Raw genomic sequence first — 107,500 nt, forward strand, 5'->3', positions numbered from 1 at the left:
TATTTTGAATAACTGCTGGAGATGTACATCTTCACTAACATATAGAGAATTTGCTTGGAAAACTGTTACACGCTTCTTTAAAACACCAGCTCAAAGGGACAGAAATGCAGATAAAACATGCTGGAGGTTATGTGGATCGGAACAAGCAGACCACTTTCATATTCTATGGAGCTGTCCTAAGTTGTCTTCTTACTGGAGGACAATTAAACAAAATGTGGAGACTGTTATTGGAGCCAATCTTACACTAAACTTTGAGATTATGCTTTTAGGCAAACGACCAGATTGTGTAAAGGGATTCTGTAAAACATATATTTTCAATATATTACTAATTGCCAGTAAAAAAGCAATTACTCGGAAATGGATGACGGACAAAATACCCACATTAGAAGACTGGACAAGCATCATTCAAGACATTTGCAAGATGGAGGAATTGACATTTGCATTGAAACTGGAGCAAGACAAATTTGAAAAGTGTTGGACCCCATGGTGGACTTTTATGAATACCAGATCTGAAGCTAGTGAGATTGTGGTGACACCCATTGTTCCTTAGCTACTCTGTTGAACCCTCGGTTTTAAGGGTCATAAAAGTTATTCTAGTGTTGATACTGACTTGTTTTGTTCTTCCTCCTCTCTTCCTTTGAGAGGAGTGAGGAGGAGGGGAAAAGGGGAACACTAAATACTGGAGATGGACAATCACAAGAAGGGGTTAACTGTATTGATTAATATAACAAACTGAATAGATGACTGTACAGGTTTATATCATCTTATGTGAATGGATGAGATGTATATTTTCTATGTTGTTCCTTAATAAAAACTTGAATTTAAAAAAAAGAAATCTGCCAGAGGAACAAAAGTTTTATCAATATTCCAAGAATAATTGACTGAAAATAACCTTTATATCTTATTGAAAAGTTACTTCTGAGTAAATGTTGTATTATTTTTGGTGTAATAAGACATTTTAATCAGAAACTCAACAACAATACCTGGCAGGGTTTTGTGTTTTACAGTGATCTGATTGGCGTCGTTCTCACCTTTACCAGAGTCGGCCCCGGTTTGGAAGCAGCCGGCGCGGCGGTGGGCGCGGCGGTGGGCGTGGCATGCTGGACAGGATGCTGGACAGGTGAACGGGCGAGAGGCTGCTCATTGGCTGAAGCTGGCTTTGGGAAGTCTGCGCTAGGAAGAGGCTGAAGCAGCAGAAACAGAGTTGAATAAACATGTGAGTAAATCCTCCTGAAGCCAGCGGGGGGCGCTCTGTCTCTGACCTGCAGCATGACGATGGCAGGCAGGACTGCGGGCGCCGGGCATGGGGGCGCCGGGCCTGGGGGCGCCGGGCCTGGGGGCGGGGTTTCCGGGACTCTGCTCTCTCCAGGTGAAGGGGCGGAGCCCTGAGACTCCTGGCTGGCCGGTTGCTCCGGAGACACGGCGTCATAGCAGCCGTCCTCCTCCAGAACCTTGGGGTAGTTGACCTGGCCCACTGCGGGTCAGCAGCAGAGCCGTCAGTTTGGGCCGCGCCCAGCAGGGAGCCCCGGCGGCAGCGGCGGCTCACCTATGATGGCCTCCTTGAGGCTGGACGCCACCGGCAGGATGTTCTTCTCCACCAGCTCCATGGGTCCGGGCCGCTGGGCGATCTTCTCGTTCAGGTTGTCGGCCAGCCGCGCCCGCTTCAGCTTCATCTGGGTCGCCTGGAGCGACGGCTCCGCCCCCGTCTCTGCGGGGGGAGGAGCCAAAACGTCGCACTCAGAAAATGGCAACGCATCACATGGCTCTAACTAACAAAGATGGAGGACAGCAGCACCTTGCAGGATGTGCATCCGGACCAGCTCGGCGCGCTCCGGCCGGCTGCGGATCTTGTGCTTCAGGAAGTTTTCCGTCTGAAAACAAGCCAGGATGTCAGCAAACGACTCATCTGATTATCTATTACTGGAATAATAACCAACTAATTTAGAAATCGACTTTTAACTGGAGCATAAAGACGCTAAAAAGGCTGAAATGAGTCCAAATGAAGCCAAAACCGAACAGAAAAATATAAACTTTTAAGATAAAAATCTTCTTCATCTGTAAATCTGCTATAGAAAAACTCCTGATTCACATTCTGGAAAATCTCCTATTAATCCCCTTCAGTGATCAATAATCAGTTCTGCTGCTGCGGCCGGCGCTGAGCTGCAGGGGAATCCTTCGCCTCAAACTTTAGTTTAGGCAACAAAAGGTTTAGGCCAACAATTTTATTTACATCTTTTAATCTATTTCTAACATTTTATAAAAAGACTCAGAAGGTTAAATGGCCCCATTAATCATCACAATAATTGATTACTAACAAGACATAATATTAAACAAACTTTAATAACTTATTAAAACTAGTACAACCGCTAATAAAAGATGCAGATCTTGAGACTTTCTGCTGATCGAGGTTTAAAATGCATCTAAATCACAGAAATAACGTCAAACTAATACTATTATTAATAATGACCAATAATTTATCTCCAACCTTTTCAGGCATGAAAATAAAAGCAGAATTCCCTAAAAGAGATTTTATTTTCTCTGGTTTAATATAACACAGACTGTCAATAATAAGTTTCTGTGTTTCTGACACTTTATTCCAGCGGCAGCCATATTGGATAGTGAACTCAGAGTTTCCATGGTTCCACTCTGAGCAGGAATCTGAAGCGCGTTCAGTGTGGCGTTTTGCTCACCCTGGCTCGCTCCAGGCTGCGGATCTGGCCATGAAACGCTGCTGGACTCTTCAGAGCTGCGACACAAACACAGAGTTCAGTTCTCCTCCTCGCGCTGGAAGACGTCCACCGACTCGGCGCCGAGCGGGCGGCGGCGTTACTCACGCGGCATGATGCCCTGGTCCACCAGCTGCTCCCGGGTCCGGCGCTGCTGCAGCCGCAGCTGCAGAACTGCAGGGAGAGCAGAGACGCGTCACGAAGCAGCGACCACAGAACGCCACGGGCGACCGGGAGCCGCCGCTCAGGTAACCATGGCAACGCATCACTCCAGGCTGGACGCCGCTCTGACCTCATCAGAGACACTTTGAACCAACGGTGCTCAAAGCGCGGCCTGGGGGCCCGATGGCCTGGGGGCCCGGTGGCCTGGGGGCCCGGTGGCCTGGGGGCCCGATGGCCTGGGGGCCCGGTGGCCTGGGGGCCCGGTGGCCTGGGGGCCCGGTGGCCTGGGGGCCCGGTGGCCCGGTGGCCTGGGGGCCCGGTGGCCTGGGGGCCCGGTGGCCTGGGGGCCCGGTGGCCCGGTGGCCTGGGGGCCCATTGGCCCGGTGGCCTGGGGGCCCATTGGCCCGGTGGCCTGGGGGCCCGGTGGCCTGGGGGCCCGGTGGCCTGGGGGCCCGGTGGCCCGGTGGCCTGGGGGCCCGGTGGCCTGGGGGCCCGGTGGCCTGGGGGCCCGGTGGCCCGGTGGCCTGGGGGCCCATTGGCCCGGTGGCCTGGGGGCCCATTGGCCCGGTGGCCTGGGGGCCCGGTGGCCTGGGGGCCCGGTGGCCTGGGGGCCCGGTGGCCCGGTGGCCTGGGGGCCCAGTGGCCTGGGGGCCTGGGGGCCCGATGGCCTGGGGGCCCATTGGCCCGGTGGCCTGGGGGCCTGGGGGCCCATTGGCCTGGGGGCCTGGGGGCCCGTTGGCCTGGGGGCCCGTTGGCTTCGGGGCCCGGTGGCCGCTTACGGCCCTTCAAATGACTCTGGGCGGCCCTTAATCTGAACCCAACAATAATCTGATCTTCAAGAAGAAAACACAGATTTAAAATCAATGTTTCAAAAAAACAGACAACATATTAAAATGAAAAATGTAAGATGTAACAAAACAGTGCTCCGCGCCGCTGCAGGTTCGATTCCCAGTCAGGCGGCCTTTAGCCCCATGTCTTCCCGTTCTCTCTGTCCTGTCCACTCACTATCAAATGAAGGCCACTAGAGCCAGTAAAACCTAAAAACAAAATATAATAGGACACGAAAAGAAAACATCAACCTGAAAAGATGCAAAACCTCAACAAGGAAACGGGCCGCACACATCAACACGGGGCCTAGTCAAAGTATGCAGGGCAACGTTTTCCCAGCAGGCTTCCTGCTGGCGGAAATGTTCTGCTGCTCGGCTCCACAAACACATCATGACCTTTGACCTGAGCCAAAGGGACGACCTCACAGATCTGGAAAGACAACGTCTGGCACAAACTTGGAAAAACACAAGCAACATTGGGGCAGGGGCAACTGAGGGGCAACTGAGGGGCAACGGGGGGGCAACTGAGGGGCAACTGAGGGGCAACGGGGGGGCAACTGAGGGGCAACTGAGGGGCAATGGAAAATGTTGTAATGTTCTCCTCACCTCCTGCTTATCATGAGGCTGGTCAAGCGGCTCTCACAGTGACCTCTGCAGTGACCTCTGCAGTGTCAGATAACAGCAGGAGGTCCTTGATCCTGGAAGCTCTCAATGTTTCTTCCCAACCCAAAACTCTCCTTCCACCCAAGAACAACCCCCGACCTGAACAGCGGACCAATGGGAGACCGTCTGAGCTGGGCTCCACAGAATCCCTGGTTCGTCACAATCAGGGATTCACGGCTCCGGTCCAATCAAGTCTCTTCTCTGACCGGAACCTGAAGCCGGATCCACTGCTGGTCAGACAGACTGACAGACTCCTGTCACTCTGGATTTCTGCTCTCACCTTGCAAGGTTTCAATACTTTTCTATTTTCTTCTCATCCAGACTCTTGTTAAAGTCTTTTCTGACGGGGAATGGAGGGGCAACAGGTATCGGCACAGCAACTCCACTTCAGGAGGAACAGACTTATCTGCGGGGATTTCCTGTGTTTGGTGCCCCTCCCCATCCTGTTGCTGCTTCATCCTGAAGCTGCCAGAGACAGAAACTCTCCTTATGCGGTTCAAATCCCTGCTGACTCAATGACCAGAGACTTTAACTTAACACTAAAACCTATCAACAAGGAAAATATGGAGGAAGAAGCATTTATTTTAGATCAAAACAATCAAAATAATTAAAAATGTTAATCAAGTCCCACCACTATTACTTTGACTTTTCCTCCAATCAGGAAAAGTCAACCTGATACTTAGCATCAGGTTGCTTTGAGATTGTGAGACTTTGAGCTGCTTCCTTTCACTGCTGCAATGTCTAATAAAACCATTGACAGGCTGTCCTTGTGGCACAAACATCCTGATCTAGTGGATCAGAAACTAAGAACTGGAGCAGAAATTACATCCACTAGTTCAAATATTTCTTTCTTTAACTGGTTTTATTTGTCTGAAGTGATTCCCTCCACATGTGATGAATCCCAAGCAAACTGGCTCTCCTCAGAGTGCTTTTAAATTTCTGGGTAGGTTGCCTGTCTGCTAGGTCTCTTTGCTGCCGCTCAGCACACCGTTTCTCCTGATTTCCAAATGTTGGCGCGCTCTTTCTGCTGCTCAGTTAAATTAATCACTTCTTCTGTTTCTCAGTCAGAGGCTGCCGCTCTTTCCTTTACATTTTTTCTTTCTACATATTTTTCAGCTACAGTCATGGAAATTAATGCGACCACAACGAGCTACACGGTCCAACGCAATTTAAAAGGAAAACTGCTTTTTCTTTTAAACGCAGGGAAGATGGCTTCAGAGGCTCGGCGGCATGAGCGCATGTTACTGTTTGCTATTTTTAAACACATTACAACTGATCTGCAAAAATCTTACCAGCTATTTCTGTTTTTAAACGTTTTGTTTGCGCTAGTGGCCATTATCTGAAAGTAGTTTGACAGGAAACAGGGTAATGAGAGGAGGGAAGACATGCAGCAAATCTTGCCTGGCCGGGAATCGAACCTGTGACCACCATCACCAGGACTAAGGCCTCAATAAGGGGTTGTGCTTTGCCCCTGCGCCGCCGCAGCATTTACTTTACAGTAAAATACAGGAGCTTGTTTTGAGTCAGTAAATCCTTAACAGTGATAAAAGAGCAGATTATTTCACTTACAAGGAGAAAATGTAAGTGAAAAATAATCAGTTTATCTAGAAGTTTTTGAAATCAATATTAAGGAACTATTAAGATAAAATGATTTGTAAGTCTCCTGTATTAGGAATCAGCCTGAGAAACAGGAGCAAAAACAGCAGAACAAGAACATGAATAAAAATCCATAAAAACACAAACGTCAGATCAGCAGAACGTCCACTAAACCATTTCCATTCACATCCTCTTCATGCTACTCTTCATCGTCTGGGCCTGACTGAAAACTAAAAACAAGCTCTTGTAACTTGTTGAAAAGTTTCCAATAAGTTAATTTTGTCTTATTCTAAGTGTGTTAAGGTGCTTGTGTTAAAAAACTAGACAGATATTTGTGATTTTGCAGTGAAGGATCCAGAAAAAACATTACATATCAGACATGAAACACAGAGAAGGACAGAAAGTTCAGATCCAGAAGCTGCACTGCGGATTTTAATCTCCATGAAAATAAATCATCAGACAGGAAGGTTTGAGCGAAGCTCGCTCCGACCTGCGGCGGTTTTTACCAGGATGATCCCTCCGCAGGAAAACGCTCCGCAAGTCAAACAGGAAGGTTGCCACGGTTTCAGGAGGATTTAATGAGCGTCGTCGTTTCTGCTGACGGCAGCAGAAGAGCCGCCGACATGGCGACACATCAGCACCTGCCTGGCCGCAGAGAGGGGCTGTCTGCTGGGAAACTGGTGGGACGCTGCCAGTCTGCCTGGGAGAACTGGGATTAAACTGGCCAATCAGATCCAGGCGTGCCGTAACGACCCGGATCTCTGCCGGCCATCTGATCAGAACCAGACGGGTTCAAACACTGGAGGAGTCTGGGAAGGCTAATGATGATGATGGCCTTGTTTCAAGCCAAGATGGAGGAGACGCTGGGTCAACATGCAGCCGATCGTCTTCATAAATATTAATAATAATAAACTCTGGATCAGTTTCAGAAACGTTTTCATCTATATAAACCCAAACGACATTCTTTTTTAAACTTTTTTCTTTCAAATTTGTAACTTTATTCTCGCTGCCGCGGCACCGTCGCTGCGGCAGAGCGTGTTCTCACCGTTCTTGCGCTCGTTGAGTGGCGGCAGGCTCTGCGTGGGCTGCAGCGACAGCTCCTCCATCTCGTGGGTCACCGCCTCGCTCTGTGGACTTGGCACTAGCAGGCTGGATATCCCACAATCCCCCTCTGCTGCGAGCTGCTGCTGGGACGCCCAGGGCTCCATGCTGCCTCTGGAGGGGGCGGCCGGGGAGAGCGAGAGAGAGCGGTCTGGGTCACCGGCCCTTTAAGCAAGGCAGCCTGCAGGGAGAAGACATGTCAACAGGAAGTAGAAACTGTGTCTGGAGCGAAGCAGCTTGATGTTCCTGTTGGCCTCAAAGCTGCAGGAACTTTTATAAAAAAACATTTTGAACACATGTATTTAATCCGACTCCATGTTGTTACGGCTTAATATGAAATAGATGATCTGAACAGGTCGCTCTCTGAACTGCTGCTGTCTGAAGAAATGAACGGAAAACAGCCAATTAGAGACAGGGGGCAGGGCTTATTGCTGTTATGCACTAAGCCCCGCCCCCTGGCTAATGTTTTTTTTTTTAATTCATTGATTTGTTTTTTTCTTTTTGCATTATTCTATTGTTTATTCTGATCTTTGTAATTTTTCCAGAGGAAAGAAAGTGAAAATTATTGTTTCATTTATCATAATGCACAGGTCTCCTTATCTTTTAAGTTTGAAATCATGATGCTGTGACTAAATGTTTTGTAAAATTTGCTTCATTGGGAATCAATAAAGATAAAATAAAGTTAAAAGTGTGAAAACAGAGCAGGAGGCGGAGTCACAAATAACCTGAAATATTTGGAGAATAATGGTTTCTTACGCAGCAGCAGACGATGACATCATGACGACAACGGAAACTTTAAGAATAGAAACGGGTCAAATTTCTTCCTGCTCTGGCTGCAGAAACAGGAAGACGAACAAAGATTAAAACAAACTCGCTCCGATTCATTTTCCTGGACGGAAAACAAACCGGAAAAGTCAAACATCAGAAGAAGGAAACGGATCGAACTGAGCGCTCAGCTTCCATCAGGCAGCGACCGCGTCGCCCTAATGAGGCCCGCTGAGGAACATCCAAATGCTGCTGCAGCTGCTGCTCCTGCAGCTGCTGCAGCAGGTGTGAAAACCAGCAGGGACCAAAAGTCATGATGATGATGATGATGAAGCAGCACTTGGAAACGTGTTTTATCTTAATAGTTCCTGCATTGAACATGCAGAGCTGCAGCCGGGGCTGATGGGAAATTTAATGAGCATAACGGCTACAAAATTCAGTTAATGGTGGAAAAATAAAAGTTTACGCTAAAGCTACGATCACACGCAGGAAAACGCGACTCAAATGCGACTTTTCACCCAAAACAAAACCCAAATCAGACTGTTACTCATCGGCAGAGGCTGCAGTCAGAGGCTGCAGTCAGAGGCCGCAGTCAGAGGCTGCAGTCAGAGGCCGCAGTCAGAGGCTGCAGTCAGAAGCCGCAGTCAGAGGCCGCAGTCAGAAGCCGCAGTCAGAGGCCGCAGTCAGAGGCCGCAGTCAGAAGCCGCAGTCAGAAGCCGCAGTCAGAGGCTGCAGTCAGAAGCCGCAGTCAGAGGCCGCAGTCAGAGGCCGCAGTCAAAAGCCGCAGTCAGAGGCCGCAGTCAGAGGCCGCAGTCAGAGGCCGCAGTCAGAAGCCGCAGTCAGAGGCCGCAGTCAGAGGCCGCAGTCAGAAGCCGCAGTCAGAGGCCGCAGTCAGAAGTCGGAGTCAGAGGCCGCAGTCAGAAGCCGCAGTCAGAAGCCGCAGTCAGAGGCCGCAGTCAGAGGCCGCAGTCAGAGGCTGCAGTCAGAGGCCGCAGTCAGAGGCTGCAGTCAGAGGCTGCAGTCAGAAGCTGCAGTCAGAGGCTGCAGTCAGAGGCCGCAGTCAGAGGCTGCAGTCAGAGGCCGCGCAGTCAGAGGCCGCAGTCAGAAGCCGCAGTCAGAGGCCGCAGTCAGAGGCCGCAGTCAGAAGCCGCAGTCAGAAGCCGCAGTCAGAGGCCGCAGTCAGAGGCTGCAGTCAGAGGCTGCAGTCAGAGGCCGCAGTCAGAGGCTGCAGTCAGAGGCTGCAGTCAGAAGCTGCAGTCAGAGGCTGCAGTCAGAGGCCGCAGTCAGAGGCTGCAGTCAGAGGCCGCAGTCAGAAGCCGCAGTCAGAAGCCGCAGTCAGAGGCCGCAGTCAGAGGCCGCAGTCAGAGGCTGCAGTCAGAGGCTGCAGTCAGAGGCTGCAGTCAGAAGCCGCAGTCAGAAGCTGCAGTCAGAGGCTGCAGTCAGAAGCTGCAGTCAGAGGCTGCAGTCAGAAGCCGCAGTCAGAAGCTGCAGTCAGAGGCTGCAGTCAGAAGCTGCAGTCAGAGGCTGCAGTCAGAAGCTGCAGTCAGAGGCCGCAGTCAGAGGCTGCAGTCAGAGGCCGCAGTCAGAGGCTGCAGTCAGAGGCTGCAGTCAGAGGCCGCAGTCAGAGGCTGCAGTCAGAGGCCGCAGTCAGAGGCTGCAGTCAGAGGCTGCAGTCAGAGGCTGCAGTCAGAGGCCGCAGTCAGAGGCTGCAGTCAGAGGCTGCAGTCAGAGGCCGCAGTCAGAGGCTGCAGTCAGAGGCCGCAGTCAGAGGCTGCAGTCAGAGGCTGCAGTCAGAGGCTGCAGTCAGAGGCTGCAGTCAGAAGCTGCAGTCAGAGGCTGCAACACTGACCTCTACAGGACACCAGCCACGCCGCCTCTTAGTGACGCAGCAACGGTTCATTTTTGAGGTGAACAGTTCGCTGTAAGAAATGATTTTCAAACCATTTCTAACTTTTAATTTTTGGGTAATTTTTCTAACATTTGATCCATTAATCATTCAAGTTTTAGTCATTAATCTGAAGTGGGTCTGACCCGCCCCCTCTGGAACTGGGCCAGGCCGTCGTCACGCCCCGAGCTCTGTATTCAAACCATTGATTCATATCTGGTTCAATAATAACGTCCAGATTCATAATCATTATTTCAGTCACGAGCATCAACATAAGCGGTTCTAACTGGATGAATTGGTCCATCACATTAGCTTCTCCTCTCATCCATTCATAAAGTTCTGATTGCCTGAAGCCACACAGTATAAAACAGGCTTTTATTTTAGAACTGGATTTCCTGCTAAAGGAAAGAAAACATTTATTTTGAAAGGAATAAAATGTGTCGTTTTAAGCTGGTCAAACTGGAGAAAGAAATGACTCAATGACGTTAGGGTTAAACGTCAAATTTGGAGAGTTCAATGATCAGATGGGAAGACTTTCACAAGCAAAGCAAAGGAGGGAAAGAAATGGAGGGAGAGAATGGCGGCCATGTTGGATAGATGGATGTCAGCAGGTTGAGCGGAGGAGGGTGAGGAGGAGAAGGAGAGCTGCAGATCCAGATGGCGGCGCAGCGTGTTGCTCTGACGGCTTCATCTCAGACACAAATCAGCAGCAGAAGAAGAAGAATGCCTCACACCTGTAGGGAAGGTTCAGGTAACCAGCTAACACAGTGCTGCAGCAACACATCATCAGGCAGCAAGCCTGAGTCCACGCCCACAACACCCAGGGCGACGCCCACAACACCATCAATCATCATCAGAGACGTCATAAATCTATGTCACCTGATCTGATCACAAAAACAGAGAAGCTGTGACTGATTGATTATTACTTTACTCATTGATCGGCACATTTTGCAGAATTGTTACTGAAGCTTAATTTATGCTGATTAAAAATACAAATAATCCAATTCTTTTTTAAAATGAGAAATTTCACATTTTATTTTCTTTGTTTCAATAACAGCATTCCTTTAATGAATGATGAATCTGCAGCTAAAAAATTATTCTAACATGAGAACAACTGATCGTCAATACAAAGCAGAGCTGATCAGTTAATGGTTAACTGATCAATAACTGGATGAAAAGTGATTAATATGAGATTATTTTACAGAACTTGAACCAGGAGAAGCTAAAACTGAACTAGAGTTCAGAGAACAGATTTATAGATAAATTATATTTTCACCTTAAATTCTAAATGTTTTTTGTAAAGTTTTGGCTCTGAATAAGTTTTATTTTCAGATGCTCTATACTAAAGTTAATGATCAATGGATTACTGAAGTAGATTTATTTTCACCTGGTTTTTTGCTTTGTTTCATTTGGAGCGGACCAGTCAAATCTTTGAGGGAGTTCAAGATTAGGGTGATGGTGCAGAGTCCTGCAGAAAGATGAAGGTCAATGATGATTTCTGATGATGACTGAGCAGTTTCATTATGTTAAATATTTATCAGCATCTCTGAATAAAACAAATGATTTGTTTCTAGAAGTGGAAATCCTCTGAAGGGTTTCTGACCACAGATGCTATGTCTCATTTCCTGTCACAAACAGGAAATGTAAATAGAAATCTGTATAATATGGGTCCTGACTGTGTATGTAAAGCATTGGGATAAGAGCTGAACAAGGTCGTAATTCAGCTCAGGGTGTGTCCGTTTCCTCTCCCACGGCCTAATCAAAGATTACACTAGTCCAGCAAAATGAAAGAGGTTTCAAATCTGCCACACAAAAACAAAAACCCCTGAAAATTAATCTCAGATGGAGAAACAGAAAACTGGGCTCCATGGCAGTGACAGATCAATATTTCATAATCCTGATTTCAACAAAGAACAGGTTCAAAAATGAGGAAATGAGAGCAATAACAGACAGGCGTCTCCACAACAGCAACACAGGAAAGGAGGTCAAAGGTCAGCTCTCCTATGAACAGGCCTGGATGAGAGGAATGCCAGAGATAAAGACCCAGAAAGAAAGAATCAACAAACCACCAGGACAAGTTCAGATTAATAATCACCCAGAAATAAAAACGCACGACCTGTGAAGAGGAAAACAGTGGATTTAAATAATCCACCATCTGTGAGACAGGAGAACTTTTCTGGAGACGCTGAGCTGATCACCGGAAGGGGAGATGAAGCAGAAATGTCCTACTTAAAGCTCAGACTGAACCTTTATCTGGTAGAAAATCACAGTTAAAACTGAGACTCTAAAACTGAGAAATATATTTAAATTTTATTCATATTCTTAAAAATCTGGCCTTTTCCAGGAGAATCAAGGCACCTCAGCAACAGCCTTCAGTGTGGAAGTTGAAGCCGAGGAACGCTAGCTGTTAGCATCATCACCTGTTGGTTTACAGTTTGTATTAATTTTATCGGGATATTAAAAAAGGTCCACCTACCGCATGACGTCACTTCCTGCCCACATCCTTTCTGCCTGATGCATTAAAGCGCATTTTATTATTTATCTGGAGCCTCAAGACTGTTTCATGTGAGAAGGAGGAACTTTTTCACACAACGTGTTAACTTAGCATACCGTGCAAACCTCTGGAGAACAAACCAGCCACCTGGCAACCAGGTGAGGTTTCTCTGAGCTGAGTGACATCACCGTGGGACCGCTGGTGGGAGTGAGTGGGTGTGGGATAAGCTAGCACTGGCTAGCTACTTTAAACCTGACAGGTGAGACTCAAACCGCCAGGTGTCAAAGGTGAAGCGGCAACTGTCATTTCCAGAAAAACGTCCCACGGTAGTGAGCCCACTCTCCCACGCATCCCCGGGTAGTTTCTCCCCACGCTCGCCTCCTGTCGCGCAGTGTCACATCCCGACCCGTTCCCCAACAACAACCTCCTCCGGTTAGCTCCAGTTAGCTCTCTCAGGCTAGCAGGCTAAAAACAAGCCAGACCCGGCTAGTGGGCTCTTACCGAACTCTGTCGACTCGAAAGCAGAACCCATCCGAGCCGTGGATCAGGACATGTCCATCGGGCTGGAGCAGATTTTTCTCTTCCTGCCGTCTCAGTACAAGGCTGAAGTTTATTTTGCGGAGTAAAATGGCTGCGCCTCGTCTGGCTCCGGGATGCAGTGACGTCAAGACGTTGGAGGGGGAAGAGGGCGTGGCCTCCTCATGGATTCACACACAGGAAAAGAAAACTTATTGAGACACGATGCCAGACTGAATTTATAAAACTCTATAATCAGATTTGTATTTAAATTATTGTATTTAAATACAATAATTAGACCGGAATCTGAGCAAAAATGTAAAAAGTAATAGTTATTTTACTTCAACATATTTTTAACCAAGAAAAAAGCTAAAAGTAACCATCCAAGGAATTATGGGAGTAAAAAGTATTTGATAAAAAGGCAAATCAAGTATCCAGTAACTGATCCCATTATAAGACAAAACAAAACTAAAGTTATCTGTAAATGTTGGTTTTTAAAGACAACAACAAAAAAATCCAGGGATGAAAAAAATTTAACCAATGAAAAAAAGAATTACTTACAGGAGGTAATATTGAAAGAAAATTCATTTCATTGGATCTTTAAAAAATGGACAAAACATGAATTCATCTCATTATTTTCAACATGAGCATAAAATTAGAGTTTGGTTTGAGACATTTTAAGTAAAAAGTAAGTCTTTATTCCAGGGTTCCAAGCTTTAATAAAAAATAAATAAAAGCATAATTTTCAGTAATGTCACACATAGAAAGCTCAACAAGAGTCCAATTTATTCTACAATAATTTCACTTTCTTCCTATAAAATATAAAACATCTTTCATGACGTCAGTTTGTGTTTGTGCGCGGCAGCTGGAGCATCTGCAGCGTTGTGCAGGAACTCATGCAGCATCCTGGCGTTGTTGGCGTTCCCCAGAGCGGCTGCCAGCTCCGCCAGGCTGCGCCTCGCCAGCTCCGCCAGGCTGCCGGCGCTTCTAACCAGCGCCCGGTAGTTCTTGGCGTTGACGCCCGGCATCTTCATCAGGAAATCGTACGGCCCGGGATTGTAGAGGTCCGCCGACTCACCGGCGGCGTCCGACTCAGCCGTGACGGCCTGGGCGGCGGCGGCGTCCGGCTCGGGCCGGCCCAGCTTCAGCTCCTGGAAGAGCTCTGCGGTGGCGTGCGGCGACGGGCACCACAGGATCCGAAGGCGGGGGAAGTGCAGCGTGAGCAACGTGAGCTTGGAGGAGACGTCGGCGGAGGAGATTTCGCTGCGGAAGTCGGAGCGGGCCGTCAGGGAGAACGGCTTGGCCGGGTCGAACTCGATCAGCAGCAGCGGCTTCCGGTAGCAGCGCGTCATGGCGAGGCACTGCGCGTAGAGCCGGCCGCTCTGCAGCGAGCCGATCAGGTCGCTGACACTCTTCCTCTCCACGCAGGTGTCGGGCGTCAGGATGTAGTCGCCCACCTGCAGCGTGACGGGCTCGATGTCCAGGCCGCGGCGGTGCAGCAGCGCCGGCAGCTCGCTGCGGAACTCCCGCATGTCCACTATCACCCTGGAGGGCGCGGCGCCCGGCTCCTGGCCCCCTGCAGGCCGAGGCAGGAAGGACAGCCATCATTTTTACACATTTACTGAAACTGTCACCAGGTTGACAGGTGATCTGTTTCTGCTAACAAATAATCAGAGCCAGGAGGCGGGTCTTAGCGCTGCCATCATGGCCCTGCTCTCTGCTACGCTGAAGTTAGCATAGCATGATGTCAATGCTAAGTCTAGTTAGCATAGCCACTGATGATGCTATGCTAAATCTTTAATGTTCAAAAATGTGTAGATTTAGCAGCGAATACATGAGCCTGATTGGCAGCACTAAGCTCCGCCTCCTGACTCTGACTGGTTGTTTAGCTCAGTGAGGAGGTTGATCTTTTCACAGATTGATAAATATTTAGGAAGATGTTTTTATAAAAGTGAAGCTGCAGATTTACTGTGTGAACATGAACCTGGATGCTGCTGTACACAATCATAAATTCTGCTTTGAGACGATGAAACGTTGCAGTTTTTGGTTTCACAGTGAGGCTTGATGAGCTGAACCAAACGGACCTGCTCTCCTGCTGTTGGTGGCGCTGTTGGCGGCTCTAAACTCCTGGCTAAGTCCAGGTTGGTGTTCTCTCGCCCCTCTCTCTCCTCGGGGATCACCATGGTAGCTTTTCTCTGCATAGATATATACACACAGACAGTGAGTAGATATACACACTCAGCCAGGCGTTGAGGTCAAAGGTCGGCTCTTGCGCCCGGTTCTGACCTGATCAGAAGCTCGAAGGCCTTCTTTTCGTGGGACAGCGCTGTGAGGTACCTCTGCTCCTCGGTGGAGCCGCCGTAGATCAGGAAGTAGACGCGCAGCGGCTTCCCGGGCCGGCCGGCTCTGTGGACCTCCAGCTGGCGGACGAAGCTCAGCTCGGCGTCATACAGAACCACGAATGCGGGTTGGACCTCCTGCAGAACCCGGGTCAGGCTGTGCGGGTCGGAGCAGCCTCAGAGGGTGGATGACTGTCAGCGGCTCCTTCAGGACGCCGTAGTAGGAATCAGACGACAGGTTCAGGTTCAGCTGCTCCTCCTCTTCCTCCATCAGGTGCTCTTCATCATCATCGCCGCCCCGTGCCTCCTCTTCCTCTTCCTTCCTCATCATCTGGGTCAGCGTCAGAGAAGCTCGGCTTTTCCCCGTCTTGGTGCTTTGTTTCTGCGCCGGTTCTTTCCCCTTCCCTCCTTTTTTTACCCGACCTTTCCCCTTTTTCAGTGAGTCGGGGTCAAAGGTTGCAGCCGCCGAAGCAGGGTCCCGTTTCCCAACGGTCCGGGCGTAAAGCCGGTTCAGCAGCCAATCTGAGCCGTGCTTGATTAACTGGTGCAGCTGCGCGCAGGTCCGGTCGTCGCTGGCGCAGATCAGAACCCGACCTGCAGGCGCAGAGACAGACTTCCTGTTTGTAACAGGAAGGAGTATTCTCAGCCCTTGCACGGGGCGCACTAACTGAAACGGCACAGAAGCTCCAGCTACGTTTCTTTAAAATGTCACCAAATCTGTGACAGTGTGACAGCTGCTGTTTCTGTACAGTGATTCCAGTTTGTGAAGCTTTATGGAATCACAGCAGCTTCATGTCTAGCATGTCAGGTTCTGGAAACAAGATCCTCCAGTTGCCCACAAACAAACCAAATATCTTTATCTTATTATCCTAACAGCAGAAGACTGATCTAGTTCCACTGGGAGATTATTTATAACAAAACAAAACAGAGCCTCCTCATCAGCATGAAGGATTACTGAGTGAAACCAGCTGCTCTATAACTGATACATAAATAAGAAGTATAAGTTAGTTTGATCTTATTTTAAGTTTACTAAGATATTTCTATTAAAAACTAAACCAAAAACTCCCTGAACATCTGTGGGAAGATTTCCAGAAATAATAAAAGATATTATCAGGTGGAGAGTTTTAACGAAAATAATCCAGATTATTTAACGAAAATAATCCAGATTATTTAACGAAAATAATCCAGATTATTTAACGAAAATAATCCAGATTATTTAACGAAAATAATCCAGATTATTTAACGAAAATAATCCAGATTATTTAACGAAATAATCCAATTATTTTCGAAAATAATCCAGGTTATTTTACGAAAATAATCCAGGTTATTTAACGAAATAATCCAGATTATTTAACGAAATAATCCAGATTATTTAACGAAAATAATCCAGATTATTTAACGAAAATAATCCAGATTATTTAACGAAAATAATCCAGATTATTTACGAAATATAATCCAGATTATTTTTACGAAAATAATCCAGATTATTTAACGAAAATAATCCAGATTATTTAATGAAAAGTTTATCCAGGTGTCGTGCCATCAGCAGCTCTCACCTGGTTCCTGCTGAGCGTTCTGGTTCTCCTTCTTGATCTCGTCCAGAACCTCAGTCAGAACCTCCCACTTTGGACTCTTCTCCAGCACCAGCTCCCGCTTGACCTCTGGAACACGCTGACCTTCAGAAAATCAGACAGGAAGTGTGCGTCGCGGACAGGAAGTGTGTGTCGCGAACAGGAAGTGTGCGTTGCGGACAGGAAATTGTACCTTTGTGATTCTCGGCGGTCAGTTTGGGTTTCTTCCCGCCGTCAGGGCAGCGGTACACTCGGCTCCTGGCGTTGACAAACATGGCGTTGCTGCAGTCCAGGAAGAGCCAGCCTGACGGAACCGAAGGAGAAAAGTCAGAGCAGCGAAACGTTCAGTGACCTCACATGACCCCTGCCGAGTGTTTCTGGGATTTAAGCACGAAGCAGCTGATGAAGGTGAAGAGGATGAACGTTTTCATGTTTTATCACAGATCCTCAGAATTATTTCAGTCTGAACTTTGACTAGGACATTCTAACCGCTGAGTTTTATTTGATAATTGAATACAAATTTTACTCATCAAATACATCATAATGTAACTGTAAGGCAGACCTTCTTGTTTCTTTGTGCTGATTGTTTTCTTCTAGATGATTTGTGTTTGGTAAAAGCAGATCTATGTTTATAGATCTCATTACTCCAAAGCAGAAATGTTAATGAACCAGAATCCAGTTTTTGTACCTCTTTATTTTAAATGTCTGTAATAAATCTGCTCCTGCGTTACAGAATGGAGGTTTAAATTAGATTAACTGGTTCAGAATTATCAAATAAATTTGCAATTCAGGAAATTTATGTTTAAATGTCAATTCATCTGATATCAGACATTGGTACTGGAGGTCGTAGATCGGTGCGTTTCAAGGTGGTTTAGTTTGTCTGACCTGAGTTGGAGCCGAAGGTCTTCTGGCTGGAGCGCAGCGACTCCAGCAGGTTGAGGAAGGTGACGCAGTCGTACTGGGTGAGGTAGAGGAGCAGAACCCGGAGGACCTTCAGGTCTTGGACCAGCGCCTTGGTCTTGGCTCCCAGCTGGTGCCACAGCGGGTCCAGATAGTGACGGATCGTCTGGAGACGAAGAAGCAGACCATGAAGGAACGTGGAGGCGGCTGAGCAGGAGAAACGAGCTTTGCTCCTCAGTCGAAACCTTCTCAAAGGTGTTGCCCAGCGCGTTCTCCAGCGACAGGTCCTCGGCCTCCAGGCTGGGGTTGTAGCGCTTCAGCTCCTTCAGGCAGGCGCTCATGATGTCCAGGATGGAGCTCTGGATGGCCCTCATGGCCGGCGTCAGCGACACATGCAGCTCCACCACCTCGGGCTTGTGTCTGTCCAGAGCTGCGTTCACAGACGCCTGGAATCTGAGAACATTTTATCTGAAGAGGTGAGCAAGAGACTGACATGAACTAAACATGAAATAAACATAAAAATACCACTGTGATAAACATGAATGACTGTCAAACAGTAAATAATCACACTTTTTATCAGTTTTAGTCCACGTTTGCCTTGAATGTCATTATTTATCAACATGAACACTACTTCATGTTGATGTTAGTCTTCTGCCGTTGTGCGTTTGCTGTACCTGGGCCACAGGTACAGCTTCTTGACAAACAGGTTCCTCATGACCCGCTCCACCTGGCAGAAACCCGAGCAGAAGGAAGTGGCCTTGTCAGTGAAGGCTTTGATGAAGCCGGTCTTATTCTTCTGCCTGAACAGGCGAAGGATGAACGCCTCCTGACACGACTCCATGATCTTATGAGCCCGATACACCAGGATGCCTGTTAAGACGGGAATAAATTCATGTAATATTAATGTAATCATTTCATCTGTTTTCCCACTGATGGTCCTGAAGAAACACTTTTTCTGCAGGATTTCACCAGGAAAATGATGATAAATGAAGAATTATAGATTCCATCATATTTGTTTTATAAAACAAATACACTAAACTCTGACATTATTATATTCTTTTATTACAGAAACAATTATTTTTACTAGTGTAACTTTATTTGAAAAGCTAATTTTACAGGTCAGAAACCGTAAAGACAAAAACCTGAAAGATAAAAACAAAACAGCAAACATGTGGTACAAACAGCCACAGAGAACATATCGATTATTACTGGCTTGATCATTTAAATCATAATATTTGGTGGTTATTAAAAGAATAAGCTGTTAAACTCCAAAGCTGGTTATTAGTCAAACTATCTCTTCATGTAGCAGCAGCTTGCTAACAGTATGACTTGGATTAGGCCGATTCATGCCAGTAGAGTCAAATGTAGATGCCTCTTTTCAGCCAGCTGGCTGCCAGTGTGCAGCAATTCAATTCAAAAATATTTATTCATCCCAAAGGGAAATAAAATGTTGATGTAACTCATTATTCAAATACTTCACAGAGTTACTGTTGGCAGGGATTTTATCCAGACGAAATCTTTGATAAAAATGTTAAATGTAATGAATTGATTGAAATAAAACCAGCAGTTCTGCAACAGGATCAATAACCTCCATTGGTCAGTCTCTGACCTGAGATGAGGTGGGCGGGGATGCGGTCCGTCAGAAAATCCACCACCAGGATCCTGCTGGTGACGAACAGAACCCCCCCTCCGGTGTAAACGCCGTAGCGCTCGGCGCTCTGGACGTCACTGGTCACCGTCCTGGGCAGGTGGGTCACGCCCTCGACCCGCAGCTGCTCTGTGAAATACTCCTGAGGAGCAGAAGGACGTCACTGTGGGGTCGAAACCCAAAGGTCATGTAGAGGTGAAACCTGAAGGTCCAGAACCAGATGACACTGAACATGGAGAACTGAAACCAAACAATGATGTGGAGAAACCATTCACATTTATTTAACACTTTCTACTTCTACTTTAGTAATATTATTATAAGTAAGATGAACCATGACGCGACGCATATCACCTGAAGATTAAACTAATGGTCGTAAATCATATAAATTATCACTTTGGAAAGCATTATGTTAAAATAGATTTGGAAATGTCTGTTTCACCTGAATTTGTTGTCATTTTAAAAGCTACTTTTAATTTATGCAAAATGCACAATGAATATGGAATATAGATTTCAAATGCACAGTAAATATAAGCAGAAGTTTTATTCACACCACTTTACGTTATAATTTTTACATGTTTCTCTTCATTCACCAGAAGAAACATTTTAACTCCATAACGACTGGAAGTGACAGCAGGATTTCCCTCAGCGAGCAAAACTCCGCTAGTCACATCCGCCATCATTAGCCGGCCGCTGTCGCCGTGGCGACAGGGCAGTACCGAGTGGTTCCGGTGCTGAACGAGCCGTCTCCGAACCTGTTCGGCTGTGGTTGTGTTGAGCAGCAGGACCAGGCTGCCCTCCTCCGAGTAAACCCGCAGGAACCGCAGCAGGACGCGGTCCAGCCCCAGGCCCTCCGCCGCCACCAGCAGCCCGTCCGAACCGAACAGACCCAGAAACATCTCGGTCTCGAAGTCCAGCAGCGGGCCCGCCATCTTGGAAACCCGCTTAAAGCGTTGAGACGTCACCGAGCCGCAGCTGCTTCTGCTGCTCAATGTTTTGAAACGGCACACTTCCGGTGACAAGTCAGCAACGCGTCACTTCCGGTGAGTTTGGCGGTCAAGAGCAACACCGCCACCTAGTGGCAGTAAAGATTAGAGCGTCTGTTTTGTTTTGGTTCTTTACCAAAACAAAACATTCAGTTTTGATTTTAAATGCAAAACTGAATGTAGCAGAGATTAAAGTAATAAAAGCAGCAGGGGGAAGTAATTACCTTGAGTAAATATCTGGATAAAAGTTACTCAGTTTAACCGAATGAATATTTATCCATATGAGAGAAAATTTGATTTTTCCTTAAAATGAAGATCTTCACTGAATGAAGGACAAACACGTTTGGATCAGAATCTATTGGACAGAGACGTTTGTGAGAGTGAGACCTCCTGTTCGTAAACCCGTCTGGGGTTATTTTTGCTGACCTTCTGGCAGAAAACACCACAAACTGTATATTAGAAATTATATAATATTTTAAAAATATTATATTATAAGATTATATATCACATGTTATAAAGGATGCATGTATTATTATTGTCCTATGAATAACATTCTCCTGTTCTAACATAAATATTCATAACTTGCTGTAGATATTAGTTTAATTAGTTTTACATCATAAAAAATCTTACTAAAAAACTGTTTCTTCTCCTGAATTTGTTATTGTGTTCACATTATATATTTTTATTATTTTTTTATTTCAGTCTTTACAATACAAGCACATAGCCTTTGATTTTGCTTTCTGATGACATTGTTAAATATTAAATCAGATACAATCAGTCGTTTAGTCCTGGAGCATCGAAGTCCATCTTTGCTCTGCATCAGAGTTTCATATTTAAACTGCATTACTGCAGATAAAAGAAAACAATAAGTAGGTATTAGATGGAGGTAATGTTGATGAAACAAGCAGCCTCACCTGCACAGGTGTGACCAGAGCAGACCGCACCGATGGGAACAAAGCCAACAGGAAGTAGCTGTCAGGTGTTTTCAGTCCTACTTAAATCCTAAATGTTTTGCTTCAGTGTTTCTGTTTTTTCTGGGCCTCTGATTTGTTCTGTTGAAGCTGCTTTGATGTTTGTGCTGCTCAGAGATCTGTTACCGAGTCAGAGGAAGCACAGCGCTGCAGTTTTACACTTTACACACTTCAATGTGTCAGAGATAAACACAAGATGACAAACTGCACTGCTGGCATCACCTCTCTGATGAGCCAGCACAAACACATCAACAACTGCGCTCACATATGCTGCAGACGGCTGCAGTTCCTGGGCAGGCCGGCAGGGGGCAGCGGAGCGCTTCCACATCTTGCTCTGGTCTGAGCAGCATCATGCAGGAGGAGGGATGGAGAGCTGACAGAAACCACCAGGAAGAGAAACGCAGCGCCTTTGTTTTGACTTTATGATGAACTAAATGAAACCAAACGATGCAGTGAAGGAGAGCTGAGCTGAAAATGGAGCCTCTGAGGAGAACACAGACGTTTCCTCTGCCGGAGGGTAAATCAGCTGCTAGTGCCGCTCTACAGAAGGAAGCACAAACCTGAGAGTCAGAGTTCACGACCTTTGATCCTCACATCATGTCTGATGTTTCAACAGCAGAAGTTATTGTTACTATGAGTTATTTTCTGTTTTTAAATAACGTGTGAAACATTTAATCGTCCATGAGAAGACCAGACCGAGCCTCTTGGCCAGAACCCTAATCAGCCTCTTTACAGTTGATTAGTTTTGGAAATATGTCAACATTTCTCATTTGTAGAAAAACGTAAGAGTGAATCCAGCCTGACCCTCAGCATTATGACGTCATATGGAGCTAAAACCTCATTTATTTATTTCACGTTTAGCTAAAGGTCTGGAAACCTGGAAATGAATGTTTCAGGACTTCATTTATTCTGCTGCTTTAGAAACGTTTCTGTCTGATTCTCAGAGGAAGTGCAGGTTCATGTATTTTATATTCATGGAAATATAAAAATCATTTCATTCTTGGAGCAAATCAATATTCCATCCATTCATGGTTGGATGGATGAATGGTACATCCAACCATCCGTCCGTTTGCTGCTGTGTTCATGGAACGCTGCTGCTCTCTAATCGCCTTTATTCCCTTTTAAATCATTTAACCGTTTCGCTTCCTGCTTCCTCCACCATGGATCTGCTGCTGGTTTGATCCGTTTCTGATTTGAAGGATTATCTGAGAAGCTCTTGATCTGCCAGAGATAAAATATTGGAGTGTTTCTACATGACATCAGTGCTGCTGCGGTGAAAGAGTCGGGCCACAAGCTGCACATCTGTTGATCTCAGAAACGCGTGACTCGCTAAAAGCCTCTCAGCGCTAAGAGGGTCACGAGTAATAAAACCCAAAGGCAGCAGCAGAAACTCGACCAGAACCCACCCAAAGCCTTCTGGCTCTTTTCTCTGCTGCCTCCACAAAACGTGAAGCTGCACATCCTCACGGCGCCGAGCCCCGGATCAGGCAGAGGAACCGGGTCAAACAGAGGAACCGGGTCAAGCAGAGGAACCGGGTCAAGCAGAGGAACCGGGTCAAGCAGCCCTAATCACACACTGAACAGCAGCTGTGTTTGGGCACAATGCCGGCCGCTGATGATCCACAGCAGAGAGAATAAATCTCTGGCACTTCTGCCAGAGAAGAAATTTCCATATAATGAGGACAGAAACAGGCGAATGGAGACGCAGCCTGCTGGTCCAGCAGAGCGTCCAGCAGAGAGAGAGAACCAAACAAAGACGACCTGAGACTCACAGACCAGAAAATCACAGCGACAAGAGATGCTGATAGAGAGAATGGAGACAAATCAATCAATCAATCAGTCATTCATTCATTTATTCATTCGATCGATCAATCAATCAATCAATTAAGTTTGTTTGTATCACAGAAAGTCATAAAAACTCTATAAACTCATCATACAGTCAGTAAAATGTCTCGTTAATTATGGTTCAAAAGAAACTCCAACCAGGATAAATTCAATATTTTCTGTGTTTCGGCTGTTTTGCAGTTTTCTGGAAGTTTGTTCTAGATTTGTGTTGCATAGAACTGAAAAATTAAACATTTCAACTCTCAGCCTCTTAGCAGGAAAAGGCTAATGTTAGCTTACATTAGCAAACTCACTCTCTGAGTTAAAGTCGTTTCCACTCTCCACTGATCAACGTGATTTTATTATTCAATCACTTCTATCGTCTTCCTGTGGAAGAGGTTCAGAAAGTCGGATCAGATTGTTTCAATAATTCAAAATGGCCGCCATCTTCTCTCTCCTCCAAAGCACCAAACTGGACCGCAGGTTCTGACCCGATGTGTGGTTGGAACTTCGCTGAAATCATCCTGTGGGTTAAATAAATAATCCTGGAGCTTCCAGTGGGGAGACGATGTTCAGATGTTTCGCTTTATTAGCCTGCTAGCTAACGAGCTAACAGGAAACCACAGAGCTGGCGTTTCACTCTGCTGAGGTTCCTGAGGGCAACTAGAAGCTGCTGGTTCTGAACAACAAACTTTACTCATTATGACTTTCATTTAGAGACATTAGCGAAACAGAAACTGCCTCGGAAAGTTGGAGGCCAGTGGAGAAACGACCATGAAGAAGAATAATAAAAGACCCTGAATAAAGATGATTTCTTGTGAAAACAAACTGCAGACACACTTCTGGTCATGAGAATCTCAGCAGTTCATAATTAGATCAAGTAAATTAAATGCAGGAAAGGATTTGGACCAGGACTGTTTCTCCATAATCCCTGCAAATCCAGCTAACAGAACCGTAGGAAGTTTCCTGTAATTGAGGAGATGAAAGCCCAAAATATCCAGAGTTGGAAAATATATGTGGATTAATTAGGATTGTGTTTGTTTGTGCTGAATGGTGCAGATATTAGCGTGTAACAGCATCTGTGGTGTGCATCAGAAGGTAATTGTTCACAGAACCAGAACCATCAGAGCAGCTCCTCGCTGCATGTTGATTGGATTTTACTGCTTTGATCACTGAGCCTCTATTTTTTACCCCTGGAGGAGAGAATGACGGATGAGACTGTAAACATGCTGCATGTGTTCAGTTATGTTCACAAAGGAGTTTCTGAAACAAGAACGCTTCTCTGGATCAGGGCCCACTTTGGTCCACCGACCAGAACCGCCCCACACTGACAAACAGACACCATGACAACAAGCAACGATGCCTGAAACACCAGGCTTCAACCCGACTCCGGTCCGCTTCAACCCGACTCCGGTCCGCTTCAACCCGACTCCGGTCCGCTTCAACCCGACTCCGCTCCGCTTCAACCCGACTCCGCTCCGCTTCAACCCGACTCCGCTCCGCTTCAACCCGACTCCGCTCCGCTTCAACCCGACTCCGCTCCGCTTCAACCCGACTCCGGTCCGCTTCAACCCGACTCCGCTCCGCTTCAACCCGACTCCGGTCCGCTTCAACCCGACTCAGCTCCACTTCAAACCGACTCCGCTCCGCTTCAACCCGACTCCGGTCCGCTTCAACCCGACTCCGCTCCGCTTCAACCCGACTCCGCTCCGCTTCAACCCGACTCCGGTCCGCTTCAACCCGACTCGGTTCATCTACAAACCTCTGACTGAGTCCAATTTAACCAGAACTTCATCATCTGTTCCAGCTGCTGTGGTTCTGACCCAAACCAGCCTGTTCCCCTCCTGGCCTATGGGGGCGCTGCACCAACAACCACTGCAGGAAACGACACTAAAACCTCTGAAGACACTGAGAGCAACTTCCTGTTTCACCAGATGAAACAAGATGGAGGCGTCAGAGTTTAGTGATTTCTCTTTAGTGTTTGGCTGAAGACCAGGAGCCATTTCTGCTGCTAACGCTAGGCTAGCATGTTAGCTTTGGTTGTATTTACCCAGAATGCCCTGCGCTGCAGTCCACTTCAGTTGATCCAGAACGCTGCTGCTGCTGTTCTCACTGAAACCAGTGAATTAGAGCCATTAGATTGAAGAAACAAGGAGAAAAATTCCACAGAAAATGTGGAAATTTTCTGATAAATTAAACATAAGAAGAGATTATGCTGTTTTAGATTATTTACTGACTTATTAATTCCTCCTTATATCTGAGAACTGGAACCGATCAGAGTGTGGCTTACATATTGATCTCATATTGATCAGCCAGAGCCGGTCTGACTGCAGCAGGTTCTGTTCAGACGGGTCGCCCTGCAGCAAAGCAGCGCCGGCGTTCTGACCGACAGATTTTCCATCAGAACTTTCTGCTGAGTCCCAGAAAGCAGAACGATGCGGTTTGGACTCTAACTGAGTTAAAAGGTGAGTTTTGTTTTTACCTTTTGCTGAAACAGAAAACTGCTTTCCTGGCCAAAACAGACGAGAGAAAAACTCTAAGTTAGTTTGATGCAACCTCAGAAAAACAGCAGAAATATTCCTGCTGCACTCAGTAAGTTCACTGGAAAAAAACAGAAAACAGCCTTTAAAACTAGGATTAAATTTTTATCTGACTTTGAAATGAAATTAGCATCAACAAATAGAAATTATTTTTCATCATTTTCAAGTTCTTCAGCTGCAAATATTCATTAAGGAATTATGAGAAAGTTAGTCTGGAGATCACAACAACAATCAGTGATTTACTTGTAAAGGAGGTCATGTGGAGCAGTTTTCAGCAGTCAGCGTCTAACTGCCACTTTAATTCAACAGTTTTATGATTTTACAATAAATGTTTATCAGCTTCAACAACTATAAAATCCATCCACACCGCGGCGGCCATCTTTATAGCCGTAAACAGAGCGCCGCCGCGGCCATCTTTACTGCCGTAAACGCTGCAAAGAGACGGCTGCGTTCTTCTTCTGCAGGTCACTTTGGGATCAGAAAACGTTACGCAAACTGCGATTCAGTTAACTACTAGAATGATTTTGATCTAATCATGTGAAGCTTTCATATGAAATGATTGAATGAGAGCGGAGAGGTTGCAGCGAACCTGATGCTGTGAGGTAGCTGCAGGGCAGCAGCGCCCCCCGGAGGAACACTGCGGTCCGCTCCTCCTCCACCCAAATCGCTCCTAATAGCTTTTATCTGTTTTTAGTCAGCAGGTGGCTTGTTGTTGAGCTCTGTGTCCAAAACAAACCTTCCTCCTCACCCAGAGAGTGGGAGTCCAGTTGGTGGTGTGAAGAACAGCATTGTGGGTAAATGTCACAGAGAGCCTTCTGTTCGAGATCTGACTCAGTGAACGGAGAAAAAACGTTTTGTCAGGTTCAGACGGAGACAGACAGAACGGCAGCAAGGATTTACACTCACTGCCTGTCGGTGTTTGACCCACCAGAACCATGAAGCTGGGAGCTGACCTCTGCCTGACCTCTGCCTGACCTCTGCCTGACCTCTGCCTGTTCTGGCTCTGTTTGCTCTCTCCTCTGAAATATTTTACATTTAAACTCTTCTTGAAAAATGAACCTGAGAATGCAGCCAAAAGATTCAGAACATTTTTAGAACCAGTGGACTCCTAGCACTTGGTTAGCAATGTTAACCTGCTAACCAAAGCTAGCAGGTTAGCATTGGTTGTATTTACCCAGAATGCCCTGCACTGTCGTCCACTTCCTGTTGTTGAAGCGGTCTCCGGTCCGCTTGGTGTTCACCTTCAACCCGAACCCAGACCAAGGTGTGGAAGACCAGAGGTCAGAGGTCAATCAGCATTCACACCTGACCAACCGAACCGGACTTTGACTAGGCAGACAGACTGGAGTTGGGTTAAAGTGGACTGGACACATTTAATTGAAGTTAGGCGTAAAATACGGAGCAGAAAGATTTGATTTAATGTTGGTGATTAGAAACAAACAAACATGAAAAGCTTTTCCAGAAATGAAAGATTTAGTAAATAAATATAAATACATGTCGTTTCAATGTTTTCTGTACCTTTTCTATTTATGCAACAAGTGTAAACTGCATCTATTTAGGACTCAATAACACAGAGACACACACACACACACACACACACACACACACACACACACACACACACACACACACACACACACACACACCTCCGCTCTCTGCAGGTGTTTTGGAGGGAAGCAAATGAAAGTTGGCGTTTCCAGTCATGGCTGACGTCAGGTTGCCTCCCATCATGGCGCTGCGCCCGCTGACAGAGCGAGCCATCTGGGCCCCTCCGCCCGCCCTCTGGGCCGCCGGCCAGACTGGGAGGACTGGGAGGACTGGTGGGTCGCTCGCCAAGCTGCAGCGTTTCCGTCATTTCAGCGGCTCGATGTCCTCCGGGTCGGTTTCAGCTCCACCGGCTGCCGAGTTTCACTAAGACCTGAAATAATCAGATTTCATATGAATCCGTCTCCAGAGGATCAAAATGAACTTAAATGCAGGATCAGTTTATTTTTTCACCTGCTGTATCTTAGATCAGAGCTGCTCCTTCTTTTCCAGTTGATTCCCAGAAACCTGCAGAACCATCTGCAGGTTTGAGACCTGGAATAATTTACACTCCATTTCCAGCAGCAGATGTGACTCCAATAATCATGCTGACATTAAAGTACAGCATGATGATTTTATCATGCTGTACTTTAAAGACCAAAAGGCCCAAGACTTTGGAAAGAATTTAGTTCATTCTGATCAGTAAAATCAGCATTCACACCTTTATTTGAAAATGTTTCTGTATTTATTCAAACTAATTCATTAAAAGCAGATTTACATGCAGCAAAGTTTTAAGTAAAAGTCTCCATTCCTTCAGTTTGAAAGGGGAAGAATCAGGATCAGCGAAGGTCACAGTGAGCATCGGCTTTGGGCCGCACAGAACCAACACACACATTGTGGAGGGAAAACTTCACAGAATCTTTATAAACTTTAATTTGAACCAAACCCAGAGTTTTAAAAACATTTAAAGACGGTTAACATTTTATGTTTATGCATCACAAAAAATGTGAGAAATATTTTAACGTTATAAACATTAGAGAGAGACGTAGCTTTAGCACATCTGAGCAGCAGCTCAGCCAGGCAGCGTCAGCAGCCATTATGTTCTATTTTAGGAAGATTTTACTTTCTGATCATTTTGTCCTAATTATTATTAATGAACTGAAGTCAGGATATTAAGTAAATATAGAGAAATGATCCAGATGCCCAGATCCCGATCCTTCATGTGGAACCAACTGTTCAAGGCAACGTTCTGCAGGGAAACATTATAACGTAACACTTCAACTCTTTAACCAATCAATAACAGAACTGATCAGGTCCTGAGACCCAATAGAAATAAAATCCAAATAAAGTAAGACGATGCAGTAATTCAGTAAAAATCAACATTTATTATAAAAATACATCCAACAGTCGAGTGAATTTGAGGATCATTAGAAACAAAGCAAAGCGACCGAAGTTCTCCTGCTGGGGGCCGCGCCGCGCGTGAGTGTGTCTGGTTGAGTGTGTGTGTGTGAGTGTGTGTGTGTCTTCCACTCCAGAGATCGATCGGAGTGATCGGTCGGAGTGATCGGTCGGAGTGATCGGGTCCCGCCGCCAGCAGACCCGTTACCAATGCTTGTCATGGTAACACTGGAGGAGTAAACCTGAGCAGATTATTGCTGAAGAAATCTTTATAGTTTGGACACAGTCTCAAAAATCAGCTTCCATATTTCCCATCAGCCACTTCAGAACTTTATGTCACATTACATGTTGTAGTCATCATATTTAATCAACTTTAACAATAATATGTAAAAATCACCAAGGACTCTGCTGTTAGCAAATGCTAGTCATTAGCTAATGCTAAGTATTTCTAAGTCTTTAGTGGTTTAGTGTTAGCAGAGCTAATTTTTCTGTGTGTAGCATTAGCTTCTGCTAATATTTTCTATGTCCTTGGTGGTTTAGCAGATACCAGTTTCTGCTAATGCTATAGTGAAGCTAACTTTTGGTAAGCTGTTGCGACAACTAACAGTAATTACTGCAACACACATTCTCCATGACGACCATTTTGAGAAATGACCCCCAGAAAGAAGATCAAGAAAATGTTTGATTTAATGATTTAACTGCCAATTTTAGTGGAAAAATTTACTATAACCACGGTGGCCATATTGAATAATAAACATGAGTAAATATGATTTCTATGGGTTGAATTATGTAGCATTTGACAGCATTGATGTCTGATGAGATTTGGTCCCACTATAAATTTTCTTTGACATCCATCTTGAATTGTTCTGTAGCTAATCGTTGTTGTTTGTATTTTCATGTTAAAGATTTAGTTTAATCAATTCTCTGCTGTATAATGCGTCTGATCACAATCAAATTCAATGAATGTTTTTTTTAAAGATGAATCTTCTGCAAAGATTCAAATCCTAATATTCCAGAAATTAAGAACTAGATCAGACTCACAAACAGGAAACGCTTGCATAGAGTCGCTAACAAGGCCAACAGATCTTAGATTCTCCAGATCAGGTATGAGCAGGTAATGTTTTACGCCTCGTTTTCTCCTTGTTGAGCTGGTCCAGGAAGCTAACGCTAATGGCTAATCTGAAGATTGAATCTACAATGATTTCCTGTGAGAAAACTAAATACTAAAATGGTTTAAAAAGCTCATTTTGTTGATTTTCACACTAACTTTGATTTCTGTTAGGCTCAGTTCTCAGTGTTTGTTTCCCACAGGAAGATTATTGGTGGCGCACCGCCTCCCAGGTTTCTGACTAAGAGTCAACATGACGATGATTGAAAGGTTCCCAGAATAATGTATGAGAGTCTGAGGCTGGAAGTGGTTTAGTTTTAGTTTTTCCTGGAAGCAGACAGGAAGTCAGCAGACAGGAAGTCAGCAGACAGGAAGTCAGCAGGCCTGCAGCATCTTCCTTAGCTCCTCGTCCACGCTGCGCTGCCCCAGTTGCTCCATGGTGACGTAGCGGTGCACCACGGCGTCGGCCGTCACCGCCACCAGCCGCACGCCGTGGGTGTCGTCGCCCAGCTGGCAGCCGATGGCCGAGGTCACCACCATGTCCAGGCCGTCGTGGCAGCCGCCGGCGTTCCGGTGGTAATGACCCGAGAAGACGGCCGTCACGCCTGGGAGACGCAGAGAGAAAAGATTCATCACTCAGTTTGTACCAAAGCTGAAAAAAGAACAAAATTAAAAGCAGCAAAACCTTCAAATATTCAGGTCATGTGACCCAGGCGGCCTAAATAAAGTAACACTCCCAGCTACGAATATTTAACACACGTCGTCTGTGGATTTAAACAAGAAACTGATCCTCAGAGATGTATAGAGGCCCAGCGGGCCGGGACCAGAACTGGGCCTGGATACTGGAGCGGCACCGACCCGGCTGCCATGGAGACCGAACTGTAAAAAACAAATTAAACTGGGAAAAAAACATTAAAAACTGAAACAAAACAAATCTATCTGCGCAGACACAGACACACACACACAGAGGGTTGGGTGCCTCCTTCACTCAGGTCAGAGGTCAGAGGTCAGAGGCAAAGTGAGTCCAGCGACAGGAATCAGCGAAACGCCGTTTGGTTCATTCAAAGCACAGAAACTAACATTCAGGCAGCAGATGAATTATTTCCCGGCTCTGAACAATGCTGAGGTTTTATCAGTTTTCAGTGATTTTAACAATAAAATATGAAATATTCCAGCTGCTCTGAAGCTGATCCCTGATCGCTTCATGAAACTCCCTGATGAAATATGGCTGCCATGTCTCTGCTCCCCAGTTTCACCAGTTACAGCTGCAGGCTGGGTTCCAGTTTCACCAGTTACAGCTGCAGGCTGGGTTCCAGTTTCACCAGTTACAGCTGCAGGCTGGGTTCCAGTTTCACCAGTTACAGCTGCAGGCTGGGTTCCAGTTTCACCAGTTACAGCTGCAGGCTGGGTTCCAGTTTCACCAGTTACAGCTGCAGGCTGGGTTCCAGTTTCACCAGTTACAGTTGCAGGCTGGGTTCCAGTTTCACCAGTTACAGCTGCAGGCTGGGTTCCAGTTTCACCAGTTACAGCTGCAGGCTGGGTTCCAGTTTCACCAGTTACAGTTGCAGGCTGGGTTCCAGTTTCACCAGTTACAGCTGCAGGCTGGGTTCCAGTTTCGCATGTCTCTAAGATGAAGTAAGGGAATAGCAAAGGGTCCTTTGGGAATTGCTAGGTGGCGCCGTTGAGCCGTTTCTTTTGCGATTTTTGTGAGGACCTTACATTTAATTTTAACAAAATAATTTTAAATGAAAGTTAACATTTTAATCCTAATTTTGTCTTTGAAGGAAACTTTTATCTTTCAGCTAAAACAATATAATCGTTGATTCCAATAATTAGTAGAACGATTCATCGTTATTGTGAAAAGCAACAATGACAAAAAGAAACGTTATTTCTGCAACAAACCCTGCAGCTCAGAAGTTTTCATACACCTGTCTGCAGCTCGACGTGTTGCTTTGCACCATTATTTTTATGTTTTTGTTATTTTGTCCTGTAAACAGTCTACTCGCTCTCATGGTGTTGGTTTGGGTTGAACTGAAATGATTTTTGTTGATGATAGAAGCTGATTCTGATTCATCTGCTGTAGAGCTTGATGCTCCAGTAGCAGTCAGTGTTCCAATGGCTCTGCAGGGGCCTCTGACTGAAACCTCATCACTGTGCCAGCATGCTAACATGCTAACAACTCAACATCCAGGCAGCAGAGACGATTTTCCTGCGTGAGTCCATCAGCTGTTAGCAGCTCTGCTAATCCTCCTCCTTTGCTTTTGCTTCTCTTTGACCTCCGATTGGTGTCAGTGGAGGGGTTTCCAGTAACGTTTAATGTTTTTCCAACAGCCAGGATGATTTATGAACCTCCTCTGCTACAAAACATAATGAACGTCAGAATCCGGAGCGGCTGCAGCAATAACAGCTCCATCCAATCAGCAGCACATCTGGGGCTTCGCGGCCAGCAGCAGGACCTGATCAGAGCTCAATGCAGGGCTAACGTGGAGGAAACATGGCCAGGCTGATGGATGTTCACAAATAACATCATTTACCACAGATGAGAGGAAGAAATGACTCCTGCACATTTACTGGAGAAAAGCAGCTTTTTTCTTTGAATTTACTGGAACCGGGTCGACCCAGATTCTGGTGGCAGTCGCTCACATCGACTCTGATCAGCAAAACTCCTTCGCTGCCATGGGCACAAATATCACACTAACATTTAACTGGATGTTTGTCATGTTTATATTTCTATATTAATAACCAACATGAGGAAAAGGACAACCTGTGAGCTTTACACACATTTAAATCTAATACGATTTAAATATGATTCAAACAGAAAATATCTCAATATTCCTATAAAGTTTGATTTATGGAGATGAATAAATGAGTACATTTGAATTATTCCTACATAAAAGCTCTAGAATCACATCAGGTTCCTCAGACCAGACGGACATGATGCTCCAGAACACCAACCACTTCCTGAACGCAACAGGAAATGCTTTTATTTTGAAGAACCAGAAGTCTGTCTTACACCACTAGTTTAACATCCACCCACCCATTCATTCATTTATTCATTCATTCAAGGGAAACTTCCTTCACCTTCTGGTCAACCTGGTTCTATTGGCATCAACACAACTACAGCCAACCAAAACCAGCCTGTTCCCCTCCTGGCCTGTGGGGGCGCTGCACCAACAACCACTGCAGGAAACGACACTAAAACCTCTGAAGACACTGAGAGCAACTTCCTGTTTCACCAGATGAAACAAGATGGAGGCGTCAGAGTTTAGTGATTTCTCTTTAGTCTTTGGCTGAAGACCAGGAGCCATTTCTGCTGCTAACGCTAGGCTAGCATGTTAGCTTTGGTTGTAGTCCACTTCCTGCTTTTGGAGCGGTCTCTGGTCCGCTTGCCGTTCACATTCAAACTGAACCCAGAACGAGGTTTGGAGGACCAGAGGTCAGAGGTCGATTAGCGTTTACATCTCACCGACCGGACCGGAGTTGGGTTAAAGCAAACTGAATGATAAAAATCCCAAACCAACCAGTCGTTTGGTTTCACCTCTGATGGCTTTCAGAGGGTAACTCTACATGAAATCACTATTTGCTCCCTCATGTCCCTCATGTCCCTCATGTCCAGTAATTGAACCGTCAGCGTTAAGCAGAGCAGCTCAGAGCAGCCGTCCAGTCAGTGGATCATCAGAGCTCCTGTCCGGTCGGCTGCTTGGTGACATTAACAGGCGAGTCTTACTGGAGTCTCCTGGTCCTCGTTTCCTCACTGAGCTCCTCGTTTGGTTCTCCTAAGCCTCCAACAATGGATCCTGATTAGGGAATTACTCCCTTACAGGACATGAGAGCATTAATTGATTAGCGGAGCGGCGTGTGTGAGCCAGCAGCTTCTCTTGTTCTTCCTGCTAATGGCGTATTAATGGTTTGGGCTGCGATCCCAGAGCTGCCTCTCAGATAAGAACAGTTTCAACGGGAAGCTTTTCCTCACTGAGGCCTGAATCCATCATCAGAAACGCCGGTGGCTGCAATGAGGGAAACGTCTCGTCCAGCCGCCATCATGTCGGGCCCGGCTTCCTGCTGGAGCGCAACAACAGCTAGCTGACAACCAGCTGGCTTAGCCATCAACTTCAACAACTTGACGGCAATGTAATCATATATATACAAATATAGAATTATAAATGTATGCAAGCAATAGGGATTGAACGACTTCATACTTTTCAAGGTCGACTACAACATAATAAACGTCGATTCGAAGTCGACTCGTCGCTGTGATGTCATAGTGATGTAAGCGAGGCTTTATCAGCTAAATTCACCACAAATATTGATAAAAAAACAGCATTTAATGAGTCCATTATGCAGAATTAATAGAACAAGAAACAGATCAAACAGAGAAAAGTCTGAAAAGTTGCACAAAGTTGGGTCTGAATGAGTGGTTTTGAGTTTCCTGTGCTCTGAACTAATCGCTTCTTCTCCAGGTTTCATTTGGCTCACGGTTCTGATGGCATGCAGGAACAGAATATTCCTTTTACTATCCAAAGGGAATATTCTGCTCCAAATGTCTGGATGTAAACATTAACATGCGTCTATAGCATCAAGCTGAGTGATTGACAGGAAGATGAAACCAGGAAGTGCTGCCCTACCTGCCCGTTTGAAACGCTCTATTAGGCTCTGCCTCGCTTCCTGCGGCAGGTTGAAGTACTCGTCCTGTTCATCAGGACTCTTCACATACAGAGGAATGTGCTGGAAAACCAAGATGTGTTTGGGTTTGGGTTCCTACACACAAAACAGAAACAAGCACCGGATCCTGGTTCAGTTCAGGAGTAGCTCTGCGTGAATCAGAGCGTCACGGCGCCGTACCGCAGAGGAGGCCCTGCTCAGCTGCGCCTCCAGCCACGTCTCCTGAGCCGCCTTCTGCTGCGGGCAGGCCGAGGCGTTGAAGTACAGCTGGGAGTTGAGGACCAGGCAGAGAACGCCGCCCACCTGGGAAACACCGAGACCAGCAGCAAAACCATCAGACCAGCAAAACGTCCCAACATCACATGACTTCACAGGTCTCCTTGTAACCCCTATGCAGGGGTGGAAAATTCAGTTTTTAACCAATAAAAGTCTTTCTTTGAGCCCACCCACCCTTAATATCCCCACCGACTCTGAAAATCTAGTGGCTGAAGTTTTTATCAGCCCAAACTTCTCATCTGCCAAATGATTTACTAGATTAAATTGCAGACGAATGAAAGTTTTCTTCAGGAATGAAAACTGACTGACCCAATTTTGTTTTAATTAGTGTTTGACAAACATCCGGTTTGGACCGTCTCAGGTTCTGGTCTTCCTCTCCCCGTTCACACAAGATGACAATCTTAGAACATGCAACGTTCTGAGATCGTCGCTTGGGATAATCGGTCATCCTGTAGCACGGCGCATTTCAGCTGACCGGCTCCAGTGCGTTGGATCACCGCAGCCTGTTGAACGTGGCAGCAGGCCAATCAGAAAGCGCGGTGACGTAAGAACGGAGCGGATCCCAAACATCAGAGATGATACGCGGATCATCATACAGGGAACAACATCAGAAATGATAATGAGAGGAACTGGAGCGAAACTGGTACAGAAGTTTAAGAACCCGGTCAGTTTTCAGCTGCTATTAAGCTGACATGATGTAACGATGAATGAAGGTCATTCATCCAGTCAGGCCTGATGCTGACGCCACATGCACTGCAGGCAGACTGCAGGAAAACATTAATGCTGCTTTTAAAATGAACTAACTGGACTTGTAGCCATTATTTCATTCACATTGTTTTCAATGTCATTGTAAACATTACATGACAAATACTAATTAACTGATGAAACTTAGAGAAACAACAGAACAGAAAACAATCTTTTGTTTGTTTGCTCTAAATTTACGTGTGATACAGAAGTTTTTACGAGATTTGCTGACTGGAATCTGAATGTCAGTGAGAAAAATCAGTTCATGTATGGTGTGTTGCTCTTGACATGCAGCTGGAAACACGAACCGATCGCACCAACTGAACCGACTGAACCGACTGAACCGATTGAACCTGTTATACCTACGATTGTTTGTCGTTTAGAGAGTGGTCTCTCTCAGGTTTTGAAAATCGGCCAACAAATCTAAAATTGTTTCGTGTGAAGTGGGCTTCACACGATGTTTATTTTTATTGTTTGTTCTTTGGGCCTCACAGCCAATCAGAGAACAGCAGTGAATTTTGAAACTTTCTAAACTGATTTAACTATTTAGATCAATAAAGTCTCATCACATTATGACTTCTGTTATCTCACATACAGAAAAAGCCTATTTTATTTATGAGCCAGCTACTCACACACACTGACGCTGATATGAACGATAGATTCAGAATTTGAGTCATAATATGTCATGTAGTTTTTAAAATGAAAGAAAAACATGAATAACTAGCAAAAGATTACCAACTGGTTCAGATGATCACCAGTGTCTCCTCTCCAGTGAGAATCGGACATCTTGTTTGTGTCTGCAGTATTTTTTGTTCTGCTCACCCAGAAGCTGAAGTAGTCGTCGCCCCAGGACTGGCAGTACCGCTCCACCGTGCTGGGAGTCGGGACCTGGTCCAGGTCGTGGTTCCCGCTGACGAACACGAGCGGGATGGACGGGTCCGTCCCCCTCAGAGCCTCCTTCAGGTCCCGCTCCTGGGCTTCTCTGAATTCGGTTCCTGGCGGGTAGAGAGGCGACGGCCGGCTGAATGAGTTTCACTCTAAACAGTTATTTGATCATGTTTGAGCAGAAGGAGGCGTCTGGTGAAGACGCCGTGTTGAAGTCGAGTAGGTTTTCATCTCCAACCAGGGCAGGATGATTTGGCCAAAATCACCATATAAACACTTCTAATCAGCCAATGTCAATAATCATTGATTAGTTTAGTGTTTTAAATATCTGACATGAAACCAAACTGTCAGTGTGACATTTCCTGCTTTAGTTCTCAGCAGCTATTAGGAAACAAAGTTACGTCGCTACCTGGGGTTATATTTAACACATCATCCTGTAGATGACCTTTGACCTGTTGTTCCTTTTAGACTGCATTTTAAACATGTTAGATAGTAATTTTATACATTCAATAAAGATAAAAGTGTGACCTCCCACCACGTTTACTGTTAATATTTTACATCATGTTCCAGCTGAAACTGAAAAATGGACGTGTTAAAGTTCATCTTGATCATAAACCTGAGACGACAAATGCTTCTGCATGATAAAGACATCATTACATTAAATGATAAAGTTGTTGTTTTGAGACCATTTTCACTAAAATAATCTTAAAAACAACAGAAACAGCAAACAAAATGAATTATCAGGGTCCAAAGAACCAGAGTGAATTTAAAATGATAAAGGAAGAGTTTGCTTTACTTTATGATATGATTAATGGGTTTATTGGCCTACTTGTTCACATGTGGATGAGTTCGGTGTAAACAGCTGAATCATGTGTGAAGGACATGTGCATGAAGAATCCATCAGATCCTTCCTGGTTTGTGTGTGAATTAAGCTGAAGGAGCGTTAGCAACAGCCGGGAGGCGCCAACCAGCGCTAACTAGCTTTGCATGACAATGAGGGATGAGCACAGGGCTCCTGCCTTGCTAAAGGGCCTAGGGGAAGAGCAGACGCCTGTCTTCATGCCATCTCATTGACCTGCTGGCACATCTAAAGCAGCGATCAGAGCTCCTCTGCAGGTCGGCGCACATATTAATCACAATTGGTAAATCTTCTCTGGGAAAACGGCGTATCAGAACGTCCTTGGTCTCCTGCTGGACTCCAGGCAGGTTATTCATATTCAGGCCGACCGGGTCGCTCTGCTGTTTCTGGGTCACACTGACCGGCAGGCAGCAGCACATGAACAGCAGGAGGCCCTGCAGGCTCACCAGGCTACCAGCAGCAGGCTAACACAACCAGGCTAACAGCACCAGGCTGACACCACCAGGCTAACAGCATCAGGCTAACAGCACCAGGCTAACAGCATCAGACTAACAGCATCAGACTAACAGCATCAGGCTAACAGCATCAGACTAACAGCATCAGACTAACAGCATCAGACTAACAGCATCAGACTAACAGCATCAGACTAACAGCATCAGGCTAACAGCATCAGACTAACAGCATCAGGCTACCAGCAGCAGGCTAACACAACCAGGCTAACAGCACCAGGCTGACACCACCAGGCTAACAGCATCAGGCTAACAGCACCAGGCTAACAGCATCAGACTAACAGCATCAGACTAACAGCATCAGGCTAACAGCATCAGACTAACAGCATCAGACTAACAGCATCAGACTAACAGCACCAGGCTAACAGCATCAGGCTAACAGCATCAGACTAACAGCATCAGACTAACAGCATCAGACTAACAGCATCAGACTAACAGCATCAGGCTAACAGCATCAGGCTAACAGCATCAGACTAACAGCATCAGGCTAACAGCATCAGACTAACAGCATCAGGCTAACAGCAGCAGGCTAACACAACCAGGCTAACAGCACCAGGCTGACACCACCAGGCTAACAGCATCAGGCTAACAGCACCAGGCTAACAGCACCAGGCTAACAGCATCAGACTAACAGCATCAGGCTAACAGCAGCAGGCTGACACCACCAGGCTAACAGCATCAGGCTAACAGCAGCAGGCTAACAGCACCAGGCTAACAAAACCAGGCTAACAGCACCAGGCTAATAGCATCAGGCTAACAGCACCAGGCTAACGGCTGACTGGGTCTGTTTCACCTGGCAGTGAGATGAATCACCAACCAATCTTGTCACAATAAATCAATAATGATCAATTAAAATGAGCTCAATCATTTCTATTAGTCTTTCAATCTAGACTAAAACCTGTTTAAAGTTTTTAAAGTTTCTTTTGAACCAGAATAAATAAAACCAATCTTTGTCAATGATTTTGGTGAACATATTAAATTTATTTTATCGTGTATCCCGGCGACAAGCGGCGTTTGAACCCGCAGGCCCAGTTACCGTCGGTTACCGTGGGCCGCCACACAGAAGGCAGCGCGCGCCATCCTCATTACTCGCCACGTCCGTCACGGCGCCGCTAAGCAGCCTGACGGAGGATGAGCCGGCTGACATCCCCCTTAAAGTGTTTATTTACCGTCTGGAATGGAAGCAGGAGGCTGCCTGCCGGTGACAGGAAATTGGCAAGAGTCTCTGTAGCGGAGATCTGACTTCCTGTTGCTCCTTTTAATCGCTCTCATTGTGTTCGCCCATCACCATCTCCCTCGCCCATCACCATCTCCCTCGCCCATCACCATCTCCCTCGCCCATCACCATCTCCCTCGCCCATCACCCGAACCGTCTCCCATCACCTGAACCCTCGCCCATCACCCGAACCCTCTCCCATCACCTGAACCCTCGCCCATCACCCGAACCCTCGCCCATCACCCGAACCCTCTCCCATCACCCGAACCGTCTCCCATCACCCGAACCCTCGCCCATCACCCGAACCGTCTCCCATCACCTGAACCCTCTCCCATCACCTGAACCCTCGCCCATCACCCGAACCGTCTCCCATCACCTGAACCCTCTCCCATCACCTGAACCCTCGCCCATCACCCGAACCCTCTCCCATCACCCGAACCGTCTCCCATCACCCGAACCCTCGCCCATCACCTGAACCCTCGCCCATCACCCGAACCGTCTCCCATCACCTGAACCCTCTCCCATCACCTGAACCCTCGCCCATCACCCGAACCCTCGCCCATCACCCGAACCCTCGCCCATCACCCGAACCGTCTCCCATCACCCGAACCCTCGCCCATCACCCGAACCGTCTCCCATCACCTGAACCGTCTCCCATCACCCGAACCGTCTCCCATCACCTGAACCGTCTCCCATCACCTGAACCGTCTCCCATCACCCGAACCGTCTCCCATCACCTGAACCCTCTCCCATCACCTGAACCCTCTCCCATCACCCGAACCGTCTCCCATCACCTGAACCCTCTCCCATCACCCGAACCCTCTCCCATCACCTGAACCCTCTCCCATCACCTGAACCGTCTCCCATCACCTGAACCCTCTCCCATCACCTGAACCCTCTCCCATCACCCGAACCGTCTCCCATCACCTGAACCCTCGCCCATCACCCGAACCGTCTCCTAACCCTATCGGCCCGTTAACCTGCCTTGGAGACTGACATGGGAGTCCATTCAGAAACACTTTGATCTATGCTGACCCCTGATCGGATCCTAATAGATCCCTGATCAGACTCTGATCAGCCTCTGCAGGACCCTTCAAATGTTTGATTTGTTTGTTGGTCATAAATGAATGAGCTTCTCTGATTATTATAATCGAATAATTAGCTTTAAAAAATAACACATTCTGCAGATTTTTAATTTGACCATTTAAGCTTGTTTTATATGGTACTTTAAAAAAGCAAAAGATAAAAATAAATAATTCAATTCCTTTTTCTAAATATTAAAACATTTTCTTTCCTAAAATGTAACATAGCAAAGAATAAATCGGCAGCTAAATAAATACTAAAAAACAGTTGTTGAACTTTCTTGATTCAACATTAAGTATTTTTTAACAAACTAAATAATGATTTAATAGAAGAATTTTACAGAATTCAAACCAAACGGAGCAAAAACTGAAACACAAAGTTGAACAGATTTACATCCAGAGATGCAAAATGTTTACGTTTTGTTCAGTTTTGGTTTCATTTCTGCTCATTTTCAGCAAATGCCATATTTTAGTTAAATACTCAGTTACTAAATTAGTTGATATTATTTCAGTAATTGATCAATCTGATGAATTGTTGAAGGAAAACGAAGCTCTGAACCGATCAGCTTCCTCTCCAGAGACTCTTCTCATCTCAAGGACTTCCTTCAGTCAGCCTCACTCCTCGCCGCCTCGCGTCTTCCCTCGCTAACTTTTAAAGCTGACAAATGAAGAGGATAAGGAGCGCTGGCGAGGCGCGGCGCGGCGCGGCGAGGCGAGGCACGGCGCGGCGCCGCGGGGTGAGATGGAGAGCTGATTAGATTAGAGGAACGTTCTGGACCTGACACCCGTCTAATGAGCTCCACAAAGGGTTCTGCTGCGTCTCCGGGGAACGGGGGCGCCGCGGCCCATGCGCCCGGCGCCGAGAGACGTCTCAGTCCGTCTCTCTGAAACACGCAGAGATGAATTACAGGCTGATTGGAGACTTCCCTTTCGCCGCGCCGTAACCGTGGAAACGTGTAATTGGCAGTGAGAGGCGATGATGAAGGAACCTGATGAGTGGATGAGAGGAGACCGGGTTCTGCTGGGTCCAAACTGAAGCTTCTGGTTCTTTCTGCTGCTCAGGTCATCAGCAGGACAGAATGGTTTATCATGGCCAATCGATTATTGAAATGATTCTCAACTAATTTAGTAAATTAATCCTTAACTGGAATAAACGGAATAAAAACAACACAGTCAGCAGAAATGAAGCAAAAACTGAACATTTGAATTTAAAATAAATTTATCTTCACATTTTTTATCCAATCAGTTCATCTAAAATAATCCCAAGATCAGCTCTGCTGTCCAGATGTTCAGCTCTTCTCATGCTGATGTTAGAAAATCTTTTAGCTTCTGGCCTTTATAACCTAAAATGTTACTGAATTTTAGACAATAAAATGTTGGTTTTAGTTTCTTTTAAAGGAAAAGTATTTCTAATGTTGTATAAAAAGGCTTAAAGGAAAAATCTGAAGAATGTGGCAGCTTATGTATCTGATTAAACACCAAATTAATCGATTTATTGATACTTAAAATTATTTTTAGTTGCAGCCATTGGTTTACAACCCGACCCACTCAGCTCAACCTTTAAATCACCAATACGAACCAGGACTGAGCAATAAATCGGTTTCAATTAATAAAATGTTCTGTTTCTGAAGTTGAGATTTTTAGAAGCTGGATTTTTCCCTCCAGCATTTCTAACAGTTTCTGTTTAGTTTACCTTTAAATTCAAGACATCACAGAAGGACTAACTGGAATTTTTTGTTGTTTGTAAATTCTTCATGAAAAAAGTTGGAAATCAAATTTGGTGTAAATGAAGTTGTAGCTTGTATTTTTCAGCCATCCCAGCCAGCACGCATGAGTGGGCCCCACTTGTGTTTGATGTGGGCTACATGGGTAATGAGTGGGCATGGGTTTTATCTGGGCGAACTGCATGGGACACATATGGTTAACCTAAAATGAGACCCATATGGGCTGGCCCATATGGGCTAAATGCATGGGCCCTATTCAGCAACTAGGTGGGCTATCTGGGAATGGGATAGTACTGGGCAACACTATATGGGGCCCATGTGGTTTCAGTATCATGGGCCCAACATGGGAAGCCCATGTGGGCTGACCACATTGAACCCACATGACATCAGCATGGGCTGACCATATATGGGTTAGACCTGGGTGTGGATATGTGGGCCCCAGTCCTTTTTTAAGTGGGCTATCTGGGAATGGGATAGTACTGGGCAACAGTATATGGGGCCCATGTGGTTTCAGTATCATGGGCCCAACATGGGAAGCCCATGTGGGCTGACCACATTGAACCCACATGACATCAGCATGGGCTGACCATATATGGGTTAGACCTGGGTGTGGATATGTAGGCCCCAGTCCTTTTTTAAGTGGGCTATCTGGGAATGGGATAGTACTGGGCAACAGTATGTGGGGCCCATGTGGTTCTAGTATCATGGGCCCAACATGGGAAGCCCATGTGGGCTGACCACATTGAACCCACATGACATCAGCATGGGCTGACCATATATGGGTTAGACCTGGGTGTGGATATGTAGGCCCCAGTCCTTTTTTAAGTGGGCTATCTGGGAATGGGATAGTACTGGGCAACAGTATATGGGGCCCATGTGGTTTCAGTATCATGGGCCCAACATGGGAAGCCCATGTGGGCAGACCACATTGAACCCACATGACATCAGCATGGGCTGACCATATATGGGTTAGACCTGGGTGTGGATATGTGGGCCCCAGTCCTTTTTTAAGTGGGCTATCTGGGAATGGGATAGTACTGGGCAACAGTATGTGGGGCCCATGTGGTTCTAGTATCATGGGCCCAACATGGGAAGCCCATGTGGGCTGACCACATTGAACCCACATGACATCAGCATGGGCTGACCATATATGGGTTAGACCTGGGTGTGGATATGTGGGCCCCAGTCCTTTTTTAAGTGGGCTATCTGGGAATGGGATAGTACTGGGCAACAGTATGTGGGGCCCATGTGGTTCTAGTATCATGGGCCCAACATGGGAAGCCCATGTGGGCTGACCACATTGAACCCACGTGACATCAGCATGGGCTGACCATATATGGGTTAGACCTGGGTGTGGATATGTGGGCCCCAGTCCTGTTTTAAGTGGGCTATCTGGGAATGGGATAGTACTGGGCAACAGTATGTGGGGCCCATGTGGTTCTAGTATCATGGGCCCAACATGGGAAGCCCATGTGGGCTGACCACATTGAACCCACATGACATCAGCATGGGCTGACCATATATGGGTTAGACCTGGGTGTGGATATGTAGGCCCCAGTCCTTTTTTAAGTGGGCTATCTGGGAATGGGATAGTACTGGGCAACAGTATATGGGGGCCATGTGGTTTCAGTATCATGGGCCCAACATGGGAAGCCCATGTGGGCAGACCACATTGAACCCACATGACATCAGCATGGGCTGACCATGCTGATGTGGGCTATCTGGGAATGGGATAGTACTGGGCAACAGTATATGGGGGCCATGTGGTTTCAGTATCATGGGCCCAACATGGGAAGCCCATGTGGGCAGACCACATTGAACCCACATGACATCAGCATGGGCTGACCATATATGGGTTAGACCTGGGTGTGGATATGTGGGCCCCAGTCCTTTTTTAAGTGGGCTATCTGGGAATGGGATAGTACTGGGCAACAGTATGTGGGGCCCATGTGGTTCTAGTATCATGGGCCCAACATGGGAAGCCCATGTGGGCTGACCACATTGAACCCACATGACATCAACATGGGCTGACCATATATGGGTTAGACCTGGGTGTGGATATGTAGGCCCCAGTCCTTTTTTAAGTGGGCTATCTGGGAATGGGATAGTACTGGGCAACAGTATATGGGGCCCATGTGGTTTCAGTATCATGGGCCCAACATGGGAAGCCCATGTGGGCAGACCACATTGAACCCACATGACATCAGCATGGGCTGACCATTTATGGGTTAGACCTGGGTGTGGATATGTAGGCCCCAGTCCTTTTTTAAGTGGGCTAACTGGGAATGGGATAGAACTGGGCAAAACTATGTGGGGCCCATGTGGTTTCAGTATCATGGGCCCAACATGGGGAGACCATGTGGGCTGACCACACTGAACCCACATGACATCAGCATGGGCTGACCATATATGGGTTAGACCTGGTGTGGATATGTAGGCCCCAGTCCTTTTTTAAGTGGGCTATCTGGGAATGGGATAGTACTGGGCAACAGTATATGGGGCCCATGTGGTTTCAGTATCATGGGCCCAACATGGGAAGCCCATGTGGGCAGACCACATTGAACCCACATGACATCAGCATGCGCTGACCATATATGGGTTAGACCTGGGTGTGGATATGTGGGCCCCAGTCCTTTTTTAAGTGGGCTATCTGGGAATGGGATAGTACTGGGCAACAGTATATGGGGCCCATGTGGTTTCAGTATCATGGGCCCAACATGGGAAGCCCATGTGGGCAGACCACATTGAACCCACATGACATCAGCATGCGCTGACCATATATGGGTTAGACCTGGGTGTGGATATGTGGGCCCCAGTCCTTTTTTAAGTGGGCTATCTGGGAATGGGATAGTACTGGGCAACAGTATGTGGGGCCCATGTGGTTCTAGTATCATGGGCCCAACATGGGAAGCCCATGTGGGCAGACCACATTGAACCCACATGACATCAGCATGCGCTGACCATATATGGGTTAGACCTGGGTGTGGATATGTGGGCCCCAGTCCTTTTTTAAGTGGGCTATCTGGGAATGGGATAGTACTGGGCAACAGTATGTGGGGCCCATGTGGTTCTAGTATCATGGGCCCAACATGGGAAGCCCATGTGGGCTGACCACATTGAACCCACATGACATCAGCATGGGCTGACCATATATGGGTTAGACCTGGGTGTGGATATGTGGGCCCCAGTCCTTTTTTAAGTGGGCTATCTGGGAATGGGATAGTACTGGGCAACAGTATGTGGGGCCCATGTGGTTCTAGTATCATGGGCCCAACATGGGAAGCCCATGTGGGCTGACCACATTGAACCCACATGACATCAACATGGGCTGACCATATATGGGTTAGACCTGGGTGTGGATATGTGGGCCCCAGTCCTTTTTTAAGTGGGCTATCTGGGAATGGGATAGTACTGGGCAACAGTATATGGGGCCCATGTGGTTTCAGTATCATGGGCCCAACATGGGAAGCCCATGTGGGCAGACCACATTGAACCCACATGACATCAGCATGGGCTGACCATTTATGGGTTAGACCTGGGTGTGGATATGTAGGCCCCAGTCCTTTTTTAAGTGGGCTAACTGGGAATGGGATAGAACTGGGCAAAACTATGTGGGGCCCATGTGGTTTCAGTATCATGGGCCCAACATGGGGAGACCATGTGGGCTGACCACACTGAACCCACATGACATCAGCATGGGCTGACCATATATGGGTTAGACCTGGGTGTGGATATGTAGGCCCCAGTCCTTTTTTAAGTGGGCTATCTGGGAATGGGATAGTACTGGGCAACAGTATATGGGGCCCATGTGGTTTCAGTATCATGGGCCCAACATGGGAAGCCCATGTGGGCAGACCACATTGAACCCACATGACATCAGCATGCGCTGACCATATATGGGTTAGACCTGGGTGTGGATATGTGGGCCCCAGTCCTTTTTTAAGTGGGCTATCTGGGAATGGGATAGTACTGGGCAACAGTATATGGGGCCCATGTGGTTTCAGTATCATGGGCCCAACATGGGAAGCCCATGTGGGCAGACCACATTGAACCCACATGACATCAGCATGGGCTGACCATATATGGGTTAGACCTGGGTGTGGATATGTAGACCCCAGTCCTTTTTTAAGTGGGCTAAATGAGACAAAATTGTAGAACAATGTACAGGGGTTGGACAATGAAACTGAAACACCTCTCATTTTAGTGTGGGAGGTTTCATGCCTGAATTGGACTAGCCTGGTGGCCAATCTTCATGAATTGCACATTGCAACAGTAAGAGCAGAGTGTGAAGGTCCAATTAGCAGGGTAAGAGCACAGTTTTGCTCAAAATATTGCAATGCACATAACATTATTTGGGACATACTGGAGTTCAAAAGAGGGCAAATTGTTCACCAAGACAGCAAGTCTTTGTGATTATCAAGAGCCACAGTATCCAGGGTAATGTCAGCATACCACCAAGAATGACGAACCACATCTAACAGGATTAACTGTGGATGCAAGATGAAGCTGTCTTAAAGAGATGTTTGGGTGCTAACCTGGATTGTATCCCAAAAACATAAAACCACGGTGCCCAAATCATGGTAGAATTAAATGTGCACCTCAACTCTCCTGTTTCCACCAAAACTGTCCGTCGGGAGCTCCACATGGTCAATATACACAGCCGGGCTGCTATAGCCAAACTTTTGGTCACTCGTATCAATGCCAAACGTCGGTTTCAATGGTGCAAGGAGCGAAAATCTTGTGCTGTGGACAATGTGAAACATGTATTGTTCTCTGATGAGTCTACCTTTACTGTTTTCCCCACATCCGGGAGAGTTACGGTGTGGAGAAGCCCCAAAGATGCATTCCAGCCAGAGTGTTGTATGCCAGAGTGAAGCATGGGGGTGGATCATTGATGGTGTGGGCTGCCATATCATGGCATTCCCTTGGCCCCATACTTGTCCAAGACGAATTGATGCTGTATTGGCCTCAAAAGGAGGCCCTACACCACGCTAATAAGTTATTGTGGTCTAAAACCAGGTGTTTCAGTTTCATTGTCCAACCCCTGTAGTTAACCTGTCACTTTCAAAATTTTGACTGTATGTCAAAGCAAAAGCTGCAAGAGCAAGATTCTCAAAACTTGGAAAGAATTACCCGAGATGTCAGCTTTATAGTCTTTGCCAAGGCAATTGTTACTCAGCTGGCCTCTAATGGAGTTGATGTAAGGTAAATTGTAGAATTTAATTTTTTCCTTGTAGGAAACCTCGACGATAGTAAAGGTTGGTGACCTTGACCATTGTCGAGGTCTCCAGGACGAAGGTGACCTCGTCTTGGAGATCACCCAAGGATATATTTTGCTGATAGAACAGAACATCCATGTCTTCCTAATGTTTGAACCTAAAACATGTTCACTGTGTGATATCTATGCCTGGCTCATTTACAAACAATAGGCTTCCAGAGGACCAGGATATTAAAACATTAAAAATAATTCTACAATGCTTTATTTTTTTAAACCAGTTCAGTATTGCTCTAGCCACACTTTGAACCCTTAACATTTTTTCATGTTATTATTTTATGCTAGAACAGTCCAGTCCAGTCTCCAAGCCAGTACGCATGAGTGGGCCCCCCTTGGGTTTGTAGTAGGCCATATGGGTAATGAGTGGTCATGGGTTTTATCTGGGCAAACCTCATGGGACACATATGGTTAACTAAAATGGGACCCCTATGGGCTGGCCCATTTGGGCTAAATGTATGGGCCCTATTCAGCAACAATGTGGGCTAACTGGAAATGGGACAGAAATGGGCAACACTATTTGGGGCCCATGTGGTTTCAGTATCATGGGCCCCACATGAGAAGCCCAATGTGGGCTGTCCACATTAAACTAACATGACATGAGCATGGGCTAACCATACATGGGTTGGACCTGGGCAGGAAAATGTAGCCCCTAGTACTTTTTTTCATGGTCTAAATGGGACAAAATTGTAGAACATTTTAATCGACAATGTGGTTACCCTGTCACTTTCAAACTTTTCACTGTATGTCAAAGCAAAAGCCAGTTCAGTATTGCTCTTGCTACACTTTGAACCCCTAACTTTTTTTTCATTTTATTATTGCAGTCTGAATGTCTTAAAACATTTTTTTGAAATAATCTGTTTGAAATATATACGTAAACTCATATTCTGGTGCTTACTCAAAATTAAGCACAGAGTGGTCATGGTTGAGCTTTAGTCCTTGTTTTATTTTTAATAATAATAACTTTTTATTTTATTTTTATTATTATTTTTTATCAATTGGATGTTTAGACATCCATAGAGTTTACTGCAGCCTGTTCGCAGCAAGATTTAAATTTTTATTTGGACAAATAGTTCAGATCAGACCATTGTGAAAAATATCACAAAATGTTTAGAAAATAAACAAACTCATTAGCAAGTGAGAGACAAGAGTAAAATTTTGAGCATCTGTTTTTTCATATATTTGCAAACATTTTCCAAGTCATCAGTATAAATAAAAATAAAAAATAAAAAAACGTAACATTTCTGTTAATGATTCATTTGGTTCCAATTACCTTTTTGTTCATTGTTTGCTCTGAGGCACCGTTGCCAATAAAGGTTGGTGAATTGAAGTACCGGTAGGCACTTTACACATCCACTGAAGAAAATAGTTCCAAAACATATTTGAATAAGGAGGACAACGAAATGTATTTATTTACATTGAGAACTTTTGCTACATCGGTTTTACATTTGTTAAACCGATGTAGCACTCTCAAAAATTAATCTTGTGTTTCTTGGAAAACGTAAAATGACCCGCGGATGGATATGCGGTTTCAAAATCAAGCCTGTTCTCTTCATCAGTCCGTTGGCGCGGAGTCTGCCTGTTGGCTGATCTACGAAAGAATCTGTAAGTACATTTCTTCTGTTTTACCTAGTACCAAATTTTAGGGAGAGATTTTAAATCGCTTGTTAAAAAAATTGTTGCTCGTAACAAATCGGACGACAGTATCCCAAAAGAGACTTAATTGTTATTGTTATTTTTGCTTTTCTTTAGGGTGATACTTTTTCTGATATTGCTAACACACACAGCTACACACAATAAGCAGATTTTAGTGCAGACCGATTTCAAACGCAGCGTTGTGGGCCAAACCATTTTCAAATACCGCCGCCATTCTATTTGTTGAGCTGCCATTGGTTCATTTGAGCGCCAACGAGGCAGAATGAAATCGGTTCACTGAAGAATCTATGTTGCTAGCAGAGGTTGTTACAAAGTGTCTGGACACAATAAAACCATTTGTATGATTTAAAAAGAGTAACTATTGTGCTTTCATTCTATGTACTTGGGCTTTTAATAATCTTTCTCAGTCACATCAGCATGCATGGGTGGGTCTCATGTATGGATTCAGGCTGGTTTGGCTGGGACCCATGCAAGATTATTATTGTCGTTTTTTTCAATAAAACTGCATTGAATCGTTTAGCTTTGGGCTATATAGGTAATGATAAGAGGGCATGGGTTTTATCTGGGCCAACTGCGTGAGGCTCAAAAGGTTAACCGAAATGGGACTCATATTGTTGGCTCAATTGGGTTAAATGTATGGGCCCAATTCAGCATTAACGTGGGCTAACCGGGCATGGGACAGAAATGGGAACACTATATGGGGCCCATGTGGTTTCAGTATATTGGGCCTAAAAGGTTTTTTGTAAATAGGATGAAGGCATTGTAGTTCATATTTTTAAATTCTTTTTTTAATTGTTGTGTGACACTTTAAAGCGTTTTGTTATGTCATAGTTTATTTCAATCTGCCGCTATTGTGTTGGTCTAGAGTAGTCATCAGTGTCAGGGTTCCTGTGTGAGAGTGTGTGTATGTGAGTGTCGCATCTTATTTCAGCGAGGATCTTTGTGAGGAGCCCGTGGAGCTTGGCACAGGTGGAGGAGCAGCAGAATCTTCAGTCTACGCTAGATTGACTGAAGATTCTACTGGTGTATGCTAGATGGTTGCATACACCGGTAGTCACTCTGGCCTCTCCTGTTGTGAACAGTTTTCTGAGAACGTTTCTGTGTCTACTAGAAGTCACCTGGTCTCTGTGTTTGTTCGATCCTAGGGGTTTTGTCGCCTCATTCGAGAACTCACCAGTGAATACCTGCCTGCTCGCTCCGCCGATTCCACTGCCTCCACTCCACCCTTCGAGCTTCCAGCTCTCTTCCATTCCACCTCGCATTTACCTTCGGAACCGCTGCACACCCTCTCTCAGGAACCTGGCATCTCACACCCACGCCTCGAAAGACCCGCACCGAAGTAAGCCTGTTCCTGTTTCCCCTCCGATCACTCATTCTAAGCCCGTCATAACTAAGTTCTCGTTTCAGGCCAACCTGGTCGAGTGGTCCTCACCCTTCCGCTGATGTCCGGAAATAGATTTTATTTTGTCCTGTTGTAAATAAATCACTCACTCATCCCTATCCAACGTGTGGTTACTGCATGTGGGTCCGTAAATTGAAACCCATCATGTCAATCAGTGGCCAAGCCTGAAACAAATATTGAAAGATGAAGAAATTCTTTTTGATATTTTTGCAATATTTAGCTAGCAGTTATGTGAAATGTACTTATATTTAATTGTAGCTCTAATTTTTTATATGTGAAATGTTTAGGCTTTATTAGTTACATTTATAGTGATTTTCTAAACTTCTCTTAAGAGTAATACTACTGTCTTAGTCCTGTCACGTTAACAAAGAAATTAGGATAATTGCAAAACTGTTCAGTGTTTACAATATAAGGCTTCAGTAGTTAATCTATACAAAGGCTGTTTTGCCTTAATTTTTTTATTTTTTTGAAAAGTCTAAATGTTATATTGCACTAATAAAATATATATTTTTGCAGGCTTCAAGAGGATCAGCGTGTGAAGATCACTTTATAATGATTTGAAAAAGGTAGATTAATATGTTAGTGAAATTAAGCACATAAGAGTGATATAATGACAAACTGATGAACAAAAACAAAATGTTGTCCTGTTATTGTCATTGTACTTAAGGTTGCCATGGCTACAGAAATTGGAGGAGCATCCTTAGATGACACAATACAACCAGCTGTGCGATTCCTCATGTCCCATGAACTGGAAGTCCAGTTCAACCTTTTTGGCCAACATTGGAAACAAGCTCTTGGACCTGCGTCTCTTTGATGTTTTGTATGGTAAATATCAGTTTTATTGTCAGAGTAACTTTTTTTTTCACTTTTCTTTTCTTAAACATATGTTAATTTATTTTGGTTGTTTTAGCTTTTGTTTGTTATTTTTAGTAATGTTTTTAGGTTAAAAATTGAGTCTTCAATTTTTGGTTTTATTTGAACAGTATTCTTTCACTGTTGTTAAGAACTTAAAAATTTGAAGGTAATATTGTTTGCATTTCAAACAATATTAAAATAACCACAAAACCACGATAGAACCTAGTAGTTGATTATATAGATGGATATATTTTAAATTTACAGTAAGAATATAGTTTCTGTACATAATAATGATGACTCAAGAGTCCTTTGATTATGGCATATCTCTGCAAGCATTTTTGCCCCATGAAGGGGAGATGCAAATCTCATGAATGTTACATTGTGCTAAAATGAAACACTAATACAATTTCTACCTTTGCTTGTTATTTCAGGGGACTTAAAAGAAATTATCCATCTACAGAATCACACAAGCATACAGCAAAGACTCTCAAAGTGGTTTACTGGAGCCCGAGTGGAAGTGGAAATAGACTAGAGAGACTGCCAGTTCAAACTCAGGTTGGGAGGTCTTTCAAGATGGACAGTTTCAGTAAAGTATGAGAGATTTCAAATTTAAGCATGCATATGGCATGTAGGTTATTTTTAAAAATGTTTAACAAAAATGTATTGTGAAAGATCTATATAGGTGTGTATATTCACATTGTGTATCAATGTGAATATACGTGTATAAAGTTATATAGATAGTATTTAGATGTATACATTTATAGACCTGTAGGAAAATATGTAGGTGTCTTTATTTGTGTGCATCTATAGATATATATTTATAGATCTGTTTATAAGTTTGTTATAGTAAACTAGCTTCTGTTATTTTCAAAGATGTCGTGAATAATTGCAGATTTCTTTTTGTGGCACCATTCCCTGAGTATTAATGAAGTTCTAATAATTGCTGTAGTGAGGTAAAAAATAACTCCTGACAATATTTTAAATTACTAAATAAAAGCCTTGAGCAAAATAAATTTTTCATCTCTTTTTTTTTTTTTTATTTGAACACGTTTTAAGCTGGACTTTGGATTGTTGATCAAGATTGCATATCTATGAATGTAATTCACATCCAGGTTAGATGAGAATTGTTCCTACAGGATTAAGGCATCTGGGACCCACTGAAAACCCAGTCAGCACCCATTGAAATACTTGGGCAAACCCATGTGGGGCCACCATGGAAACCGTGGACAAACCCACTTGTTACCCATATTCTAGCCCAGTTCAGACCCAATTGGGACCCAGGTAAATATTCCTGACAGCACCCTAGTGGGCCACAGATGAGCCTCATGTAAGTTAACCATGTGGGACCCACTGAAAACCCAGTCAGCACCCATTAAAATCTACTTGGGCAAACCCATGTGGGGCCACCATGGAAACCGTGGACAAACCCACTTGGTACCCATATTCTAGCCCAGTTCAGACCCAATTGGGACCCAGGTAAATATTCCTGACAGCACCCTAGTGGGCCACAGATGGGCCTCATGTGAGTTAACCACATGGGCCCCACTGAAAACCCAGTTAGCACCCATAAAAATTTACTTGGGCAAACCCATGTGGGGCCACCATGGAAACCGTGGACAAACCCACTTGTTACCCATATTCTAGCCCAGTTCAGACCCAATTGGGACCCACGTAAATATCCTTGACAGCACCCTAGTGGGCCACAGATGGGCCTCATGTGAGTTAACCATGTGGGACCCACTGAAAACCCAGTCAGCACCCATTAAAATCTACTTGGGCAAACCCATGTGGGGCCACCATGGAAACCGTGGACAAACCCTTTTGGGACCCATATTGCCTGCCCACTTATATCCCATATGGGGCCCACCTAGGTGTGCTGGCTGGGATATTGGCCGTTCTGGATTAGAGACTGGAAGCCGTGCAGACCGACTGAAACCAATCTGAGTAAAATGCGAATCCAAGAGAAGAGACGTTAGATTTAAGCGGACCGGCTCTTTGGGTCGGAGGAGCTGCAGATGCTCAGTCAGCACCGCTTGCTGATATCAAGTATTTCAGCCTGAAGTTCCCCTGAAGCTCACAGCGTATCGTGACCTCGCTACACTGCATCAAACCTCAATGAATAAACAGTTCAAAACCACTGAACAAGCAGATCTGGTCACCAAGACAGAATGGATGGAACCAGAGCTGTCCACTCATTGATGTTATTTCTGACATCGGCAGGAACAACACAGACAGATGAAATCCCTGGACTGATTATGGCTGAACATATTCAGCGGCTGCAGCCGAGCGCGGCGGGAAGGTTCGACGTTTCCATCGGTAAATATCAGCTGCAGCCAGGCGGGAAAACGGGCCGAGCAGAGCAATGTTACACAAAGAAACACTGCATGTAGCTTTAATAAAAATAGGATTTCACATATTTACTAAAACTGTTTGATTTTATAACACGATGGAAAGAAACAAATGAATTTCAGATTGTCATTGTAAAATTTGATAAATGTGACACATAATTGCTGGGCTGTGATTGGTCATTAAACACAAATAGCTGAAGTGGCCTAGTTAAAGCCTCCTACCCGGCATGGCGTGGACCAGGTCCCCACACAGCACCATGAAGCGGGGCCGGGGCTGCAGCTGGTTGACCCCCGCCACCGCCTGCTTGGTGAGCGCCACTTCCTCCTCCCACTCGTCCCCGCCGCCCACCGCGTCGCCGATCCGCCACGACTTCATCAGGCCCAGCTGGGGGTCCGCAGCCTGGACGAAGCAGAACGGCCCGGTCCACTGCCGCTCCGCCTCTGGGAACACAGCGGGTCAGAACCCAGGAGCCAGTAGAGTACATCTTATTTGAGCTTCGATTTCTGACCTTTACAGTTTTGCTGCTTTATTTCCATTTTGTCTCATTTATATTTTAAATTATTTGTTCTTTTGATCTTGTAATTATTTTAGGTTTTGTTTTCATAGATTAAACTTTGAAGTTGTCCGTGTTTTGGTGGACTGGCACCAACAGGTGGTTAGTTTAACAGATCTTCTCTCCAGAAACATTAAACTCCTGGTTCTGTTTCAACATGTCAGTTGATAAGATGGTTTTCTGGATAATCTGTTCCACGACTATCTTGTGTAATCTGTTACTGTGTGACCATAAAAATTGCACAACAGATAAATTCACATAAATGACGTGCAAATTCTAGTGCTAAATAACCAACCAGGAGTTGCGTGTCTGGTAATCTATGCAGTAAACACTAAACCTGTCACTCCACAGCATCTTGTGGAGCGACAGGTTCCTGTAGAGGTCAGAGGTCAGGGCAGAGAGTTTTGGTCGCAGTTGAACATGCATCTGTTTGTTTACAAACATTCTCTTCGTTACGTCCGAGTTCATAAAGCCGTCAGTGAAAACGAGCTCAGCTTGTGTTTGTTCTTTCAATCACACCTGAGGAGCGTTTTAGTGAAAAGTTTTAGTGCCCAGCTAAAAACATCTCTGCATTTCTCTGCAGTGTGCATGAGAAACATATTGAAAGTATTAGCTCCATAAATAGATATTTAAGAACTCTTTAAAACACATTTATACTCTATTAATATTCCTTTTTCACTAAATACATAATTAATGATGAAACTTAAAGCACATCTAAATATTGAGTTATTGCCCAACACTCTGCAGGTGAGTGTTCTACAGGTGAGTGTTCTACAGGTGAGTGTTCTACAGGTGAGTGTTCTGCAGGTGAGTGTTCTGCAGGTGAGTGTTCTGCAGGTGAGTGTTCTGCAGGTGAGTGTTCTGCAGGTGAGTGTTCTACAGGTGAGTGTTCTACAGGTGAGTGTTCTGCAGGTGAGTGTTCTACAGGTGAGTCTACAGGTGAGTGTTCTACAGGTGAGTGTTCTGCAGGTGAGTGTTCTGCAGGTGAGTGTTCTGCAGGTGAGTGTTCTGCAGGTGAGTGTTCTGCAGGTGAGTGTTCTGCAGGTGAGTGTTCTACAGGTGAGTGTTCTGCAGGTGAGTGTTGAGTCGTTACTCAACATGCTACATGTCTGGACTTGTGTCTCTGGGTATTGAGAAAACCTGTAGTGACGTTTAAATTGTGTCATTAAACATAAATCAATACTTATTAATCCCAAAGGGAAATTAAATGTTGTAATTCATTAATATTAAATATTCACCTCTAAAACTGGAAACGTGTATAAAATATAACAGTTGAATAAATTAACGTCTGTAATAAAAGCTACATAGAGCGTTACCATGACAACAGTGACGAAAAGTTTGGAAGAAACAGACGGTTAGCTAGCGACCGGACCGGCTAACCCGACCGGACCGGACCGGCTAACCCGACCGGACCGGACCGGCTAACCCGACCGGACCGGACCGGCTAACCCGACCGGACCGGCGGGGGCTAACTGACCGGACCGGCTAACCCGACCGGACCGGCGGGGGCTAACTGACCGGACCGGCTAACCCGACCGGACCGGCGGGGGTTACCTTCACTCAGTCCGCTGAAAGTCCGATGTTTGGCTCGGAGGAACATTTCTTCTGTGTCCGCCATGTTCCCGGCTGGTGCCGCTGCTGTCCCAGAACACTAAACAACTACCGCCGAACTTCCAGAACTGCCCGTCCGCCTGACTCCGATCCAGACTCCGGTCCAGACTCCGGTCCAGACTCCGGTCCAGACCCGTTTCAGCTGCTGCGCTGCTTCTTCCGCCTGACTGCTGGGAACCGGCCGCTTATCGGGGTTCGATTACACAACCTGGCGAGGAGGCTGGGACTGCTGCGGCTGTCAGCTGGCCGGAACAGGAAGGCGCGTTGTTTTCTTTAAAACACTATTTAGAAAAAAACAGACAATTCTGACTTTAATCCATTTCAGCTATGAAAGAACAAAATAAAAGCCCAACAGGAAGTCACCTTTTAAACTTTCAACGTTAGAATGACGAGATTCAGTCATGATTAAAAGATACCAGAGAAAAGTTTAGTTTTGTACTTTCAAAATTTAAATGACTTTTAAAGTCAAAACTTCATATTTCATGATTTTGACTTTAAATCTCAAAACTATGACTTATCTCAAAATTATTAATCACATTATAACCCTATGTATGAAAATTAGGACATTTTACCTCATAATTAAAAATTCAAAAGTTGAAATAATTACTTAAAAAGTCAAAATTATGACTTTGTATTTCATTCGTATCACCAAATCTCAGAATTATGACTATCACACTTGTGACTTCGAAGTGAAAATTATTCATGCGAAAGTCAAAATTGACTTTGGAGATAGAACTATGCCTTTAAAACTCGAAATTATTACTATCTTTGGATTTTTTTTTCTTTCATGGCAGAAAAGGGTTTCCATATGTAACGGGTATTAAGATGAAATTCTTGCTAAAATGTTTTGTAATTACCATGTGATGAATGGTTTTTGGCGCCCCCTACTGGTTGTCTATAAATACAAAGCTAAACCGTAAATTCCACGCAGTCTGTTGAGCGCTCTACTGTGGTAAGTCACCAAATCCAGTTCTTTTTTGAGCAGTCATAGTAGGTGTGCTCAAAGACTGACGTGGAGTTTTATTGCAGTATGCGGAGAGCTGATGGACCAGCAGTGGAGCTCACTGTACTAATTTGTGTTGACCATTTATTACAGGTAATTATATTATATTATTTATTAGTAAATTATTTTGTCAGTTATGTTTGTCAGTTTTTCTTCAGTTGAGTTGTCGGTTTGCTGTATTTACCAGCTTGTCAGTTTGTTTGTTCCCTGTTTCAGTTAGAAGTTACTGTTAATTAGTTTATTAGTTAAATTTGATTGTTGTCTGTCTATTTTTTTTGTTTGTTTTTTTTTCTTTATTTATAGGAAATAGACCAGATTGTGTTAAATTAATTTTAAAGAAGTATTAATAATCAAATATCACTATACGATCATTTGTTAGAAAAATATGTTGTGAAGCCAGATTGTAATGATAGTTTGTGAGGCAGTCTGTTGAGCGCTCTACTATGTATGCTGAGAGCTGATGGACCAGTAGTGGAGCTCACTGTACTAATTTGTGTTGACCATTTATTACAGTTATTACAGAAAATTCAACCAACTGGCCTCCTCTGTGTGTATGACGGGACGGGCATAAAAGGGGAAGCTGTTACACATAAAATATGGACTTTAATTAGCCATATTCATCTTTAGTGCATTAGAGCATTTGTGAGGTCAGACACTGATGTTGGACTCTGGGTCCAGGTTCTGCAGGTTATCGTCCAGGTGAAGCAGTCCAATCGGACGAGACGGTTCCTGTTCTGTTTCTCTCATCCAGCATGTTGACTGAAACGGACCAGAACGACATTTAAATGATGGGAGCCGTTACTCTGTTCAAATGATTCCAGAAAGTAAAAATGATTCAGACATCCTCAGTAAAACCCAGTGAAGCATCAAGGGAGAAGGTTTTTCTGAATGAAGAGTATGTTTCATCTTGTTGGACCAAAGGCTGAAATGTTATGAATGATATTTGTGAAATACGTTTAATATTTACTGGAGCTCAGCTAATAATCTGTTCAGAGCAAATCCGAAACTGACCTTCAGACCTTAATCCATCTTTTAGAAAAATATCTTGTCTGCTTTTCTCTGCATATTTCAAGAAGAAATAAATATGAAAGAAATCAAATGTATAACATTTCAAAGAAGCATTTTTACAAGTATTTACAAATTAAACATTTTCTTATGTCTAAACATAAAAAGATTGAACCCAGACCGCCACTGTCATACCTAGAAAATATTGTGCTAGAAAATCTAGAGAAGAGAGGTCATATTTATTTTATTTAGCTTTACTAAGGCATGATAAGGAATCCACTGCAGATAAACTGGATGCATGGAGAGTTGACATTCGAGAAGAGATACCAGTAGCGGACTGGAACACTGCATGAGTAAAGGCCCAAAAACAGTCAATCAATACAAGAATGAAACTCCTTCAATACAAGTGGTTGATGAGAATTTACATAACTCCATTTAAACCAGACATGTCCAAAGTCCGGCCCGGGGGCCAAATGTGGCCCGTGGTCAATTTTCATCCGGCCCGCAGCCTCCGACATAGAATCAATAACGCCTGGCCCGCGTGTAATACATTGGGCAGCAGCGCTGTGTTCTAAGTGCTGACATCTAGAGGCTCAAATAGGAACAGCAAATTAGTATGTGAGGCCCCCCAATTTTCTAAAATGGCGGCAATTAGCAAAAGGAGGAAAGTTGACTGCGAGGGCCGACGGTTCAAGGATGGGTGGAAATTGGACTATTTCTTCATTGAAATACGTAACAACTGAGTTTGCCTCATTTGTAAAGAGACAGTGGCTGTTTTTAAAGAGTTCAATGTGAAGCGACATTATCAAACTAAACATGCTGAGGCACATGACAAGATCACAGGTAATGAACGCAGCGAGAAACTGAAACACCTTGAAGCTAGCTTGATCTCACAGCAGCAATATTTTACAAAAGCTGGAGAGTCAAACGAGAATGCTACAAAGGCTAGTTACGAGGTAGCAGCGCTGATCGCAAAGCATTGCAAACCTTTCACCGTTTCACTAGTGCGCACATCATCACCGCGCGTCCTGTCCCCGCGCCGCCAAGCCAGAGAGAGGTGTGCTAATCAACATTTATAGTTACTGTCATATTTTAAATGAGCCCTGCACTTGTTGATATGACAATTTCTCTGTTATTGTGTTTAAAAATTCTGTAAATATTAAAGTCCCATTTTGAGATTTTTTTTATGTTTCAAATGTAATTTGTACCCAAGAGTACAATTACTTTCTTCAACTGTTACAAAAAAGTTAGAGTTAAAAAAGTGAAGTTAAATGAATATTTAATTTCAATTTTCAATGTCAATTGAATTTTGATATGTATGTTTCAAATGAACCAAAACATATGCTTAAAATAAAAAAGCAAATGTGAAACACACAACAGCTCGCTGAAATGTATTTAAATTAATTGCTGTTATATGTAAAGAACGTCCGCCAAGGTTGGCCCCCCTATATTTTTAACACACCAAATCTGGCCCCCTTTGCAAAAAGTTTGGACACCCCTGAGTTAAACTGAACCGCTGGGCACCTAACATCCCAGATATCTGCTGTAAATGTTTGGTTGGAAAGGTTCTCTCTTTCACTGCGTATGGGAGTGTCCAAAGTTACAGCAATATTGGAACTTGGTTATGCAAACTCTGTCAGAAATCGTTGGAATGAATGTACCTGCTGAGGCCAAAATGTGTGTTTTGGGTATTTATCCGGAGAATTGTGTTTTTAATTCCAGACAGTTAAAATTGACTGACTTTGGACTCCTGCAGGCCAGGAGATTAATATCTCTATAATGGAAAAAAATGGACATGCCTTCAATTCACATGTGGGTGAAGGAGATGACATCGTGTGGCTCTGGAGAGACTCACTTACATTATCAGAGGAAAAGGAGAGAAATCTGAAGAAACATGGTCACCATTGACCGAGTTTCTGATGAAGGACATTAAGAGAACTGTGCAGAGATTGCTGAGTTTTTTTGTTGTTGTTTGTTTTGTTTTATTTTTATCATTGGTTATTATTGTTAATTTGTGTTTGTTTGCTTTGGGGACTAAATTACTTAAAGAGAATCTGTATTGAGTGATTCACTGTCACTTGTTTTTTGTTCTTTTTTTTTGTCTTATTTTTGTATGTTATAAAAATTCAATAAAAAAAAAATATGAAAGAAATGACGCTCTGCCAGAATGATGAAATATTTAATGTGTCACCTGGCTGCTGATTTCTGTGAAACTGTTCAAATGTTCTGCTGTCTCTTCCTGAGCCTCAGTCCTGACATGTTTCCTGTACGGCTGAAGCTGTTTTTGTTTCTCTCATCGGTTCTTCTGGTTCTGCAGTTCCTCAGAGTCCGTTAACTTAAAATCCGTATTAGTTGATCTTAATAAATGATCACAATTAATGGTTTCAAGCTTCACTTCCTGCTCAGTAAATCCTGCTTTCATTTCTGCCTTTGGTTTGAAACATCCTGGTTCCTCAGAGCGTGATGTCACTGGGAACAGCTGACTGGATCCGTCCAGAACCTGGATCCGTCCAGAACCTGGATCCGTCCAGAACCACGGACAGAACCTGGAGCTGTCCAGAACCTGGATCCGTCCAGACGTTTCCCGCCAGCATAGTCACAAAAACATTTTTCACTGAAACATTCAAAACCAGGTTATCTTCTTGGTCGAGTATTTGAAGGAAAAGTTGAAATCTTAAAACTGCAGTGTTCATCTTTATTCAGCTCCTGACAGTCCGGTCGAGCCGGTTCTACTGGAACCAGAACTTCTGCTCCACCTCCAGCTGCTGTGGTTCTGACCCAAACCAGCCTGTTCCCCTCCTGGCCTGTGGGGGCGCTGCACCAACAACCACTGCAGGAAACGACACTAAAACCTCTGAAGACACTGAGAGCAACTTCCTGTTTCACCAGATGAAACAAGATGGAGGCGTCAGAGTTTAGTGATTTCTCTTTAGTGTTTGGCTGAAGACCAGGAGCCATTTCTGCTGCTAATGCTAGGCTAGCATGTTAGCTTTGGTTGTATTTACCCAGAATGCCCTGCGCTGCATTCGCACCTCACCAATGAAACCAGCCTTTACAGAAAAGTGGACTGGATTGGGGTTGAAGCGGATTGGATGTTTGTTTGCTCAGCGGTTCTGATCTTTTTCCTTGTTTTCACTTCTTGTGGATCAACACGAGGCGTTCACGAACCTCTGGATTTTTCTGTTACTTTGTTGGGAAAGTCAGTTTAATTGGATGAGGAGCATCCAGAGCTGCCACAGAGTCTCAGGTCTGGATTTTGACAGGCCAGTGGTTCCCAAAGTGTGGGGTGCGCCCCCTGGGGGTCGCAGGAAGCAATGAAGAAAACAAAACAAAAGACAGTTACACAAAAGTGTTTCACTGTAAAGACGGTTTGTAGTTTGTTTTGTTTCAACCTTAAGTGTGAAATAAACTTCAGTGGAGTTTGAAAACAAAATATGTATAAAGATTAATGTCTGGTTGAATGATGCGCCCAGCTGATGTTTTTTTTATTTTGGGGTTTTATTGTTTTATTGTGATCCATCAGGGCAGAAAATCTCTGGGAACCAGATGTTCTAACACACAAATCTGCTTTCATCTAAACCATGCCATAATATCTCAAATACAACAAACTGTAATACATTTTACACAACTGTAAATCAGAATAAAAATTAAACAAGTCAGAATCTGAAAAGTGTGGCATGCACCATCAGAACAGTGTTGTTGCCATGACAGCTGCAGAACTTTTGATCTACTGTTTATCTCATCTTTTCACACAAAATATAAGTCAATATAAAATTCATAAAGAAGAAGAAAAAATAAACGGACCGTTAAAAAGTAAAACAGCTTCCCACAGCATGATGCTGCCAGCGCCATGTTTTAAAAGTCCAGCAAACTTCAGTCCTTAAGCAGCTTTGTTTTTCTAAGTGGACTGTTATGATTTGATAAAATAGGTGTGAATAGTTTTCAGTTTTGATTTCTTCTGTTAAACAGTCCGAAAATGGAGGTAAAATGTCCTGATCTGTTCCGGCTTTTAAATAATTTAAATGTCTTTTGATGAAGAAAAATCATTCTGCTAAACTTTAGGAAAAAACTAGAAAATTCCTGAAGAAATTTAACCGGGGCCTGCCAAAGTGTGCTTGTCGGTTTGGACCCAGCGTTCTGATGCTAAACATTAGCATCCATGCTAAAGAAAGCTGCAATGTCATCAATAGCATGTGGAGAGTCACAAGCATGAATTATTGAACATGGGTAATAAGTAAAGGAAATGGCTAATACCTAATTTAAGGTAAAAGGCTAATGCTAATGCTAATGCTCTGCCTTGCTGTGCAAGGCAGAGCCCTAACCTGAGAGAAAAAGATCATGCAGGATAATCTTATTGCACTGCCTATGGCAGTGCACTAGTGGGGAACAGTGAAATGCTAATGTTTGTGCTAATGCTAATGCACTGTCTTGCTGCGCAAGAAAGAGCCCTACCTTGAGACGAAAAGATAAAGCAAGCTAATATCATTGCAGCGCCTGCGGCACTGTATTAGCCACAGACGAATCTTAAGACTTTTATTTTGAAATTTTCATTGAGCTTCGTTTTAAATGGCCAATCTAATCCCATGTGTAACAGTGATTCGGTAAAATCAGACATAAAATGGTCAAAAGAGCACTTAATTGATGGAAAAATTGTCAAGGCTTTTATTTTGAAAAATTTTTAAAGCTTAATTTAAAATTGCCACACTAATCCCATGTGTAACAATGGTTGGTTAAAAAGAGTTATAAAATGCCCAAAACATAGGCAGTTCTAAAGGCCAACACCTTCCTCAGAGCTCTGCCACAGTAAAAACTACAGTGATGCGTATTTGTAGTTCTAATTTATAATTCTAAAGGCCAGCTCCTTCCTCAGAGCTCTGCCACAGTAAAAACTACAGTGATGCGTTTTTGTAGTTCTAATTTATAATTCTAAAGGCCAGCTCCTTCCTCAGAGCTCTGCCACAGTAAAAAACTACAGTGATGCGTTTTTGTAGTTCTAATTTATAATTCTAAAGGCCAGCTCCTTCCTCAGAGCTCTGCCATAGTAAAAACTACAGTGATGCGTTTTTGTAGTTCTAATTTATAATTCTAAAGGCCAGCTCCTTCCTCAGAGCTCTGCCACAGTAAAAACTACAGTGATGCGTTTTTGTAGTTCTAATTTATAATTCTAAAGGCCAGCTCTTTCCTCAGAGCTCTGCCACAGTAAAAACTACAGTGATGCGTTTTTGTAGTCCTAATTAGCTGCTGGGCCCTGCTGTGCTTCGTTGCTATGGTAATGAATCCTCTGCAACTGTCATGTGTGTGAGACAGAAAGAATTCTATCTTTGTGAGACACCCAGTCAGTTTTCACTGAAAAAAGCGGTCCGAACAACTCCTTCCCGTTCGGAAACCGTGATACGTATCGGAAAACCGTTTGAAGCGTATGAGAGGGCTATCTTTCGTCTCCGATAGTCCCGCGATTCATATCTGTACATCACTCACAGTAATAACAGCGACGAGATAAAAATGGTGTGTGCTGAGGTCTGACATTTTTCAGAAATACATGGAAGTGATCCTGGCTGAGCGAGTCGAAATCCTGTCGCATCACTTTGCTCTGAAGCCCCTAGACAGAAAACCGTAAGCCCTAGAAAAATTTTGAAAACATTTTACCGGAGCAGGCATGCGTATCTATTTTATGACCAAGTTTCGTACCGATAGGGCGATATTTGTGGGCGTGACGGCGATTTCAAAATTTATTTGGGGTCAGAATCGCAGTGCTTCCCACACTCTAACGAAACGTTGATTACACTAGTTTGGGCAGTTTCTAACTGACAAGAATTTTTTTGATGGTTTTTCGCTTTTTACTTTTTTATCGTAACTCCGAATCCCACCAAAAGTAATAGCACCCCTCCCGGCGCCGAGCCGCACGATTTGATACCACTTTTGTGGGTGGGCTCGCAGCGGTACGAGCCGCATTAACGGTCACGGATGAAGTTATAATAATAGAGAGACATTCTATTAGGTGAAGATTAATAGGTGCCTGCCATGCAATGCATGGAGGCAGTGACTGACTAAGCAAGTCAGTCACTGCCTCCATGCATTGCTAGGCAGGCCCCAACTAGATCAAAATATAAGACGAAATTGATTTCGGTATCAAATGGATTTTGTGAACATTATCTGTGATTTTGAACCGTTTTCTCAACATCAGATTCGGGTTGGTTCCGGAAGTTCCTGCAGGTTTTTCCGGAACATTTGAGTTTCTGTAAAACGTCCAGAGCAGCCGAACCGACTGGATCCTGATGAGCATCTCCAGGCTTTTCTGATAATATTTCACTACGATGCTTTTCCTCCCGCTCTCTCTCTCCGGTTTCCTCCTCCTCCCGTTGCGCACCAGGCTCTCCCTCCCTCCCTCCCTCGCTCCTCCATTCGCTCACTGCGCTCTGCTCTCATCCTGGCCGTAGCTTGTGTCTCTGCCTACTCCGTGCGTAAGAGCGCACAGATGGGAATGTGAACGGATGCTCTCCTGAAAACGCGCAATCGGAGCTGCTGAGGGCGGCAGTGGACGGACGTACACGGAGCAACTTCCCCAAAGTCCACTTCATCCCGTGGAGATTTCATTTCTGCTCTCCATCTGCGCTCCCGTTTCTCTCCTGTTTGGATGAGGATCTGCTGATAAAATGTCGGAAGGCGGCGCGGCGCTGCCGGACTCCTCCGCCCGCCAGCATCGTGCGCCTTCCCGCGTCGCTCCAGGTTTGCTCGTTTCTGCGTGAAGTCGAAGGCGGGAAGCCAGCGCGATGGGGGGCAGATTCTTCCTGCTCGCCTTCTTGTTGCTCAAACTCACGGCTCTGGTGTGCAAGGCGGACGGGGAGCCGGGGCTGCTCGGCGGGTTCGTCATGATCGCCACGTCCAACGGGTCCCGGGAGGAGGACGGCGCGCCGGAGGAGACGCCGCACACCGAGGAGCAGTGCCGGGGTTACTACGACGTGATGGGCCAGTGGGACCCGCCATTCGTCTGCAAGACGGGAGACTATCTGTACTGCTGCGGCACCTGTGGCTTCCGCTTCTGCTGCTCCCTGAAAAACTCGCGGCTGGACCAGAGCACCTGCAAGAACTACGACACGCCGGTGTGGATGAAGACCGGCCAGACGCCCTACAAGAAGATGAACAAAATGCACGACAGCACCAAAGACAAGACCAACCTGATCGTCTACATCATCTGCGGCGTGGTGGCCATCATGGCTCTGGTCGGCATCTTCACCAAGCTGGGGCTGGAGAAGGCGCACCGGCCGCAGAGGGAGAACATGTCCAGGTGAGACCCGCTGCGCGCTCCGCTGCCGGCCCAAATGGACCGGAACATCCCGGTGCTGAAGCTGAGATTCAGCCCGGGCCGATCAGACACGTTTTCTATAAGTGTTGTTTCTTCATCCATGATTGGACTAGACCAGTCTCACTCTTCATTCAGGTTGATTCAGTTTCTGTGCAGAAACACATCAGATATAAACCAAAAGGAAGTTCACGAGTGACAGTATTTTAACTTCCTGTTTATGTATGAATAATGTCCGTTTAGTTCAAGCTGAGAAACTTTAAATCCAAAAATCTATTAATATTTAGTGGGGAAATTATTTTAATCTCTGACAGAATAATGAGTTTAACTGACTGGTTTTCAGTTGAAATGCATTTTCACTTTTCTACAAGAAAAAACGAATTAATTTATTTGGTTTTTGTTTTAAAGAGGTGGCTGAGCCAGTCACAATAATCAACAAATCAATCAAAGCCATGATGAATCTTGATTTATGGTCTTTTATGGATGGTAAAAGTTTCAGTCTGGAGTTTTGGTCTTAACCAGCAGAGAGACTTTATGATTCATTACATTTGTTGTTTCATTTCAAATGTTTGTTAGAATTGAAAGTTTATTGATCTTTGAGAATCTGTTATGTTACTGGAAAACAATGGTTTATTGCGATAACCTCTGGGATGATTGATCAGAGGTTGAGATGCAGGTTGGTTGGTTTTTCTCGGCCAGCAGAACGTTCCGTGTCTTTGGGGAAATGTCTGAATAAAGTTGCAGTAAGTCCCTCCATGTTGCTGAATCTTGTGCAGAGTAAAGTGTAGTAGTACAGGAGTCTGGCGGTGGCGTTTTGCTCCGCTGAGTTCTCGCCAATCAGTTGCAGCAGCAGCTCAGGTGAGGATGTGCAGAAACGCTGTGAGGATCATGTTTCACTTTTCCACTTTGCTGCACCGCACACTTTGGTGAAAAGAAACATCCAGAGTGAATAATTGCATTAGCTATGTTATGCACACTCACACTCTCTCTTTCTCTCTGTGTGTGTGCGCATGTGTGTGTGTGTGTGTGTATGTGTGTGTGTATGTGTGTGTGCGTGTGTGTGTGCGTGTGTGGGGCCCGCAGGGCCGTAGCCAGTGTGCTGCAGGGCCGGGGCCCAGGTGAGCCGTTCCGGGGGGAGGAGGCCCTCGGGATTCACTCCCAGCACTTCGTCTCCAGACCGCCAGCCCTCCGTGAGTTTCCATTCAGCAACTCTGCGTGTGTGTGTGTGTCTGTGTGTGTGTGTTTGTGTGGCGGTGATGAGGCGCTGCTCTGGTTGTGTGTTGGTTATTCTGGGTGTTTTAATGGGCTGACGTAAAGGATCCGGTTTGCGTCCCGTGGGCCATTTCAGCTTCTCTCCTCTTTGTGTTTTTAGCAGCGAAGATCAAACAGAAACAGAAACATGCTGAGAGAAGCAAACCGAAAACGCCTCAAAGCTCCACACCAGCAGAGCCCCCAGTGGGTCCGTTGGGTCGGATCCGGCATGTTTAGTCTCTCCCTGGTTTAACACACCTGGATCCAGTGACGGCTCGTTAGAGGCCGAAGGAGAACCTGGACCTGCTGAACGGTTGTTACTAAAACCAGAGAGAATAAAACACGCCGACCGCAACCAGACCACCAGAATCTGGTTCCTCTTGGCTTTTAGGGTTCAGCTTCATGAATCTGATCAGATTAATGATTTCTGGACATTTTGAGCTTCAGATCATCAAACACTGTTTAATCTCACAAAGATAAAAAGAAAGAAGTGAAAAGAAGAAACCAGTGCTGTGTGTTTTAGTGGAGCTGGTTTGTAGTGTTATTGGTGTGTGGTGTGTGTGTGTGTGTGTGTGTGTGTGTGTGTGTGTGTGTGTGTGTGTGTGTGTACTGAAGGAGCGATCAGATCTCCAGCAGAAGTGATGGAAGGGGTTAAAGTGATAAACAGGAAGTGAATATCCTGACATCGTTTACGTTGCCTCTGGTAGAAACGACCTTACAGGAAACATTTAGTCCAAGTTTTATCGTCTCAGCCTGACAGAGAAATCCAACCTTTAATTTATTCAATGAGAAAAAATATCACTAACTTTTGTGACATTAATCCACAACAATTGTAAGAAAAATAAAAAATATTTGTGTCAAACTCTGAGTTTCCTGGTTGCAGGATTAAGATTTATAATAAATGTTGTCAGATTAAAGATCTGAGTGAGATTTAGTTCCTGTAGTAAAATGTTTCTGCTCGTTGCTGATTCGCCAATACTTTAGGAGATGAAGATCAGCTCAATCCAGGAATATTTATTTATCTCAAACAGAAAATAAAGTCAGATCCTCCAACAGTCGATGGTGACACTCCAGTAGCAGTCAGTGCTGCACCCAATCCGAAGAGGCCAGAGCTCATCCAGACCAACGGCGACGTGAAACCGGAGCCTGAATAAAAGCCGACAACCCGGCGTCTCTTTCACATCCGGCATTAAAGCGGACAGAGACGTTGAGACACATCTCCCTGGCAACGTCCAGCCACCGGCGGCCATGGTTGTGGGAGGAGCGGCTTTGTGGTCGTGTTTCTGTGTCAAACTGGTTTCAAAGCTTCTTCTGTCTGACTGAGGCGGCAGGAAACGAACTGAGGAAGCATCACAGGCTCATATTCTCCTCATAATGAAACCAATAAGCTCAAATCTGTGAAGTGCTGCTGAGAAAACGTCTTCCAGCTCAGTAATGTCCTGTAATTGTCACTTAAGGCGTCGCATTAAGAGGTGGGCAACGCTAAACACACACACTCAGTACACACCTGGCAGGAGTAATTACTTCTACAATCTGTTCACATCCACAGCAAAAACACTTAAAGCTGCTGGAACTTTTAGAAAACACATCATATTTATTAAAACTGTCAGCACTTGTGACAACATGAGACTGATAATCTGTGAAAAGATTCAAGATCCTCTGATTTGTCCCAGGCTGACTAGAAACAGCCAATCAGAGCCGGGAGGCGGGGCTTAGTGAAGGGTCGTCCGGCCGCTGCTCACCCTGTCCCACTGGACTCGGCCCACCGAGTGAAACAACAACTCAGAGAGATGCTGACTGACAGCAGGCTGGAGTGAAAGTTATATGCAGATCAAGAGAAATATTACAGTCAGCAGATTCACAGTTGTTACCTCCGCATGGCAGCAATATTTGGCATGTCTATATTTTGTTCAGAGCAGTTTCTCCTAATGCGGCTCTGTAAACCTCCTCAACGAACCGAGCCGAGCGCAGAACTCGGAGAGTCTCTGATTCTGTTAAAGCGCCGCCTGGCAGCCATTCGGTTCCGACCCGCAGCGAAGACGACCGGCTGGGAGCCGAGGATCGAACGGAGCGCTCCGGATGCACCGCAGGAAAGACACGGTTTAGAAACGAGGAGGAAAGGGTTTCACCTTCTTCTCTGAAAGGACAACAAGATTTGCTTCCTGGATTCTTTTTACGGAGTTTTCCGGTAGACCTGGTTCTATTGGGTCCAATACAACAACATCCAACCAAACGCTTAGAGTAGGGGGTCAAACTGCTGTCCTGCAATCTTTAGATGAGCCTCAGCTGCACCACCTGAACAGAATAACGAGCTCATTAAGGTTCTGGAGAACCGATCCAGACTGGAGGAGGTGATGAAGCCGTTTCATTCCAGTGTTTTGTACCTGTGGCTCATCTAAAACCTGCAGGACGGCCAGCAGCTCTAAGGACTGGAGTTTGACCCCCCTGGTTTAGAGCAACCTGTTCCCCTCCTGGCCTGTGGGAGCGCTGCAGCAAGAACCACTGCAGGAAACGACACTAAAACCTCTGAAGACACTGAGAGCAACTTCCTGCTTCACCAGATGAAACAAGATGGAGGCGTCAGAGTTTAGTGCTGGAGGATTTCTCTTTAGTCTTTGGCTGAAGACCAGGAGCCATTTCTGCTGCTAGCGCTAGGCTAGCATGTTAGCTTTGGTTATATTTACCCAGAATGCCCTGCACTGTAGTCCTGCGTTTGGAGCGCTCTCTGGTCCGCTTGGTGTTCACATTCAAACCAAACCAGAGTTCACTGGTGATATGTGAAAACATGGTTCTGATGGTACTGAATAAAAAAGCAAGCCACACTTTTCAGTTTCTGATCTGTGAAAAAGTTTCAGTTTTATCAGAATTCAGAGTGAAACCTGAAACTTTTACTGGTCAACAAAACATCAGTTTGAGGCGTTTTATGCGAACACGGAGATGTTTCCAGTTTCCAGCTGTGATCACAGGAAGCCCCGCCCCCAGGAATATTAATCACTGGGTTTCCAGCAGGAAGTCGCGTCCCGCTGCTGACAGCTCATTATGTCGGTGTCTGGGCGCCGAAATGCCGGAGCAAATATTACAGCCATCCATCTTGGGTTGTGGTTTCTCCCGGCGGGCCGGCCTTTGGATGCGCCGCTGCTCATCACTGCCGCTTTCTAATTAACTGCAACACTAACTTCTCCAAATCATAGATTCAGACTAATGAGCCAAGCCTCTCTGCAAATATTGGCGCATTTTCTGCTGCTTGAGTTCGATCTAAAGTTTTAATTAATAATTCTGACGATTATCAGCGTTCCTGCTGCTTCCTGAAGGTTTGTGTCGGTTACAGCGGAGCAGCAAACATCTGTGTTGGTCAGATCGATCCCGGGTTTAAAACCCGCAGCAGTCAGAGCACTCAGCCCCCGACAGAAACATGTTAACGCGCTGCAATATGCAGCGTTTCTGACACATCCTCATTTTATTCTTAAAACAGCAAAGTGAACATCTGACTGACTGCTAAACAAATAAACTGGGGTTAAAATTCAACGATTAGAACAACTTAATATACGACCTGTAATCACATCTCATAAAAACTAGATTGAAAATTCAGATTCCAGTTTTAATGGTCTAAAACAGCAAAAGTAAAAAATCTGTTTGTTATGAATCTTGATCAATTTTTCTTATGAAGTCTTTGTTATTGTGTGAGATTCGGTCAATAAGTGGACAGTGAGAGCAGATCGCTCGTTGACCCGGGATTAGAATAACGTTAGTTTCATATTTAGCTCTGAATTAGCTAAAAATGGAGCTTAAATATTGTTAAAATATTAAATATTAAAATATTGCGCTAGGATAACATGTAGCTAGCTCTGATCTAAATATTTAGCTGATACGTGCTTGTCAATAAGAGGAAGTGGACTATCAAAATAAAAGCTCAGCTTGTTTTAATGTTGGACCAGAAAGAGGAAATTAAATGATGATGAAGATGATGAAGAGGAGACAAGAAGCCATTTATAAGACCCAGCTTTTATTTTGGTGGTACGGCAGGTGAATTAGCATATTGCTGCAGAAAAAGCTGCTGTTGGTGTTTGGTGTCTCGTTTCCATGGTGACAGTAATTAGAGGGCGCTGTGTGTGCAGAGTGTTTTTAAAATGGAGGATGGTTTCCTCTCCATTGTCTCAGCTGACAGTGGCTCTGTTCCAGGGCCAAGCGGCCCGCGGCGGCCCGGGGGCGGCCTGCGGCGCCGCGGCTTGGCGGCTGACGCCAGCAGCCTGAAACCGGGCAGAATCCTCCTGCTCCCTGCTTACAGCTTTTACAAACATAAACACCAACAGTTGCTCCCCCCGGGGCAGAGTGAGCCCCACCTGTTTCTCTCTCCTCTGCCTCAGGCCTCAGTATGGCCTGGCTCTCTCTCTCTCCCTCCCTCGCTCGCCCGTGCATATGGACACACAGAGAAGAAGCAGCTCCTGCCGGGTGCTGGCCCAGGAAGGAGGACATGTGGCTGGATCGCCCAAAACCGGACTGGAGCCGATCGCTGAGAACCGGACTGGAGCGGATTGCAGAGAACCGGACTGGAGCCGATCTCCAAGAACCGGACTGGAGCCGATCGCAGAGAACCGGACTGGAGCCGATCGCAGAGAACCGGACTGGAGCCCATTTCCAAGGTAGAGAGGAAAAATCTGTTTAATACTCAGAGATGAGGAAACTGCAGAGCACCAATTATTAAATATTCACGTCCCTGATGCCTTTTGGGAAGTTCAGGTAGGAATCTCGTTCAGCTGGAGTGTTTCAGATGAAGTCCTGGTTAAATCCGGTCCGGTTCTCGTCTGGATTAGCATCTCAGAGTGATTACATGAAAACAGCAGCGCTTTCATCCTGCTGCCTTTTATCTGCGCCTGGATATTTTTGGATCTTATTGGATTTCATCTTGCAGTACCTGAGTCATTTGGTCGGGCTGCATGTTGGGATCGATTTTAATCCTCAGCGTCCGTTTTCTGCCTCCGTCCTGTTCCTCTCTTCCTGTAGCGACTCACATCCACAGCTGCAGCTGGAAACCTTGTAGCCGCTGTTCCATTAGCTTTATGTTAGTTAGCTCTATGCTAATTATGTTTATGCTAATTAGCTCTATGTATGAAGTAACAGCCCAGCCTGTCTATCAGCTGGTTCTGCTCCAGCCCCTTGGTACCGGTCCAGTCAGACAGAAACAGCATTCACACGTTTTCTCTGGCGGTTCGTTTATTTTCATACAAACTTCCAGAACTGAACCAGAACACATCAACACTCCGACTGTTTATTGGTCAGAGAATTTCTTGGTTTTAATATCATAATTTATTACTATTTCTTGATATCAGGGAACTTTTTTTCTCATAAATATGTTAAATTAATCTTAGACAGTTTGTTTACAGCGGTGCATTAGCGCCACTGCAGGTAGAAACCAAAAGAAGAACTTTATCCCAAAAGTTTTGAAAATGCAGAACGTTTCAAATTAATCTCAGAAACTTTCTTTAAAAAGAAAAAAATACTTCAACATGTCTGAATTTGAAAATTTGGACAATTTTTACTTTTTTTCGACTGTTTTTACATTGTCACCGATCAGAGGAACAGATGAGTTCTGATCCAATCGGCCGGCTTCACTCCGGTGTTTCTGCTCCGGTAGAGACGATGTTTCCCATTTTTACTACTTTTCCTCTTCGTTGTGAAAATAAAGGCCTGTTTGTTCCTGCAGCGTTGCAGAGTCTCTAACCTGGCTCTCAGCTCCTAATGAAGGGTTTTACCTTCTGATTTGTCTTGCGAGTTGCTTTGATTATACACCTGATTAGGTGGATGTGATCAGTCCTGCGCTGTGGATCTGAAGTGTTTCTCTGCTACACAAAGACTCCTGTGATCACCGGCAGCTCGGCGCTGACGTCGGAGCCTTCGGCTTTTCTTCGCTTCCAGTCAGACTGATTAGTTTTCCAAACGAGAGCCGGTTCCGAATGCAAACGATGCCCTGAGAACCAACACCAGAACTTTTCCTCGCTAGCAGGAGAAGAAAAGGCTCCTGGTGAAAAACTCTGGCCTCAATTTGGATCAGAAAAATAAAAATACCAAAAATTAAAGGGCCAGTGTCGTTCAAATTCCACCATGTTGTAAAAAAAAAAAAAAAAACACGCAGTTTTGCTTTGCTTTGAGTGTTAAATGTTGATCAGGATTTTATTGCGCTGTGAGAATGTATTCCTGCATTATTATGTCATTATTATGTTATATTACTAGAAATCGGTCTCAAAACAATGATATTACTGTTTATCGGAATAACTTCTTGGATGATTTATCATCCACAAACATTTGTTATTGAAACAGATCAAGAAAAAAAGTTGATTTATTGTTCTAGAAAATGGCCTGGAAAACAGAGCATTGTCCCTTTAGAACAAACTCACCATTTCCTGTCCTGGCAGATGAGAGCCTGTTGTTCAGCGCTCTGGGTCGCATCATGGCAGCATGGGGCGTCCATATCGGGGTTTCCATATGACCCACTTCTGCCCTCCGCTCTGTGCTCCGTCACCAGGCAGATGGAGGATCTTGCTCTGCGCTCGCCGGCTCCTCTTGCTCCCCCCGTTGCCAAACACGCAGCGCTGCAGAGGGGAGACGGAGCGCTTCGCTGGAACGTTCTCCTGTTTGGGTCACTGGGAAATCAGAGGAGAGCAGAGGTGTTAATGTGAGGAGAAGGTCGGCTTTGTCACAGCGTGCAGCATCACAAACGGTGCGGACGCTGCATGGTCGTTTCCTGCTCTGAATATTTCTTATAAAAGCAGCTCCAGAGCCAACGAACGCAGATTCTTCTCTAACCTACTTCCTCTCACTTCCATCTCAAAGCGCTCTGGGTTTCATGAACGCCTCAGTCAATAACATCCCGGTTTATTTTAGAGTTTCTAATAATAAAGGTCCTGCAGTGGTGAGAGGTTCAGTTTCTGACCGTCAGGAGAAATATTCTTGTTTTTATTTCTTATGTAACCTTTTTTAAAGTTTAACAATATTCCCTCCATGAACAAGATGAGATTTTAAATTCAGCAAATCAATTAACTTTTTGTTGTCAGAAACAGTTATGAAATATTTCTATATAATCAATAAAAATGTGATCTTTATTGGCTAAGTGTGTAAAATGATAAAAATCTAATCCATACTGGCAACTGAATTGAATAATAAAACATTAAATCATCTGTTGTTTCAGTGAAATGGTATGATGTTTCAGCTGGACTGAATTATGACTACAGTCCTGCTGACCTTTAACCCCTGCGCTTTAATGTAGATCTGATGACGCATCCTGCAGCTTTTACTCACAATCTGTGTTGTTAAAACTATTCAGCCCTTCTAACCAACACTGTGTTTGTTTTAAACATAGCAGTGTTTAAAACAAATATCATTTGGAGATAGCTTATTATGGGATGGTTTCTAAACAGTTACAGTTAAAAATTAACAATAATTTGGGTCATTTAGCCTGTAGAAAGAAGGCTAAATAAATAGCCTGCATTTATTTCCTAACTGTTTTAGGAAATAAATAAAAATGCATCCAAACTATTTGGATTATTTCTGAGTTATTATCGCGGGTAATAAATTATCTGACAGTTTTGTCTCTGACTGTCTGAATCACCACCATAATAACTCAGAAATAATCCAAATTAGGATGTATTTTTATTTCTTTCCTACTTGGAGAAAGTTTCTGTTTATATCGGGTTTTTGGTGCTTTTCTATCCCAAAAGAAAATATATAAAATGTCAGATATTTCACTAGGAGATATGAACATTCATGGAAAAACCTCACATAACGTTTTATTAAAGCAGAAAGTCCATCGGCTGCTGCAAGAAGGGCTGACAGGATTTAACTATGCCACATAACTGATCAGTAGATCATTGCAAGGGAACGCAAAAGGAAACGTGTTCCCCATGTAGGCTCCTAACTGAGCTAGCGCTAGCCTAACTAACCTAGCGCTAGCCTAACTAACCTAGCGCTAGCCTAACTAAGCTAACGCGCTTTTATTGCCCGGAAAAGCCTGAGAAACACGAAGAGTTTCCAAAACGCGACGTGTAGCAACAGAAAATGTGTTTCAACGCGTTTCTGTGTAAAAATCTCTCGGTTTTGTCTCTGGACAGAAAAAAAAAAGCAGAAATAAAGATATAACTCACCAGAGACATAGAGCGAAACTGGGACAACAGGAAGTGACGCAATGCGTCCAACCGGTTTGGGTGTGATGCGTTCAATGTCTCAGAATCACTTCGGACAGATTTTAGTCCAGATTTTCTGTCTGCTTTCTTCTGCTGCATAATTACGACGCATGTGTGACGTCACCGACATAAAAGTTGGACAGAATAAAAATGAAATGATATCCCAAAAGAAAATATGCTCTGAATATTTCTTATAAAAGAAAATCCTGAACAGCTGAACAGATGTTGCAGTGGCGGGATGCTGGCTCCTTGTTTCCACCGGTGGATGTGATGAAACATCATTTTCTGGTGAACTCTGACCTGGAAACAAACTGCAGCCTGATTCATTTTGGAGATGGAATAATAATAAAAAGCTCGTTTCGTCCTGATCGTATCTTCAGACACTCTGGAGGCACCAAGCAGCCGAGTTTTATTCTTATTCTGTTGAGAATAGTTTGGTTTTGTCCTAAAGGGCCTCAGTGCTTTAACAGTTCGGTGACCAAAGTTTGAGTTTTGATATTTGCAATCAGGGTAACGCTGTGAAAATAAAAAATAAATAACTTTCAATAATTAAGTCAAGATTTTTACTTTATCTTGCTAGTATTAAGTATTTATTCTCATTTTTATTTTTAGTTTTTCATAGTGAATTGTTTTTCCATCAGACCTGGTTATAATCCAACATTTCACATTGATGCTGCGCGTCTTTGTGCTGCTCCACACAGAAAACAGGGAAACTCATCAGGATGGTTTGACAGCAGGTCAGAAAGCTGAACGGGTCGACACACACCGCGCCTCCTGCAGGGAGCAGAGTGTGTTTGGTAGCATGTGCTGAAAGTCAGCCTGGCCTTTCACTCTCTGCTAACTGAAACCACTGCAGGAGAAAAGCAGACGCTCAGAGAAACAGGAGGAAAGTTTTACTCTGAAAATGGAGGAAATTATCGAAGCGACTCCTGGATGAATCAGCGACTTCCTGCAGGACAGAGACATGGCGGCAACACGGCGGCTCTGAGAAGTTTGAGTCTGGACGCTCAGCAGGTCATATCTGAGGATGATGAAGAAGATGATGAGGAGCGTTGTGTTGCCTTCGCTGAGAACCCAGAAAAACCATAAGCAGAAAAGTTATTATTTTATTCACTGATCAGATTATATAAAACAAACATTACATATTGATCTGCAGAATAAATAACCAGATAGGAGAACAAATAAAAGAAACAACAAAATAAGAAAGTACGCATAAAAATACATCAATGTGTAACCAAATGATGTCACAACAAAAACAGAGAAATAGTTATGAGGGTTAGAATATACTTTATTTCTTCTTTAGTCTTGGCAGTTATTGTCTGATTTGTATTATAATTTTCCTTTTCTCTAATATTAAACCAGGATCACTGATATTCTGGGAAGAAGTGGATGAATAAATAAAAGAATATGGCAGAACAAAGAATGAATTATAAAATAAAGGAAAATTAAAGAATCTGTCAGTGATTTTCTCAGGTTTTCACTCAATCATATCACTGTGAAGTCGCTTTAGCTGGAAATATAACCTTTAATCTGAATCTAACAGACTTTGTTCTGATTCTCCTGCTGCCAGTGGGTCGGAGGTCAGAGGTCAGAGGGGTTAACAGCTCATTAACCTGCCAGCACCCACCACATAAAGATGGCCTGCTGGGGGTCAGGAGGTCATAGCCATTAGACACCTTCAGTAATGGAAACCTTCCCTCCAGCACTGGAGGTCAGACGATCATTTTAATTAGTTTCTCTTCCACTTTGACGCCCAAAACGTCCCCATGACGGCGGTTCGGCAGGTTCCGGTTCAAACATTTTGAAATGTTTGAGGAAAAACTCCAGCTGTGACTGAGTCAAGTTTTTTCATCATTTTAATCGAGTTATTTATCAACAAAATAAGCAGCATTTTCAATTCAAAAAAACATTTTTCTGCTCTTGTTATTGAATGAATACAATCAGATCTGATTAGTTCCTCTTAGAGTTTCTCTCATCATTTATGAAACATTTTTAGGAATCTAGACTGTGAACATGTAGCAGCTAACATTAGCGTTAGCTGCTACATGTCAGCATTCAGATGCTAATTTAGGCTTGCAAAGCTTCTGACAGGTCAGCTGTTGTGAGCACAACTTGAACACAGCAGTAGGGTTTTCCAGCGTCCAATCAGATCGCTCAGAAAAGTCTTTGTCCTCCTTCGCTGCTGCTAGCAATGTAGCTTTAGCTTCGGATTTAGAGGCATACCACAAACACATGAACCCAACTCAGAAGTGGAGTCGGGTTGAAGCGGAGCGGAGTCGGGTTGAAGCAGAGCGGGAGTCGGGTTGAAGCAGAGCGGAGTCGGGTTGAAACGGACCGGAGTCGGGTTGAAACGGACCGGAGTCGGGTTGAAATGGACCGGAGTCGGGTTGAAGCGGACCGGAGTCGGGTTGAAGCGGACCGGAGTCGGGTTGAAACGGACCGGAGTCGGGTTGAAACGGACCGGAGTCGGGTTGAAGCGGACCGGAGTCGGGTTGAAGCGGACCGGAGTCGGGTTGAAACGGACCGGAGTCGGGTTGAAGCGGAGCTGAGTTGGGTTGAAGCGGAGCTGAGTCGGGTTGAAGCGGAGCTGAGTCGGGTTGAAATGGACCGGAGTCGGGTTGAAGCGGACCGGAGTCGGGTTGAAGCGGACCGCAGTTGGGTTGAAACGGAGCGGAGTTGGGTTGAAGCGGAGCGGAGTCGGGTTGAAGCGGAGCGGAGTCGGGTTGAAGCGGAGCGGAGTCGGGTTGAAGCGGAGCTGAGTCGGGTTGAAGCGGACTGGAGTCGGGTTGAAGCGGAGCTGAGTCGGGTTGAAGCGGACCGGAGTCGGGTTGAAGCGGACCGGAGTCGGGTTGAAGCGGAGCGGAGTCGGGTTGAAGCGGACCGGAGTCGGGTTGAAGCGGACTGGTCTGGTGTGAACTCAGACTGAGTTAATATCTATAAAGATCTTTTTCTCTGCAGGTTTTTTTCCATCTTGGTTCCAACTCAGTTTATTTAGGAAATTTGACGTCACACTTCTCAGATATTTATTGGTAAATATTCATCCTGGTGTGAAGGTTGTGTTTGTGGCTCCTTCAGACGGTTAGAGCTGCAGCTGCTGTAGCAGGGTTGTAATAAAGTGAAGCTCCTCGTGGGTCGCAGCTGATGGTTTAGTGAAGCAGCGTGGGCCGCGCTCCTACGCTGCTCTGAAACATCAGGAGATGATTCCTCCTTAAACAGCAACCGGAACGTTCAGCGGCCGCCGTTAACGACACACTGGATCGTAACACAACGTTTCTCCACTGAGGATCGCCATCCAGTGCAAGCTTACCTCTGGCTCAGCTCCCCGCCCCGCATCACCACCCTGCCACCGCCCCGCATCACCACCCTGCCACCGCCCCGCATCACCACCCTGCCACCGCCCCGCATCACCACCCTGCCACCGCCCCTGCAGCTTTGTCTCCTCCCAAACAGGAGCGCTACGCACTAATGAGTGCAGACAAAGCTGGCAGCATTTGGCAATGATGATGAGATGAAGGTTGTCTGGAAAACGTGCCAAGGATCTGCCTCGCTACGCTGGAGCCGAATTCACTGCTGACTCCTGGAGGATTCTGGGTAAAACCAGCTGCTGCTGATGCCATCGTAACTAAACGACATTCCTGTGACTTCGCTGATCCCTGGCTGTGGATTCTTTCATCCTCCAGGTTGAACATGAAAAACTTTCAGAAAAAATCCTGAAACTTAAAGAAACTCAGGAACTGCTTTGGATTTTCTCAGTCAAATAAAAGTTTTTTCTGAGAGAGGAAGAGCTTCAGATCCTCAGAGTCTGGAGGAGGGAAGATGGAGGACAGGAAGGAGAAACATCCTCCTTCAACCGCACCTAGCAACGGGGTCAACCACACCTAGCAACGGGGTCAACCGCACCTAGCAACGGGGTCAACCACACCTAGCAACGGGGTCACCACACCTAGCAACGGGGTCAACCACACCTAGCAACGGGGTCAACCATTCCTCCTCAGTAACTTGGAGGTTCTGTTCCTTCCGGGTCAGAGAACCAGAACCTCCAGCCCGTCCAGGTCTTTGTCAGGCAGCCAGTTACTAATTTTTGTATTCAGGTGATAACAGAGTTCACCTTCACACTGCGCTGCTTGGTGAACACAGATAGTCACCGACAGACCCATCACTCCAACAATGTTTCTGCTGATTCTGGATCTTCTCACTAAAAATGATCAAATGTGATGAATTTGGGGTTAAGATGCTAAAAACTGAGTGGATCTGGTCCAGGAACATTTTTTCGTCTTATTCCTGTTTCCTCGTGAAGGTTTATTTCCCTGCAGGCTTTGAGTTTCCGCTCGTTTCCTCCGTCGGTTCTCTTCTTCTGCTGCCGGCTCACCTGAGCTACCTGTCCAGCTCGTTAAGGAGAACTTTAATCCTCCGTCTGTCTGCTTCCCTCCTGCTCTCTGTGGAAATGATGCAACAGGTTCTGAATGCAGCTCAGCACCTTCAGAACCAGAACAAAGTTAGAGAGGGAATGAGCAGCCAATCACCAGAGATCCAGTCTGACTGGATCAGAACTCATCCTGTCGTTGTTTCAGGAACCAGAACCAGTCGGGTCTGACTCAATATCCATGTAAGCAGACATATTTCATCTTAATCCTCAAAATAAAGACTAACTTTGCAAACAGTTTGTGAAGAACTTTCTGACAGGAAACTCAGACTTCAGGCGATGAATAAATGAGAAATAATAACCCAGATTTTAAAGTTGACATGATGGAAACGAGTTTCAGTTTATCTGGAAAACCTTTCGCACCATGAAATAAAAAACGAGAATCAGACTCATAATTTCAACCTTCAGTCAAAATGATGAATTTTAAAGTTACGCTATTTCTCTAACTTTAAAACAACTTCCTTCTGGTTATCAGTGAATTTACATGTTAGCTAAATATTTAAACTCTTGGTTTGTAAAATACATGTTTATCTCTTTAGCTGCAGTTTTGCAAAACAACCCAGTAGATACGACAGAAACTCCATTACTTTTACACCAAAGATTAAACTGACGTCTTTCAATAGTTCAGTGCCTTCAGTAATAAAATTGTTGTTTATATCAGACACCAATTCATGATTTAAGATCTTGAATTTGGTCCTCTGTCTCTTTAAGAAGCTGCTCTTTCTGAAGCTCCGCCTCCAGGAAGTCATCCCAACATGGCTCCTCTATTAACCCTGTAATATTTTTACCAGTGTTACTCCATGCAGCAGCTCCAATAATGAGCTTGGCAGATGTTTACTAATTGCTGCAGACTAGTCTGAAGGAGCAGAGCGGGGGAGGAGCTGTGCCTCAGAGGCGGGGCTAGGTCCACTCAGGCGTTTTAACAGCTGAATGGTTGCCATGGAGATTAGAGGCTTTCACAAACATAAAAGAATCAAAGCAAAACTTCAGGTTTGTTTTTATAAAATGATGGAAAGATAAAAACACTGATTTTACATGATACTTTAACTAATATGTAACAACATATGTTTTACTAAAGGTTACATTTATGAGCTGAATTTAAGGCTTTGAGACATTTTGAAGAGATTAACAGGCTCAGTCCACTTCCTGCTTCCTTCCTGCTTCCTTCCTGCTTCCTTCCTGCTTCCGTCCTGCTTCCTTCCTGCTTCCGTCCTGCTTCCTTCCTGCTTCCATCCTGCTTCCTTTCTGCTTCCATCCTGCTTCCTTTCTGCTTCCTTCCTGCTTCCTTTCTGCTTCCTTCCTGCTTCTGTCCTGCTTCCTTCCTGCTTCCGTCCTGCTTCCGTCCTGCTTCCTTGCTGCTTCCACCAAACACTCCAACAGGATTTTTCGCCCCTCTGGCGGCTGCAGCGGCGGCCTGGCTGGCTGGGGGAGATAGGAGCAGCAGAACCTGCTCAGCATCTCCAGTGTGACTAAACAGAGGAGCCGCGGCGGGCGGCGGAGAGACTAATAGCTGAGGATGAGCTCATTAGTTCCCAGGATGTCTGCAGCCGCTCCGGTCGCCGCTGCTTGTTGTTTCTGGAAGCTGCAGCTTCTGATTGCTGCGCGTCTTTCTCAGTTTCTGTTTCCTCCTGGTTTTTCTCTTTGTGTCAATATTGATCCCAGCTTCAGTGACTCATAAAACTCCGTTTTGTTTGTTTTTCCAGAGCAAAGCGGAGTTTTAATGAACCGCGGAGCTTTTTTTCTTTCACAGGATAGTGTGAAGACCCGTACCGGGCCGGACCGAACCGAACCGGGCCGGACTACAGAGCAGCAGGCAGCTCCACTCATGTTGCATAACAATGACTTGTTGAGCTCAGAACCGCCAGCCTGCGTGTTAATATGTGGGCGCCGGTGACTGCGGGACAATGCGAACCCGCCGAGCGGAACCGCGGAGAGAGCGCTGTTGCCATGGCGAGGGATGGAGAGGAAGAGGCTGTGCTGCAGGAGGAGGAAGAGGAGCACAAACTGGGAATAATGGATGAGTCAGGAATGGTTCTGTACGGCCAGAACCATCCGGGTCGGGCCTCATGCTGCATAGCCCGGTCCCACTGACTGAAACCAGGACTGACGGGCCGCTGCGCCATGAATCTCAGCCCGACAGGAAGCCGCCATCCTGCCTCCTACTTCCGGGTGTAAATGCGCCGCTTCCTGCTGCGGCTAATAGGACGGACAGCAATGATGCAGCATTTACACAAACACTTCATCAGATCAGACTCACAGAGGAATAAATCAGCTGTTGCAACCATCCCTGTTCACTTGTAAATGTCACAGTTTAAAAGTTAATATTTAGTTCGCAGTTAAGTATTTAGCTTAGAGCTAACGAAAATATTTAGCTAGCTCAGCGCCAAACATTTAGCTTGGAGCTAAATAGCTGACTTGCTAAATATCGGTAAACTAGACGTATAATATGCTTTTAGCTGAAACTGGATGTGGAGGTTCAGTAAATGTTGAGTTTTTATTTCCACCTGCTGAACAGCAGGGAGTCCATGAGCAGCGGACAGCCTGCAGCTCCAACTCTGATTGAACGAATCAGGGATCCTGGGATCCGCTCCCATTGTCAGAGTGAAAGGCCTTTACAGGATTACTGAACAGGATTACATCCGCGCTCAACAATGAGTATTTTAAATAGCTGCTGCTGAACGGCTTCAGACGGCGGAGCAGAAGTTTCCATTCGCAGCTTCGCTGTGAAATAATTGATGTTTTTTTAGATGAGTCTCAGCGCGCAGCAACGTTTGGCTCCAGAAAGCCACTTATTCAGCAGGAAACGTCTCACTTTGCTTGTTGCAAATCTGGAGTCCAGCTGCAGGGCTGGTCCAAGCATTTTAGGGGCCCTAAGTGGACTTTTATTTGGGGCCCCTATAATAACATGTTAATACTGAATAATTACTAAGATTTGACCAGAGATGAGCAGAGACCCAAAACCTAAACTGAGTAAGACTAGAAATACTTCAACATATCTTTTCTCCAGAAAGCAGCAGGTTCTGGACCGGCAGGTTCTGGACCGGGAGCAGGTTCTGGACCGGCAGGTTCTGGACCGGGAGCAGGTTCTGGACCGGCAGGTTCTGGACCGGGAGCAGGTTCTGGACTGAGCCAATGGGAGGATGTGGATGTAGAATAAAGGAGTCCTTGAACCTTGAGGAATCCCACACATGACCTCTGACCTCTTGATGAGAAGTTTCCTATTGAAACAAAGAAATCCCAACTGGTTCCTGACTGGAACCAGTTGGGATCTGAACCGGAGAGTCCAACCCAACTCTCCGGTCGGTTCAGTAACCTGTCATGATCGACTCTGAGGTCCAACAGAACCAGAACCAGAACCAGTACTGTGGTAAATGTGATTTTTCTGCCGGTGTTGTTCGCTGTGAGTATTTAGACGAGAGTATTATTTGAATTATTGACCTCAGCTGATAAACGTTTAGTGATCAAGTTTCATGTCTCATATCCCCAACAGTGGCAGCAGGAAGTCATTGATTTGTTACTGTGTACCGACTGCAAAAGTCATAGAAATAGTTTTTCCAAGTCAGATATTTCCTGCTGCGTCTCGTTTTGTTTCAGCTGCAGTCGGATATTTTTCAGAACTCGGCGTTCTGGTTCTGCATTTCAATCCTTCCTCATTTAAATTCTCCAAACTGCATCAGCTGAGGCGGCTCCAACTCATCGCTCCTCATTTTGTCACTCCTGTGATCGTTGAGTGATTTTCTGAGCGGATGATGGTCTCTTCCTGTTTGCGGCGCTGCAGAACGGCTCAGCCAATCTGTCCCTTCAGACCAAACCTGCAGCACAAATCATCTGGAGGGATTTGATTAAAATACACATTATTGGGAATTCAGCAGGAGATTCATCACAAAAACTCAGTTAAATTATGTTTTCAGAATATTTAGTTCGCACTGACCTGGCCTCCTGCTGCCGTTCAAGCAGCGCTGCCTTAGCAACAGGCTCTGTAAACATGCTGGAGACCTTCAGTCATTTTCAGGCAGGGTGCAGGAACATGTGGGGGAGGGGTGACGCTGAATCACTCAGCCACAAAGTCTGGCGTCAGAAACGAACTGCAGGAAGGACGTTAAACATTTTCTACCCGGTAACCGACTCCTGCTTTCTGATTGGACAGGAAACTTTATTAATCTGTTTGGAAGGAAGTTCATATTTTGGTTCGGCTCTAATCTGGATTATGAACCATCTCCAGATTAATTCCTGTGTCTCACTGTTTTGTTCCTGTTTACTAAGTATCTATCTGCTGTTTTTATTATAACTGAATATTTTCATAAATTGCTAACAGTTGTAAAAGTCTCATCCATCAGGTGATTTCTTGCTTTTGTCCCTCTTAAATGTTTCAGATCAAACTTTAAACAAAAAGCATTGTTGAGCACAGTGGAGGATCTGTGATGCTCTGGGCTTTTTTATGGCATCATGTTAAGAAATAATGAATTACACCCAAATTATTCACAAAAATTCACACCTAATTAATCCCAGATCATTTCTTAATTGACCTTTCAGCTGATCTGAGAGCGGAGGAACTTCTTTTAGTCATCCATCTGTTCCTCCGGGGAATCAAGTTAATGCAACACATTTCTGGTAGCTGCTCTTCAAAATGACAAAGACAAGAGAACATCTTATAATTATAATTCAGGAAATGGTGAAGGAGACGTTTCAGACAAACAAAGATGTCACTTCCTGCGACCCAGGAAGTCCCGCCCTCGTAGAACTCGGTCGGTAAAAAATACTTTAAAAGTGAAACAAATTTAAAATCTGAAAATATCTTTGAAAAAATTTAAGAAAATAAAACAAAATAGATCTGAAAATAAGAAAGAATAAAATAACGGATCTGCATTAACAGCTCTACTGTAAATTCTAACACGATTTTCAAAGGTCCATTTTTGAAATGCATTTTTCCTCATTTAAATGTCTGAAACATTTGCTTGTGATATTATTGGGCCAAATTTGTCTCCGTACCTCCGATGCTCTGGGTGGATCAGGACTCATTAAACAAACCGTTTCATCCTCCTGACACCAGGCACAGTTGGGATCTCGCATGAATTGGATCTGGAAGCTTTTCCTCCGGTTTTCCTCTCCGTGGGTGTTTGGTGTGACTGGAGCTGCTGCCAGGAATAATTGTTTAATTAGAGGCGACACAAGCGGCTTTTGTGTCGCAGCTCCTTCAGATCCCTGGAGATCCCGGCTCCGCAGAAAGAAACCGATTCTCCTCTGATCACTGAGAGCCGAACCGCCGCAGAACCAGCAAACCGTCAGCAACTGATGTTTCCACAAGTTATCCCATAATATTGGTTTCACCATGTTCAAATAATGGCAAAATAATGCAAGAACTTACTATCAGATATCAATAAACTTTAAATTCTGATGAACTTTTAACACTGGAAATGGAAAACATTTTAATATCCATAAACAAAATGATCCAAACTGAGACCAAAACTTTTATCATCCAGTTTTTGGTAGAAAGAGAAAAACGATAAATGATGCAAATGGAAACTATTGAGTTGGCTTCAGTTTATTAATGAATTTATTGATCATTGATTATTGAGCCTTCATGGAGGAGAAGATGATGCATATCATGACCTGATCATGTTTCAGATTAAACCATAATTAACCTGATCAACAAGATGTTTTCAAATCACCGTTTTATCTGTCAGTAAAAACTAAAACGACTGGAAACATTCAGACCTGCTTGAGTTCATAAAATGTTTCTGAAATGAATTTAGCAGAAACAGAAACCCTCATCGATCTGTTCTGAACCAACGAACGAACGATTCATTCTGTGAGAGGAATGAATCGTTCCTCCGTCCTTTCAGCCGCCGTGCATCTTCTCAGGTCTGATCTAATTACAGAGAGACTTAGACTTAGACTTGACTTTATTGATCCCTTGGGAAGACTCCCTCAGAAAATTATAGTTACCAGCAGCTCACAGGCAGAAAAGTGGCACACAGTGAGCATATGCAAAAGAATACAAAAAAATACAAATTAAATACAATACACAGTAAATGTAATAAGAATATAAATACAACACAAAAGGAAATTATAGCAATTTGGTGGATAGATTGACCAGTGATATGGTATTGCACTGCATGGTTTGGCCTGATAAATATGGAGTTCACATTTGTAGAAAAACTACTCCTTCTTCCCTCTGTCCTGTGTCACCTCCGACCCCCCAGTGAGGAGTTGTACAGTCTGAAGGCGTGGGGGACAAAGGAGTTCTTGAATCTATTGGTCCGGCACTTGGGAAGCAGCAGTCTGTCACTGAACAGGCTCCTCTGGCTGCTGATGACGACGTGTACAAGTATTTCAGAGTAATACTTGTTAAACATGTTGAATAGTTGAAAGCAAAGTGACCAGCAGCTTTATGGTAAACAGCATAAATATTAATATTAATATGACATTTTCAGATGAATCCAGACGTCCAGCTGCAGTAAAACAATAACAGTCATTAGAAATAAAACAGTTATGATGCAAACATTTCACACACATTTATTCTTTCATTACTACATTAAACCAAATTAACGGAATTATTATTTTATGAATTTTGTTCTAACGGTAACTTTCTGTTTAAATACATTTTTATGAGAAATTATATTGAATTATGGTAATTATATTAAACTGAGGCAAATATTAAATCCTGTTTCTTATCTAAAGATGTTAAAAGTTTCAGCTCATTTAAGAATCCATTAGTATGACATGAACTAACCTTTGAACTTTGACCTTCAATCTCTAAACAGACGCATAGCAGTTTATGCAACAATATTATTCAAAACACACAGTTCCATCCTGAAGAGCTAACAGCTGGTAGACAGTGCTAACATTAGCATCATCCTACTGCTAGCAAAATAACAACCAGGATGTCAAACCAACACAACAGATTCGTATCAAAAGTTTGTTGTGATTTTAGCGTTATTAGCATGATTAGCATTTAGCGCTTTGCTACGCCTGCTGTTTCAGTGATTCTTCATCGTTATCATTATGTCATGACAAATAATCTGTGGAGAAACTGTGCTAACCTGATGCTAACCTGGTGCTAATCTGATGCTAACCTGGTGCTAATCTGATGCTAACCTGATGCTAACCTGGTGCTAACCTGATGCTAACCTGGTGCTAATCTGGTGCTAACCTGGTGCTAATCTGATGCTAATCTGATGCTAACCTGGTGCTAATCTGATGCTAACCTAGTCCTATCCTGATGCTAACCTGGTGCTAATCTCGTGCCAATCTGATGCTAACCTGGTGCTAATCTGATGCTAACCTGGTGCTAATCTGATGCTAACCTGGTGCTAATCTGGTGCTAATCTGATGCTAACCTGATGCTAATCTGATGCTAACCTAGTCCTATCCTGATGCTAACATGGTGCTAACCTGGTGCTAATCTGATGCTAACCTGGTGCTAATCTGATGCTAACCTGGTACTAATCTGATGCTAACCTGGTCCTGTCCTGTGTTTGTCCAGAAGGCAGCCAGCTGAACAACAATGTGGCAGCGAGCTCCAGCATTGGCCCGCAGCATCCCTACCCGGCGCTCAGCCAGATGGCTCAGGCCTACGAACAGCAGCAGCAGCAGCAGCAGCAGCAGCAGCAGCAGCAGCAGCAGCAACAGCAGCAGCAGCAACAGCAGCAGCAGCAGCAGCAGAACGCCGACCTGAACAAGTACGCCTCCCTGAAGGCAGTAGGTGAGTGGCAGCTTCAGTCATCAGCGCGTCAAACCCAGCAGGCGATTGTACCAAGACGGGATAGCATCACAATTAGGCTTTTATTGATTTGTTTTCCTTCCAGTGGATTTTATTGAAGGTTTTATGACCTGAACACAAAGGGCAGCCAGTCTGCGACTCTCCTGCTGGAGTCTGACAGCTGTTATTGACTGCGCCGCATGCCTGAGCGCGCTGGAAGACACAAACCGCTGCCTGCAGACAGCCTGGCGCATGACGAGGCTGCCAGCGCAGGCCATCTGAAATTCACCCACATTTACAAACCGGCATCTTCCCAGACGACTCCAATCATTCAGTTTGTGTTTGTCTGACAGGTAATCCGCCTGCAGCTGCTGTTTAGTCCAGTTTCCGCTCATTACCAGCAACCACATCTCTGCATGAAGAGACAGGAGGCGGTTTGGACGCCGACTGCATAAACTGATGAATAACGGCATAAATTCAAATATCAGCACAGAGAAAAATCACTTAAGATCAAAGTGTCGATTTGTGGCCCATATGCTGATTTTGCCCCAAATATAATTCAAGAATGATACATATTTGGTCTTTCAGAACAGAAAAAATTGTAATCAGGGTGAAATTATTACAACCATAATTTACGTACAATGTAAAAATGTTAGCTGTTTTAAAAGCAAACTTTAATATAATAAGTAGAAACATGTTCATTCAGCAACTTTGACTGAAAAGCACCAAAATCAGCTTTTATCTTAATTATTAAACTTGATTAAATACAGCAAGAGATGAACCTGTCTCTGGGCCGCTTGGCGTTCAAACCGAACCCACACCGAGCTTTGGAGGACCAGAGGTCAGAGGTCGATTAGTGTTCACATCTCACCAACCGGACCGGACTTTATAGAAAAGTGGACTGGAGTCGGGTGAAAGCGGACTGAACCGGACCGGTGGGATGATTCCTAATTCCCTGAAGGTTGGATGAGTCGGCAGACGCTTTGGGATTGTTTTGTTCAGTGAAAACCAGCAGAGAACATCCGGTTTGACGATCAAACACTAAATGGATTTTCTCTTAACTCAACATTTCACACCTGCATTGAACAAGAGGAGAAAAATCCCAATCACCATGGAGAAGGCAGACATGCTTCAGCAGATCAGAGCTGAGCGGAAAACATGAAGGCCGCCTTTCATCCCGTCTCACAGGAGCCCAGCAGACGGACGCTGCTCATCGTCTCTGTTCAGAGTTTATGATACCTGAGCAACAGGTGTGAATAATTCTAATGTACCTGAAGTTTATTAAGCTTGAAAGGGTGAGTCAGAGTTCACATTTGACTGTTCAGCTGGATATGTTGCATTTTATTTACTAATTAAACATAAATATATAAATAATGGTGGACGGAAAAAACATGTCAGCATGTTTTAAAGGGGCAGTGTCGTGTTTTCCAGCACAAACCAACCATGTTACCTTCAGTTATAAAATGCTATATCAAATCCTAATTTCTGATTTGGCTTCTTGAATTTGGCCCTCTGTCTCTTTAAGAACTTCTGCTCTTCGTGAAGCTCCGCCTCCAGGAAGTCGTCCTAACATGGCTCCTCTATTAACCCTTCAAGGTTTCAACCAGTGCTGCTGTGAGCAGCAGCTGCTATAATGAGCTGTTTGCTAATTACTGCTGGCTAGTCTGAAGGAGCTGAGTGGGGGAGGAGCTTCACCTTGGAGGCGGAGCTAGGTCCTCCCAGGCGTTTAACAGCTGAATGGTTGCCATGGAGATTAAAGCAACACTGGAGGGAAAACATGAAGAAAGATCAAACGTTTTAGTTTACATGATACCGGCCCTTTAAAGATAAAATTCTGAAAAGTGTGGCTGATATCTGTATTAAATCCCCAGTTTAAAAGCTTGGCTCATTCGGTCGAACGGGCACACTGGATTCAGGACTTTGACTAGGCCATTGTTTGGTCTAAACCACCCTGTTGAACCTCTGGCTGACTATTTGAAGCATCCCCACAGCATGACTCGGCCACCTCTAGTATCACAAACATGCCACCGCTTTCACATTTTAATTAGAAGAAATGTATTATTTTCCTTCCTGTTCACAGTTATCGTAATAATGTGACAAACTGAGGTGGAGATGAGGAGAGCTCTGAAGACCAGCCGCAGGTGTCTAGTTAAAGTCTGTGTGTGGAGAAACATTTTGCCTGGCAGTAACCTGTCTGCGCCTCAGGCGGATGCTGCTGTTTACTCTCTGAAATGAAGACGAGAGGAAAGCGAGTCGGTTTCAGACACTAAATTTCCTGGAAGCTGATGACAAAGTGGCAGAAAGCAGAGGAGCAGAAACGCAGCAGAACGAGGGAGTCGCAGCGACGCGGCTGCCTGCAGGGCACACAATCAATCCAACCCATCTGAAATGTCTGCAAATATTTTCCAGGTTCCATTATTTCATGCTAAAGATGCCCAGCCCCCGCCACGGCTCCTCACTGAAACACAATTACTTTCTGTGTCTGACTTTTGAACATCACGACGGTTCAGGCAGCGATTTGAAAGTCAAATCTACCAGCAACGTTCTGGTTGCTTCTGAAGCATCGTTCACATCTCTCTTCCTCCTGCCTGCTTTTGTAACCTTTAATGTCTGGGCCTCCTCTTCCTCTCTCCTCCTCTCCTCTTCACAGCCATCTGCTTTCCTCCCTAATCCGCCTCGCTCCGTCTCCCTCATCAAAGAATCGTTTGAGAGCTAATTGTGATCTGCTGCTGCGCCGCTCTGCTAATTGAAGGGAGATTTCTCCTTCAGCATCGGACACAAATCTCTTCAATGAGCGCCAAGATGACGGGAAACTGGGGAGGAAAACTGGACCAATCCGTCACCCAGTGATGGCGACACATCCACTAAGTGCTGACATAATAAGATATTGATTTATTGGGATGTTATTGGCACTGACCTCACTGAGGAAACGTCAGTGATCTTGTTTGGTTTGTTCTGCGGTTCTGTTTTCATGTTTTGATGTCCAACCTCGTTCCGCTAACACGCTAATGGCAGAGCTAATCTGTCATTTAGCAGTTTAGCCTTTTTGCTAACTGTGAGGGCAGTTAGCATTCTTAGCTTTTCTTTAAACAAGTCAGAACAAAAATTTTAATGTCTCCTATGTATTTTGTGACGTCATAATTTAATAGTTGATTTATGCCACACTGTCAGTAATTTGCTGGATTTCCATGAAATAATGCTGAACCATTCATAACAATAAGAATCTTCATTTTCTAATATGTCTCGTCGTAAACCACGTTCAGACATTTGGAATGTTGTGAAGCCGATTTTATGGTCAAACAGCCTGCCGTACAGGCCGGAGCGCATCATCTGTCTGCAGCAGGTTGGACTTTTTTCTGCCTGGTGACCTGATTAAAGTGGATCCAGGCCTCAGATCTGCCCCCCTCCTTTAATTGCCCCTGTGCTCTTCCCCAGCGGCCCGATCAGCCTGCCCTCTGCCGGTCGGCGGCCCACTCCTCTGTCCCCCCGGTCGCCTCTGGAAGGTCACTTTATTGGATTTGAGGCGCAGAAGCAACTAATGATCTCTTGGATCCACCACTTGTTCTCCTGCTGGAACAAACGACCAATTATGGCCTCTGTGTTACGAACAAACGTCCTGCTGGGCCTCAGCTGTCATTTCTGCTGTTCATTCAGCTTCCAGAAGCAGTAGAACCCTCCTAATTAAGGGAAAGGAGCTCAAAGCGAAACTCCTTGACATTTTTACCTTTCATTGAATCTGTGAGGCAGAATCTGCCAGGAAATCTCCTCCAATGCAGCGGTTTGTTATGTTTCATGATGTTCAAACCCATTGACTGCAGCACCAGGAAAAACATCAGCGATGTTCCCCAAACATCGCTTCGTTGTGATTTAACAGGAAATAAAAAGCCTGAAGGCAGAAACCCTGTATAGAAATAAAATTAACTGCAGCAGGCTAACTAAAAGGTTAGCTGCACTCATCGTACACATTAGCTAAAGTGCTACACAAACATGCTGTTTAGCTAATGCTAAAGCTGAATACACATTGATGTGGTTATGCTAAACAACATATCACCACAGAATTAAGCAGAATAAAATGCTGCATTTGCTACACCAATGCAGTATTTAGCTAAAGCTATGCTAAAGTGCTATACTAACTGTTCTGTTCGTGCTTGATAAGAACCAGACGTTGTGCTTCTTCTTAGATGCTTTTATTAAAGTCGCTCTGGCTCGTTTGCTCATACAAGTTGCACACAGGTGTCTCACTAATGACTGACTACTTCTGTTGTCCTATTCTTGACATTTATGCAATCACCTATGTTCGCGACTGCCATCTAGTGGACATAAACAATTCATTCAATCATCACATCCTCCTTTCTTTAAAGTTAGAATGTTACATGAATACTCTCTAAAATTAAACAACCATTGTATGAGACAGATAGCACATAATATCACATAGCTATAATAAAATTCACTTAACCTATCATACTTAGTACTCATTAAAAACATGAATTACAAACTACATACATTTCAACTTTTTTCTGTTTTTCTCTTTTTCCCCCTTTTTTTTTTTTTTTTTTTTTTTTTTTTTTTTTTTTTTTTTACATCATCAGTCTATCAGGTTTCTTTACCACTCTGGTAGATCTTCTTAACACAGGTGGTGTATTATCCTTAATACTGTCCATGTCACAATGCGTTTCAGTTGTAGGAGTAATCTGAGAGTCCTTAGAATCTTCACTCGACTCATCAACATGTTCAAATGGAGTTTTCAACAAACTGCGACGATTTCGTCTCAGAATTTGTCCATCTTCAGTTTTCACTTCAAATGAACGTGGAGCTACTTCCTGCAGAATAGTTGCTTTCGTTTTCCATCCCTCATCATCCTGAATCCTTACTGGGTCCTGGTATGACAGTGGGGGTAGAAGCTTTGCTGATCTGTCATAATATGACTTTTGTTTTACTTTCTGCTTTCGTAACTTGTACTCCAACTTTGACAATTTCTTTGCTCTTTGTCCTTTATTGTCATAACTTGGTAAAGTTGTACGAATCTTTCGATTCATCAAAAGTTCAGCAGGTGAATAACCACATTGCAATGGTGATGATCTATAGCTTAATAAAGCTAAATACGGGTCAGAGTTACTATCTGCAGCTTTCTTCAGAAGTTGCTTAAGAATATGAACTCCTTTCTCCGCTTTTCCATTTGATTGTGCATAATGTGGACTTGATGTTACATGCTTAAAATCATATTGTTCTGCAAACCTTTGCCATTCTCTGCTATTAAAACATGGTCCATCATCACTCACTACAACATGTGGAATGCCATGCCTTGCAAAGATTGATTTAGCATGCGTTATGATACAATTTGATGACATATTAGCCAACAGAGCCATCTCAGGATAGTTTGAATAGTAATCAATGATCACTAAATAGTCTTTTCCTTTAAGATGAAATAAATCCATTCCAACTTTTAGCCATGGTGATGTTGGAATGTCAGATATGATCATCGGTTCTTTGCTCTGTTTGTTTCTAAATGTCTGACATGTTTCACATTTACTTATCAGCACCTCAATGTCCTTATTCAGTCCAGGCCAGAAAACAGATTCTCTAGCTCTTCTTTTACATTTCTCAATGCCAAGGTGACCCTCATGAATCCGCTGTAGAATTTCCTGTCTTAACTCTTGTGGAATCACTATTCTGTTGTTTTTCAGTAACAGTCCATTCACAACACTTAGATCAGCTTTAACATTGAAAAACTGTGAACATGAGCCTATTGGCCATCCTTCATCCATATTCTGTATGACCAACTGTAACTCTGTATCCTTAGCTGTTGCATCAACTATTTGCTGTAACTTTCTATCTGATACAGGCAACACATTGGACACCAAATTCACATGACATTGAATATCCTCTTCAGTTGAACTCACACTATCATGTGCAGGGGCTCTAGACAGAGCATCAGCAAGAATCAGATGTTTTCCTGGAGTGTAGATCAGTGTAAATTCATACCTCTGCATCTTCATCATAAGCCTCTGAATCCTGGGTGACATCTCATTCAGATGTTTTTTAATGATGGCAACCAATGGTCGGTGATCTGTTTCAACTACAAAAGATGGTAGACCATATACATAGTTATGAAACCGTTCTAGCCCATAAGCCAGCCCCAAGCATTCTTTCTCTATCTGAGCATATCTGCATTCAGCTTTTGTCATGGCTCTGGATGCATAAGCTACTGGTTTCCATTTGTCATTCTGAGCTTGAAGAAGAACTGCTCCAAGTCCATCTTTTGAGGCATCTGTCGACAGTTTTAATTTTTAGTAGGGTCATAGAAGGTAAGCACTGGTTCTGAAGTCAGATATTTTTTCAGTTCCTTCCACTCTTGTTCATGAACTTCTGTCCACTGGAATTGACTGTCATTGTACAAGAGTCTGCGAATGTTAGTCATCCTTGCACTCAAATTGGGAATGAATTTTCCTATAAAATTAATCATGCCCATGATGCGCAGAACACCCGTTTTGTCAGCAGGCGGTGGCATCTTTAAATGGCTTGTATTTTATCTTCATCTGATTGAACACCTCGGCCAGATAGTTTGTCTCCCAGAAACATAATTTCTTTGACACAAAACTCACATTTATTTTTATTGAGCTTCAGTCCATTTTTCCGTATGCGCTCCATGACGCGTCTCAATCTGTCATTGTGTTCTTGAACAGTTGATCCCCAAATGATGATGTCATCAATGTAGACTCTTACTCCATTCAAGCCTTCTATGATCCTCTCCATTGCTCTATGAAATATTTCTGGTGCAGATTTTATTCCAAAAGGAAGTCTTAGAAAACAGTATCTTCCAAAAGGTGTGTTAAAAGTACAATACTTGGTACTGCTTTCATCCAACTTTACTTGCCAGAATCCTTGTGATGCATCCAACTTGGTGAAATAACTTGCTTTGGACATTTCACTGATTATTTCCTCTCGAGTGGGTATTTGATAATGTTCTCTTCTGATGTTCTCATTTAGATCTTTTGGATCCATGCATATTCTTAATTCTCCATTTTTCTTCTTTGTAATCACGATGGAATTAACCCAATCTGTGGGCTCTTCCACTTTCTGAATGACTCCCAACCTGATCATTCGATCCAACTCATTTTTCAACCCCTCTCGCAGTGGCGCTGGAATGCGACGTGCAGCATGAACAACAGGCTGCGCGCCCTCTCTTAACTGAATCTTATATGTGCAGGGTACAGAACCTAATCCTCGAAAGACATCCTCATAATCCCGAAGCATTGCATCAATCGGGTTATTAGATTCATTAAATTCAGTGTTTATGTGGTAGACTCTTTTCACCAGTCCAAGTTCTTCACAAGATTTATCACCTAAAAGTGATTCTCGATCCTCTTTTACAACAGAGAAGAACACAAGATGTTTTGTTCCTTTAACTGTTACATTCAGCTGACATGTTCCAATGCATTCAATTGATTGTCCATTATAGTCTCTTAGACCTGACTTGACTTCTTTTATGTGAGGTTTTACTTGCATTTCTTTTATATCAGATATGCTTATGAGATTCGCCTTCGCACCTGTGTCCAATCTGAACTTAATTGTGGTTCCATTTACTAACAAAGGAATTGTCCATTTATCATCTCTGTCAACACATTGCACTTTTTCTGACTCATTTTCACAATTCACAACACCGACAAAGAATGTGTCACTTAGGTCAGTTTCATCTACTAAGTTTACACAATTCCTCTTCTTTTCTTCTTTCCTCTTCTTAAAGCATTGCTTTGCAAAATGATTCTGTCCACGGCAATTTAAACACTGCTTACCATAAGCAGGACATTGTCTCACTTTATGCCTTGATCCACAGCGCTTACAGTTGATAATGGCTTCCTCTTGCAGCTGCCTGGTTTGTGCATGTCGTTTCTTGTGGCAGGACACCGCTCCCACTGCCGCTGCTCCATCACTGAACTGTGAAGTAGTTCCTGTTGAAAGTTCAGAAAATGTCCTCACTTGCTGCAGAGACAGTTCGCTTGCCCGACACATCTTTACAGCTGTTTCCAGGGTCAGCTCCAGTTCTCTCAGCAGTCTCTCTCTGAGCTTCCCGTCACGTACAGCAAAGACGATCTGATCTCTGATCATCGAGTCCTTCAGCAGGCCAAAATTGCATGACTGCGCTTTTACTTTCAGATCGGTCAGAAAGTTATCGAAGGGTTCATGCGGAGTCTGCATCCGGGAACGAAACACGTATCTCTCGTAGCATTCATTCTTCTTCGGTGAACAGTGAGCATCAAATTTACTCAGCACAACGTCCAACTTTTCTTTGTCTTCAGGTTCATCAAACACAAATGTGTTGTAGACTTCCAAAGCCTGCACTCCCGCTATGGTCAGCAACATCGCTACCTTTCTTGGCTCCGGCTTCGTCTCCAAACCCATTGCGGCGACATACAGTTGAAAGCGTTGTTTGAAAGCAGCCAGTTTTCATCCACGTTTCCCGTCAGCTTTAAGCTCTCCGGTGGTTTCAGCTCCATGGTCGGCTTTTCAATTCACCCCTTCAGTTTACTCCTGACACCATGTTCTGTTCGTGCTTGATAAGAACCAGACGTTGTGCTTCTTCTTAGATGCTTTTATTAAAGTCGCTCTGGCTCGTTTGCTCATACAAGTTGCACACAGGTGTCTCACTAATGACTGACTACTTCTGTTGTCCTATTCTTGACATTTATGCAATCACCTATGTTCGCGACTGCCATCTAGTGGACATAAACAATTCATTCAATCATCACACTAACATGGCACACAATGGAAGCTAATGCTAAAACATGATACAAACACAGGGCTTAGCAGAAGCTAATGCTAAAGCACTAAATTCCACCATGTGTCATGTTGTGCTAATCCACTATCTTCACAGCTAGCGCTTCAGGAAGTGACTCTTTGGATCAGATCCTTCGTGGTTTCAGTTGTTGAGTTTTTCTAACCCCATTGCTGATTTTGCCTAAATGACGTCGTTACGGCTTCAGTCACAAACCAAGCAGGAGAAAAAGAGATTTTATGACCTTCACTGTAGAACTTGCAATACGTTCAGAGTATGGCGCTAAAATTAGCTCCATAATTAGCGCATTAGCTGGTTAGTGGTAGTGTGCCCACCACTGCAAATGAAGAATCATGTGTGACATATTTGCTTAGTTACAGAATGTTTTGAACATGTTAGTGATGTTTGACGTGGCCAGTCAGTTCCATCAGGCTTCATGAGGACGAGTCTGCAGAAGCAGGACATTTTATGGAAAACTAGGACTAATTTTAAAAATAACCTTTGGCAGGAATGATGGATCAATCAGATCTTTAACCAGATTAGTCCCTCAGATAGTTTCCTGGACCGCCGGCTCCATGCTCCTCATGATCCCCAGGATGTTTCACCGCCGAGCCGAAGGCTTCAGACTCATTCACCTGTCACCTGAGCAGGTTTGATCCCAGCAGGAGGTCTGGTAGCAACTCGGCAGGACATGCTGCTTCCGCGCCGCCGCAGTCCTCTCCCACAATCCTCGGCTGCAGCCTCGCTCCTTTGCTCACAGTGATAAACTAGATTTATAGTTACAGCAGCAAAGCAGACTCACTGTGTGTTAACTTTATCTTCAAGGACAGGGAGGCAACGAGGAGCTAAGGAGAAATGAGTCGACTGTGAGCGCCGCTCGGCCCCAAAAAGGTCAGAGATAAGAGAGACTGGAGCTGAGTGACGCCGACTGACAGAGGAAGGAATAAATATCAGGCTTTAAAGCTGACTGCTCAGACGCTTAGCGCACACACACACACACACACACACACACACCGACAAACACACACACACACACACCGACAAACACACACACACACACACACACACACACACACCGACAAACACACACCGACAAACACACACACACACACACACACACACACACACACACCGACAAACACACACCGACACACACACACGCGCGCACACACACACACCCACACACACACGCGCGCACACACGCACACACACACACACACGCGCGCACACACGCAACACACACACACGCGCGCACACACACACACACACACACACGCACACGCTTACTGGGCAGAAGATGCTCACAACAACAAACTGTCGGTGTGGATTTCTGTGGATCTGCTGCCTGAAATGTTTAGAGGAATATTTCTCATGGATCTTGCTGTTGATCCTCAGAGCTGCAAAAAGTTATCAGATTTTCTTAGAATTGGAATGAACACTAGATGAATTAAGCAAATGTTTTTCATTCAGTCTTACAAGACTCTCATGCTTTTCACTTGATTTTAGTTAAATCAATGTATTTTTCCCTCCTGACGGTCCGGTCGACCCGGTTCTACTGGAACCAGAACATCTGCTCCACCTCCAGCTGCTGTGGTTCTGACCCAAACCAGCCTGTTCCCCTCCTGGCCTGTGGGGGCGCTGCACCAACAACCACTGCAGGAAACGACACTGAAACCTCTGAAGACACTGAGAGCAACTTCCTGTTTCACCAGATGAACCAAGATGGAGGCGTCAGAGTTTAGTGATTTCTCTTTAGTGTTTGGCTGAAGACCAGGAGCCATTTCTGCTGCTAACGCTAGGCTAGCATGTTAGCTTTGGTTACCCAAAATGCCCTGTGCTGTAGTCCACTTCCTGCTTTTGGAGCGCTCTCTGGTTCGCTTGGCTTTCACATTCAAACAGAACCAGACTGAGGTTTGGAGGACCAGAGGTCAAAGTTCAAGTAGCATTCATACTGCCAAAAAACTAACTGGACTTTGTAGACAAATGGACTGGAGTCGGATTGAAGCGGACTGAACATTCCTTGCTCCCTTCGAGGAGCTCGACCCGAATACAGAGAACTCAAACAGAACCTGCCTTACGACTTGAAGTAGGCTAAAGATCTTAAATGTGGTTGGGACACTGAGATGTAAACTTTAACAGATTGTTTATGGAAAATCCTTCAAAGTGTCTGAATTGAATTAATTCTCCAAAGAATCGGTGAAAGTTTCTCTTCTGTGATGCTAAATTTCTGCTAAAGGCAAGAAAACCAGCAACCGGCTTAAAGGGGCGATTCCTTTTGCATGTCCGGCTTGGCTGGCTTGGTGGTTTGGTTTAATAGAGGAAATCCTCAGGTCAAGCTAAAATAAATCAGTCAGGAGGTAAAATAATGAATTTTAAGAGATGCTAAGGTGTAATCGCTAACCTGATAACTGCGTTTTAAGCTGCTCCTAGAAAGCCTCAGGCGGCTCAGTTCTCTGAATTTTCTCTCCCTCTGAGACATTTTAATCTTCCTAAGAGGAAAGTAAGATGCATCCTGGCTTTTCCTCAGATTTCACTCCTCCAGGATCAGAACCGGCCTCTCCCTGGAGGCCCTGCAGGCCCTGCAGGAGGTGCAGGAGCTGCAGGAGGTGCAGGAGCTGCAGGAGGTGCAGGAGCTGCGCTCCCGTTTGGCCAGTTTGATAAGAAGAAGCTGACTGAAAGTTAAAACGCTTCCGGTGTGTTATCTGCTCTGTCTGGCAGATTTCATGTTTTTCTGTGATTCCTCTCAGTAAGCAGCACCTTCTACTTTTGGTTCTGCGGTTCTGATTTGCTCTTCAGCAGCTCGTTGGCATTGAACTTCAGTCTATTTTTGTGTTTTTCTCTCCCACCAGCTGCCAAGTACAACGGCGAAATCTACAACAAGCGGCGGCTGATGGTGGAGCTCCCGACGAAAGGCGGCCTTCCTCTCCAGCCGATAGGAAACTCTCGGAGCGCCATGGGCAACCTGTCGATGACGCCGCCGATGGCCGCCAACACCATGCTGTCAAACCCCCTCACCTCAAACCCCTTGAACTCCTCCATGAGGCCGATGGCTTCAATGACAGCGATGACGTCCATGCCGCAGATGACCTCGCTCTCCCCGATGCCCTCCATAACCCCGATGACCTCTTTAGGTCCACTGACTCCAGAGCCTGTGGCCACCTACGTGACGGAGATGCCCGGCATCTCGTCCGTCTCCACCCTGCCGACGGAGCGGCACGTTGTGGGCGGCGGACTCAAGCCCAACGGCCAAAAGCCCAAAGGCGGCCACGCGGCCCACAGCTTCTACAGCGCCCACACACACACCCACAGTAGCAAGGCGCCAGGACTCGGGGCTTCTTCCCTGGCGCACATGGTGGGGACGATGCCAAGCGGCATGTCGAGGGCCGTCGAGAGCGCCTTTGGCTCGAGCTCGGCCACCATGGGTCGGCCGTTCGCCTACGGCTCCAACACCATCGCCGGGCACGCGGCGGGCTTTGGCATCAAGGGCTGGGATGGGACGGAGACGGTGGGCAGGAGGAAGAGCTACGGGCACAAGAGGCCCCAGTGCACGGTGCTGGAGCCCAACCAGCTGCACGGCAGCCGGGGCCAGAGCCACAGCCAGCACTTCCTGCCCACGCAGCCCTACTTTGTGACCAACAGCAAGACGGAGGTGACTGTGTGAGAGCGAGAGGAGACGCCAATGATCTCTGGTTGGAGACGCCGCCTCCTGCGGAGGAGGCGGAGCTTTGTCGTCAGAGCCAACCAATCAGATCGCTTCAGACGCTGACAACAGACAATACGGACCTGAGGCCATGTTTGTACATTTGTGCCGATGCTGGAGTTGTTTCCTCTGTGACGATGTCCAACGTTAGAGAGTCAGAAACCAAACCTTATAGCAATATCGCAGATGAAGAGCGATGTCATGGTAACGGAGAAAAACCGAGTTATTACCCAGAAGCCTTTAGGAGAGGCTTCCTCAACCAAACACCAAACGGTCTGGAGGAAGAAACGTTCGCTCATGATTCACATCCATTTGTCCTGAGAGCTTTGAAGCAGACGCACAGGGAGGTGATGATGATGATGATGATGATGATGATGGGTTTCAGATTAGAGGCAGATGCAACAAAAACAGAAAATTCAAATGGTTTTTAAAGATTTAATCTGAGATTAAATCCACTTAATTCCTGAGATCCTTCAGTTTGAATAATCTGTAATGTTTTAATACGACAACTAAACAGGATGAATGTTTTCAACCATAATGACCTAGTCAAAGTTTATTCATTGAGGAACTTTAAAAACAATCGAAGCTGACCAGTCGTTAATGGAGACAGAATATCAAACAAAAACGGGCAAAAAATGTAAAATAGAGAATCTGTGGAGATTAAAAGAACAAAAATAAAATGGAGTTTGAGATTAAAAACAGAAGAACCAACAGGAGAAAACACATCAGATAAAATCTGAATAATAACAGTTTAATATGTAAACAGAAAAATAATTAACTGTTTATCCTCCCAGAAGAATATCTGATGCCTTAATAGTTTCACTAAACTTTCGTTAAAGTAAGAGTTTTAAATAATGAGAATAAAGTTACAAAATTTGCAGAATAACATTAAAATTATAAGAAAAAAAGTCGTTGGGGAAAAAATGTGATGAGGATCTGAAATGATTGTTCATGCTTCTAAAAACTGCAACTTTGTCCCGATCCTGTGACGATGTGCTTTCTGTGCAACTGATTCAAAATAACATTTTCTAAAGATTTTTTTGAAAAGCTTAACTAAAACATTTGTAAGAAGATACGTCTCTGAGAAGCTGAAATACACAGGCGCCATGCTACGCGGGCGCCATGCTACGCGGGCGCCATGCTTCGCGGGCGCCATGCTACGCGGGCGCCATGCTACGCGGGCGCCATGCTTCGCGGGCGCCATGCTACGCGGGCGCCATGCTACGCGGGCGCCATGCTACGCGGGCGCCATGCTTCGCGGGCGCCATGCTACGCGGGCGCCATGCTACGCGGGCGCCATGCTACGCGGGCGCCATGCTACGCGGGCGCCATGCTTCGCGGGCGCCATGCTACGCGGGCGCCATGCTTCGCGGGCGCCATGCTACGCGGGCGCCATGCTTCGCGGGCGCCATGCTACGCGGGCGCCATGCTACGCGGGCGCCATGCTTCGCGGGCGCCATGCTACGCGGGCGCCATGCTACGCGGGCGCCATGCTAACATAAATTTAAACCTTTCATTGCTTGAAAGACTCATTTTCAGACAGCTGGGCTCATTTTGTGCCATTTAATGTTTGCAAAAACTCTAAAATATTTTTAAAGAATTGTCCTATCCTTTCTAAACCTCTTATTTTCTATCTGATCATTCTCTGAACTCCAGTTTTACCCGCAGAAAGAGAGAAAAACCATCTGGAAAAATCTATGTGGGTTAAATGACTCAAATATAAAAATAAACCCGTGAGTGTGACAAATAGGCCAAATCTTCGAAGGGCTTCTTCAAGCCTGTTTGCATGTTTCCATTTTAGCTCGGCAGCTCCCGCTCTCCCATCCAGAGCGTTTCCGTCTCCGTGGTTAAAGCAGAAGAAAAGTTCAGGTGAGAAAGCAGAAGCACAAACAGCAGCGCCGTTCAGGTGGGAGGAAGCAAACAGAGGCGCTAAAATCTCCTTTTAGACACGGAGGAAGTCAGAGCATGTGACAATCTGCTGAGCAAAAAACCTGATCCAGTCTGACGCTGCTGCCAGCGCAGCGTCAATCAGAGCTGCAGAGGATCACCTGACACTGAGCCGACCAATCACACGGTCGGAGAGGAGGAGGATGTTTCTGACCGTCGCTGTGCAACACGCTGCTGCCCTCCAGGGTCACATGACCAACACCTGGGACCCGACCGACGGCACCAGGAGGATCACAACAGTGCTGAAGCTGCAGGACGTCACTTTACGAAGAACTTCACCACCACGCAGATAATCTGTGAAAAGATCCATCTCCAACATTTCACCCTGAGCTGCTACTGCCTTCGCAAGAAATGCACCAAAAACCAATCAGAGCCAGGAGGAGGGGCTTACCGCTGCCAATCATTCGTATGTAGTCGCTGTTAAATGTGCTGGTAGTGGAGAAACAACTCACTGTTCATCTGTTGTCAGCTGTGGCTATGCTAACTACTGTTAGCAGTCACAACATTCACGACGTCTAGATGGCCATGATTGACAGCGCTAAGACCCGCCCCCTGAATCTGACTGGTTGTTTCTACTTTGCACTGGGAGGCAGAGGAGTTGGATCATTCCACAGATTGTCTCAGATTAAACTCACGTTTCAACAAATACAAAAAAAAACATTTTACAAAAGTTACATCACTTTAAAACGACTGCAGAACGAAAACCATATTCACACCGAGAGGAACCAGAGGGGTTTTTATTTTTGCCCCTGGCAGGAGGGTTTTTATTTTTCTGCTTGCTGCTCCTTGTCCAGACAGACTGCAGCTCCAGATCTTGAGTTTTGCAGCTCAGACCTTTAATTCGCAGCTTTTCTCTCTTCTGATTCGTTTCTATTCTTTATACGGAGAAACACGAGAAACTGCCTGAGAAATGTGAGCTAAAAAGTATCATTTTACTTCACTTTTGTGCGACTTCCTGTCCCTTTGAACACGATGCGACTTTGCTTCGACGGCGGTGAGAATCCATCTCTGATCTCCACGGACCGAAAGCATCCAGACCAATCAGATTCGACTCCAGACTCCATGAATCTAATTCAGACTCTCAGATCGTTTCTCCTTCTTTGCAGGTCATCTAACAGAGCATAGAGTCAGATTTTCAAAATAAAAGCACTCATGTCCTTCAGGTGAAGCTACTCGTTGCTCCGTTTGCTTCCATCCATGCAAACGTCCATCTGACATCAAAAAGCTAAAAACTTTGAATCAATCTGTTGTTTTATTGTAAGTTTTGACTCATGATGCAGCCACCACCATGCTTTACTACTGAGTGAGGGCGTTTCAGCACAGAAACATGAAAAACAACCTGATGTTCCCATGGCAGCTGCTCATTCAGCTGCATAAATCCATCTGCAGCTTCCAAACCAAACTGAACAAAGTCAATCCAATCTCTGATCCTCGGGGTTATTACCTGATTCCCTGACGGATCGCAGCTCAGTTTGCTCCAGATGGAGCAGAAAGGTCAGAGGTCGCTGGATGTGCATGTCAGAACCAATTGGCTGAAGGCAGCCAGGCGGAAACCTGCCGACGATTGCTGCATCGCATCGCTAGATCACGGAGATCTAACCGGGCAGAACGCCGGGATCTGCTGCTCCGTCTGGGTCAGAACCGCAGCCGAGCGGCTTCTGGACCCGGCCATGTCTGCCGGCGTTCATCATGATGCTCAGGTAGAAAAGACGCTGCATGAAGTGAACAACGGGAAATTTCACCTTCATTTGTTGATTCTCCTCTGATCCTGCAGATGAACCAGCACAAAGATCGACGAGCATTATGTAGCATTTAATCTGTTATTCATGGTTTCTATCAATCGCGTCACAGAAACAAGTTAAACTGAAGCTAATTTTAGCTGTTTAGGCACATTTTCTTTTGACTGGAGGTAATGTTGATGTTTTAGAGGATCCAGTCAGAGTTCTGATTGGATCTGATGGAGTCAGTGAGAGATTAGGGTGATGGTCAGGATCTCATCTCATGTTAGAGAAAAACGCCGCCTCACAGCCTGTCACACACAAAGTTAAATTAAAATCATTTCAACTCAAACTCTGACAGGAGTATGAATAATTTTGGTCTGATATAAGATCCAGTTGAGATGCACAGATTTCCTCTGTCTGAGTTTGGCTCTGAAAGAGGCAACAAAGCATCGAGCTGCCCTGAAATCAGCCGCCGTCGATCAGCTGGTGGTGCAGTTTTGACTCATGATGCTGCAGCTGCTGCAGCTGCTGCAGTCAGAGCAGGGTTGATGTCCAGGGGCTTCATGACTTTGCTGCTGTCGTTAATAAACTCAGACCAGGAGGGTTCAGTTCATAACCAGCTTCAAATTATTCGCGTTTGTTCAGTCTGAGCGTTTTTCAGATGAATGAATTCCTGAACCGACTCTGCTGGTTCCGGATTGGTCAGCTCCTGTTTTCTTGGGTAATTTTCTGACTATTGTCTTATTTCCGCTGAAGATTTGAAAGCACGGATTGAGTCTGATGTCATCCTGAATCAGAAAACGATGTCTGTAAATAGTTCCGATGGCGTCCAGCAACGAGCCGAGGCACAGCTGCGTTTTGTTTCAGAAGACATGTACAGTTCATTAAAGGGCTCCAACACAAGATACACGTAGAAAAACATCCTGATTCAGTTCCTGTTCTGCTGGAGACGCTGAGCTGTGCAGCAGAACGATCTCCACCTGGGTTTCGTGTGGGGTTTATTTTTGAGCACAATGTTCTGTCTGCCCAGTAGCGCTCGACGTGCTTCAACAGCGCCTGTTCCTGGGCGTATAACTTTTACCTGACTTCACAGGAAACCGATTCATCTGCAGCTTTTCTACCGGGTTCTTTAAGTACGGTTATGAAGAGAGATTTAGGCAGCTAATCTCACCTGCAACAGAAAACTCTCACTTTGTCTTCATTTAATCCAAACTTATTGTCAAGTTGACCAAAATCAGGCAAATTAAGTAGTTTGATATTTTACTTTTATATTCATCGTAGATCCGAAACTTATGAGATTTTTCACATCTACTGTGTTCAAATAAAAAGTTAGTTTTCAAACTCCTCTGAACTCGATTGATGATATTGATCCTTAGTTATAAGGACAGGATTTGGGTCACTTTCTTTCAAAATGCTAGCTAACATTTAGCGAAGCCCAATAAATTCAATAAAAGCTGATTTTGGTGCAGCAAAGTTGGTTTTTCAGTGAAAGTCTGGATGAATGTGATTCTATTTATTATGAAAACTTGTTTATAAACAAAAGTTATACTTTGTGTTGTACTTAAGATTTTCCATTGTAAGAAAACTGTAATTTTACCTGATCATGAACATCAAACACCTGTTTCAATGCAATTTGTTGTTATTCTTGAACTGCAGTTGGGGCCACACAAAAATCAGTCCAAGTGCAGAAAACAGCCCCCGGACCGCCTGTTGGACATCCTAACTTAATCTAAGTCCATTTTAGTTCAGCCGGAGTCTGAAGCTTACGGCTAATCTGACCAAAACCAAACTGAAACTCCTCCACTCTCTCAGAGAGCCGTAGCGGTTCATGCTAACTGTCTTCATGTTTCATATGAAGTTGATTCGGAAACCAAAAGGATCACAGAGGTTTAAGTAAATGCTGCTTGGTTGATCTTTGCACTAACTTACTTACCAGAAACCGCTATGTGTTTCCCACAGGAAGACATTAAGTGGCGCACTGCCTCCTACATTACTTTCCTATGTAAGTAATTAGAAGCTATTTCCGCAGAAATATCTACTCAATGCAAAGATGACATTTTAAAAGGTTGATAATATTCAGTTAGCATTAACTGCTATGATTCTGTTGAGATTGGAAATCTGCTAGCCGGTAGCTTTAGCTTCTGGGATGCAGAGAGTTACCTGCTGCAGGTAAGATATTGACTGCTTATAATCTACTAGGAGCTCACTAAACAACTCTGAAGTATTTTTATTGAAAGTTTTTCACATTTCCGTTATTTATTTGCAGTATGAGCGAAAGCAGCCGTCGCTTAGCGAGATTATCCATTTATATTAAACTGATCAACTCATTTCAGTGCTAAACATTCATTACAAACAAACTTTTATGAAATCTAACTTTCTACTTTTGATGTCCAGAGCAGTCTGTGGTATTTATGCATATGTGTATATGGAAACGTTCAGTACGGCCCTGCGCAGCATTTACAGCATATTTTCTCTGATCATCTCCCTCATTGTTTGCACAGTAGCTTCTAATAATATGCAGCGTGACGCCACATCGTCCTTCTACTGTTCACTGACTTTATAATTTGTGAGAGTAAGTTATGGAAAAGCTGTATTTTGGTACTTTACGATTATTGTAAAAAGTAAACTGAAATAAAAATATAGCAGATGTATTGTTCCAGAAATATATTGCCATAGTGTTGCTATGACTGTTTTTGATTTTCCGGGATGTTTCTGCTCCACTGTTGTTAATTTGTCATCTAACAGTATATTACGTTGTTATATATAAAACTTTCTTACGTGGCAATAAAAGATGACTTCTGTAAAAAATGACCTTCCTTTGTTTCCTCTTTGTTTCGCGGATCAGAAGAAACGTTTGAAGAGAAACAACCACAAAGTGACAGCAGAGGAAACGCAACAGAAATGAAACAAATTCTATTAATAACACGTTTTTATATTAAAATGTCACACCGAGAAAAAATGGTGTCAAAATTTCACCATTCTACTCATACATTTATAAATCGCTCAGTTCCAAACTCCATTTTTAATTCACAAGCTAAATATTGAATTTTCTAAATATTTATCTAGCAAGTTAAATATTTGGGTCTGACATAAATATTTAGTTCAAAAAATAAATAGTTACTCTGGAATTAAATATTTAGTTTACAAATACTTAGTTTTTAATCTAAATATTTAGATAAAAAGTTAAATATTTTCAACTAAAGTTAGATATTTAGATCCAACCTAAATATTTAACTTGGAACTAAATATTTAGCGTAAAAATCAAGTATTTAGCTTGTGAATTAAATGTTTAGTTTGGATCTAAGTTATTTATGAACAACAGGGTGAAAATATGACTTTATTTCTCTAAATATAACCCAAATCATTGCTGTTAATGTTTTACAGTGTAACCCCAGAGAGCATTTTTAGCGCTAACTCAGATTTCATCACATGAAGTTTTATTTTTCATCTTGTTCAGCTTTTGGTTAAATAATATTTCTTCATTCCAGGATGGGAATGTTTGCATATATTTTATGTTTTGGTTTTTTTGCATTTCTTCAGTTGTAGTTTGATTGCAATTAACTATATATCTATATTTCTTATTCATTATCATGAACAAGAAATATTCATGATAATGAATATTATCATTATAATATTATTTCTGTTTTTTGTGAGTAATTCTTTCCATATCCTGTTGGTTTCTGTGTGCTGATTGTCGTCATGTAGGTGTTTCCGTACTGGTTTGTTCCATTACTTTGTTCATCTTTTTGTTTTCTCTCTCAGTCTATATATTTATATGAATGATTTCATCATTTGATATAAAACAGTGAAGAAATGAGACAGAAAAACAGTTCAGAGATTATTAATAATGAAGAAATGTTAAAATCATTTCTTCTAATAATAACTGAAGGGATGTTTAACTATTTAATATCAGTCACTGACTTTCTGCTCCTCCTTTTCTGATTCCTCAGGAATCAATAACCGGGTTCTGCTCATCATCAGACTCCTTGGTCCAGACGGATTCAGCAGAACTTTTCTTTGTTTTTGCTGCATTTTGTAATTTATTAATGACCAAAAACAACAACAGCGCAGCTGTTAGCGCTAACAGATCGTTAAGGTGTCTATGTGTTAATATTAATGATCTTTTCATAAAATCCTCCAACTGTAAATCTAAAGTTATTAAAGTTATTGTCTAAAGTTATTAAAGTTATTATCTAAAGTTATTAAAGTTATTATCTAAAGTTATTAAAGTTATTGTCTAAAGTTATTAAAGTTATTGTCTAAAGTTATTAAAGTTATTGTCTAAAGTTATTAAAGTTATTGTCTAAAGTTATTAAAGTTATTATCTAAAGTTATTAAAGTTATTGTCTAAAGTTATTAAAGTTATTATCTAAAGTTATTAAAGTTATTATCTAAAGTTATTAAAGTTATTATCTAAAGTTATTAAAGTTATTGTCTAAAGTTATTAAAGTTATTATCTAAAGTTATTAAAGTTATTATCTAAAGTTATTAAAGTTATTATCTAAAGTTATTAAAGTTATTGTCTAAAGTTATTAAAGTTATTGTCTAAAGTTATTAAAGTTATTATCTAAAGTTATTAAAGTTATTGTCTAAAGTTATTAAAGTTATTGTCTAAAGTTATTAAAGTTATTATCTAAAGTTATTAAAGTTATTGTCTAAAGTTATTAAAGTTATTAAAGTTATTGTCTAAAGTTATTAAAGTTATTGTCTAAAGTTATTAAAGTTATTAAAGTTATTATCTAAAGTTATTAAAGTTATTATCTAAAGTTATTAAAGTTATTATCTAAAGTTATTAAAGTTATTGTCTAAAGTTATTAAAGTTATTATCTAAAGTTATTAAAGTTATTGTCTAAAGTTATTAAAGTTATTATCTAAAGTTATTAAAGTTATTATCTAAAGTTATTAAAGTTATTATCTAAAGTTATTAAAGTTATTATCTAAAGTTATTAAAGTTATTGTCTAAAGTTATTAAAGTTATTATCTAAAGTTATTAAAGTTATTAAAGTTATTATCTAAAGTTATTAAAGTTATTATCTAAAGTTATTAAAGTTATTGTCTAAAGTTATTAAAGTTATTATCTAAAGTTATTAAAGTTATTGTCTAAAGTTATTAAAGTTATTATCTAAAGTTATTAAAGTTATTATCTAAAGTTATTAAAGTTATTATCTAAAGTTATTAAAGTTATTGTCTAAAGTTATTAAAGTTATTATCTAAAGTTATTAAAGTTATTGTCTAAAGTTATTAAAGTTATTGTCTAAAGTTATTAAAGTTATTATCTAAAGTTATTAAAGTTATTGTCTAAAGT

General features: G+C 44.2%; 4 protein-coding genes and 1 long non-coding RNA gene across 6 annotated transcripts in view; 2 read left to right on the forward strand and 3 right to left on the reverse strand.

Annotated features, from left to right (window-relative positions):
* The window catches only part of mrtfba (myocardin related transcription factor Ba), a 34,365-nt gene extending 21,501 nt beyond the window's left edge, over nt 1-12,864 (reverse strand). The window contains 8 exon segments of the mRNA XM_055057810.1: nt 1,032-1,184; nt 1,263-1,474; nt 1,547-1,708; nt 1,796-1,871; nt 2,691-2,746; nt 2,835-2,900; nt 7,020-7,256; nt 12,721-12,864. Coding sequence (XP_054913785.1) covers nt 1,032-1,184; nt 1,263-1,474; nt 1,547-1,708; nt 1,796-1,871; nt 2,691-2,746; nt 2,835-2,900; nt 7,020-7,182 — 888 coding nt within the window. The 5' untranslated portion in view covers nt 7,183-7,256; nt 12,721-12,864.
* A 552-nt stretch (nt 12,865-13,416) lies between these two features.
* On the reverse strand, nt 13,417-20,181 carry ercc4 (excision repair cross-complementation group 4). Its single transcript, XM_055058070.1, is given in 12 exon segments — nt 13,417-14,311; nt 14,820-14,849; nt 14,852-14,928; nt 15,022-15,252; nt 15,254-15,668; nt 16,631-16,750; nt 16,839-16,949; nt 17,531-17,711; nt 17,791-17,998; nt 18,220-18,415; nt 19,155-19,335; nt 19,946-20,181. Coding segments are annotated over 12 exon segments (2,670 nt in total). The 5' UTR covers nt 20,123-20,181; the 3' UTR covers nt 13,417-13,568.
* Nucleotides 20,182-28,400: 8,219 nt separating this feature from the next.
* cpped1 (calcineurin-like phosphoesterase domain containing 1) lies at nt 28,401-73,936 on the reverse strand. Its single transcript, XM_055057750.1, has 8 exons — nt 73,891-73,936; nt 72,148-72,393; nt 55,140-55,477; nt 53,254-53,472; nt 36,046-36,218; nt 34,384-34,506; nt 34,167-34,299; nt 28,401-30,146 (listed from the first exon to the last, which is right to left on the reverse strand). Exons 3-8 carry the CDS (start codon nt 55,201-55,203, stop codon nt 29,917-29,919), a joined length of 942 nt encoding a protein of 313 aa, XP_054913725.1. The 5' UTR covers nt 55,204-55,477; nt 72,148-72,393; nt 73,891-73,936; the 3' UTR covers nt 28,401-29,916.
* LOC129377653 (uncharacterized) lies at nt 49,682-51,172 on the forward strand. Of its 2 annotated transcripts, XR_008607953.1 has the most exons (4): nt 49,682-49,765; nt 50,345-50,394; nt 50,496-50,653; nt 51,115-51,172. It is a non-coding gene; the product is annotated as an uncharacterized LOC129377653 (long non-coding RNA). The 2 variants fall into 2 exon arrangements; XR_008607952.1 differs by lacking the exon at nt 49,682-49,765 and having other exon boundaries at nt 50,123-50,394.
* shisa9a (shisa family member 9a) lies at nt 63,631-99,731 on the forward strand. Its single transcript, XM_055057749.1, has 4 exons — nt 63,631-64,489; nt 65,588-65,694; nt 85,839-86,057; nt 97,677-99,731. The coding sequence occupies exons 1-4, from the start codon at nt 63,975-63,977 to the stop codon at nt 98,486-98,488; spliced, it is 1,653 nt and encodes a 550-aa protein (XP_054913724.1). The 5' UTR covers nt 63,631-63,974; the 3' UTR covers nt 98,489-99,731.
* Nucleotides 99,732-107,500: the final 7,769 nt, after the last annotated feature.

Source organism: Poeciliopsis prolifica, unplaced genomic scaffold (genome assembly GCF_027474105.1).
Source record: "Poeciliopsis prolifica strain line A6 unplaced genomic scaffold, Auburn_PproV2 SCAFFOLD049, whole genome shotgun sequence".
NCBI classification, from domain to species: domain Eukaryota; kingdom Metazoa; phylum Chordata; class Actinopteri; order Cyprinodontiformes; family Poeciliidae; genus Poeciliopsis; species Poeciliopsis prolifica.

Bases quoted from the DNA above. Each gene is read 5' to 3' on its own strand.
- cpped1 (XM_055057750.1), bottom strand. From the start codon at position 55,203: ATGGCGGACACAGAAGAAATGTTCCTCCGAGCCAAACATCGGACTTTC. The intron at 53,473-55,139 runs GTAACCCCCGCC...CTGTGTTCCCAG, and splicing joins TTTCAGCGGACTGAGTGAAG to AGGCGGAGCGGCAGTGGACC. The intron at 36,219-53,253 runs GTAGGAGGCTTT...TCTACCCGCCAG, and splicing joins CCTGGTCCACGCCATGCCGG to GAACCGAATTCAGAGAAGCC.
- shisa9a (XM_055057749.1), top strand. From the start codon at position 63,975: ATGGGGGGCAGATTCTTCCTGCTCGCCTTCTTGTTGCTCAAACTCACG. The intron at 64,490-65,587 runs GTGAGACCCGCT...TGGGGCCCGCAG, and splicing joins CAGAGGGAGAACATGTCCAG to GGCCGTAGCCAGTGTGCTGC. The intron at 86,058-97,676 runs GTGAGTGGCAGC...CTCTCCCACCAG, and splicing joins CGCCTCCCTGAAGGCAGTAG to CTGCCAAGTACAACGGCGAA.